This window comes from Centruroides vittatus, unplaced genomic scaffold, assembly GCF_030686945.1.
Source record: "Centruroides vittatus isolate TY-2023 unplaced genomic scaffold, ASM3068694v2 contig_1057, whole genome shotgun sequence".
In the NCBI taxonomy this organism is placed as follows: Eukaryota; Metazoa; Arthropoda; class Arachnida; order Scorpiones; family Buthidae; genus Centruroides; species Centruroides vittatus.
In genome coordinates this window covers 1,529,284-1,657,722 of record NW_027120684.1, presented here as the reverse complement: position 1 = coordinate 1,657,722, position 128,439 = coordinate 1,529,284, and the positions used below count along the sequence as shown (strand labels likewise).

The 128,439-nt window shown below is 29.6% G+C and overlaps 4 protein-coding genes across 6 annotated transcripts in view; 1 reads left to right on the top strand and 3 right to left on the bottom strand.

Moving 5' to 3' along the window:
• Positions 1-13,094: 13,094 nt before the first annotated feature.
• On the bottom strand, positions 13,095-47,536 carry LOC136972401 (phospholipase ABHD3-like). The gene is made up of 8 exons (XM_067266994.1): positions 47,259-47,536; positions 29,793-29,959; positions 29,015-29,191; positions 24,956-25,001; positions 21,316-21,602; positions 19,021-19,072; positions 14,535-14,700; positions 13,095-14,462 (listed from the first exon to the last, which is right to left on the bottom strand). Exons 1-8 carry the CDS (start codon positions 47,388-47,390, stop codon positions 14,272-14,274), a joined length of 1,218 nt encoding a protein of 405 aa, XP_067123095.1. The 5' UTR covers positions 47,391-47,536; the 3' UTR covers positions 13,095-14,271.
• A 109-nt stretch (positions 47,537-47,645) lies between these two features.
• On the top strand, positions 47,646-85,449 carry LOC136972168 (sorting nexin-19-like). 2 transcript variants are annotated; one of them, XM_067266730.1, is made up of 10 exons: positions 47,646-48,311; positions 52,894-53,937; positions 56,609-56,756; positions 58,435-58,661; positions 59,799-60,008; positions 62,212-62,431; positions 78,007-78,154; positions 80,414-80,595; positions 84,907-84,991; positions 85,063-85,449. In XM_067266730.1, exons 1-10 carry the CDS (start codon positions 47,688-47,690, stop codon positions 85,133-85,135), a joined length of 2,961 nt encoding a protein of 986 aa, XP_067122831.1. In that variant the 5' UTR covers positions 47,646-47,687; the 3' UTR covers positions 85,136-85,449. The 2 variants fall into 2 exon arrangements, with proteins under 2 accessions (XP_067122831.1, XP_067122837.1); XM_067266736.1 differs by having other exon boundaries at positions 47,651-47,746.
• Positions 85,450-88,487: 3,038 nt separating this feature from the next.
• Stt3A (catalytic subunit 3A of the oligosaccharyltransferase complex) lies at positions 88,488-122,507 on the bottom strand. Of its 2 annotated transcripts, none has more exons than XM_067266892.1 (15): positions 122,424-122,507; positions 120,285-120,407; positions 111,657-111,839; positions 109,971-110,116; positions 105,738-105,935; positions 103,020-103,130; positions 102,807-102,887; positions 101,374-101,530; positions 98,838-98,990; positions 97,264-97,346; positions 92,547-92,708; positions 91,380-91,568; positions 89,626-89,845; positions 88,826-89,014; positions 88,488-88,756 (listed from the first exon to the last, which is right to left on the bottom strand). In XM_067266892.1, the coding sequence occupies exons 2-15, from the start codon at positions 120,394-120,396 to the stop codon at positions 88,611-88,613; spliced, it is 2,130 nt and encodes a 709-aa protein (XP_067122993.1). In that variant the 5' UTR covers positions 120,397-120,407; positions 122,424-122,507; the 3' UTR covers positions 88,488-88,610. The 2 variants fall into 2 exon arrangements, with proteins under 2 accessions (XP_067122993.1, XP_067122985.1); XM_067266884.1 differs by having other exon boundaries at positions 122,379-122,499.
• A 4,403-nt stretch (positions 122,508-126,910) lies between these two features.
• The window catches only part of LOC136972538 (reactive oxygen species modulator 1), a 17,505-nt gene continuing 15,976 nt past the window's right edge, over positions 126,911-128,439 (bottom strand). The window contains exon 3 of the mRNA XM_067267127.1: positions 126,911-127,243. Within this exon, the coding sequence (XP_067123228.1) occupies positions 127,135-127,243 (109 nt within the window). The 3' untranslated portion in view covers positions 126,911-127,134. The remainder of the gene's footprint in view (positions 127,244-128,439) is intronic.

Genomic DNA, 128,439 nt, shown 5'->3' with positions numbered 1-128,439 from the left:
ATCATGCATCAGGCGCAACTCTCAGAAGGGCGCCCAAATAGTCTCCAAAAATAACTATATGTGTTTCTGGGTAAAGGAGAAGGGCGCCAATAAAGTGTCGGGCGTCAGTTATGTTCGCTACTCCACAAGACCAAATGATCAAAGAGAGGCCCGACATAACCAAATGCCTGACTACTACTAAAAAATTCCTAAGGTTATTTTTCGACCGTCCTAATATCCCAGAGCAGTAATCTAACATTTTTACGATTTCGGCAATTCGGCCCTCTTTATAAGTTATTTATACGACTGTAATGAATGTGAATATCTCGTTCGAAAGATACTTGTTTTCTTAGGTAGCGTGCAAAATTTCGGGTTTTTCTGTAAAGGGATTGCCGAAATATAACCAATTGAAAAGTGCAAAGATCTCCATAAAAGCTGTAACTTTTCTCTTTCTTATTCATTTGGCGGTGTAGATGCTCCTAGAGAAAGAACACCGCTGGCTCCACAGAGGTCATATTTTAAACTTAAGCCTTCCTCGTTATCAGTGAGGTGCTGGCGAAACTTGCGGGTGGATAAATCAAACTTGGCGGGGTCTTATCCCTTGCCCCTTATCCCCGCCTTCCAGCTGCTTAACTAAATTACAAAGGTAGACAAAATTGGGGTTTCTATGCTTGAAGTTTATTGTTTTTCCGGTTGTAAGGGACATGATAAGATCGAAATTTCCATTCATCTTTATACGAGAATATTAGGTTTTTGCGTACATATTGACGTTAACATCAATGTACGAGTATATGCAGGGAAAATCACGCAATTTGGCCAAACTCTTAATATTAACTTTCGTGGCAACGCAACAATAAAACTCTGTGTACTTACAAATTGTCAGAGTTTTATTGTTGCGAGCGGTCGTTGATTGTTAATGCGAACGGTTGGATTTTTAGTTCGTGCGGTCAAAATTTTCTCGTTTCGAGTGTTTTTCTCAGTTTTGTTTCGTTTGCGTCGATTTTATCGGTAAGTACAGACTACGATGTTTCTAATTTTACGTATTTTTGAACATTGTTAAGCCGAATATCACAATTAGTGCCAATGATTTTCCGACGAATCTCTATTTCCATAACAATTGATCGGTCTTGACAGAGACGACGGACGGGGTCTTTCCACTCATTTTCACTCTTCGTTAAGCCCAAATCCAATGGAATCTAAATTAATAAATACATTACATTGGTATTAGCGCGCTATAGTTTATATACGCATCATATCCCATATGATATTTGCACCGTTATAGTGTGAACTTTAATTAAACAGAATAATTCGAGATTATTCGTCTAAATTTTCACAAATGTTTTGTGTTAGGCAATAGACAGAACTGTACAATTTGTAGAAACTGATTTCTATAGCGAACATTAAAAATCGTTTGAAAGTTAAAATTACTATATTTAACAGAGATTTTATTATAATATTCATTTGTGACTTTTCGTTATAATTAAGACGATATTTTTAGAATTATTTTTTTTCATTAGAAATCTTACAATTTACATAAAATTAAATTTTCATAATAGTCGTTTCTTTCTTTTGCAGAATGGAAAATTTCAAGCAATTAAAGAAGTGGCGCACCTCGGCAGATGGTAAGGAGGAGGAGGAGGAAGGCTCTTGGTCGTCTTCCGTTCCGTTTCCGGTGATTCGGGTGCTCCCGAAAGATGTCGAGGAGAGCGGAGAGTGCGTCAAACGGGTGGTCGTCATTACTCCCGACGATAGCGCCTCGACTGTGGTCGACTACCTGGGACTGCGATACCCGGAAGTCGCAGAATGGACGGTGGAGTGTCGAGGGGAGTCCAAAGTGGCCGTGGAAACATCCGTCGAGCAGAAGAAACCTTGGTGGAAAAGGCTCTTCTTCTGCTGCATAAAGTGAATCTTCTCTCTTCCGAGATCACTTCCACCCACGTTCCACTTTTCACCGGATATGACTCTGCCACCCGAATACGACTTTGTCACCCGGAAATGACGTTTCACCCGACTACGACTTAATTTACTGGACTTGGCATTTCATCCCTGATTGGGTTTCTTCGTTTTCAATTGACGGACAGACATTTCTGCACTGGTTGTACAACTTACTTCGATTAGATTAAAGTCTGATGATCTGCAAAGTGACAACCAAAACGTAAAGCAATGTTTTTACCAGCTCAAAGACTCTGTTAATTGTCTATAAATGGACAAGGCAACTTATATTGTACGGACATTCACATTGTATTTAAACCGGTGTTCGACTGTCATTGTAGTCCGAACCAGAATTATAATTACTTCAACAATTCAATTTGTAAATCGAATTGTATATAAAGCTTTCATATTTAATAAATTTTAATATGAAATTTAATTTTAAAGATTGGCTATTTATCAAAATAAATATTAAAATTGCACACTTTTAGATTCATTAAAACGTTTCTACTTTTATCAATATTTATTTCCATCCCTGTCATCGTTCAATAACGTGACTATTTTTAATATAGAAACGGGCGATAAAGTAATTAAAACGAGTACCATAGTTTTGCGATGAATTGGAAAATATCGGGAATTCACCAACAAAACTGCGCTCCCGCTTTTACAACGCCGAATTAGTGAATTCCGAAGCAAAAAGGCCGTTCTGCAGTATCGCAGTCACACAGCGCCAAGTGGAAAAATTCACTGATACACGAATCAAAATTGCCGATCTCTCCCTCTATTAAACGTCTGTAGTAAATGTGAATATCTCGTTCGAAAGATACTTGTTTTCTTAGGTAGCGTGCAAAATTTCGGGTTTTTCTGTAAAGGGATTGCCGAAATATAACCAGTTGAAAAGTGCAAAGATCTCCATAAAAGCTGTAACTTTTCTCTTTCTTATTCATTTGGCGGTGTAGATGCTCCTAGAGAAAGAACACCGCTGGCTCCACAGAGGTCATATTTTAAACTTAAGCCTTCCTCGTTATCAGTGAGGTGCTGGCGAAACTTGCGGGTGGATAAATCAAACTTGGCGGGGTCTTATCCCTTGCCCCTTATCCCCGCCTTCCAGCTGCTTAACTAAATTACAAAGGTAGACAAAATTGGGGTTTCTATACTTGAAGTTTATTGTTTTTCCGGTTGTAAGGGACATGATAAGATCGAAATTTATATTCATCTTTATTCAGGGTTGTAGAGAGCTTGTATGAGCCCGAAAGTAGATCGGTGTGCTTTTTCTTTTCAGCGGGCTTCTTTTATTATATATTTTTGAACAAATGAAACACGTAGAATATTTCTTTATAAACATTTTCAATTTCTTTGATTTCAACTATTTGCTGTTAAGAATATTGGTCCAATAAAATCATTCAAACGATGCAATCGAGTTAGTGACAGTTAATAAGACTCGTGGCATTGAGTTCTAATTATGACGTAATAATTGGCAGGGTACTCGTTTTTCTTTAACACATGGCTTAACATCAGGGTTTTTCGTTTCCCTGTCTTTTCAAGCTATTTTTAAAATATACGAAATAGCTTGAAATTAAATGATATAATCATTTTTCATTTTTTAAAGTAATCTAATACGTTCTACAACCTCCAAAATCATATTAATAATGCTGTGTAAGATATATATTAATAATTATCTTTGAATTACATAGAAATGTTTACTGATAGAAAAAATGTATTAAAGTTTGCTGGAAACTGCATACAAAAAAAAAAAAAAAGACTTTGAATTGAGTTAAAAATTTAAAGAAAAATGAATTTAGATCAAACTTCTAACTTAGAAGGTAATTTTCGTTTTTTAAATAAAACATTATAAAAATTTACAATAATATTTTGTATTATAAGATTTTAAAAATCAAAGATGGTCAATACTCCGATCACTCAATCTAATTCTTATTTTAGTAATGAAAAGTCTTGCTACCGAGAATGCCCTTTCCGATTCAATTGATGTGATTGAAATCGTGTTTAATGCATTTAAGAAAAAATAGATGTTACGTGTTTTTTCACCTGTAGCCTGTAAGAGACGGCCGGATGGCCGAGCGGTAAAGGTGGCAGCCTACCGCTCTGGGGGGCCCGGGATCGAATCCGAACGGGTCGAATAATCCCCAGGAATTTTTCGGGGGGTGGTCCGTTCGGATATGTCGGGCCCCGTCCCTCACCACCCGGTCGCCCCATTGTGGGCCTGGCCGAACCCATAATGGGCCTACTAAAAGAGGCCCTCTTAGTGCCCACAGGGCGGAAAGAGTTAAAAAAAAAAAAAAGTAGCCTGTAAGATTTCTAGTTCGTTTTCGAGATCGTAGATCGTGTTCTTCTTTTGCTCTCTAGTATTCTTGATTTGTCTACCTTGGCTGCTTTAATAGCGGTATTAAGCTTGTAGCCCGATAATTCAACAGTTCGTTTGTCTTTAATAATCAGGTTCATGAAAAAAACTTCATACTCGTTTGCATCCTTGCCAATTTGCACAATCTCGCATGAGTTATTGAAGCTACTGGGCATGGTTAAAAATTAAGACAGCATAAGCACAATTATTCCAGATATTACAGGTTCTGACAAGTAAAGAATTTTCAGAGTCCTGCCACAAATAGGCTACGTATTGATTATTGACCATTTGTAACATGCCATAACGAGGAAAAATGTAAAAAACTAATAAGTAGGTTTAAAATTAATAAATACCAGTGGCGTGCCGTCATTGGAAGCGATGGAAGCGCTGCTTCCACCTTCCAATGACCTTCCCTTGTATTTTATAAAATATAAATTTTCACATTTTAACATACTTTGAATTAATTAAAATTAATATTTTATTATAACTGCATTATGTATCTTTTACAAATTTCTATACTACATGTGAAAAAAACGATAAGATTGCTATTGTGTATTCGAATAATTCGGTGGAGGAAGGAATGTCGAAACCGGGTCAGTTTCCAATCAGCCACATTATATAGGCATTGGCACATGCGGTTTACAGTGCACCAACCTCACCCGGTTTAGCTGGTAGAAGCGACACACGCGTAAAGCGTCCAATTTTATATCCCGGACCAGTTCTGAGCTGTTAGCCGCCTGCCTGTCAACTTCCAAGCAGCCAGATTATAGGCATTGGCGCATGCGCTTTACAGCGAGGTCTTCCCTCTCTGTGGGTGATAAGAGAACAAAAAAAAAGCCTGGAAAAAAAGGGTTAACTATTTCCGCCCTGTGGGCACTAAGAGGGCCTCTTTTTAGCAAGCTCATTATGGGTTCAGCCAGGCTCACAATGGGATGGCCGGATCAGTAGCGTAGCGAGAGGTTGCAAGTATCATGCACCGGGTGCCACTCTCAGAGGGGCGCCCAAATGGTCTCCAAGACAAACTGTGTGTGTTTCTGGAGGAAACACATAGTATAGAGCACCAACGTCACAGTTTAGCTGGTAGAAGCAACACACGCTTAAAGCGTCCAATTTTATATCCCGGAGCGGTTCTGGGCTGTTAGCCGCCTGCTAGATATTCGGCCACCCTCGCCCGATTATGTGAATCACGAGCAGACTAGATCAACGGCGGGCAACCCCCAGCCCGCGGGCCAGCTACGGCTCGAGAAAAGTTTCTATCCGGCCCGGAGATCTTTAATAGATTATTAAATTGGAAAAATAACTAATTAATAGTTATTATTCCAATTCTTTGTAATTTTCGAAAACGATAAGAGAAATAAATGTAGTAATTAACTTTTTATTTATTTATTTCATATTTGCAGACTAAAAAAATTACGAGTCACAAGAAGGTGTCAATTAACTACTACGGCCCGCGGAAAAAACGTAAAATTTATTCTGGCCCATGTTATAAAAACGGTTGCCCACCCTAGACTAGATTTATAACTTAACCCAACCGATAGGAGTTTACTGGCATGTTTTTATGATAATTCTATATAGTTGACAGGAATTAGAAAAAAACTCAGTTAAAATATTTGATATACAGTCAAACCTGTTTTTATGCAGGGGATAGGGACCGCATTAAAAAAAACGCATAAAAAAATATCTCACGAAACTTCACGAATGGCTGTAAATAATAGTTTTCGCAACACAATTAAAAAATACTTTTTTTATGCGGTCAACAGGGACCGCATAAAAAAAGTCTCACATAGAAAATAACTCAAAACCGTACAAAATAGAATTTATTGACAACAGATGTCAGCACTTGACTGCATCGTCTGGTCTATCGTCTGTTTTACATATTTTTGTCCAGGTGGTGTTTTGTTGACTTAAAAAGTAAATTATTTCATTTTTCGCATATTCATGCAATAATATTACTATAATAAGTGCATTTATGCTATAATAAGTTTATTTAGCTATAATAAGTCAACGTAAGACATGACGAATCGCACGAGACTAATCGCCAACTATACCGCACAAATTAAAAATTCGCATTAAAAAAATCGCACAAATAAAAATCGCAGCATAAAAAGAGTGCATAAAAACAGGTTTGACTGTATTTATTCTGCGTTTATTCTGCTCTCCCATCTTATATTACTTACGGATTTCAATGTTAAACCGGTGATATTACGATTTAGTATGTCCCATCTGTAAGGGGATGGAGAAAAAACGTGTACAATTCTAGTACAGTGTTAAAAAATTAACTGTTACTTTGGCAGTATCATTTACAACCAAATTTAATGAATGAGATACAATGGTACAAAAAAAGCTCTAGAATTTATTTTCCTTAAATTTACGATTTATATATCCGTTGTCATAAAAATTTGTCTTTCCAATGTTTTCCCAAGACTACAGATATTCAAGTACAAAGTAACTGGTTTCGACTTATTTCTACTAAGAAGTAGTTAAATAATTAAGAGATTAGGAAATGGGGACATAAATAAAACCCTGCTGAAAGAGCCAGAATTTTACTTAAACAAAAGCTTAACTGAACCAATTACTAGCTCAGTACAGTGGGGAACTGATTTCCGTGTACACCTGGTACTAAAACGAATTACAGTAGTTAGAAAACAAATGACTACTAAGTTTAATTAACAAATGTTGGTAGCAAGGGATAGCATTCAAAACGCCTCGTCTTGCTTTTGCACTCCTTTCAAAATCTGGATCATTCCCTACAATTTGATCAAAGATTTCGATTAGCATCATCAAATTTTTACTAAGGAAATCTGTAGAGAAATTCTTTGGGTTCTTCGTTTTCAGAATCACTGTTTTCCAGTTCTACACGAATTCCTTGTTCTGTCAGTTCTTGAAAGTCGTCGTTGGTAAAGCTCTCACCAGAAACCTGCAGTAACTCCCCAACATCCTGCTCGTCCACATCTCCTAGTCCTGCTGTGTCGATTATGTTGACTTTAGTCAACCTAACGATACAGCGATAGGCTCTTCTCGTTGAGAATTCTTGGATACCTCCAGCCGTAATTTCTTCCACACTCCGTTCGTGCATTTATCAGTTAATTCTTGCCAAGCGAAGCCGATATTACCTATGGCATCTGTAATGTTATATTCTTTCCAAAATTGCACCAAACAAACATGGTTTTAAGGAAATACAGCGCTACGACGAATTGCCACCTTTTGCCGATTGGTTCGTGTTTGGGAATGAATGTATTATATACGAATCAATGCTGCGATAATTTGAATCAGCATAAATTTTAAAGTTTTTTTTTTGTTATTTTAAAAGTTTAATGGTATTTTTTATTTCATTGAATATTTTAAAATTAAAATAAGAATAAATACGAATAAAGTAAAGAAAATAAAATTAGAAATGAATGAATAAATAATTTATTCGTATTTATTTAAATAAATACGAAATAACTATGTACAGAGATGGAAATCTCTGAAATTCTTCTGTAATCTCTAAAAATAAAATGAAAATAATTAAGATTTTCATCTAAAATATTTAATTATATAAAGTATATATTGAATCAATAACTATATTCTTCTAAAAAATAAATGTATATGATTGAAACAAGAATTATACTACTCTGGGTAGAGCGGTGGTGGATCTACTATGAAAGTAATAAAGCTTACGCTTCAAGCCCTCTAATAGCCGGATGGTCCCAAACAACTACATTTTCGGTATCCTGAAGCTTAAACTGTTATGGGGCCCCTTTGTTACTGGTTTTGGAGGCATAACAGTTTGAGTTGCAGAATATCAAAAATGTAGGGAGGAACTGATTGTAAGTAATTAAGTGATACTGCGAGGTGTGATTTATAATGTATCAATTATGTTATTGTCAATAATTCATATTTACATAAAGTTACTCAATTATCTTTCTCTTTCGCGAGACTACAACCCTACAGGATTTTGTCTTACAGGGGAACACATACATAATTTAGATCAGCTACCTAACTGATTCACTAAAATTGTGTTCCTTAAACACTGGTTTGGACGTATACTGTGTACATTTATCTTCGAAAGAGCGAGTCCACCGGTGGCTGAGTGGATTAAAACCACCAAACACTGGTACTGGTCGTGGGTTCAAATCGAACTTAAACAAAAATTAATTGATATATAAGAATTCAATCAATATTTTGGGATGGTATGCACTGTACTTTATCTACGTTAGAAGTGTGTTAACGTAACTGCCAAGTGTCAGGGTCAAACAGCATAGGAATGCATATCAAACAACATACTCATTTATATATACATATAAGTTAAAGATACATACCAATAGAAATTAGTTCTCTATTACTCCATGTCTTTTACAAAACTTTCTTATTTTAGCTGTCCATGGGATGTGCAGAATTTGGCTATATGTCCACATCTCTAATGCTTTGAGTTGTTTAATCATCATCTCTTTTAATATCCAAATTTCTACTCCATATAAAAGAGTAGACCATATGTAACATTTCATCATTCAGAACCTGATTTCAGAGTCCAATTGGCAATTGCAGAGGAAATGATGAACAATATGAACAATTGATGCATAATGCAGTACATAGGTCATTTTGGTGCCATATTTTGACCTCTACATTCTGCATTAGATAGAAATTTATAGTTGAATGTGGTTTACATCAGTATAACTTACTGTATTATTTATTCATTACTAACTCTCCTGTTACGATTAACAACTTAATTTGCATAAATTGCAACTTATCTGCAACATGACAAACTGAATGGAAATTATTTGTCAGACCATCATTATATTTCTTAGAAACATTTCTAGCTATAAATTTGTCTTAATCACAACAATACTGTATAATAGTTCTCTATATTATTTCTCTATGTACAGTACTTCCTCTTCCATACTTGAAGATTACAACATAGTGGAAGAGGTTCTTGATTAGCATATTAAAATGCAATGGAAAATTGTGAAAATCCTATTAAGAACATAATAAAAATCTTGAATACAGAAAATCTGGGTTTGTTTAACAAGCTAGAAAATAAATATATTTAAAAAAGAGAAATGTAAAGGGCTTGCCTAATGCAAGAGAATGTTTTTCAGAACTTCCTAATAAGAACTACCTCAAGTTTAAATGTATAACTTTAAAAGCTTTTAACCTCATGATTTATACACAATGTCCCAGAAAATTCCTTACTATATTTATTTATTTTTAATCTACTCAGAAAAAAAAATTGTATTTATGAAATTTCCTTATGAAAACACTGCATTTTTGAAATTGAGACTAAATTTTCTCATAATTATTAAGAACTAGCAGATAAGCCTGGTGTTGCTTGCGCAAAAAGTAACGATAGCGAAGATTAAATCTTGCATGTCGTTTTCTCTTAACAATTCCATTGTTAAGGAATACATTTCTTTCATTCTTTTTAAGCATAGCGGACGTAGACATGTCTGCTATGCTCGAAAACAGGCAGTTACCATCTCCTTGTGTAGGAGATATGGTACCCTACTAAACTGCAGTTAAAAATAAAAAATTGCATCTAAAATAGTACAGTAGAAGTTGAGTCCTTTAGGATAAGCCTTAAACCTTTCTCTCTCCTCCGCAGGGGGAAATTTCAAAAAATCTCTTCTTAGTGTACACTCTTGTGACGTACCCTAACTGTGTACCAAATTTCAACTTTCAACTCCTAACTGTTTGGGCTCTGCACTTATCATCATCATCAACCCATTTCGATTATATTATAAGATTAAAATATATACACTGGTGGACAAAACTTAAGGATGAAGAAGAAATTGGTATGTATATGAAAAACTACATGTAGTTGTAGACCAAGAAGAAAACAATAGTATTGACAACATGTTCAACATGATTTAATATAATAATTATGTTCAAAGGAAGTATACAGGATGTCAAAAGAGGGTGTTTTTGTAAAAGGTGCATATTGTCCAAAGAGATGGTTGTACAAAAAATGCACAATACTTACTACAAACAATCCTTAGCATCATGTCAGTAAGGGATATGGCCACTGTGAAGTGCGATGCTACTTTGTACACGACATGGTATACTCAGAACAACATGATCCAGGAGCTGTTGTGTCAAGTTGTTCCATTCCTCTTTCACTGCACGGATGAGGGTCTCTTTGTTTGTCAGTGGATATTGTCGTCCAGCAATATGTCTCTCCAAGACATACCATACATTTTCAATTGGTCAGGAATTGGTCTGGACAGCCCATTCAGGTCATGAGAATGGGCTGGCCAGACTATGTGACGAATATCCTCACTGTCAAGACACTCCTGTATAGCTTGTGTGTGATGACAAGGAGCATTCGCATCCATAAAACGAAACTTTTCACTGACAGCACCTCGGATAAATCAAACATGTGGGGAGAAGAACTTTGTCAATGTACCATTGGCCAATCATGGTCTCTTGGTCAACCAAATACAGGTCCGTATGGCCATTGACCATGTGCCTGCCCACACCATGATGCTGCGAGTTGGATATTGATCCCTTTTCTGACTGAATACTTTTGGGACAATAAGCACTGCTAACCTCGTGCCATATCAGTTGTTGTCTAGAATCAGACAATAGACTGAATCCACTCTCATCTGAAAAGAGCATGGTAGCCCAGTCATCATTAGTCCAATTGCGATGCAGATGGCATCATTGCAAACAGGCGCTTCGGTGAACTTTCAAGAGTGGGACATACACAACAGGTATTTGAGCGTAGTCTTTTCTTTTGCAAACGTCTTGCAAGTTTTGCAGGATATCTTAGTTCCTGTAGCTGCCTGTAAGGGTGCGACTATGCAGACGCAAGCGAGCAAATTTTCCAAGCAAGCAAGAATATGTGGCGAGAAGAGGCGAGATGCGATAAATATCAAAACTGGTCAGATATGTGCGAGAACCAGAAATTCAATCTCTTCAGTATTATTTTTTGCTTCTTGCTTGTGCATGGTTTTCTTTTGCGAAAACTAAATCTCTCGCAATCTCTCGCTCGCTCTAAATTCGCATCTGCATAGTCTCACCCTAAATGACTTGCCAGTTCACCAGCTGTGCTGTGTCAGTTCCGTTTTGCTGAAAGAACAATATACTGATCTTCTTGGCACATCATACTGCTAGGACATCCTCCTCCATTGCACCTACTACACATTCTGCTAGTTTGAAATAGTCTAGAAATGATACTGTGCACAATGTTAAATTCATGCACATCTGTTACATTCCACCCTTCTTCCATGAGTAAAATCATCTAAATGATGCATGGAAGAAATGTCTAGAATTTTCTTGTAATTTCACTCCTTCCTGTTCAAATTTCACATTCAATGAAAACTGAATGCACGTGCAGATTGCCTGAAATCTCTTATCTGTGCTGTCACATGTGGAACTCAAACATTTGCATAAGTTTTACATAACAGAGTACATCATGATTTCAAGCATACTACAACAGGCTTTTATCTCACTTGCAAGTGTGCAGATCTTTGCTCAGACAACTTGTTCATCTAGGTTCTACTTTTCTTGAGTCATGGTGACATGCCTCAACTTTTCTTCAGAGGTCTGCTGTCTTTTTTAAAGCAGTGGTTCTTAACCAGGAATCTGTAGAAAGTTCTCAGAAGTCCATGGATTGGAAGGGTAAAAATCAACTAATTATTTTAATTTTCATTATCCTCTTTCTAATCAAGCATCAGTTCACATACAAAATTATGCTAATATGCTATAAATTATAGTAGTATTAGCTAGAATTAGCTAGATCTGCTTCAACAATAGAAGCAGCAGATATTTTCATACCACATTACAGTTGTTGCACATCTTGAATACCGTATATTTCCGCAGATAAGACGATAGTTGAATCATAAAAAAAGGACCCTGGATTTTGGGATTAGATTGAAAAATTAGATTGAAATTTATATAAATTAAAACCATTATAGAAAACGGACAAACCATAATTATTTACTAGTAGAGAGTAGGGCATGTCCGCAAAATAGAATAACCCATACGACATGTTTGTGAATAGTCAAGGTCATTACCCAAATGCTCGAATCAGTGCAAATGTTTGCAACAATAGCAAAGCAGAAAATAAAATTTGTTCGTTCGAAAAATTACGAATAGGACATAATTCCATATACGCTACATAGTATTATTATCCAGATGATGATTGCCGATCTAAACTAAATTCATAGGCCATTGATAGTTTGGGGGTTGTCTTATAGGACAGATATATGCTAAAACTATAAAACTTTGACGAAAATTTATACCTTGTCTTATCTGCCAAAATATACAGTAATTATTTATGCTCATTAGTATTTTGAAATTTTGTGTTATTGTGTTAAGAAAGAAGGACATATATCATTTTTTTAAATTTTAATAAATGTATTTCTATATAACTGGTTCTTTTATAACTTTATGCATTTAAAACATTATTCCAAGAAGGGATCCATTACCTTCACATGACTGGAAAAGGTATCCATGGAACAAAAAAAGTTAAGAACTCCCTGCTTTAAAGAGATTAAACTTTTGAAGTAATTTCTCGTGGCTCATAGGGTGCGGTGTATTTAACCTGCAGGTCCTCACTTTCACTATAATAGCAGCAGCAACAACAATTCATTAGGACTAATAGGCATAGTATGTTAAAACTGTAAAGTTTTCTCCTTATAATATAATGTGATATGTTTTAAATAATTTTTCTAGTAAATTTGATGTTTTGAATAAATTGTAAAAATTGTAATTAAATATATGTATATAAGTTAGATTAAATTATGTTTCTAAGAATTTAATACAACATTGTTAAATGAATTTATTTTAGATTTTATCTAAAAATATATTCACAAACAAAATTAGAAAACAGATAAACTAACAAATATAATAAACAATTGCACAAATTATAATTTATTCATAAAAATAATTTCATAAATTTTTCAATATGTTCCCACATTAAATTGTTTGTAGCATTTAATCATCACAAAACATTTAAAATTGACATGATGATAAAATTATATTTATAATCATTAACAAATACTTTTTAAACAATAAAAATCAACAATTGTAACAATAATAATTTATAGGATTTTCTAGTTTACATTATTGTTTAATGTGTTGTTATTTAAAATTGTGAACAATTGATACTAATGTTTTTTTACTTATTTTTTTAAAATTAGGTTTGCTAAGATTTCAATCATCACTAAATACTAGTATCTGTGAATGAAGCATCACAATTTAATTTACAATAGCATTAATATTTTGATTTATCAATAATTCCTAACAGTATTCCTAACAAATATATGTATATATTTTTTATGAAGCTAAATATGATTAGAATTAACTTTTTTAAGTAAAATTCTAAATGTATATAAATCTTTTGTCCTGCTTGAAATATTTTTAACTAAATTTTTAGTTTACTATGTTTCTTATTTCATATTTCTATATAAAAGACAGAAATATGTTAAATTTATCATTTAAAAAGTACAGGAATGTAGGGAAGATTAATAGTTGAAATAATTATAACAATGTATTGTAAATAGCAGTTATATGACTACAAAATACCTAATACTACTGAATTTTTGTATATTCTATCAGAGATATAGGCTAAACTAACATTTTAAAAATTCTAGAATAAACAATATCTAACAATCTATATTCCTGGATAGCAATGGCTGTAAGAATATATTCGGTATCATATTCGTAATTATATACCACTCTTTCTGGAAGAAAGACACATTAATAATTTTTTTCTTTTTAATATAAAATTATTATATTTAGTAAATATTAAGCCATTTTTAAAAACAATACAGAGAAACAGTTTTATACAGACTAATAAACAAACACTGTATATTTTCTTGTAAATAAATCTCATTAGAAGAAAATAAATCACTAACATTTTTCTTGGTCGAAATTTGTCAATTATGCATTAACACGTAAAGTAAAAAGTAAATGTTAAAAATCATCCTTGAAATTGAGGCACTTGGGAAATTTTGGAAGTGATTAATCACTAAGTCTATATCATGTAGTTATATTTTGATATTTGTATTGTAAAATTAATTTTAGCATAACAAGTTTTTTATCTTTCCTTCCATATATAACTTAAGTAAGGATCTTAAATACTGTTCGTATAATCTTTCTGAAAAGAAAGGTGCGATTGGCAAAAATCCTTCCATGAATCCAATATGACCTCCTCTTGATGTAATAACCATAGCAACGTGACTACTCTGACTAGCTTCTTGTTGTGGTAATGCTAAAAAAATTATGTAACTGTTGGTTTAAATAAAGAGAAAATAAAATCATCATCAAATGAAACTACACTTACTATAAAAGGGAGCAAACATATCATCTGCTGCATTCACGCAGAGGACAGGTCTTTTGATACCATGAAGTTTACCTCGTAATGAGGAGAGCTGATAATATTCATCGACACTACTGAAGCCAAATATTTTAGTGGTAAAGCGGTCATCGAATTCTCGTATTGTACGACTCTGTAATAAATTGAATTGCAAATGTGTAACTCTACAATTATTCTTTCTATATTGTGATGATAAATAATCATGATGATAAAATATAAATTTGGAAACATCTCATCCAAATTTATATCCCATAAATATTTGTCTACAAATAATTTTAATATTTAATTAATGTTTAAAAATATGAAATTTGATTTCGTCTTAATAATCAATAAATAATTGAGAAAAGTAAAAATATAAAATATCATAAAAATATTTCCATACTTGTAATAATTTCAAAAGTTGAAGGCTGTTGTATTTTACATTCTATGAACTACACAGAGAAATCAAAATTAAAGAATAAGTGTTCAGAGCTCTCTGTGAAAAAACTATTAGGCAAATCATAACTAAATTTTGTATATATGTGGTACTGTACAAGCTGTGACAATTTAATTTATGGAATGCACCCTGTCACTCTCCTTGTGCATTTATACACAGACTTAAATGACATTCCCATTTCTGAAAGCAGGCCTGGAACTCATTTTCTGGAATACTGTTTAGCAGCTGTCTCACATTCTGTTAAATATCAGTTATATTAAAAAATTTTTGACTTTTCAGCACAACTTTTAATTTTGGAAATAGCCAGAAATCAGATGGAACTAAGTCAGGTGAAGAGGCATGATGATCTAATTGAGTAATTGCTTTTTTGGCCAAAAAGGTCTCATAGTGGGTGCGCTGACTTGTTGCATTGTTGTGATAAAATGGCACTTGTGAGCACAGTTAGGGTCTTTTTTTTCAAACAGAATCTTCTAATCTCTACAGTACTTCTAAATAGTGTTGTTGGTTGACTGTTTGTCCATGTTCAATAAATTCTTAGACTATTTCCTTGTGATTGAAGAAACACATCAGCATGGTCTTAAACTGTGAGCATGACATGTGTGCCTTTTTTTAGGGTGAGGTGAACTGGGGGATTTCCATTGCATGCTCTGATGTTTTGTTTCTGAATCATACTGTAAGGTTTCAGTAGTGCAGTTGCTAATTTTCACACAAAATTTAATATTAATACATTACTCTAAATTTCAATCACTCATTTTTATGCCAAAGAGTACACACAGATAACTATTATCTTTCCAATAGCTAATTAACAACAAGCTCTATCAGCTTGAAATTAATGTTTGAACATGAATGCAAATGTCATTTTGATATAATTATGCCATGAACCATCCAGGAATTAAATTGTCACATCTTGTATATATCCTAAGTGTACCATTTCAATTTTCAGGAAAAATTTCACTTCAAAATTAGCCACTAGGGCAAAAGATGTCATTTTATATACATTTTCTAACAAATTTCCAGAGTAAAAAACAAAGTACAATAATTTTATAAATTTCTTTTTGTATCCTTGTCTACTTGGACCTTGTTTATTAATTATAGACACACATAAATTAAATATTATAGTTATTTAATGGAAAATATAAACAGTTTGGTTTCTTTATTGCTATAACAATGGTTAAAAGTTCTGGCTATTAATTGTAAAATTAATAAAAATTTCTTCCTCCAAATTAGAAAATGTAATAAGAAAACAACAACAATAAAACAAATTTGGCTAAAAAAAAATAAAATAAAATAATAATAATACACAGTGGAAGACAACTAAAATATAACTTTTGTAAAATTTATATTTCAATTATCTTCATAACATCTATAAAATTCAAATGTTAAAAAAATATAATTTCGGTGACATTAAAGAAAAATTTGAAACAAGTTTTTCAAGCATTTTTGAAAAATTTAAAAAATAAAATTCCTATGTTTATAGATCCCTTTTATACACTGAAAGAGAGGCAAGGATAAAGAAGGCCTGCACCTGAAATGCATATGTTTATTGACTGAAGATTCCAATGAAAAACAGTGCCAATGTATAGTTGGTTACTTAAGTATATTAAAGCTAAACAATTGCCAGATTATATTGGGCTATATTACTACTGCTATTATTTATTTATTTATATCTACATTTGGAAACATCAAAGACAGTTGATTTCCATCTCCCCAAAAAACAAAGAAAGAATCCCAATAAAATCATAAACAAATGTAAATAACAAGGTAAGTATAATACAAAGAGGAATAAATAACAAATACATTATATGTTATAAAGAATAGATTTACATTTAGTTTTATAAAATTGAAAATTGTGATATATTGTTCTACTAGAGATATATGTGAAGCTTTACAATAAAAAAAAAAGATCTGTATGAGAGTGAAAGGCAATAAAAAGAAATGAAAAAACAAAACATATTACGAGTTCTTGCAGCAGGAATGCAAAAACCTAGCCATGAATTTGGAATTTGACCATTAAAATATTTGAAACAAAGTATGTGTTCAAAATATTTCAAATAATATGAGAGATTGGGTAGACCAAGGCAAACTCTGGCAACATCAGGATTCTTGGTATATGGGAGATTACAGAACTTATACATCAGAGTAAACCTTATTTAATTCAGACTGGACTTTATGAAATACATATGGATCAGTTGTCGTCCAGATGGGTAAGCAGTAATTCACAATTGACTGGAAATTTGTAAAAAAATAGTTCTTAAGACAGAATTTGAAGAGATATTTTTACAGAAATACCATGTCTTGCCTTGTCTAATAGCAAGAGATTTAATGATGTGAGAGATGTGGTCATGAAAAATTAATTTATCATCAAATATGATGCCGAGATCATGATGGGATTTTACATAATTTATTTTAATAGAGTCGATATATATTGAAGGACAATATGGATTGTGAATAAGAGAGAAATACGTCATAACAATTTTGTGGATATTAATTTTTAAATTATAACTGGCAAAAGTGGAACACATGGAAATAATATTCACTTATAGGAAGGTAGGATCATTAGAGAAAATTTTAATGTCATTTGCATAGGAAATTATTTTGGAAGACAGTTTAGTTAATAATTTATCTATGTATTCTGAGAAAAAGAGCATGCTTAGTATTGAGCCCTGCAATATGACACAAACAGGAGTAAAAGGTAGAAAATTGAAATCACTAATCTGGATCTTACATAATCTTGACAGGAAATAGTTATTCAGCCAGCAACAGAGATCTGGGTTTAGGTCGAAATAGTCACTAAGCATGGTAAGCAGTAGATTGGAGAGAACGGAGTCAAAAGCATGGGAAATGTCAAGATATACTATGTAGGTGGATTCTTTTTTCTCAAAATTTTGCAGGATTCTGTAAGTAGTTTCAAGAAGGTTGGTGATGGTGGAGAGGTTACAAATGCCACAGTGTTGTTGAGGGGAGATTCTGGATGTTAGTTATATGTAAATTTTATGGTATAAGCAGGTTTCAAATATTTTTAACATGGCTGGTAAGATAGAGATTGGTCTATAGGAAGGATTATCTTTTTGAGAAAGATATTTATTATAGAAATTAGCCATTGCTTTGGAACATGGCTTGAGTTTAGTAGCCTAGTGAACAATTATTATTAATAAAATGCTAAGTAATTTGGAAATATAGGTAAATGTCAGGCACCACCTTGTAAATTAATTATTAAAATATTAATTTAATTATAATTATTAAATTTAACAAGAGATGGCACCTAATGCCTACCTTTAGTGCTAAATTACATAGCATTTTATTAATGTAGTAGTATAGCCCAATATATTCTATATATAAGAACAATATATTTTTCAACAGAAACAAAAGTTTATTGTTAGCACTACCATGAACAAACTTCAGAGTAGAGGTGGCACTGACAATCAGACACTTCTATCCAGAATATATATGTTTTATTATATAAAGATGTCTATAATTTTCAATTGTACTGTACTGTACACATAATCAAAACCTCTATAAATTTCTAAATTGTCACAGTATTCCAACATGCTATCTTGACATATCTTTTTGTTTTATCAAAAAATGCATAAACTTTGTGGCATATTGACTGCACCTAATATAATAATTTTGACTTAGTATTAGATGAAGTCAAAATTACCTTTTTGGATAAGTGTCACTACAGCACAAAATAAAACAACAATTACTTAAATTTGTATTGCTAGATAAACATCAAAATTGTATCTATTGACAATGAAAAAACTTATTTGTACAGTACATATGCAGATTTCATAATCATCACTTACAGTGATATTCACTAAACTGAAATATTTTTAAGGTGCATAGTGAATTGGCAGGAATTAAAAATAAAAATTTGTTATATTGATAATTTCATTATACCTACATTCATTATAACAACATTTCAAAGTAATTATTAGTCTCAATAAATGAGATATGAAATCAGAAAGTTCAAATTAACAAATTTAAACTAAAATCTATTTTTAAAGAATCTGGTAATACCTGTAATACACTTTCCATGTTTACATCTGTTTTCTCAAATTTTTCTTTGTAACTGTAAAAAAAAAAGTTACTCTCAAAATATAAAAAAAATATTTAATACATACAAAATATAAATAAAACTAAAATTAAAATAGATTATTAAGAAAGAGTTTTAATGTTATACTGACAAGGGAAACTTGGAAGTTTGTTGTTATCAATTTCAATGAAATTCTGCAGACGTGTAGTATTTACTTGTGCTTAAACTCTATCAAAGACGCAGAACCCACTATTCAGGTCATCTTCAGAAAATCAGGATTAAAGTTTTCTTCAACCATTAAGGCGTAACATGTGGAATCTTTGCTTTTGGTTTCAATCCCTGTATGCAAAGTTTTTCTTTTCTTTTTCCACAATTTCAATTTTGCATTTAGATGAGATTCCATATATATCATTCCAGTTTGCTTGTGCTGTTGTGGTTTTTATACAATTTCAAGTTTTCATTTTCACAAAAAAACAAAAAAAAAAGAAAAAAGAAAAAGAAATTATATATGTAAATGCAATAAATATTATCATAAAAACAGTTAAAATGAAAATTGCTATTCATTTGCACAATCTTCATATATTGTTTTAACAATATAATGAAAAAATAAACTTCATTAATTTTTTTGAAAATATTTCTTTTGTGTGTTATTTGAGACTCAAACCATGCATATTTTAACATATCACAAAAAACTGATGCACCCAACTGATGAATCAGAAATTGTATTTTAACAGCATTTTTTCATAAAACATTTTAACCTGTCTGTTAAAATAAACATTGCAAGGCTGACAAAGTCAAGTATGTTTTGGTGGGATAATTTCTAATCGGCAATATGGAATATCTTTGTCATCTACAAAAATTTCATCATACATTTGAGAATCTGTTTGACCACCTTTTAAATCTATTATTGATATTAATAACAACTTTTCCTTTTTTTTACATATATGAAGCCAATAAAAACCTACATCACATTAAATAATATAAAGTGTGATTATAATGCTGTTATATGCACTTTCTAAAAATGGAGTGATCAAAGTAAAAACTATATTTTCAATAACCTTAAAAATCGTACATAAGAAATTTAAAAATGGTAAGATTAAATTATAAATGTATTAAAAAAATACTTTGCATATGGGAATTGAACCCAAAAGCAAAGATTCTGCCACATGTGCCACCTTAACTAATCATGCCACACTACTACTTCATAAACCAATCTGAATTGGTATTAATGGTTGTAGAAAACTTTAATTCTAATTTTCTTAAGAATGCCTGAATAGTGGGTCCTGTGACTTTGGTAAAGTTTAAGTACAAGTAAATACTACACTTCCACAAAATTTCATTGAATTTGATGACAAAAAGCTGCTGGGTTCCCCTTGTGAGTGTCCTTGACTTATATATTGGAGTTCTGTTCTCAGATTTCTGTTGCAAGTTGAATTGATTGTAATTCAAGTATAAAAAAATAATGATGATAATATGGTGCAATTCATAAGACTGCACATAAGCTTATTTACTATATACTGTCATCAGTAGATGATTCATTTTTACACTTACCAGCTATATTCATTAGTTTGTTTACACAAAGTTAGTATTTATTAACACAAAGTTCCATAGGAAGTTAACCATATTCAAAAATATTAAGAGTATGGAATTAATTTTATTTTCTTAATTTAATATTAATTCACTTTATTATAAAATTTTACTTTTATAATAATTAGAATGATAATTTTATTTAATTATTTTAATTAAAATTATGATTTTGAAATGAGTGGTCATATCATCATATTTTGAATTTATAAATTTCAAATGATCAATATTTTAAAACATTTACTTATTCCAAGAACTAAGAAAAAATATTTGAGAAAATTTCTTACATCCTGTGTATATATAAAATTGTGTGGGTATACAGGTGTGTAGGTGTTATTTGTATTACTTAAACTCACACTAATATACTGAGAAACTTTCCTGTAATTTTAATTTACTGTTTTCAAATCAATTAACCTTTTAGTGTAAATGTAAAATAAACAGTTTAATGTTCTAATTATAACAATTTTAAAATATAATATATTTTATATGTACTACAAGTAAAACAGCAAGGCCAATTTGATACAGTTTACAATTATTTATATTTAAATTAATTGTAAAATAAAAAATAATAAATTTGTGATAGTGTAAAATTTCAATTTAAATGTGAAAACTATTTTTGTACTTAAGATCAATGTTTTCAATTTAAAGTAACAGTATTTCATCAATAATAGTAATAAATACAATAGACGACTTACGGTCGCACCATATTACATAAACTGCGAGCGAGATGTTTATTCAACATGAGATTGAGGCCCGGAATTTCTATGCTTGCAGCACCAGCATGGACATCCCAGGGTACAGATATCAACATGGCAGCAGAGATAACAGCTTTATCACCTGACTCAACTAAATACTGACCAAGAATAATTCCACCTAAAGATATTCCAGTACCAAATATAGCACTGTTAGGATATTTCTTTTGTATATATTTAAGAACTTCTCGTAAATCTCCAGTATTGACAGCACAATAAGTTTTTGGTGTCTGAAAATATAATGATAAAATTAAATTATTATTCATTATTATAATAATTTTAACATTTAAACATCAGATATAAAATAATTTTTCTTTTTTACCAACTGCATTTTTCTTTTATTTTGCATAAAATGAAATATTGTTTTAATAATCTATAAATAAAAATTTGGTTTTAAAATTATTCAAGATATATTATACTTAAAAAAGATATTTATCTTGACTGTTTAGAATCTATTTTAAATTAGTTTGAATATTAAAATTAAATAGTTATTGTGTTCAATAACTTTATTAGATTTTCAGGGATTAACCCTTTTTTCTGAGGATACATAAGTTAGTTACAAAAGTATTTATATTAATAATACGTATAATAGAAACTCGAATATCCAAATTTGATGGAACCAGAAGTCTTTTGGAAAACAAAAATTTTGGATAATTCATAAACTTGTTTGCTTTTATGTTTTGGTTGCATTTAAAATTTCATGAAAATTATATATTTTAATGTACTTACTATATTTGAAAATAAATTAAGTTACTCAAAATCTAATGTAATGTTACATATATGACCTAGTTTTTCAGCACTTCAATCTCCAGATGATATAGTACTTTCCAATTATGTGGAAAGTGTGGTCTCTGTGTATTATACTCTGTGGTACATACAATGCTACATACTGTATTTTACGGACTATAAGATGCACTTTTTTCTTCGAAAAATTGCCTCCAAAATTCAGGTGCGTCTTATAGTCCGTAAAATACGGTTTTTTTTTTTTTTTTGAAATCAGTTTCAGATAATCCAGAGTTTTGTATAATCAAATTTTTAATGTAAAGATTATTGTAAGGTAAAACATTACATATTAATACAAAATCATCACTACAAAACTACAAAAGAACATTAACTAGGAGATAATTTAATATATAATCAAATTGTAAGTAATAAAAAAAAATAAATATAATTACAAAATTAACAGGGTCATTAACACTTGGACCAAACTGAATTAAATAGGGAAATTTTAACATTATCCATTCTTTTCAATATATTGTTTTTGCTCACATCAGAGGACTAGTTACTTATAATCAAAATAAAATTTGAATCAAGTTGTAATTCACAGTAATATTAGTTTATGTATGTACATTTAAAATTTATAAATTCAAAAATATTTAAGAAGAAAAACTATATTAGTCATCTATTTAACAAAATGATAGTTCTCTTTTTTTTGTGTGTTTTGTACAAAAGATAAAAGATTTAATTTTATTAATATCTAAAAAAAAAAAATAAATAAGCAATTAATAAAGTAACTGTAATTATGTATTCACAGTAATATTAGTTTATGTATATTATGTATATTGAGTAAACTTATCAAACCATATATAGACTTCCTCAACAATTCCTGATGATATATTTAATTTATTATTATTATTATTATGTTACAAAAAATTAAAAAGTTTATTGTACTAAAAAATATACATATTTAAATAAATATGCTTTATGAAATTAAATGACTATGATGATAAAAGTGACTGATTCAATTATAATTTCTCTGTATTTTCACTTAAATTTTTTTCATTGTTATTCTATGACTCTTATTATCATTTAATTATATGATAATTTCAATATATTGATCATTTTTATGCAAATTATAGTATTATTTGTTTAATTATAAAATAAAAGGAAAAACATACAGAGAGAAGATACAAGTTAGCTGAAGAGGGGCAAATGCCCAAAATGCAATTTGTACCTTTGCATTCTAACTGAATAAAAATGAATAATCTGCCAAGTGTTTGAAAGAGATCACTTCATCGTGTCAGCATAAAGCAAAATAAAATAAAAGGTCAATCATAGAAAAAGCAACTAAAATGCAAAAAATGTACAACTCACATGTTGGTTAACTATGTGGTCACTAGCTAGAACATGGTTAAATATTGCTATCCAGAAAATACAATATGGCTAATAATAAAGTCTCAGATTTTTCATATATCATACATATGTTTGCATAAAATATAAATATAAACATTTACCCAATTTGATTATGAAGGCCAAACAATCTGCCAAATTATACTGGAGTATAATATTGCTAAACCAAACAATCACTGTAATTAATCAAGCTATTTTTTATTATTATTAATAACTAGATAGTAAGTAATTTGATATTAGAGGTAGATGTTAGGCACTCTCTCTTATTTAAGTTAATAATTATAATAATAATTTATTAAACAATTTAGAACAGTCTAGAAGAAAAGAACTAGGCCGGAGCAAGATTTGAATCCGCAACCTCCACTTACCATGCAATGTATTGCCAGTTATGCCACCTGGACCTACGAGCAATTCTTTGCTTCCAGACATATTTAAACTTAAGATATAACCATTCATCATAAGTAACTGTGAATGGTTATATCTAGGTTTAAAGTGATAACTGGTTGATGTCTGCTTAATAGGCCCTCATGATGCCATGATGGCTTATTAAAGAAATTGAAAGAAAAGTTAAAATAATTTCTGTATTGTTATACAAGGTGTTACTCATTTCTCAATATACTAAAAAATTTAATTAAATTTAACCAAAAATGCATGTTTTACACATTTTCATATGATCACTGCAAAATATGTGCATAAAATTTGCAAAATTTTGGTTACCTTAATCATTGTTTATTGCAATAATTGGTAACTAAATTTGGAAAATATTTATGTATATTATTACTAAATATTAGATTTTTGCTATTTAATTTTACATTTGTAAAAACATGATTGTAATAAAAACATTACAATACAAAATTAATTTTTCAAAACATTTTCTTAATAAAAATATTTAAGAAGAAAAACTATATTAGTCATCTATTTAACAAAATGATAGTTCTCTTTTTTTTTGTGTGCTTTGTACAAAAGGCAAAAGATTTAACTTTATTAATATCTAAAAAAAATAATAAATAAGCAATTAATAAAGATAATTTGTTTTAGATTATAGCATTATTTGCTTATTTATTAAAAACCATATAAGAGATCAATCATAAATTATTAAAGTAATTAATCACTGTATTTCTAAAAAAATATTAAATATCTCAACAGTTAACATATATTCAACTTTTACATTTTATGACTAATAAAATCTAATAAAAAAAACATTGAATTTTTAAATAAAGTTCATTATAATTAAATTCTTACTTTATAATTCTGGTATATTTTTACATAAAAAAAATTAATTCACAAACTATGACAAAAAAAGCAAGTATTTTTAATAATGTATTCTTGAAAGGAAGATATAATTTCATGATCCAATAAAAAATTGAGATATAATTTGGAATAAAATCATTTAATATCGCATTAAAAAAGTGTTTCAAAAAAATCAATTTGATTTATTAAAATAACCACTCACCAATAAGGCAACTCCTCCTCTACCACGATTATTAAAAACAACACATCTAAAAAAATACAAAATATCAATAACTCACATTTTAAAAATATGTGTATAGAGAAAAAGTTAAAATAGATATCAAATTTATATCATCTGTTAAAACAGATGGTGTAAATTTAATATTATTAAATGTATTTATTCTTAAAAGTAATATAAATTCAAGAAATCAAATAAAACTTGAAAAAAATTATTTAAAAAAATGAGTCAGTAATGGTAAAAAAAAAAATGTTAGTGTCTTTTAAGGATTTACATAAAAATAAATAATCTCTCATATATTTTTATATTAGCAGAGAACACTAAAACCAGTGTTGTATAATAACAGCATTAAAATTTACCAAAAACTTAGTCATTTTTACTTTTTGTGAATCTATTTGGTCAAATTTTTTTTATTTTTCACAAACTATAACTTGCTAGATAATGAATAATAATAATAATCTACTACCAATGGTGATTAGTGTGTTAATGAACATATTCATTATGTTATCAGATTGGAAACAGAATGATAATATTTCTTATCTTGCTACCAAACTGCTGATGAAAAGTTAAAATTATTTCATTTTAAATAGGAAATAGCAACTCCATGTTTCAATTATAACAAGAAACAGACTAAGATATATAAAAAAAAATCTATAATTTTTTTATTTTTGAAAATGTTTTAATCTATCCCAATTTATTAGCTGGTATGAGAACAAAACAGAACAGCAATTTTCAATTCAAATAAATTAAATTTAAACACTGTATTTTAATGTATATTAATCCAAATCTAAATTATATAATATCAAAATTTAATAATTAACATTTTCATCTAATAGGCTTTTAGTAAACATCACATATAATTAACAATTAATAAATTACTTTTACTCATATCTCAAGAGTTTTTACAGATTATTATGAAACATTAATGTAAAAGATATAATTAATTACACTGTATAACTATTAGAATAATAATTAACTTTTACTCCAACTTTTATGCACCAATAGCATGTTTCATACATCAATAGCAAATCTTCTGCATCTTTTATATCACCACAATTTTTATAATTTTCATCATAAATACATAATTATTCTGTAAATCTTAGTGGATCAAAATCATAAACACATTCATAGGTTTTAACATCTCCACTCCCACTTCATTAGTAGAGTCATTATTAGAGTTCATTACTAGTGTAAGTTGTAAATATATGTAAGTAAATATGGTAAAATTAAACAGTCTTTTAACATTTTCTGACTCATTTTGGCAAATTTTTTAGTAGGTCTAATGCATAAATAGATGGGATAACAGAACACTAACTGATGTCTATTTTGTTATCCATATTGTTAATTTTCTCATAAGGTCAAGCATGTAAACAGATTACACGGTAAAAAAAAACCAGACAAATTAACTTCTGTTATCCATTTTGTTAATTTATCCCAAGTCTAATATGTGAATAAGTGGAATAACAAAACACAGACTTATTAAAGTTTGTTTTCTTATCAATTTTGGATAATTATTCTAAATTTTAATACCTCAAAATTAGATTTTTTTTCAAAATACATCCCTCCCAAAAAATCCAAATCTCTTTTTTTTTCATTAAATCTCCAAAAGGAAACTCATTTTCCCAAGAATCAAATATTGGAGCAAACAGTTTAAATTCCTTTGCTTTCATAATTACAGGTAATTAATAAAAATGACATTGTGCTTGTGCCATTTGTCCTCGCATCACATGCCATTACAAACAGTTGCAAGCAGTGTCACACCACACATGGATAACAAAACAGAAGAATGTCAGTTTTGTTACACTCGTTTATATTATTTATAATAACTAAATGATTTTTTTTACATTAAATATAAATTTTATTTTGAATTAACTGATTTAATGCTTAAATATTCCAAATAACACTTTTGAAAGATAAATACAGTCGATTCCACTTAATTGGAACATGTTGGGACTAATCCATTTTGGCCCAATTAAGCGAACTAATAATAAATTCTAAAATAAAATATGTAATACATAGGTAAATAAATAAGTAGGTAAAAAATAATAATTAGGTACCTATTTTAATGCTTTATTAAACCAAAATACATAAAATATTTGTACTATAAATTTGCCAGACTCACAATGATAAATAACTGATTTGCATTACACTAGTGCTACCAAATACAGTATTAGTAGTGATGTGCACAAGGGTTGACTGTTCAATTCATTCCTGATCAAACGATCTATCCTTTCTCCCTTTTTAGTTAGAACATGTTTAACTAAAAAGGAAGAAAGGAAAGGATTTGTCCAAAAGTCACCTTACAGTCTTCCTTTGAGCACACTTGGAGATGGGCCACTTCGGCAGGAGCATCCATCGAATCTGCCAGCTCCGGATGCTGGTCTCAACAATCAGATAGCTGCTGTTCAAATCTAGGCGTAATTATGGACACAATACCTTCCAAGAAAACTCTAGCCGTCTTCCAACTCAATCCAGAGACCTCGAAAAATTGTCTGGGGATCTTTGTCCCTTCGCTTTTAAGAGGATTGTCCAGTCTAATCCAGAGCAGGGTCAGTAGCTTGCATTCAGGTCTACCTCAGACAAGATCCCCGTGTGATACATCCCACCTAGCTGACCTCTCCAGAAAAACCAAACTGCCCAAGCGAAAGACAAAATCGCTTTGTCACTGCCAAGCGTTAGGCCTACACAACATTAGTGTACATAGTGTCTACATATTTTCAGAATATCCCTAAAATATATCAAAAATTGCTAAATTCCTTTTCTGCTACTGTCCCAATTAAGCAATTAAATTATGTATTAATTTATTAGTTTGGTTTCCATACTTTGAGATTTGGCCCAATAAAGGGACTGTCCCAATTAACTGGTGGCCCAATTAAATGGAATCGACTGTATATTCTTTCTTTGTATTTAAGTATTTTCTCATATCTCTTAGATTTTCCAACACAAGGAAAAACATTTCCTTTTATATATGTCTTATGAAGAATTTTATTACCAATAATAACTAAATTAATTAATAATTCAATCATATAAGTTTAATATTAAATTTAAAATATTAAGCAAGCAAATTGTTTCATCATTATTACAATATACCATATTTACTCGAATATAAGACGATCTCGATTATAGGATGAGGTGTGACTTAAAGATCAAAATAAAGAAAATTAGATTTATTAATACAATTCTAATTTTATTTCATTTAATAACAAATAAAATATCAAATGCACGTAAATGCACACATTGTCCCGCAAAAATCACTGACATTTTAAACTTCAAGGAAAAATCTTGTAAAATCGACAACATAATTTGTTCATGTAAAGGTGGACAATCTGAAACCTTTTTGCCAATTCTTCACAGTTGAATCCACTCTTCATTGATTACACTTATGAGTTTCTTCAAATTCTGATTTCCAAATAATCATCTGTTTTCACGTGAAAATGGATTAAAATTTATATCGGACTCTCATGTAATTTTGGAATTCAATTCAAAAGCTTTGTTTTTCTAATGCTATTCATCTTTACTCAGATAATACACAAGAACGATTCAAACAACCCAGATACATTACTTTTGTTTTCAAACACCAGAAGGTGCGAATCCAGTAAAAAATGCAAATATACAGTTTATAAAAATCATACAAAAGGAAAAGAATCCTTCACTTGTGCATATAAGATGACCTAGGTTTTTGAAGCAATGAAAAATAGATAAAAACCTCGTCTTATATGTGAGTGAATACAGTACATTTTTTCTTGTTAGTAGAATGAGCAGTTAATAAATATAAACAATCTGAAAGTTCCAATAATCAACTAAATTAATTATGGCTGATAATAGAGGATAATATTGCATTAAACTTAAATTATTATTATTATTATTATTATTATATACGAATATACTTAGTATCATTATTAAATATTTCTTTTTATTGAATTCATTTTAATTCTGAATTCAATTAAATTGAATTAATAATTATATAGAAAAAATAATAAAATATAATTTGCTTTTGAAAAACATAAAACTTTGGTTAAGCATAACTAAAATAAACAAACTTACTTGCAGCCCAGTTTTTGTGCAACAGGTACAAGACTTTTAACATATTCTGTTTGACTATGACCAGTTAATCCTGGTAGAAAAAGTGCAACAGGTTGATTTCCACTATTTCCATGATTCACATAACCTTCTAACCAATCAAGTGACACAATTCCCCCATCAGGTAATTTGATTAGTTCACTATATAATAAAATTAAGAAATCAGAACAATGTTAAACATTGCAGTAATTCAAAAAAAAAAATATATGCTGTATTTAACCAATTTACATATTTTAAAACTGTCATATTGACATCACATTTCAAATAGTAGTATTCAATTTTTCAGTCCTTTTATATTCATAATTACAAATGTATTATTTTATTCCATTTAAAAAAAACTTTCCTGCCTTTTCACAAATAATGTATTATTTGTAAGTGAATTACAAATAATACCAAAAAATATATGCTTTAAATATGTATTTTATATTTCAATATCTTTAAAAGACATAAAGGATGAATATTTCTAGATGGTTATGAAAGAAAATTAAGAGTATATTAAAAAATAACTCACATTTCTATGAAAAATAAACATACATTACATAATCATAACCTTTAGATAATGAATTTATGATTTGTTTTGCTGTAGAAATTCAATTTTAATATGTAGAAAATAGTTTAGATCAAATTTATTAATTAGATCATGCATGGTTACATATCCAAACATAAATCATTCTAATTTATATAATTTAAAAATTAACTATTGTATTTTAATACAATAGATAAAAATCATAATCTTTCTCACCGATGGTAAGGTAAGTCAGGAAGCCATCCACGTAAAAAATTGGCTAATGCTGTTTGAGCGTGTGTACCAAAGCACCAAAGAGTTGGCCAATATCTTTGTTGCAGTATAGGACAATTTTCTTGCAAAAATTTTTTAAATTTTCCTTCTTGACATGCAAGAATGGGTTGCTATAAATAAAAACAAAATGATTAAAAATTGATCTAACAATATATAACAGATTCTAAAAATTAAACAAATTTAAGAGAGACTTTATTTAAATCTTAATTGAAATGTCAAAGATGTGCTTTTGTTTTTTAAATAAAAACCAATTAATATTTTATCTTATCTTTTGATTTTTTTTATCATATATCTTAAAAATGGTTAGTATTTGAAATCAAACCAACAGCTTGTAAGAATTAACGATACACCAAATTATAATACATTTTTATACTTTGATAATTTCTCATAGCTTTGGTAAATAAAATTTAAAAGTTAAGAGAAGTTACAAGAAATATATATTTAATATAAAAATACCGTACAAATGTTACATGTTTACACACAATTAACATCTTGAAAGTATTTTTAGAATTTTTTTGTAGTTTATTTAGTTATGCTGAACAGTGGAATTTGTTCTGTTCTATAGAAAAAAGTTTAAATATACATAGGTGTTTTATTACCGAATTGTAACAGTGAGTAATATCGTTGTTAAAAATATTATTATTTACTACAAATAAAGAATATTTATTAAGAACTTTTGCCCTAGTTTAAGTTTGTTGAATTCTTGATAATGAATATTTATCCAAAAATATTTGATAAACAAATTTTTTTTATTATTATTTTAATAGTTTGATTGAAGCACGTTTTAGTTGATTTTTTATAAATATTAATTTTGTTGGATTTTAATCTATATTCTGTTGTGAATTTCGGGTTTTAGTAATAAAGATATTTAATAGAAACATAAATTTTATTCATAAAAAAAAAAAAATATGAGGTTTTAATATTTTTCATTTATAATCATAACCATTACAAAATATAGCCTAATTCATATATTTAAAAAAAATTTTATTTTCAATAATACCTCTAAAAATTTCAAAATTACTAACTTCTTTAAATGATCTTAACAAATAATTCACTATATAGTAGTCGCGATTACTATAGCGGTAATCATGACTGCTATACAGTGGACTATCGGAAGATTTTCTTTTTAGATATTGTAGACTGGTTTATAATGTAATCCACATAGTACTGTGCAGTGTGGGTGGAAATAAATCATAAACAAGTATGTTTTAAATTGTACATTGTAATTAATGTCAATTTCTCTGCAAATTTGTTCTACAACAGATATCTATATATTTTTATGAGGGTCTTGTGTACCAAAATGCATACGAGTAATAAAGCTGCATTCTGATAATAGAAGTGTCATTTTGATGTTACCAGTAACAAATTATAGAACAGTTACCATCCGGTTAGGATAGGTAATATTAGTACATGAGTACGAGTAATAAGTTCTTATTTTACACTTGTTGTTTCTTTTATAATGTATCAATTATTTTATTAATGTTATTGGTTATTAATTAATGTTTAGCCAATGTAGTATGTTATTTTATTTTTACACTTATGTACCATTTACGTTTTAATTTTTATTCTGATTGGTTCGGATGTTAACGGTTTTTTGGTATTTTTGAATTTTATGCGTGATGTTCCATTTATAATGTATTCCATTTTCGTATGTTCTACCTGATGATGGTCTATTGAATAGACCGAAAACGTTCGTTCGTTACATTAAAAATCTCTCAGCGAACATTAAGGTGTTTGATTAAGTTTTTTGTTACCAGTAACAGTGTGATAAGTCTCTGTTATCTCTACTATAGTATTTGAGACATTAGTTTCAACAATTTTCAAGACAAGAAGCTATTTTATAATATTTATTGTTGTTATTAGATTATTATTCTATGTATCATCAGTAATGCCTACATCTACTGTCATATTTTAATACAGTAATAATTAAATTTTAAAAAATTTGGCAATGTTTCACTTATGTTTATATTTATAAATAACCAATAGCCCAATATATATATATATATATATATATGTATGTATGTATGTATGTATTTCAAACTTTCAGAGGAGAACCAACAGAAGAAGGGGCGTATAGAGTCATTGAAGCCCCGATTATTTTTATAGTTAGCAAAAGATAAGGCCAGTTAACAACTTTTGACTTTTTAGAAAAAACCCTTCTCTGTAATTATAAATAAGGTGTAATTAAATCGTCATGAGATTATTGTAGAATACAATAAGCAGCAGGAATTAATAATAATTAGTAATTAACTCATTTAGGATCACACTGATTTACATACATAAATGTTTTACTTAATATCTAACTATTAAATTAGCCTTTTAATAGCCTGATAATTTGGCAAATCATGTGGTTGTAATTAATTAAAAAAAAGGGCTATAGTGTTGTTGTTTCTATATAAAAATTTTTATGCCGTTGAAATATTCAAATATCCAAGCAGAATATTTTTTTTATTTTGTAAAAAACATGTACTGTACATATTTGTAATTTAAATTTTTAAATAACATTTTTGGTATCCAAGATAGGCCACTCAAATATTTAAGTTTTTGACTTAGTTGCATACCAACGAACAAGATACCAATTTTGAAGTTTATCAATAACTAGGTGAGCAACACATTCAAATTTCATCACATCTATCAAAATGTCATATCATGTAGTTTATGTGCTCTTGAAGATTGTAGTTCAAGTTCCACATGGGATAAGAAAACCTGTACAAAAATATATGATCTAAAAACAATTTTACCTTTTAATTTTATTGTTTCTCTGAATGTCATGAAAATGATTCTATGCAAAGAATATGAATTCCAGAATCTCAGTGAAGAAAACTTCACTGAGATTCTGGAATCCAAAAAGCTAAATGTAGCAGATGCTGCTGATGGGTCTCAAAGTGTGCTAAAATCAATGAAAGATCTAAGTATCTAAGATCTAAGTTTCAAAAACTATTAAAAAGTTTGCTTTATGAAGCAGTTAGTATTGTTCTTCAATTGAATACTAATCCTAAATTTATTTTGAATATATTGTTGAATTTATCAGAAATTTATAACAATTCACTACTAACAAGTTTTGCCATGAAAATTGGATAAACAACCAAAAATTCAAACAGAACAGACTTCTGATTTTTTTTACAAGTTACAATTTCACCAAGTTCTAGACTATCTCATTATTCTAATGGGCTACTATATTGATGTTTTATCTAGCAAGATAAAGTCTATAAATACAGCATTTCACCATCTGTGGAATGCCAAAGAATGTCACTTGATCTTATGGAGGCATCAATGGAATTCTTTCTCAGATCAAACCTAAGTGTCAGCACTGAGTATTATGCAATACATACATTAGATGAAAATACTCTCCAATCAGTGGCGTGCCGTGACATTTGATGATAGGGAAGCTGTGTTTCTGTAAGAAGCCGACTTTCAGGGGCAATCAGTTAATTGCGCGTCAGTGATGGTCTAGGGTCCATTCGTACGTGCGAATGACAAAAATAAACAATTTATGTACTTTAATTCTAAAATACAAATAATACATACATAATACAATTATAGAAAAACTTGTTTCTTTTTTTATTTTCTATAAATTAACTCTATTCGGCGATGTTTTCCCGCAAAGTCGTTAATTACTTTATCATAAAAGTCACTCGTCGTTGATTCCATCAACGTATTTAAAAGTTCTTTTTCTATAGAAAGCAACGCTAGTGACGACAATCTTTCCTCCGACTGAGTGTTCCTGGCGAATGTATGAATTCGCTTCATTGTTGAAAAACTACGCTCAACAGACGCACTGGTAGATGGTATTGTAAAAATTAATGATATTAAACCATATAATTCTATTAGTACGTCTTTGTTTAGGTCATCATTAATTATAATATTTTTTATGTCTAAGAGTGACTTGCCAATATAGTCCGGACACGAATATAAATATTGCAATTCACTACGTAATTTACATAAATTAAAAAATTCTCCATAAAATTTACGTAAAGCATTAAAACTCTCTTCGGGAAATTGTTTTTCATAATATTTAAAATTATTAAAATCTAAAAGTGATAAAAATTCTAGAGATTTTATGTCGGCAAATCTGTCAATACAATTTTGTATCAATGTATCCATTATTTCATAAAACAGACGTCTATATAAATCCTTTTTAGACTCAATATCAGTATGTCTCATTCCTCTTTTTGGTTGAATTTCTAAAAAAGTTTCATCTTTTTTCAAAGCGTCCCAAATCAAATCAAAATCATTTCTTTTCTGTCGTAAAAAATCAATAAAGTGATTTATTCTAGTAATACAATATGCTATATTAAAATTTTTTTTTGTAATATATCAAAAAGGATATCTGAATGTGCAAATATTTGATGAAAAACTAGTAATAAAAAGTGAAAATCAAAATCTATTAAATAATGGTATAATCCTCTTGCGGCAATTGTAGTATCAGAATCCCATTGTTCTGGACTTTCAACCATATTCAACAACAAAAGTTTTAATTCTTCTTTATACTCCATAACGCAGTTTACAATCCTGCTATTGTAATTCCATCTAATAGGTGTGGCTGAAGGAAAACGCTTATTGACTTCTAGGTCTAAGGCGTGAGATCTTTTAGAAGATTTAGAAAAAAATGAAGAAAATCCTGTCATAGTTTGAAAAAATATTTTACATTCTTTTATATATCCAACAGATTGAGAGAAAACTAAGTTCAATCTGTGAGCATAACAGTGTACGAAAATAGCATGTTTGGATATTTCTTTAATTTTAGCTCGGACACCATTATGTTGTCCGGCCATTACGGCAGCACCGTCGTATGTTTGTGCCACTAATTTTTTAGTGCATTGAAATTTGTCTAAGTAACTCTTAATGTGAGTGAATAACGAATTTGCGTCTCTGTTCTCACTCACATCAGTAAAGCCCACAAATCTTTCTTCGACGTTACCGTTTTCTTTCACGTAACGAAATACAGTCGACATCTGGGCTCTGTGGCTAATGTCCGTTGTTTCATCTACAATTATAGCAACAAATTTTGCGTTTTCAATTTCTTTTTTAATTTCTTGCAATAAAACGTTTCCTAACGAATTAACGAGCTCATTTTGAATTTTGTTCGATAAGCCAGTAAAAACTGTAAACTTCTCTAAATGCATTTTTAATTAATTATCTGACGTACTTAATAAAGAAACGAGTTCAATATAATTACCTCTGTTATTAGATTCAATACATTCCCTATGCCCTCTAAATGCCAATTCTTGCTTTGCTAAAAAGCATGTAATATCTATTAATTTAGATACAATATATCTATTAGCCGTAACTATCTTGTTATAATTTTCAATATTAATTTTATATTGTTTACTAATGTTAAATTCTATTCTATTTTGATTTCCAAATTGCTTCAATTTTACGAAAGAATCGATGTGACATTTACGATTTTCGTGTCTTTTTCTAGCTTTACTCAAATTATTTAAATCGTCAAAGCCATTCTTATTCCACACACTAATTTCATTTGAAAATAATAGGCAAGGCCAACAAAACAATTTTTGCATTTTTATGCATCCACAAAGCCATTTTACGTCTTGATAAATTTTATCGTGAAAATGTCGAACAAATTTTTTTGTCGAAGTACTTATATTTAATTTAGGCATTGGTCTTTCTCTTTTAATAATGGCTTCTTTTTCATTATATTGTCTTGAGCCAAAACTTTTTTTAAGTAAATTTTCAATATCACAATTACAGTTTAAATCGCTAGCCATGATATAAGGGCTAAAATTAAAAATAAAATTATTAAAACTTACTTAGTAAAATAAAATTTGTGATGGATATACAATTATACATACCTGGTACAAAATATTCAATTGTATGAATATACTTTTGCGAAGAAACGTATATAAAAATAACACAAAATATTGTTTATTTTTAAATATTTAAACAATCCACTGAGTTAAAATTGCTCCCTGCGAGTGGCTCACGAATGGAAACAGAGACGATTTTGGTAGGTGTACAGTGAATGCATGCATGACAAATCCCGAGGGTGCCGATACCGGTCAATGTCAAATGCCTCTTTTGTCGCATCACTAGTATATCTCAAAGGACGCGACAGGGCCATTGTAAATTTTAAACGTTTCTCACCATAGATGTAAATATGTTAAACTTAATAGTCATTTGTTTTCTAACTACTGCAATTCGTTTTAGTACCAGGTGTACACGGAAATCAGTTCCCCACTGTACTGAGCTAGTAATTGCTTCGGTTAAGCTTTTGTTTAAGTCAGCAGGGTTTTACTTATGTCACCATTCCCTAATCTCTTAATTATTTAACTACTTCTTAGTAGAAATAACTCGAAACCAGTTACTTTGTACTCGAATATCTGTAGTCTTGGGAAAAAAGTGGAAAGAAATTTTTATGACAACCGATACTTAGATCGTACATTTAAGGAAAATAAATTCTAGAGCTTTTTTTGTACCATTGTACGTCTCATTCATTAAATTTGGTTGTAAATAATGATGCCAAAGTAACAGTTAATTTTTTAACATTATACAAGAACTGTACACATTTTTTCTGCATTCCCTTACAGATGGGACATACTATAATCGTAATATCACCGGTTTAACATTGAAACCAGTAAGTAATATAAGATGGGAGAGCGGAATAAATATATCAAATATTTTAATGGATTTTTTTAAACTCCCGTCAACTATACAGAACTATCATAAAAACATGCCAGTAAACTCCTATCGGTTGGGTTAAGTTATAAATCTAGTCTAGGGTGGGCAACCTTTTTTATAACACGGGCCAGAATAAATTTTACGTTTTTCCGCGGGCCGTAGTAGTTAATTGACGCCTTTTTGTGACTCGTAATTTTTTTAGTCTGCAAATATGAAATAAATAAATAAAAAGTTTATACTACATTTATTTCTCTTATCGTTTTCTAAAATTACAAAGAATTGGAAAATTAACTATTAATTAGTTATTTTTCCAATTTAATAATCTATTAAAGATCTCGCGGGCCGGATAGAAACTTTTCGCGAGCTGTAGCTGGCTCGCGGGCCGGGGTTGCCCGCCGTTGATCTAGTCTACTCGTGATTCACGTAATCGGGCGAGAGCGGCCGAATATCTAGCAGGCAGGCGGCTAAACAGCCCACAACCGGTCCAGGATATAAAGTTAGAAGCTTTATGTGTGAAGCATCCACCAGCTAAACCGGGTGACGTTGGTGCTCTGTAAAGCGCATGCGCCAATGCCTATAATCTGGCTGCTTGGAAGTTGACAGGCAGGTGGCTAACAGCCCACAACCGCTCCGGGATATAAAGCTGTACTCTTTACGAGTGTGTCGCTTACCCGGTTTAGCCGGGTGAGCTAAACCGGGTGAGGTTGGTGCACTGTAAACCGCATGTGCCAATGCCTATATAATGTGGCTGATTGGAGACTGACCCGGTTTCGACATTCCTTCCGCCACCGAATTATTCGAATATACAATAGCAATCTTATCATTTTTTTTCACATGTAGTATAGAAATTTGTAAAAGATACATAATGCAGTTATAATAAAATATTAATTTTAATTAATTCAAAGTACGTTAAAATATGAAAATTTATATTTTATAAAATTCAAGGGAAAGTCATTGGAAGGTGGAATCGGCGCTTCCATTGCTTCCAATGACGGCACGCCACTGTCTCCAATACATCCCTTTCCTTAGATAATAAAACTATGAGTTTCATTTTGAAAACATCAGAAATGAAAAAGTAAATATTGCCATTTGCAAACTGTGTGCAGGATAGTTGCACCATCTCCAGTAACTGCTGCAAGTAATAAGTGCGTAGTAAGCAACATGAAGAAGATTTAAAATTACTTAAGATGAACAATGACAGATTTAAGACTAAACACACTCATTTTACTAGCATGTTAAAAAAACTTAGTAGGCATTCTTGGTTTAAGAGAAATGGCTAAAAAGTGGAATAAAGTGAGATGTCAAAAAATATTTTTTTTATATAATTAATAATTTTTATTTTTTGACATTTATTCTATTTATTATTTGACATTTAATAATCTGAAGTTCTGGAATAATCTTTCAAATTATTAAATTAATAATTTGAAAGATCGATGCAGAACTTCAGATTGTTAATGTGTTACATGTATACATACTTGTATGTTCTTGGTTAGACTTACTATTACTGAACATTTGTCTTTGAAAAAATTAAGCTGGGCATAAAATCTGTTATTTTTGCCAAGTATCTTTATTAAAAAAGCTTCAATTATCTTAGAAACATTCTAACAATGAAAATTTGCTTAATAAAGGTTAATAAACAAATCATACGTGTAGCTTCGGCTTTATTTAAACAGGCAAATTTGATTAAACTGCAAATTTTTGGGACAGTTGGACATTGGAATAATTAGCAAAAAATGAGATCATGCACCTCCCAGTCCTAACCTCTTCAGAACAACTGTGCTAACTTGTATTTATAAAGAAAATATGAAGTGTAAGAAAAATGTTGCTGCAATTCAAGATTTATACCAAATGAAATGAAAAAATTATACATACCAACATACAATACAGTTACATGAATTCTGTTTTATGGGATTCTGGAGTACAATAGAACAAAAATAAACTTTTTTAAAATTAAGTATTATTTAGAGTATTATCACATAAATCATCAGACAAAAATTTCAAAGCAATTCAATTTTAATGTCATGAAAAAATTATAATTTAAAACGTTAATACAAATGAATAAAAAATTAGAATATAAAATTCAAAAAAAAGCAATGAAAATAATATATATTTAAAAAATGCAAGTGTTCACAACAAAGAGAAACTCCTATTTTTTTTTTTATAATTCTGTCCTGTGAGCATTAAGAGGGCTTTTTAATCACATCTAATATAATAATCACAACAATCTAATCTGATTCAATTACTATTGCCAAATAATCTGCCAGACTATTTATCAGGCTACATTATTTTATTAAACAATCCAGCAGATTGATGCAAGTTTTAATCACATCCATTGTGTGTTTAGTCAGGCCACAATGAGAGCAGGTGGTGAGGGATGGGAATTGACATATCCAAGACAGACCAGTAAATCCCCAGAAAAATCCCCAAAGTTGCTCATCCATATTTGATTCTGGTTTCCTAGAATTGTAGACTAATGCCTTATTTGTCTTGGCCAACCAGCTATCTATGGTATTCCTGATCAGTAGTGAATTAAAGTGCAATATATAATTGTTACTTTTTGTTATCAATAATCTTTAGTACTATCAATGGTAACTTTTAATAACAGTTCTAACTAAGCTATTATTGGTTTAGAATAATATAATAAATTACTTATAACTGTTTCAATCTAACAGTAAACATTACATTGAAAAAGTTTGTGCATTAGTAACTTACAAAAATAATTTGATATTATAGTTCTTATTAATAAAAAAAATAACGACATGATGTTTTATACAAATGATGAAATATGTAGCAAATATCTATTAGCAAGTTTAGAGATTGACAACGTTTTAATAGAGAAATATTTAGAATAACTTAATATTAATAAGAATCATTATTCCTATCAATATTGCTAATATCCTAATATCAAGTTTGATGCCTCTATCTAAACTTTAAAACTGACAGTAAATCTTAAATTAATAAAAGAATCAGGATGATAAAAAGATCTTTTCAAATGCATTCTGACCACTTCTTTTCAGTGATATTCAAAGAACCTAATTGTTTTCATCATTATATGTCATAAAATCAATTAATATGATTGTAATATTCAAACAAAAGCTAAACTTAACTAAGTTCAATAGTAATGGGAACATAAAATATAAAAAAGCCATATAAGTTATTTATATTCATTTTTATCATTGCATTATTTGGTGTAATAAATCAGTTAATGTTAGTCATGATAACTTTCACAAGTTAGTCATTTAAATCATTGATAATAAAAAAACTATTGCTTATCTTTATCCTTATCAGACAATGAATAATAGCATTTACAATATTTCTTTTCCTTTTGGTTTCTAAATTATGAAAAATTGTGAAATCTTTATAAACATATAATTGAATCCATTAATATTATTTTAAACTTATATTTTACAGTTTTTGAAATTATTAAATATTATTCAAATTAAATGTTTATATTGTCTAACTATTATTATTCAGTTGAGACTTTCTTCAATGTTTGATTAAATTTAAGTTTATCATTTCTCCAATGTGCAGTTTTTAAGTTTTCATAAAATCTAGAATTTTATTATTTACTTACAAAAAAAAAAAAAAAAATATGTTTTATATATGAAATCATATATAACAATAAACAAAGATTCATAACAGTTATGTAGTCATTATTTAATTAAAAGCAAACATTTTGTAATAATTATCTATAGATAGTTATTACAAAATACGTTCCACTTGATGCAATTTGTCAATTAATTGCTAAAAGTAAAATGTATAATAAATTCAACATGATTCAGACATATATTTGTGATAAGAAGTGGTCTAAAATTAATTTTAATTTAATACAATATTATTATTGTATTAAATTATAAAATAAGAATTGTTAAATTCTGTATTTTAAATTTGTTTAAATTATTAAATATAAAATTTGTAAATATTCATATATATCAATAACATATATTAATTTTGTTATTGTATTAAATTGTTAAATTTTTTATAACTTATATTGAATATTTTCTTATTAGGGAATAAACGCTTTTTCACACTTATATTCATAACCAAAGATCAAGAGTTAAAATAAGAAGTTAACCATTAACTCATTAGTGTTGATATAGTTCACATACTAAAAATAGAGTGAATGATAATTGGTTGATTCTAACTCTTGATCTTTCACTGTGAATATGGAGTTGTTAGCTGTCATCTCTCTATCTAACTATATTGTTTTTGTTAAACAGAACTAATATATTATTTTCCAGTATTAAAAGAAATGAAAATTATAATACAGAATTTTAAAAGTGTTGATAGAATCTATGATAAATAGCTTCTAGTGAAAAAAAAAATTAAATCTCAATGTTTAAATCTATGATTGTTCTAATCTATTCATGTTATTTTTATATACTTGATTTGATTAAATAATAATGAAAGAAGTCTGTATTGAAAAAAACTTTAATTTTTTAATCAATAACACCAGGAAGCAGAAATAATTTCATTCAGTTTTTTTTTAATCTATAAATAATGTAATAAAACTAGAATATTTATAATTAATAATATATTTTTAATTTTCTAATATTTGTTCTACATTTTAAACACAATATCAATAACATTTCATAAAAACTTAATTAAACATTAACGTATTTTATAAATAATGAAAAATATTTAAACAAGCATTATATCTATCTGCTCTCTAAGCTTATTAATTTTTTAGTGCATAACCTTTAAACTTTCAAAGTACATTAAACTCGTAAGATAATCGAGATGATTATTAAAACTGTTTCGAAAGAAAAAACAGCTTAAAATTAGTTAATAAAACTCAAAGGTCTAAGTCAACTTGAATAATGAACTTTGATTGAAGTTCTTAAGATATATTTACATAATATTCAGAAAAAAATCTGAGTAGATTAGGAATCTTAAAATGGAATGTTTGTAAACATCCCATTTTAGTAGATTACAGAAAATTATTTTTAATTAAAGACACACAAAAAGAATTACAAGTGAATAGTGATATTCCACAGTGTTTTATTATAAAAAAATAATTATTCATTTTTAATTTTTTAAGTATAAAAACACATTAGAATGTTAAACCTAAAACATAATTTTAGGTTAATGTTACCTATAGTAGTGAACATGGCAGCTCCTCTCTGAAACAGTGGGGATGCACATACTAACCTAACCTAACCTATTCTAATAAATTACCATAATTATTGCCAACCAAATTATTAGAATAGGTTAGGTTAGTACGTGCGTCCCCACTGTTTCAGAGAGGAGCTGCCATGTTCGCTACCATAGGTAACATTAACCTAATTTTAAATATTTGATATATCGATAGCAAATACTTTTATAATTGCTTCAAAATTACTGATTTTAATAATATAACTTTATTAACATTATTACAAAATATAAATTTGTTTATATAAAGACATTTAGATAAATTTATGTAAACAATTTATTTCAATTTTTGATCATTTACCAATCCTAAACTCAAAACTATTTATTAAAAACTGAATGCTAGCCAATTAATTTATATAATTATAAACATTCAACAGCTGATTAGATTTCAATTTTAGAAAAATATGAAATAACTTTTGTAAATGAGCACTCAGCAAAAAAAAAAAAAAAAACTATACTTAGCTTTTCTATATATACATATGCATTTTAAGTACACATAAAAAATTTTGCAGTCTTTCAGAAACTATATTATGCTGAATTTCACAAGTACTTTGCTTTGTTTTTTTTTTTTCTATTTTTTAGAAAATTACAAAGTGTGATGTCATTTCTTTTGCCTTCTCTAAGCATTTGTATATTAAGTTAGTTATATAAAAGATAATTTCTTTACTTTTACTTGAAAATAAAATCATATATTTTCAAAAACAAAATCTGAAAAAAAATAATAATTATTTAACATTTCATAAAAAGTGTCTAAAAATGACGACAAATAGAAATAATTACAAATTTGGTAGTTACATTGAGATTAACCTGTATGTAGATTATATAAATGTTAAAGTATTAATTAATGATAATGATTTATGTACGAGAAAGTCAGAGAAGTTTAAGTTGTAAAGTTCAGATCATTATACTCATGAAAACATTACGTTAAGGTGTTAATATATAACTTTAGAAATAGATATAACACTTAGTGGTGTGTAAATGTTTGACTAATAGCTAATATTTTCAACCTAGTAATAGGTCATCTTTAGGGTAGTGATCAACTGGGTCAAAAACATTAACAATTTTCAAACATTTATGCACTGCTAAAGATATTCTGTCTGTTTATCTTATATGTTGCAATAATTTGTTTACATCAGTATAAGTTATAAACTTCCTTTCTAAAGTAGAGTATTTCTGTTCTATTTTCTTATATCATTTTGATAATAGAGTGCAAAAATATTTTCAAAAATGAATTATTCTGTATTCATATTTATAGAATGTTATGCTCTTCAATCAACTTTTTCAAAAATGCTTCAGTTTAAACTCAGATCAACTACTTTCAACTTAAAAAAAAAAAAAAAAAAAAAAGGAAATAAACATTTATATTATTAATAATTTCTTAAGATGTAATTATAATTAAACACTGTTTACTCTGTATGATTTGTTTTTATTCTGAAAAATAAATTATTGATTATTACTGTCACAAGTATTAATGTATTTTATCAAAAGCTTGTAAGGGGCTTGAGGTAGAGCTGACCTCTTTTTATCTTTGCTTTTGGAACAATTGAAATACCTAACGTTTCCTCACTAATAAATAGCAGTCTTAATAATTTTATTTTTGTTAGTAAAAATAATAGAATTTAATTAATTTATAGGGATAAATTACTATGAGGTCCTTACGTTTGGGCTGAGAAAAATTCCCAGCTTCCCCTCTTTACAACCCTGACTATTTTATAGGATAAACATTATCCACAGTTCTTGTTTAATTACTATATGGTATTTATTTGCATATGGGTTACATAAATTACTTATAATATAAATTAATCATATTCAGACTTTCTTTGCTTTTTAATCTGTGAGATTCAAAAGCAAATTTTTTAGAATACTGTATATGGAAAACTAAAAATTATTCTTTTAGAAAACTATTACTAAAAGATTTGTTCGAAACTCTGAAAAAATTGATAAAAATAACAAAATCAAAGATAACTCATTTGACATGAATGGAGTTCCATATTTTACAGCATATAAGATAAAAAAAACTCTGCATCTGAGATGTAAAGTTCTCTTATAGACTAACAAATTCTCTAAACTATAGTGTAACCCAACCTAGCCCAACTCTTGAATAAAAATGTTATTGTTTATTTAATTAAACATATTCTTATTATTATTAATTTTCTTTATTTAAAAACAAAATTATTGTAAATATTAGTTAGATAATGTAAGATCAATTCTTCGTCATATGTATCCAACTCATCAAAGTTAAGCAGTAACTTTTTCTCAACACTTATATTACAGTAAGTAAGATAAGTGTTGAGAAAAGGTTATTGCTTAACTTTGAAGAGTTGGATGTATACACCTTGCTACAATAAAACCTTGTTAAAAGTCAAACTTCATTAACTTGAAGCTGTTTACAGGTCCTAAGCACAGTATATAATAAGATCTCATTAAGCCAAAATTGTTGATACTTTTAACTGTAATATATTTTCCTATATATCCATCATCCTTTGCTGGTCCATGATATTCATTTATATTCTGTGTGAATACAGACAATTAAGATAAACACCATGGCTCTATGCCAAAAACCAACACCATGTCATTACAAGTTCAACATCCTTTTACTGATACATTATTTTACTGATGCTTTGATCAGGACACAAGAGGTGCCTTGATAACACTTTCAAAACTATCATAAACTGTATACAATTTTGTAATCATGCTATGTATAGCATTCTTGAGAAACAACTTGATAATAGGAATTTAAGGCTACAGAAAAATTTGAGTAAATTACACATTAAACTTGTTAACTTGATGTCAGGGTTTTTCACAATTAAACTTCAACTTAATGAAGTTTTAATATATGTATTTACATCACATCTTACTACAGTTATTATAGTTATCTTATTATGTAGAATGGCTTAAATACATTAAATAATGTTTCTAAATATTTTGTGCTGAAATGGGGGTGCATCTTATGTCATAAAATACAGAATACAGTGTTAGTCATTGAATTTTTGGCAAAATTCAATGACTAGCACTGTATTGATATGACAAAAGAACAATTGTATCTATTTCATTATATAGTCAATTGACAATCACAAAAGAGGTGAAGAACATGTAAATTAGTTTGACTACATAAATGGTTAAGTAAAAGAAAATGCTAACAAATACTAGAATGACTGTTTTGGAGGTCATGACTGAGATGAGGTCAAATACTGTAAGAAAGTTAACAAAGAAAAGTAAAGAAACCATAACTGCAAAATAAGCTGCAGAAAAAGAAAGCAGGTGACAAATGATAAATGCAATAAAAATTTACTTTTACAAATTATATTTTTATTATTTACTTCTGAATATTCCTTCCATTACAGTTTTCATAAATATAATTAGTGTATATAACTTTTCTTTACATGAAATATTTATTTACTATGTACCTGTACATGAGTTCAAAAATCAAGCTCTATCAATCAGTTACTAATGTTTTTATCTCAAAAGATAAAAGTATTATCTTATAAGTACCTAACACTTTTGGGTGCACAAGACTGATATTCAGAAATTTCAGATAACAAGATTAGGAAAAACTTAAACTAATTCAAATTAATCACAAAACATTTTTTTTACAACAAATGCAATCTTCAAAATAAATGTAGTGTCCATAGCAACTATATCACAACAAAAAAACAAAGTTTATTATAATTTGTAAAGTTGATTTCTGTAGAAATTATTGATGCACAGTAAAAATATTGTACACCAATAAAAATCAATAAAATAGTTTTAATTTAAATAAATCTAAATTTCAAGATTTTTTGTTCTCCAAATACTGTAAAGTTTCACTTGAATCCTACGGGTCTTAACATTTTTTTAATTCACACTTATTCAGAAGTTTCTATTAAGTACTGTTTGAATAGAGAAATAAAACACTCTTCATGTTGAACAATTCACTTTACTTACTCTTTTTCCTGATTAATATTAAATTGATCTATAATTTTTGAGACACAATGAAGTGTTGTTACTAGACACTGGCAGTGGCAAATTTCTGCACAGGTGCGCCTGGGCCTTATAAATCAAGGGAACCTCAAAATTCAGCTCTCAAAATAAAAATCAGTAGTAAATTTAAAAGTAAATTATTTCTTACATCCATGGATTAGTAGATTTTTTTTTGTTTTTAACACTTACCTATTGAAACTTAATAATTCTTGTACCAATGTGTTTCAATTTTCATAATTAATACAATCTGAACATCAGTAAACTTTTAAATACAGCCAGGAAGTTGTAATTTTATATTAGTTCATTTTCAATGTTATTTCCCTACGTTTCACTTTTTTTGGACCACCAGTGTAGTTCCTACCAGAGTAAAAAACATGCACACAGAATACACACTGTAGGGTGTAAGGGTAGTGAAAATATTTAGAGGCGGCCTCAAAATTGAATTGTGCCTGGGGCCTCTCAAGTGCTAAATCTGCCACTGGATGCTGGACTTTTTCTGGATTTCAACACTGTTGATCTATGACAGTTGTTAAAAAACTCATATTTGACAATACAACTTTATATATTAAAAATAAAACTTTATAAAATAAATCACAGATAACAGTTTGTAACATATACAATTGTTTTTTTTTTACATTTAATTATGCAGATTTTTTAAAATAATTACTATTACAGACCTCTCTCTCCTCTTCTATATTATCAATTGAAAAAGACTTGTTAACAAAAAAACAATGAACTATCTTCTAATAAAATTTTTTAAACCAAGTACCTTACTACATCAATTTTTACTTATATAATTATTAATGTATTTTTAAACAAAAATATTTTTCAAATAAATTATTTTATGCCCCACGCACGTGACGTTTGCATCCGTAAAATGTCATTAGTTTCCTTTTTATAAAGAAAAAAACAAAACGGCAGTTTTTAAAACACAGCCTAAACTATTTGAAATTTTGATACGTATATATTTTCACCCACATTATATAACTTTTTCTCTTTATTTAAGAAAACACTACTACTTAATAATAATAAAAAATATGCAATATTTAACTCTTAAAAACAGATTTAATCGCCATCAAATTTTATAACCGACATAATAATTTATAACACATTAAAACGAATATTAAGTGAATAGATACGCATAAATTACTAAATCTGATCACCCGTAATTAAATACAGCAAATGACATCACGAATACCAAGATACAAAATCCAAATTAACATCTGTAAAATAAAAAAAAATTTAAAAAAAGTCATAAATGTGTAATTATGCAATAAGAAAACAATCCTGGATAATAACTTTCCAGTGAATTCATTCAAGGACAACAGGTATATTAGTATTTTGTAATAACACAATACGGATCACACAAGGGTATTGTTTAGAATTACGTCACAAATGAAATACACACAAAAGATTGTTTGAGAGAGAAATAAGTTTTATAGAAATCGGTAAACGGCAAATGTCAGATGTGCGGTTTAAATGACATAACGGTAAGCGACGAAAGGGAATTTAAATGTGGTGATTGATGAGTCCGTTTCCTAGCAATTTTATTTCACGCGAAGGAAGTCGGTTTAAGCCAGCGGACATATTATTCGTGAAAAATGATAGGAGGTTTAATTATAAATTAAAATTGAAAAAGAAAAAAAAAAGATACATTACCTTGGCTACATCGGCTAAATAATATAAAATGAAGACGATGCCAAAACTCAATATCAAAATAAGCCGAGGATTTGAATAATATAAAATGAGAGCGTAGTCGATGGTGGAATTGGTAACACTTAGCGTAGTCATCTGTTGGCGGAAAAACTCAAAAATTTAAGGATAATTTAAAAAAAGGGTAATAATCGCTCTTTTTCTCTACTTTCTGCGGAATGAAATTTACCGCAATCGCCGGTTGCATTTCGCCCGCAACGACCGAAAGAGGGCCCGTAGCGCACGTGCTGTTGATTATTTAGCGCGTAATTACTACTACTGCCACCTGCTGGAAGACAATCGAATCACACACACACACATACACGCGCACGCCAGAACGAAAGATACTTTTAATTGCAAATATTCGGTCGATTATGATTTTGTGGATTAACTGCGATGATCCGTCAAGTAATAAGTGTCTGCTTAATTATTGCGGCACTAATGCTTGCCGATAGGTATTTCGTTTTTATTGTAGTATCGACCATATGTGGTTTATTCTCTTATGAATTTACTTACCGTTTTATTAAGTTTTGGTTAAGAAATTACAGTATTAAATGCCGTAGAAAGCGTGAGAACGGTCTTAAAAGTCGTGTAAACGAAATACAAAGTAATGCTTCGACCTCGTTACAAACGCCCATTATCACGGTGGAAAACGTGAATTCGCACGAAAGGACGTTGAATTGTAATAAATTCTGCGGCCTGAACTTCTCGGTGAAAGAAGAATTAAAAACTTTCGTACGTCATATATCACGTCATTACATTCAGTGTTGGTACCATAAAACTTGTCAGAATGAAGACGTTCTTCAAGAATTTAATGACGTATTGGAAGATATCTTGGACACCGCCAACAATAATGTTATTAGAATGAATATAATTGATCTGTCCGAAAAAGTTATTTGTTTGTACGGTCGGCATTTCGATAATTATCTACGAGCTCTCGAAACGGTAAAGTCTGATTTGGGATGCGAATCTCCCGTCGATTGCGTCGGAATGGAGAACGAAATCAAGAATGCTTACAAGGTAAATTAAAGGAAATGGAAGATATTTAATTCTCTTTATTGTTTGATTATGAGTAATGTATTTGCATAGCCGATAACTTTTGAAATTAAGTTATTCAAACGACAAAATGATAAATGTATTTGTATAAAGAACTAATAAGTACGTACTACTGTAAGTATACCGATACTTATAGTCATATATTGTGTTACGAGAGTAGTCGGTGTATGGATTACCAAAATATATAATATAATTTGCACGGACTCTGAACTAATTTGGTTATTTCCTACGTTAAATCGTTAGCAATTTATGTAAAAAAGAAGTAGGTTACCCATAATAGGTAAAGAGAATTGTATGATTCCTTATAGATATTGAATTACATGATTAAGAATACAATTAGTATCTTTTTATGTACATAATATTTAATAGCTTGACTTCTTTTAATTATCTTAATAAATTGGTATATTTTACCAGTTTATTAAAGTCTGTTTCAATTGTAATAGTAAAATAGTGTGGCAATCATTTAGCATAATATATTATAGATATTGTGATAAATGGTTATAGCAATATTTACCATATTTTAAGGCCTTTAAGATGCAACTTTTGTTTAAAATATTACCCTGCATCTTATATGTGAAGTTGCCATTGCCTGTAGGCTAATGAATATTCCAAACAGCCTTTATTAGGCTACTGATAACCACCTAGCCCAACTCTTGAATAAAAATGTTATTGTTTAATTAAACATATTACTGATCTTGTTGGTATACATGCAGCTTTTGCATATGTATTCATGTAGAATATTTTAATTATAAATGATTACTTTTAAACAACATTTTCCCCCCTGAAAAATAAAAGTGTATGTTCTAGTTTTACTTTTCTTTTAAAATTAGAATACAGTAAAAAATTTGAGAGGTGAGTGCCAGAGTTGTGGGATGACTTTTAAACACACTAAATACTTTTTCCTAAACATTCTGCACTGAAATGGGGTGTGTCTTATATGCTGTGAAATACAATAATTATTTTTTGTAAGTAATTATCAAAAATAATTAAATATTTAACATAATAATAATAATACATATTAGTCTTAATACAATTAAAAATTACTTATATATTTTTAATTGTATATTTATTTATTTTAACTAATAATAAAGATGAGAGATGAGTGTTCTACTAAACTATATACAATCAAATAATAGTCAGTTAGGCTTAATTATTATATATTTGGAAATAAGCTTATGCTTAATTATGAAAATTAGATGATTTTAGTATAAAATATTAATAAAAATAAGTTCAGGCTTGTTTTTGGAAATTTATTTATTAAAAATTGTCATTCGTCTTCAAAACAAAGAAATCTTATTTCAATGATTACAAAAATAATTGTCACATTTTCTTTATTTGTACTCCAATACTTCAAATTATTCTCATTCTTGTTGATTTCATCATCATTGTTATTTTCTGATTTTTCACACAAACTCTTAAGTTGAAAGTGTAATGTTAAGTTTTTCTTATGGCACTTGTAACCATTTTGTCTATTTTTGACTTCAAAACAATTTTCCCATTTGATTTTCTTCTGAATTCCTTAACCTTTTGATGAGTTCTCCCATAAATATACATATACATGTGGTGGGATCTTTACAGTAAGTGTGTGTTTGTGTGTGTATATATATATATATATATATATACATACACATACACAAAGACTACATGGAAAATTTTTTCCATATAGTTTTTGTAAGTTTTGCAAGGCTTTCATAAAATTTTCTAGCATAAAGACTGGTTTACAGGTGGCTCTCTCTCCTCCCAGAGCCATCTGTAAACCAGTCTTTATGCTAGAAAATTTTATGAAAACATCTGCAGCACTGAACATCCGACATCCGACATACACGTTTTTGTGTTTAAAACTTTGGCCTCAACCTCGCTATTATTTTCAAATGGAGTTTTTAACACATTTTATTAATCTGTGATATAAAAGTATAATAATCATTATGATATTCTTTTAAAAAATAATTCTATTGGAATGGTGTAGTTAAGATTTCTTCCCAATTTGCACATAACTTAATCTGCTTTTTGCTTCTAGTTTTATAAAAGCTGGATAAATCTTATTCTTCTAAAAGAAACTTTTGTAAGATGTGAAATGCGATAAGAATACACAAACACGTGAATTTGATTAAAACAATTTAATCATGATAAACAATTATATACAGAAAGTTTTTTAGATTCCCTTGGTCTCTCACAGTGCCAAGTTCTCTCACTGCCTGATGGCAACAATAACCCAGTAGCTTGCTTCTGTAGTAACTACTTGCCCGACAATAATAATCAAAATATGCGCAATCCTTAACTAAATTAATCCTAAAGATAGAAAATATAGAGATAGGGAAATGAGAAGAATGAATAGGATAGTGGGTTTCCAATTTCTCGATGAAACTCCAATGCCGGCTTGTACCTTTTTTCTCAGTAGCTCTGGGTTCTTTCATGTGCTGAATATCTTCTACAATAGCTTTATCGGTCTCTCTGATTCTATCGTCCGGATCTTCACTTCATGGCTCCCTATTCAGCTCTCGTCGAATTCTGTCTCATGAACTTACTGCCTACATCCGTGCCTCTTTGTGTCCGGCAAAAGAATAATCGTTTAAGACTCCCTTTTCTACTCGTTATGTTCCTCGGAGTGCATTGTCCCACCCAACCCTCTAGTGGGTGGAAAGGGAAGAGCCCCTGTTCCCAGAAGTCAGAACAATAAACAAAGGAAGTTAGAAGGAAGGATTAAGAAGGAGAGAGAATTATTAAAACTATTAAATCTAGAATACATATATACAAAATTATATGGCATATAGCCACACTTTAAAGGTTTATATTTAGTATAGTTTTCTAACTCCAGTACAATTAATTTTTTACTTATAAACCATATTGCATCACTTTTTGATGAATGATATTAATTTTTTTACCATCACAAACCAAAAATGGTCCATTAAAACTAATTGGGCTGCAATTTGAAAAAATTGTAACCTATAAATTCCCACTGTTATCCATTTGTCGGTCTCTCCTTAATCTCAAGAATGGAGTTAGTTAGATGAAAAGTGAGACAAGATATGGAAATTTGTTTTGCTACCTTTTTTGTATTAACATGGTTGGTTCTGATTTGGCTGTTGTGTAGTTCAGACACTAATAATTCATTGGGAATACTCAAAGAAAAATTCATGATTTTTTTGGTGTGTGTAAATGGTATGCCTTTAAAGTTCACAATATAGCATGTAATCAAAAATTTTTAAACTCCGTATATACTGGAAGATTTACCAAAAACTGGGAGACCTCATATGACATGTATGCCAGAAAACATTGATGCTGTAAGACAGTGTTGGCAATACTCCAAGAATCTCAATTTGTTGTTAGGTACAAGAATCATGTAATAAATCAACAAGCAATAGTGTTCCTTTTCCCAAAGGTGGGTCAAAAGTGAGTCCAAAATTTAGTGACTCTAAATTGTTGGTCAATTTCAATTTGGGCAATTAAAGAAAGTTCAAGAAAAATTTGTAAGTCCTTTTCATTAACTTTTTAATTTACATCAGAAAAAGAACAATAAATGTGAAAAGAAAAGAAGAATAATGTGATTATAATGGAAACAAATATTTTGTTTAATGAGAAATCTGCCGATGTTTAATTGTCTATAATTTTTTTAATCTGAGGTTTATAAATAGGGCTTTTATGACTTTTAATAACAACTTTAGGACCCTGCTTTTACACTACATATGCGAAGTTTTGAAATCTATTAAATATTCTTTTATATTTTATTAAAATTGTATCTGCATTGAATATTTAGAAATCCTTTTTATACATACAGTAGGCACAATAAATGATTTTAAATAATAATTATGAAATTTCATATAGTTGACAATATAGTAAATCTTATACAGATTTTAATAATGTATATGTAATTTATATGTCAAAATTTTGAAAGTTAATTTGTAATCTTTATAATTTCTATATTCTTCTAAAATAATCTTTATTATAAAGTAACTCCATCTTAAAAGTGTGTGTACTCTACAGTGTACATTTAAATTTGTAAAAATAGTTTGAGCTTTATAGTTTATCTTACGCTAATATTTTTTATGATTTTGAAACGTTACATTTGTGTTCTGTAGAGCAAGGGTGGGCAACCTTTTTTATAACATGGGCCAGAATAAATTTTGTGTTTCTTCCGCGGGCCGTAGTAGTTAATTGACGCCTTCTTGTGACCTGTAATTTTTTAGTCTGCAAATATGAAATAAATAAAAAAAGAAGTTAATTACTACATTTATTTCTCTTATTGTTTTCGAAAAATTACAAAGAATTGGAAAAATAATTATTAATTAGTTATTTTTCCAATTTAATAATCTATTAAAGTTCTCGCGGGCCAGATAGAAACTTTTCACGAGCCGTAGCTGGCCCGTGGGCCGGGGGTTGCCCACTGTTGCTGTAGAGCTGCTTAATTTTTTCCAAAAAGTATATATCATACATCATCCTATTTTATAATTTTGTTAATTATATAACAATTTTTGAATTCAATAAAATAATGATTATAAATTTTTAATACAAAAAAAGAGAAAATTTATTTAATGAATAATTTTTTTAGATGACTCATCCAGCATTGACAGATCAAGTGACAGAATGGTGCTATTTGAAAAGTATTGTGGCAAGTATAATTGATTTGCTTTGGCCTCAAGAATTTCTTGGTTGTCAAGTTGCTTATAATATGCTAGAAGAAATATTAACTAAAAATGTTCTTTATCCATTAGTTGACATGTTTTCCAATCCTGAATGGTTAAATGAAATGATAATATTACTTTTATCTGATGATGATTTTGTTAAAAGGAAACATTTTAGTAATCGAAAAACACACAAGACTGATGATGCTGAAATATCAGAAACTGCACCATCAGAAACACGACAATTTCATAGAAAGTGTAGTGAAATTCCAAAAGGAATTTCTCATGTTTCATTTGATAATGCAATACGCTCTTTAAGTGTGCGCAGACATTCTGATAGTAATATTGGGCATCTTGAAATTTGCCAAAATACATTTAATTTCCCATTATCAGATAATTATCTTACTGTTTCTACTGATCCATATGCTTCTCATGAATCATCAAATTACTCTCAAGGAAACAAAAATTTAACAATTAACATTAATTCTCATAATAAATCCATGCAAGAATCTGACTGGGAAGTATGGAGTGGTGAATTTAATGAATATGGAGATGTAGTTAAAATTTATCCTCATGATCTTTTTAGAATAAAATCACAATCAAGCCAAAATATAGAAAATTTCCATTTTACAGAAAGTTCAAGAAAAAATAAGGATTTAGAATCTCCAGATATCAGTTTGAAAAGATCAAAAAGTGTTGATTGTCTCTCTCATTTAACCCCTCCATTATCACATGTAGTTTCGTTAAGTGGTTCTAGTTCTAATTTAGATGCAGTCAGGACAAATTTATCAAAACTAGTGTTAATGAATATGCCAGATTTGCATAGAAAAGAAAGTAATAGTACTGATGTTGAAGAAGCAGAAGAAGCAACTGAAACTGCATGGTCTGATTTATTTAGTGATATACAAATCTTACAAACAGAAAAACAGGAAGAACCTGGAAGAGGTCCATATATTTTATATTGTATTCAGGTAAATAGTATATTCAATAAATGTAATAGTATTAATGTAATGTAAATAGTGTATTAAGTAAATGTAGTAATAACTATTTTTTTTTAAAAAAACCAGAATTATTCTTTATACAAATTAAAGTGATATTTTGAAAATAATTTTAATATATACTTCAAACACAATTATAGTTTTAAAATATGAAAAGTGCAAATTATTCATGACATCTGACAAGCTAGAGATTGGAAACACAAAATAGAAAAATAATTTTGTTGCATAGCTGAGAATTTATTTTGCCATCCAATGAATAATAAGTTAAATAACATAAATTATTTTATAAATATAATATAAATGCTAAGAGCTAAGAAAAAGAAATAAAATTTTGGCATTAATACTAACAATATAAAAAAGTTTTCTTTATGATAAAAGTACCTGAAAATTAGTGTAATTATTTTATATAAAAAATGCTAGTAATAGATTAGAAGATTTTTTAAAACTGGAGAAATAGTCTCTTTTTGCACAGTAGATATGTTCTAAAGAATGCTGCATTAAAAAAATCATGTAAAAAAAGTATAGTACATACATCCTGTAAAAATGCTTGATAAGATCCACAAGCTCACTTTATTATAATGTCATTTATCATTAACAATATTTGTACATAAATATAGTAAACGTAAAATCAACATAAGTATTCTCTGATGTACGGTACATACTATACTGTACTATGTTTAAAAGATATAAATAAACTGAGTAATTTATTTTCATAATTGAAAATTAAGGCAATACAAAGTTTGAGACAATGTTCGAGTCCTTTTTCCTCTTTAAATCCTTTTCATTCCATCCAGGAACCACAGACAGCAGGCGACTTGAAGTAGAACTTCTAAAAATAACAGACAAACACTATCACTATCATTTTTAATGTATGGAAGTTTTTTGATAGTGTTTGTTATTTTTAGAAGTTTTACTTCAAGTCGCCTGCTGTTTGTGGTTCCTGGATGGAATGAAAAGGATTTAAAGAGGAAAAAGGACTCTAACATTGTTTGTATTGCCTTAATTTTCAATTATGAAATAAATTACCCAGTTAAAATAATCCTGGGCTTATGTATAATTATGTAAATAAACTCTTGATTTAGAAAGTTGTAGTTTTAAAACCACTGTTTCAATAAAAAGAGTAACTTTTTAACAATAACACAATTTTTCAAAAAAGTTCAGTTTATTTGAAAATTTTTAAATTTGTGTTTTTTTCTGTCTAAAAAAATCAATCATGTGAAAAGAGGGTTAGTTTTCCTTTGTCAACTGTGTTATTTCAGAATCACATAAAAATAAACCATGTAAAAAGAAGAATAGATGTAAAAATACTGTTATAAAGAATGATTTTTTTTATTCAAAATGAATGAAAATGAAAATAAATACTGATATAAATACTAACAAAGCATTTAATTAATTTACAAAATTAATAATTTGTTAATGGTTTTTTTTTCTTCTTTTTTTTGAAATAGACTGCTATATTACAATAAACAAACGTCTGTGAAAAATTTGTTAGCTAATTAACAGCATTTAATGTAATTCATTCAAGTAAATGAATGTGCATTCGAATGGAATAATTTATAGCTTTAAAGCAATGTTGATATTATTTTAAGTCAGGTATATGCAAATTTATAAAATTGTTTCTGAAAAATGCTAATTTTTTTCCCTCTATCAGCCATATTCATTTAGAATAAACTACTTAAAATATTTTAAAATTTAAATGAATGGAATTAGCATTATGAATATGAATTAAGTATTCGGGGAATATTGACCAGAAAAGGAAATATTCTTATATAAATATGAATACAGTCCACTTATCTTAAAAGGAATACCAATAAAGCAAATTCTCACATGAAAGTGAATTTTGCTGTTGGCCTGTCAAAATGTTATTGTCACAGTGTTAATTTGCAAATGATAAAGTGATATTTTATCAGATTTTGTAAACCAAACTGTAAATTATCTTCACAACTCCCAAGAAATAAATAACCCTACCTCCAATAATGGTTGCTTTTTATACTTCTCCAGGGTGAATAATAAAAAGTGGTATGTATTAAATGCTCCATTTTGAATAGAATATATTTTATTCTTCCAGTAAGCAAAGATTGATTTAATCTCTGATTGTAGAGCAACTCAAACATTTGGTTTTAGCAGACCATTCTTCTATAGGCTACTCAGAATATTTGAGTTAAAGTTTAAGGATGCCCATCCCTTTAAATGGATGCAGTCCCATGCAAACATGTTCTAGTTTGCATGCAACAATGTTATAATCCATATGTTACTTACTGCCTTTAAACGATTTTATACAAAAAATTATTTTCTTATGTTTTTTATTTTTTTATTTATTCCTAATTTAATTTCTTAACAGCAAACTTTATGCTGTATACAACCAGTAAACACATATTGATTATGACAGATGTCTTGATCACTGTACAGTAATTTATATTTTTAAATTTTCAGATTTTTATCTTTAAAAAAATAATGAAAAAATATTATAATACGATTGTGTTAAGATGTTTTATTTATTGTTTTAAATAATTGAAAAATTACATATATATTAGTGTTATTGTTATGAAATTATTGACTAGTTATTTATTATAAAAATAATTTTTACTTTTAATAATGAAACATTACAATACATTAATCATCAAATTTAATATTTTACTTTTAGTATAATGCTTTATTTGTTCATAATAATGAAGAAAACAATAAATCTCAGTTTATGAAGCATAAAATGACTGTTAAAAGAAGATTTCGAGAATTTTTGGCTTTACAAGGGAGATTGGAAGAAAACTCAAAATTGAAGAAATATATGAAAAGTATGTCTAAAAACAAACTTTAATTAAATAAAAATGAAAGTTTTTTTTTTATGTTATTTAATTATTTAGGAAAACTTTTGAGTAACTTTCAATAAACTTGCATATGAATTAATTTTTTACATCTTGTTTAAATTATAAATCATTGATATACAGTCTCTCCTTGACTTGCAGTGGGGGTTACATACTGAAAAACACATTGTAAGTCGAAAAGAAATAAATAAAAAATAGGCTATATGCAAGGTTATACAGTATGTAATGTTGCATATTGTACAGCATGAAATGTGAATTTGGACTATTATTGATTGTGATAGCCCAAACTCATGGGCAATTGCCATAACTGACATGCTTAGATATTATCTTAAGTTTCTCATTGACACAGCGGGATATTTTACAGTCATACTGGGCATACTGTATAACACAAGGAGATATAAGATGTAAAAAAAAGTCTCAAGAAAGATCATTAACACATCAGTAGAGCAGCTCGAATTCAAATTCTAACTGTTTTCTCGTGCTTCCACTTCACTTGCATTGGCCATTGTATGTGCAAAATATCATATATCAAAACATCATAAGTCAAAGAGCATCTGTGTAATGTGTGTGTTTCTATATAATCATGACAGTTGTAAATAAATCCTATATATTAGTTTATAAAGTAAAATACTGCAAAATTAATTTTAAAAATCAGTGAAAGGAAAAAAGGAATATAACAGTAATAAAATTTTTAGCTGTTGACCTAGCAAAGAATGTGCTATTATGGGAAAAAAATCTTTTGCGTTTAATCCAAAACTCTTCTCTAACCTTTGTATCCGGTACTTCCTTTACTGTCTGTTGCGTTTAACTTCCAAAAAAAATTGGCTATCTTTTTAAGTATAATTTTGGAAATGAATGCTTTAGATTTAGAAATTTTTTTATTTTCTTATTAAATACTAACATATTTAATACTCTTCTGCACTCAAAGCTAGAACTATTTAAAATAAGTCCTAGAAAACTGCTAGAAACAAAGTGTGAACGGTTACTTAATATATTTAATATTTGGTATTAAAATGAAAATAAATAAGTATATTTTTAAGCATTAATAGTAATATACATAAACAAGAACTCAACAAACTCAATTTTTGTTGTTCTTGTTTATTAACTGTACATACACAAAAAGATTCATTGCACAGATAGCAGAAATTGAGTAATAGATCATTTGAAAAAATACTTGCAATTACTCAAATGAGCTATAAAGTTTATAAAGCAGTTATTTAGTCCTGAAAATGGTCAAATGTGAAAAATATGCAGTAAAAATTACAAACACATAAAATATGCATTATCAGACAACATTAATTTGATCCACTTGGTTCAAATTGTGTTTATATCAAGGTTTCAACAATAGTATTTAAGGAAAAACATGCATGTGCATACATGCCTGGCTATTAGACATGTATATAACACAAAAATTATAAAAAAATAATAGACTAATTCAAATATTTTGTGTGTTTATGTGTGCACGTGCAATTTACAGAAAGACATAAAAAATGTCATCTTTTTTCCTCCTTTTTTATTTTTATCATTTCCTTATTATTAAAGGTTTAACAATTCATTGTCATGTTTTAAGGAAAATAACAGATACCTGTTTATTTTAATGAGTCCAATTTTATAAATAATAATTTATACAACTGACTTTCTAATTTAGAAATTAAAGGTCCCAATAAGTGGCTAGGGTCTTTGCTCTTTCCAATGGATAAGAAAACTGTTGAAGAACGACGACAATTTTTAGAGAAATATTTACAAGAGCTTTGTTCGTGTAAAGCCATAGCTGCATCTTCTGAGTTGCAAGAATTTTTAGCTTATGGAGGAGATGCTAGTATTGCTTATGTTAGAAGAATAGCTGAAAATATTGGTGTTCCAAGAATTGATAAAGTAAGTATTTTTTTAATATATATAATAATTTATTTATTTTATATAAAAATTGCATTTTTAATTTAAGTATTTGATATTACTTTTATATTACATAACTATTTACTACATTATAATTTACTATTGTCCTATTTATTATGAAAAACAATGAAAGAATTTAAGAGCATTAAAATAGCATTTGCATATAAATGCTATTTATTTTTATACTTTTCTTTTCTACATAACCAAAAATAAAAGTATTTATGAAAAATGTTTCTACATCATATTTTAAATGTAAAAAAAAAACTATTTTACATAAATTAATTGTAACAAATTTTAATTTAATTGTTGATAATTATTTTAATATAAGTAATTATAAATATAAAAAATTTCAATTACAATTAATATTATATATTGAGAATAGATTTACTTTCCTTCCCACAAGTTATCTGTGTTTAAAAGGCAATTTGAAAGGAGGTGCAGATTACATGCCAATTTTAAATTACAATTACAAACTAATCAAACAGCCTTTCTTTTGCCTGAAATCATTAAGACTGTCTTTAAAAATCATGAAAAATTATTTGTGCGCCACAAGCACATGCTTCTGCCATCATAATTTTTTCTGAAACCATTAAAGGTTTGTCCATGTTTTAATTGATGTTAAACATTTCTATTTGAATCTTGAAAGCTAATAAATTTTTACTAATTATTGCTTATCTCCATAATAGTGTCATTTCAAAAGAAAGAACTTTGATAGTTAAGACAATGCAATAATTAACATTCTAATAGGCCTATAAACTTGCTTTTTTTCATTACTATAGAATGAATTTTGATGACTAAAAATGATTAAATACATTTAAAACAATAGTTTTAGCAACATTTTAATGTTTGAAGTGGTCTCTTCTAAACTGTATGTCAGTAAGGTCAAAATTTCAATGGTTGCTGCAGAGGCACAGGGTATATTGTGGGCAGGTTATGTAAAGATTAATATTGCTGTCGCAGCAAGTTTTTGCGGATTATATATTATGCTGTTGTCTGCACAAAATTATGGTAATTGAAATTTTTTATCGGTTATGAGATGCTTTTAAACAGAATAACAACTTTTAATAAAATTGGTTAAAATCCTTTATTTTCTAAAAATAATTTAAATCAATTTTGTAGATGCTATATAAAGGAGTAATGGGAGCAATTGATCTGATTAAAACTGCCCTTCCTGCAACAGGACCACAAGATGAGATAAATGAGAAGCCTTTTTCAATACAGAATTTAAAAAGTGTTCCACATAAACCCTCTCTTTTTTTACCTGTTTTTGGCAAATCAAAAGCTGACAGTTCACAGCAACACATGGAAGTAAAATATGTTGATAATCAAGTAAGTAATTTTTACAAATATATATTATTAAAACATATTTTAAAAATTTATTTCTACTTTCCTGAACAGTTTATTAAAAAGCAAGATATTAAATAAGGATGATGTCTTCTCATTAAAAGAAACATATTAGTTTTAATTTATTGATACTAAATATTGTTTAGTGAAATATTTAAATTGAAGTTCCTTGATATCAAATTAATTTTTTTTTTATTAATATCAGTCTGTTGTGACTAAAACCAATTAATGGAACTTATTATACTGATTTAATTTGTGGATGAAATTAGAGAGTTTGAATCAGTCTCTTGGTTCAAATGAATAAACTTTTATTTATTGATACACTTGTATACAAATTTTTTTGTATTTTGAACCTTTTCATCTCTTTCCAGAAGATATTTTATTAGTTACATTTTTGATATACTTTAGATGGCTTATACCAGACTTGTGCATGATTCTTCTAAGTTTTTTCCCTTCTCTGAAGGAAAAAACTCCAAATATACATTGCTTGTCTCTTAATTTTTTTACTTTTCAGCTTTTTATTTCCTTTTCTCTTTTCTATTTTCTGTATTTTTCTTACTTCTGTGACTTTGGCTGTACTTTTTGCCTTAAGGAAGAACTAATGGACCATATCTTTGTCCTGTTGTATATACCAGCCAACTCCAACAATCTTTAAGGCTATAAAATAGCATTCTTTAGAGCCTTTACAAAAAGAGCCTACACCCATTGCACTAAAGCAGAACTGAATTACATTGCAGATATAGCTACAGCACATCACTACCCCAGAGACTTGATTTATAAGTTAGCCCTCAGGCATTAGACAAGGGGATCATGACCTGACTATGCCCAGAGTGGTGCTTCTGCAAATAATGCATCACTACTAGAACCTGTTTGAGATTAACTTAGACATAACTGTCATATGTTTAAGTCAATCAGATCTTTTTGTTTCTAATAGACTCCATCAGAGCACCTGGGTATATCCTATTGGATAATCTTTGGTTTTAAATTTGAATTTCTGTAGAGTTCTTCTGCACATTATATTTTTGAACATTTGAAGGCTGTGGCATTCCATTTCTCGAAAATTGCACCATATTTTTGCAATTGACCAGTGTGTTGCATGTAACCAGGGGAGAACAGAATGCCGGAAACCCTGGATTACTGGAATGCTGATTAAACTGTGATTAAAAAATAAAATTAATCAGATCTAACAAAACTAATTGTTAAAGAAAACATTCTTTGGAATACAACAAAATAATAACTTTGTAATTTGACTGACTTACAACCAGAAAGAGAGTTTTGGTTTACAAGGCAATAAAACGATTAGCAGCTTTTTGACATTAGTAGTAGTAGTTAGTGTGGGCTGCACTGACAACCTATTCTGACATTAAAAAATAACACCTTCCTTTCAAAATTTTACACAAAGTAGATCTAATCTTAATTTTTGATGTAATGCTGAGTTTCCCAATTTTAAAATAAAAACTGACATCTATGAATTTCATGTGCCTTTAGAAAGAGATATAAAACCTCACTTAAACTGGCATGCCAGCATTCCCCAGGATAAATTGACTTGTCAATTTCTACCATAAGGAAATACCTGATTTCATGGTATCCCACAGATAGACCAATATGCTGGACAATCTGCAAAAATACAGTAATCTGAAGCATGTCTTAGAAATAGATCCAAAACCATTTGGTTTTCTGGACTTTCATCAGTCTGCTGGAAAAATTTCAAGATTAGAGTGTTTTTATTTCTATATTATTGACCAGTTTTGTTGGATCCTCAACAAAACTGGGCAATAATATTTTCTAATATCTAATATTTTTTTATCTTCTATTGCATATATCCACGTTGTCTTCATCATTGATAGGAACAATAGAAAAGAACTATGGTATACTGAAATTATAAAAAGAAAATTAAATAAAAGAATTCTGGAATACTAGTTGAATATTAGAAAACAGATGTGCTCAAATACTACACTTGAGAAAAAGTTTTCAGCTAAGAAAATTTCAATCCCTAGAACAATGAATAAGAAATAAAATTGTAAACCTTCATCTTGCATTGTTTACTGAATCCTTAGAAATGGCTTTCTTCACACAAAAAGATATTTTATATTAAATTCTTTATATCAGTTATATCTTTAATATTGATATTTACTTTTTTGTATGTATGTATATATATATAACTTATGAAAAATGTAATTCTTTACAGGAACACAATCTAATACAAGAAATTGCTCAATACATAGAAAAATTTGATATAAATTCATCTGAAGGAAGTCTTGATAATGAAAGTATAATTTCAGATAGAAATCTAAATGATTTGGAAAGGAGTGAAAGTATTAATTCAATGGATATCCCTAATTTTGCTCAGATGGGAAAAGCATGTACAAAATTAAAGATCTCAGAATTTCATAATTATAATGAAGAATGTAAGTAGGGATTATAGTCGATTCCGCTTAATTGGGACATGTTGGGACTAATTCTTTTTGGCCCAATTAAATGAACTAATAATAAATTATAAAATAAATTGTAACACATAGGTAGATAAATAAGTAGGTAAGAAATGATACTAAGGTACGTACCTATTTATATAAAATACAGAAAATATTTGTACTATAATTTTGTCAGACTCACGATGATAGATAACTGATTTGCCTAATGTTGCCAAATACAGTATTAATAGTGACTTACACTAGGGTTGACTGTTTGATTCATTCCTGATTGAATGGATTTTCCTTTAGTTTAGAACATGTTCTAACTAAAGAAAGGAAAAGGTTCATCCAAAAGTCACCTTACAGTCTTCCTTTGAACACAGTTTCCTCCTTTACTTGGAGATGGGCCACTTCGGCAGGAGCATCCATCAAATCTTTTAGTTCTGGATGCTTGTCTCAATGATCAGATGGCTGCAGTCTGAATCCAGACATAATCATGCACACAATACCTTCCAAGGAAACTCTGGCTGTCTTCCAACTCAGTCCAGAGACCTTGAAAAATTGTCCGGGGATCTTTGTCCCTTCGCTTTTAATGGGATCATCTGGTCTAATCCAGAGCAGGGTCAGTAGCTCGCATTCAGGTCTGCCTCAGATGAGATCCCTATGTGATATGTCCCACTATGCTGAGGCCACCATTAGGCCTACACAATGTATTCAGTACATATTCTACATATCTTCTGAAGATCCTTAAAATATATCAAAAATTGTTAAATTCTTTTTCTGCTACTGTCCCAATTAAGCAATTAAATTATGTATTGATTTATTAGTTTGGTTTCCGTTTTTTGAGATTTGGTTCAATAAAGTGGCTGCCCCAATTAACCAGTGGCCCAATTAAACGGAATCGACTGTATGTACTTTATGATGTTTTTTATTATTGTTGTATGTTACTCTGCTATTACAGGCAAAAATATTGGATTTATTTTATTTATAATAGTGTATAAAATTTTAATATATATTCATATATACATTTTTATATATGCATTCATATCCTAACAGTGATTTGGATATATTTGTTTAACTTGTGTCTTTTTTTATATTTTGTTAATTAATATAATCTAAAAATTCTGATTATGAAAAATTATAAAGCTCTTAATGTACTTAATTTACTTATGATTATTGGAATAATATAGATAAAAAGTTATAGTTATTTCCTTAACTATTTAAAAAAAAGTCAAACTTTCTTATTAAATGTAAAGAAATTAATATTTTAGAATGATTAAATACCAGCTTTTTAGTTTTTTGAGAAATTTTGTTTTTCATCTTCCTTATTGAAGTTATTTTTAATCTTTATTAATTCTTAAAATTTAATATCATTATCAATTGTATTCAGTAAACTTTTGGTACAGTAGAACTTGGTTAAGTTCTTCAAGAAATCAATTTAAACAACTTAAATGAGAAAGTTTTCTTTCAATAATCTATATTTTAATTAACAATGATAGATTCATTATATTTCAGTGAATTAGGCTTATACAGTATCTGTTTATTTAGATATTTGTCTAATGTAGTTTGTTGATTATTTGCTGACAATATGTTTGACTAAGTGTACCCATCTGCAGGCAGCAAGAAGTAATGTGATGCAATACAACTTATGAAAATGGGTGTGGAATATTTTCAGGATCCAAAATTTCTCTCAAGCTTACAAAAAAATTTTTAGAAAATTGTTTTGTAAGCTTGAGAGAATAAAGTACACAAAATGATAAATAATTTAAATGGTATTATTTATAATTTTTCATTTTAATAATTTTGATTTTGTAACAAAACAATTTCTGATTTTTTTCCAGTTTATTAATAGCAAGGTTGAGGCTGAAGTTTTAAACACAAAAATGTGTACATTGGACATTTGGCGCTGCTTTCCTGTAAGCTAGAAGTTTGACAATGGCATTTGGAATACTGAGTATGATTCCACTGACTTTCCAAACACCATTTTCAAATTTCTAGGCTTACAGGAAAGTGGCACTGAACGTTCGATGTACACGTTTTCACATTTAAAACTTTGGCCTCAACCTCGCTAATATTTTATAAAGTTCAGGAAATTTATTAAGAGAGAAATTTAATACAGTCGAGTCCGCATAAGTTGACACCCCAAGGAGAAGTGGAAATGTGTTGAGTTATCCAATGTAACAACTAAAGCGAAGTTGGAAAAAAAAAACCACAAAACTACAATTAGGAAAATACAGTAGTGCGTTATACAGTAGTATAGACTTACAATACAATGTGTTCTCCATTTACAATTACTCTGTAGATGAAAAACTGAAAAATTTGTTTTGTGTTGTTTGTTTTGACCACTTAACTGTCTCGACTTTCTTTTTCAACGATCACAAACGCCTTGAAAACGTCATCTTCGCAATTGTCAATCGTTGGCAAGTAACGTCTAAGGATTCTTAATGCCTCTAGCGTGAGAAAATGCAAAATTGGATTCTGGTGTGACGTTGATGTAGATTGTATATTTTCTTTTTGTTTATCTGTTATTATTTTATATATAAAAATATATAAAATGTTAAGGCATTTTTATTAATATATATATATATTAATTATATATTAATAAATAAATCGACTCCCCCTCCTGAAAAAAATGAGTTTTCACCACACGTGCGGAGTGAATTCATTTTTTCAGGAGGGAGTGACAACTTATTGTAGTGTGGGACAGCAAAAGTATGTCGACTTATCCAGTGGTGACGAGTTAAATCAGTGTTTCCCAACCTTTTTTGTGCTATGCCCCACCTAAGCCTTTCAAAAATTCTTATGCCCCCTAACATATACACAATTTTTAATATTCGAAAATTGAAACGTTCACTAAAGAAACTTGAATGATTGGTTTTAGGAAGAAATCACTAGGAAATTATTGAGAAAACACAGTAAGTAAATTTTCAAAACATATAATGGAGAACTGAAATTCAAGTACAGTGTACAAAATAATTTTACTATAATATTTTAATTATTAGTAATTATTTATTATTTAAATTCAGTGAGACACTTGCTCTCGATGCTTGCTGCAGAGAGATTTTATGTCAGGTTCCAATTTAGTTAACTTTAGTCTCGAGTCTTCCCGTTTAGTTATATCCAGCTGATTTCTTTTTTTTTTTTTCTAGCAGCAAATCATTTATGGCACTAAATCCGCATTCGGATAAATATGAAGATGGAAAAGGTAACAATAGTTCTTTTGCACAATTGGTTGCATTTGGATATTTGTTTTCGGTTTCCTCACAAAGCCATGCCATTGCACCTTTTATATTAAATAATGTTTTAATTGACTCATTATTTTGCATTTCTGCGAGATCTTCTTGGTACTGCAAATTTGAAATATCAGACAAATCCACTAACATTGGCTGCATCATCCAAGTTGGGAAATCAATTTTTTTCAAATCGGAAAATCTTTCTTTTAAATCAGCCAATAAAATTTTCAGATGATCGACAATAACAAGTATAGCGGTATCAGTAACTTCACACTTTTGGAGCCAATGAAACTTATCAAAATTTTTGTTGTAAATATTTGTGACATAATTCAATAAAGGTAATGAAACCAAATATCTTCACTTTTGCATCGACAAGAATTTTGGTAAGTTATAAGTATGGCCTCACTGTCTCTCAAAGTTGATTCATCCATTTGCGCCAAGAATTGTCTTGATTTCAGCTTTTCGACAAGTTGTTTTTCAATATCCTCACTCATTTTGTCTATTCTTCTGCTAACAGTATTGTTACTTAGTGGCATAGCTTTAACATCTTTGTCATCTTTGTCCAGAACCGTTTTAAGAAATGCTGATATTGATGGTTTGATTAAATTCTTCCCTATAGTATGACTTTTCCCAGATTTAGTGATGAGTAATGAAATTTGATAACTAGCCTCCAGAGTAGATTGATAGTTTCTTTATGAGCAGCAAATAGGCATAGAGGCTTTAATGTTACTCTTTTTTCAAAATCTTTCTTCAAAATTTTAAAGTAATTTAAATCTGAATTAATATGAGCATTGTGTTTTGCCTTCAAATGTGCCTCGAGACGACCTCGTTTCATTGATTCGTTGGTCAAGCATCGTTGGCATAAAAGACAAAAAGGTGACCGTTCATCGTGGACAGCGGGTCATAAAACCAAATTTTAAATATTTCTCCGAATACTGATGAACTTTTTTTCTCGCTTGCACCACTTATTTCCTTATGGGCTAGAAAAATGTATATAAAATCAATTAGAAACTAAAAAAAGATAATATGATGTTGGATTCATGTGAAATGGTGTAGAGCTGTAGACCGACAAAAGAAACACGTTTCAAAGACTATGTGACAGTATGGTCAACAAAGTAATTTATTTTGCATAAATGTACAGGTTTTATTTTATATTCCAACTCCACTATATTATAAAATAAGTAACAATAGTACAGTGCAAACAACATATACCGTTTGCAACAATATAAAAACTATAACTAAAACTTATGTACTAACTTAAAACTAGCGATAGAAAAATTAGTAGGAAAAAGATAAGATAGGAAATAGAACATAGAAAAGATTGGAATACATGGGTTTTTTCTTGCTGAACTCTACAATCTCTGGGTAGGATACCACGTTGAACATTTTTGGAAGGTCTCTCGTTGTCGTGTTCATTGAAGTTTCTCTTGCACTTTCCTGTCATTGCCAAATGTGACCCGGAACAACACAACTCGTGTCTGTCCACCTCGACGTCTGGCAAAGAATGTCCTTTCTCCTCTTTCACCGGCCTCGGGGCCTTGTTTATCTCTTTGTTCTCAGTGGTTCCCAGAATTGTTAATCCCACCCCAAGGGAAAAGGGTTATAAACGAAAGTTCTAGAAGGAAAGGGAAACAAAGAAGAAAGAAAACTAAAACTAACTTAAATCAATATTTACAATAAATATGGCGTACAGCAGCTATACGGTTAACTTAAACTCTAAACAAGTCCATTTTGAATTGCCCCCCTTAAAGATCAAATTGCCCCCTTGTGGGGCGAGGGCCCCACGTTGGGAAACACTGAGTTAAATGGTGTCAAGTAAACCGGAGTTTTTTAACATTAATGTCTATAAGTCGGCCGGGACTACAGAAACTGACTACTTAACCGATGGTGTTGAGTTATCCGGGTATCGACTTATGCAGACTCGACTGTAAATACAGTAAAACTTGTCAATAGGTGACCACACATGGTTTTACTGTATTTATTAAAGGTTTTGACACACACTTTTTGAAAGGAACCGTGTGTGGTCATAGGTGACCACACACGGTTCCTTTCAAAAACAGGAGTCATCATAATTTTATAAGACAGATTTAATACCAATATTTTAAAGATTAATATAGTATTTGCATTTTCTCGATTATAATGCACACTTTCTTTTTTCTGGCTTAATTAATTCAACTTCATTTGCTCGTCGGTTACATGTATTATGTCATTGATATAGAAGTGCATCATATCTCTCTATCACTTCAGTTTTGGTTTTCATTAGTTTAATCTTATTTTAACTTTAAAAATACTGTATTTTTTAAATATTTAATATTTTCTTAAGTACAATAAAAAAAATTATTAATAATGAAACAATTTTATTATTTTTTTTATAATACGGGTTTCATTATATCAATTACAATCGTGGAATCAAAAAAGGAAGGTTGCCTGTAAAACTGATTTTTGCATTAATGCATTTATTGTTTTTTGAATATTTTGCGTGCGAAAATTACTTGGATATTATTTTTCTAAAAATATTGTGGAAATAGGTTGATACAGAAACTATTTATTGCACATATACTGTATATGAGCTGAAAAATAAATAAATAAAATAAATTTTATCAAATGATGAGATCAGCTGATTAATTGTATTGTGTACAATATCTTATACTCCTAAGGAAAATACTGTAGGTCTACAATACAATAAATTTTATCTACCCACAGTTAAACTTTACTGCTAATTGCTTTTGTGATAAATCATTTTCCCTTTCTCTGATAACTTTAAAATCATCTTCTAATGACAGCACTTTGCATTTCTTTTGTTTTTCAGACATTTTGGAACAAACTGAAATGAATTTCCTTTGTAGCTAGACTAATTCATTAACACCTGCACCTAATTTCAAGGGTGGGGGAAGTGCCCGAGGTGGGTTCAAACAAGAGTTTAGACTAATCTATATATATACCGTATATCTTGGTGGATAAGACGATAGTTGAACCATTAAAAATGGCCCTGAAAATTCGGGATCGTCTTACAGGACAGATACAAAAAAATTAGATTGAAATTTATATAAATTAAAACCATTATAAAAAGACAGACAAACCGTAATTATTTACTAGAAGAGAGTAGAGTATGTGCACAAAATAGAATAGACCATACAATGTTTTTGTGAATAGTCATGGTCATTACCCAAATGCCTGAATTAGTGCGAATGTTTGCAAAAATTGCCAGATGCAAGAAAATAAAATTTGTTCATTCGAAAAATTACGAATAGGACATAATTCCATATACGGTATACAGTATTATTATTCAGATAATGGTTGCTGATCTAAACTAAATTCATAGGCCGTTGATAGTTTGGGGGCCGTCTTATAGGACAGATATATGCTAAAACTATAAAACTTTGACGAAAATTTATACATTGTTTTATCTGAAGGTAGTCTTATCCGCCGAGATATACAGTATATAATCAAGATGGGTTGATGATGATAATAATAATAGGGGGGGCGCTATAGTTGCTGAGGCTGTTAGCGTGTTTTGAAGTGAAGTTGTACCTGTTGCGGCTAAGTTTGCGTAATTGCTTTTTATTATGGATAAATTTGTTAAATCTAAAGAGTGTGTGGATTGGGATAGTGCCAAAGGAAAGGAAGCAGCTTTTGAGAAGAGCGCAAGGATATTAAGAACACCACCAGGTAAACGTTTGCGGTCCTGTTCCACTGGAAGTGCTGTTAAAGCGAAAGACACTAGAAAGAATTTGGATCAAGAATTATTCTTAGAAGAGATAAGAGGTATGTTGAGTGAAATGAAGGATGCTATAGAATTAAAAATAGAGACGGAATTACATTTAGTAAAAGACAATTTTGTGGAAATGAACAATAAGATTAATATACTGACAGAGAGAATCAATAAATTAGAATCCGTGCACGACTGCGGAAACGACCGTAACAATATGCAAATTATCACTACACTAACCAAAAGAGTTAACACACTTGACAGCAATCTAAGGAAAAGAAATTTGGTATTGTTTAATGTGGAGATGAATGATAGGGAAAATCTTTTTGATACAGTATCAAAGTTAATTTGAGATGTTGTTGGTTTATCGAATGTCCTTTTTGACTGTGTCAGACTTACAAAAAATACCAGAAATAATACGATGGTTTTGGTTACCTGCATTTCCATGCAAGCAAAAAGAGATATATTGAGCAGCTGGAAGCGTAATTCTACTAAATTGGATGTTTCTGACTGGAGGAAGGCAGTGCGCATAAGGGAGGACCTTTCCATTGAATGTAGAGAGAAGAGAAAACAACAGATGGATAATTTAAGACAGGCCAGAAAGGAGGGGAAAATTGCATATTTCAAAGGTGATAAATTGATGATAGGTGGAAACATTTGCAGGGTTGACAGGGATAAAGAAGAGGATAGTTGCGTCAGTGATTCTTTTTTAGGAGTAAGCATGATTCATTAAAAGTTCTCAGTTGGAACATGAATGGATGGAAGAAGAAATATGAAATGGAGTATTAAAGCATTGTGAGAAAGTTTCATATCACTTGTTGGATGGAAACCTGGTTGGGTGAATTAGATTCAAGAAAGCCACCGACAGATGTAAGTAATGCTTATGAATTTTATAAGATTAACGCTACTAGTATATTCAATAAAGGGTGAAAAAGAGGTGGGATGGTACTGATGATTGATAAAGAATTGAAAGAGGTGATGGTTCGTCCTGTTGAAGATTGGTTGTTTGAAGTACACTGGAAAAATATTAAGTTAATTTTTGTTTATATTAGAGTAGAAGTTTATGTTAAATGTTATAAGTTACTTGAGTTATTGTTTGATTCTTTTCAAAATGAAGAAATATATTTATTGGGCAATTTTAATGGCAGAATTGGAACTTTGAATGAAATGAAGTGGGGAGGTAGTGTTTTTCCCTTGTTGGATTATAGTGTTTATCGGAACTCGCAAGGTAAATGCATCAATAAGATAGGTTTGAAGTTAGTGGAATTATGTCAAGCAAAAGGGTTGATGATTGTGAATGGTTGAGTTAAAGAGGATGTACAGGGAAAATATACTTTTTTCTCACACTTGGGTAAAAGTGTAATTGACTATCTGTGTATAAACGGTCTGGCAGCTGAGAAATTACTGTACTTTAGTATAGATGACTGTATTGAGTCTGATCATATGATGCTGCATCTTGAAGTTTCTGCCAAAGGGTTGGTAAAAAAGGGCTACTTTAGACAATTGGTCCAGTTTAATAGACGATGGAAGAAAGAATGGCAGGAGGCGTTTGTAAGTGAAATTCAAGGTATCTGTTGGGACAGGCAATTTGATGATAGCATGAGCAAATTAAATAATCTTACTGTTATGGTGTCTGGTGTAATGGATAAATTTAGATATAGAGAAAAAGGAGTTAAACACTTCTCTAGGAATAATTCAGAGTGGTTTGATGATGAGTGCTTAGAACAAAAGGCTGATGTGAAAAATAAGCTCAGGAGATGGAGGAGACTTGGAGAGGATTGGAGATTGGAAGAATATTTATTATCGAAACAAAATTTCAGAGTGCTATGTAAAAGTAAGAAACAGGAATATTTGATCAGTTTTAATCAACTGCTTTCAAAGTGTAAGTCAAGTCAAATGTTTTGGGAATGCATTCGTAAATTACAAGGTAGAAGTAAATTCTATATACTGGAGGAGATTAAAACTGAATTGCTTGTGACTTTAAAAGTTTACTGTTTAGTGATAACCTAGATAAGGAAATTGTTTGTTCGGAGATGATAACTGTAGGTCATATTTCTCTCAAAGAATTAGATATTGCTTTGAGTGAGGCAAGGTCAGGTAAAGCAGCTGGCCTGGATGGTATTCTGATGGAATGTTGGAAACTGGTAGATGAACAATTGCAACAGAAGCTGTTGGATATTTTTAATGAAGTCCTGATAACCAGAATTTACCCTGACGGTTGGAAAATGGCGAGAATATTTTCCATTTTTAAATCAGGAGATATAAACAATACAAGCAACTACAGAGGAATCGCATTGTTAAATACTGTTAGCAAAATTTTTTCAACGATCCTATGTAAAAAATTGATATTTTGGGTAGAGAGTGAGCATATTATATCAGAGATGCAAGCGGGTTTTCGTCAAGGGTATTCCACAGTGGACCATATTTTTGTTTTGTGGAACTTATTAAAAGAAAGGCTAGTCAAAAAATGCCAAAAAGTATATACTTGTTTTGTGGATTTCTGGGCTGCATTCGACTCAGTGAATCATTTGAAATTATGGAGGAGGCTTGCTGATTTGAGGTTAAGTTATAAAATATTGAATTTATTGCGATCGATGTACATGAATACGTTAGCATTTTTGATGGTTAATGGTACTACTACTGAATCCTTCCACTGTAACAAAGGAGTTCGGCAGGGATGTCCGTTAAGTCCATTACTGCTTTTTTTTTATATATCGATGGTTTGGTAAATAGATTGAATGAAATAACAAGATTTAATGGCTTATGGTTAGGCAATAATACTTATATCAAGGTTCTGTTGTATGCAGATGATGTGGTGATTATGGCTGACAGCCCATTTGAATTACAGCTGGCAATCGATGGTCTTATGAGTTTCTCAACTGAGATGGACTTACAGATTAATAATAAAAAAACTAAGATAATGGTTTTCCAAAATGGCAGTAAAAGATCAAATAAGCTTAAATGGTTTTTGGATAAACAAGAGATTGAAATAGTGGAAAAATATAAATACCTGGGCCTTTGGTTCAAATATAATCTTAATATGAAAGACCACTTTGAGATTACTGCGAGAAAAGCAAAGGGTGCTTTGGTGAAATTATCTAAAATCGTTAATATCCCAGGGTTAGCTTCATATGCTCCACATATCAGGTTGTTTGATTCAACAGTTAAATCCGTTATGTCGTATGGTGCTCAGGTCTGGGGTTTGGCTAATGTCAATAATTTTGAGTTAATTCATAGAGAATTTTTGAAGAAAATGTTGGGTCTCAGATTTCATGCATCGAATGTGGCTGTTTTGCGGGAAATTGGACGGGTACCACTGAAAATCTTTTTTTATAAAAGCAGTTCTAAAATATTATGTAAGAATATTGGAATTACCTAGGGATAGGCTACCTAGAATCAGTATCGAAAGAATGTGGATGAAAGAGGAGAGTAATTCATGGTGGCTGGATTTTAAAAATTGGCTGGAACGGCTGGGATTCGGTGATATGGTTATTGAGAAACAAAGTGATAGATGGAAAGAATGAATACCATCCATAGTATTGAGATGTATAGAACTGGAACTACAGGAAATGAAGAATGTGCTGAATAGTTCTGGGTTGCTACGATATTATCGTCTGGTTAAACCTGATTTTGGCATGGCAGGATATTAAGGGATGTTGGAATCTCTATTGCGATGAAAAAACAGATTGTGAAACTGTGGTTAAACTGTTTTATGTCAAGAAGTGCCTCTTTGATGTGTATAATTTGCAACCAGATCTGTAGTTATAGTGAATGGTGCTTCCATATGTTTAGTAATTGTGGAAATGATATGTACAGGGAATACTTAAGAATGTTGCATGGTGGTTCTAACTCCAATTTTGTGGATTTGTTAAAATTTAACAAGATGTTAAAGAAATTAGATGGTTTGAGTTAAGAGAATTTATTGTTTTATTCTTCCCCTTTTGATATTGTATTCAATTATAAGTTAAATAAATTATTATTATTATTATTAAATAATAATAATAATAATAATCACAGAGCCCAAATGGTTAGGAGTTGAAAGTTGAAATTTGGTACACAGTAGGGTATGTCACAAGAACGTACACTAAGAAGGGATTTTTGGAAATTCCCCCCTGCGAGGAGAGGGAAAGAATTATCCTAAAGAACTCAGCTTCTACTGTACTATTTTAGATTTAATTTTTTGGGATGAAAGAAGTATATTCCTTAACAATAGAAGTGTTAACAATGGTAGTGGTAAGAGAAAGGGGTGTGCAAGATTTACAGGCACAGATATGACTTTTTGCATTTTTGTGGAAAATCGATCATATTTTTAGACCAATCTAAAAATTCTCTAGTTAGTCTGGAAACAGGGGGACCTGATTCTTGCATTCTGTGAAAAAGGGTAAGATTGGCTATAATGTAATAATCTTAATCTTCGCTATCATTACTTTTTGAGCAATGCCAGGCTTATCTGCTAGTTCATTATATTAGGAGGGGGAAATGTTGAGAAGGGTTTGAATAATAGTTTAGACTAGATATATTAGCAGAAGTGGTTGCTTATTACAATTGTTGTATGTTGTTTCTGACCAAAAATTGATGTCCACAGTCACATTACACAGGTGGTCGTTTAATACAAGTAACTTACACAAAGTCTCTATGTATAAACTATTCTGTGCCAGAAATTTTTACCTGTTTTGACAGGTGCCCATCGAATGCAGATGGTCGCCTAAGCAGTTTTTACTGTATATACTTTTGTACATGGATTATACAGGATTTGTTAATGAATAATAAAAAATAATTGATTTTTTTTCCCTAGCCATGTAGATTTATGGTTGAGGATTAATAACAGAATTTTAATAATTCTGCAATTATAAAAAATATATAACTGTTAATTAGAAAAAGTAACTAATTAAAATGGTGAAGTAAAACATGTGCATAGTAAGTCAAATGTTTTATTTTTTTGTAAAATAGGGCTGGTGGAAATACAGTATTAACAATGTAAAAAACACATAGTAGATATTTTTAGTATCTGTTTGTGTGTTTTTACATTGTTAATACTGTATTTCTGCCAGCCCTATTTTACAAAGAAACATATTTTTAATTGTGAAGGGATTGTCACCTGTGGACATTTTAGACTGTTTTATATAATTTGGCAGAGGCATAGCCTCTAAAGAAATGTTGTCTCTGCTGTGGAGAATAGTTTGCTCCTGGTTTGGGATGGAGAGTAAAGAAGATATTTTTAGTATCTGTTTATGCTGTTTTATTTTGTCAATGTGCCATATGTAAGGGACACGAGGGTCAGGGAATTCATACAAAGTTATTTAGGGGAAGTCATGAGAACTAAAACAAAAATTTGAGTAGGAATTCTATATGTAGGATTTTTCACATAATCTATTCAATCTCAAAATTGTCAATACTTACTCAAACCTATTTTTCTAAGCACCTTATGGCCTTTGATAGGTCCGTTCTCTTACATTCCACATGAATGTAGACACTACACTACAATTTCACACTGAATATAACACATGCCATTACAACTTTGCATCTGCATCGTTTTACTGATACAGTATGCTACCAGCATTCTGGTTGGGACACAAGGGGGTGCATTGATAATATCCTTGATAGTACCATAAACTTTATACAGCTTTTTAATCATCCTATAAACAGTTTCTTGAGAAATGGCTTGAAAGCATGAAATTTATGACCATAAGAAAATCTGAGAGAATTAGGTATTAAACTTGCTAACTTAAAACTCTAACTGGGGATTTCTCTTACTCTTCAAACATTGAATTAACAAGGCTTTACTGTGTGTTTTATGATTTCCATGAACAAAACATAGATCTACAAATACCATACAAAATTCATTGAAGATTTACAGTATCACCCATGTAGAAATATAAAAGTATTCTATTGCATATCTAGTGGAAATGCCCAATTATTTTGATGTCACACTTGGAGTATTGCATTATTTGCTTCATTATATTTGCAACTCCTCACTTAATATCATTGAGGAAAGTACAAGAACATTTATAATCGTTTTAATTATTGCTGTTTATAAACAGTAAAATTGATTCTTTGAAGTGGAAAATAAATGCTGGAGATTGCAAACATGATTCAATAAGAATAACAATAATAACTAACTTTTTTATATCTTGTTTATATCAATTAGCCTATGGTAAAGTTGCTTTTGTTATACATCATTTTGCTTAACATTGCTGTTTCCAATGTATCAATGTCATTATGTGAGGACTGTATATTGAATTCTTACATGACAAAAGTTCCTGGAATAACCAACCCTCCTTGTTTTTTTTATGAATTGCAGTGAACATGCTAATTTTATGTTTTGTTATAATAGGTGTGTTTAGTTTTTGGGTTTTCCTAGCAATTATATTTTGTGATAAATTCATGTAACTTAACTGACAGAATACTCATTCTGACTAGAATTTTCGATCAAGATAAAATTACATTTTGTTGGATTTAGGAGTTTAAAAGTAATTTTATATTGCAAAAAACTAAACTATACATCTTTCTATTGGCATTATGGAAAAAGATTTATTTCACAAGTATTGTCAACAGTATATAACTGTCCTCTTCAGGCAATGTTCTGTTGCCTGAAGAGAACATTGCCTGAAGAACATTTGAATTCAAGAATTTGAATCATACAGAACATACATTTGAATTCAAGAAATAGCACAATAGTTGCTGTTTGTGTTCTATTTCTTGATTTTACATATAACAGTTTATTGTATACAACAGTTTAATTTTAATAATTGTTAATTTCAAAACTATCAGGTCAGTCCATAAGTTCATGCGTATTTTTATCTACAAAAAAAGCAGCAAAAAATTTTAAGTAAATTTTATTTCAATCTATAATGTATTCACCATTGTTTTGTACAATTTTTTGCCATCTGGATGGTAGCTTTTTAATCCTGTCTTCGTAAAATGATTTCGGTTTTGAATCAAAATATTCAGAAATAGCCTTTTTTACATTGTTCTCGTCCTCAAAAGTTTTCCCTTTTAAAAAATTCTGCAAACTGCAAAAAAGATGATAATCACTAGGAGCAATATCTGGCGAATATGGTGGATGAGGTAAAATTTCCTTTGGTAAGGTGGAAAGGTTGTAGCTTTCAAGTTTCTGTACAGTTATTTTTGCAGCGTGTGGTCTGGCATTGTTATGCTGCAAGAGAACCTGCTTTCTGTTCACTAACAACGGTCGATTTTTTTTCAATTTTTCACTTAAACATTCTAATTGCTCACAATACATTTGAGCTGTAATTGTTTGATTAGGTTCTAACAGCTCAAAGTGAATTACACCTGACATATCCCACCAAACAGACAAAAGAATTTTTTTTGGATGCAACCTACCTTTTACAGTCGGTTTTGGCTGCTTGTTGCGATCCATCCATTGTCTTTTTCTCATCACATTATTATGGAAGATCCATTTTTTGTCTCCAGTTACCAGACTACCAAGAAAAGGTTCTAAAGCAATGCGGGATAAAAGAGACGTGCAAATGTTTACACGTTGTTGTCGGTTAGCTATTGACAGTTCATGTGGTATCCATTTTCCTAGCTTTGAAACTTTTCCGATTTGTTGTAGGTGTCTACGAACAGTTCCGTGGGATGAATTTAAACGTTCACAATTTCATCAACTGTTAAAGATGGTTCTGCTTCAACTAGTGCAGAGAGAGCATCATCATCAAAGTCAACGGGTCTTCCAGTACGAGCCTTATCCTCTACACTAAAATCATTGTTTCTAAATCTTTCAAACCACTTCTGCGCAGTCCTTGCACTAATTACAATTTGATTATGTACAGTATTTATTTTTTTTGGCTGCATTTGTAGCATTCTCACCACTTGAAAATAGAAAGTATAAAACATGTCTTTTATATTTGTGGTTACTTCCATTTTAACGAAAATAAACAACTGAAATGTTCACAATTCTGAACAGTATTATATGAATGAGATCCAATTTAACACTTCAGTGTAAAGATTATCACATTAGACTGACATTTTTAACAGCAAAACAAGATTTTTCTCAAGGTCATAAAAATGGGCATGGACTTATGGACTGACCTGATAATACTAGCTATTATTATTATTATTATTTTAATTTTTTTTTTATATCAATGAATAGATCATTTTTATTATTAGTTCCAAAATATCAAATGAAAGAGATTCTAAAGATTCTTTCATGAAGAGTTTTTGTTATTTATTTACATATTCAGCTTTTCTTCAAAATTTCTAATTATATTAATTATTAATAAAAATATATAATGTACTAATTTGTTTACTTTTATCATAAGTTAAAGAATTATTAAGATATTTATTAATACTTTTATAGAAGGAGCATCAGTAACACACACTAACTGGTTAAAAGTAATAAAGACACTCACAAACAAGACCATTTCTGAACAGATGAAAATGTTTATATGAGTAAAGTCTGTTGGGATTTTAACAGTCCTTGATGTTTATAATTGTTTTCATTTTATAGAAAGATATTGTCATATATTTGATATAATTAAAAATTGTAACAAAAACTGCTTTACTATAGTCAGTGTTCATTGTAATTTTTATTATAGTGTTTTTTGTTATATAAACAGGTTTTAATAATTTCAAATGATATATTTAATATTTCTATTTTATGATTTCAGGTGCGCAACAAAAGTTAAAATCTGAAATTCCATTAGCTAATGCTGTGATTGATTTATATATAAATTCTCTTAAGTCATTCTTTCCTTTGTTTGGGAATCCATTAATCATTGTAGGATTAAAAATTGCAATAGGAAATTTTTTAGATAAGTATGTTTACTTTAATTATTATTATAAATAATAAATATCTTTTAAAATGGAATTATTTTTTATATTTTTAAATAGCACAATCTATAAAGCACAACTAACTAATAAAGTTGTTGTTATTGTATTAAATTGTAAAATTTAGTTAAATGCCTAGTTTCATTAAATTTTCAAGAAAATTAATACATTGTTTAAAAAAGGTAAGTTCTGAAACTAAAATTTTTAAGAGGCTCTCCATAATTTTGAAAATGGAAAGCCTCTTAAAAGATCAGAATATAAACATTTTGACATAATTAAAATTTTATTTTCAATTTTTACTTGAGGATAGATAGAGCTTAAGATAACTTTTAAGTAATTTGTCAGAATCGTATGACACTCAAAAGATGATTTTTGAAATCTTAACACATGAAAAATTTAAAAAAAATGAATATGTTAATACGCTGCTTTTTTTTAAACACACTTTATTTTTATAATTGAAATGCTATGTTAAAATAAAATAAATTTGTACATTGTGTAATTTTGGCAGAATCATTTCAAAAGTGATTTTTCTCCTTTCTTTTTCTTTAATGCCAAAATTTAAAAAGAAAATATTAATGTAAAATACATTGCAAACTCATTGAGCAAATTTTATTTAAAAAAAAAATCTAGCTGATGAATTTTGCAATGATTCATCTCAGTTTCTTTAATATTTATTTTTCTGTTTAAATTATATTAACTACTCAGCAGTGAGCGATGAATATATTCATCAAGGGCGATTGTGTGGCAGTGGTGAGGGATGCATATATTCGCTAAATTCTTCTGGGGTATTGCCAAAAACTACCGCAAAAAAAAATTCACATAAAAAATGAATTATGTAACAATAAAAAAAGACTTTTCTTTACTAGACATAACTGTTTACAAAATCTTTTTCCAAAACGGTAATGAAAAACACGCGTGAAAAAATACTTTAAAAATTTCCCACATTTCTTCTCCACAACTAAGTGGTAGTGGCTGTTCCACTGTTGAAAGGTTAAACACAAACTTTGTAAATAGAAAGAACAATAATATGAAGAAGTTAAGATGCTAGAAAAGATTAAGAAGTCCACTTTTTTTATTGTAATTTAAGTGTTTTTTGGGATTACACATGCCATCATCAGAATCCAAACCCAAAATGGAACCCTAATATCAGCGACACATCCTAACGGCAACACTATTAGAATGCATTGTCAATATTACATATTGTCATTAACTATGCTATTTATCCAATAAGATATTCAGTTTATATATGTAAAGTAGTGTGATAATACAGTACATCATAAAAGAAAAAATTTCTAATGTCTTGTTTTCATACAAAAACTTTGAAATACAGTTATCCCTTATATAATACTGTAGTAAGGTTCCAAAAACAGTCCCATGTTATGCAAATCTGTGCTATATGAAACAAAGGACTAATGCTAAACATAGGGTTAGGTTCCAAAAGTTAGCAAAGGTAAACTATTCTTTTTTGCTTAATTGCAAAAAATATATTTACTCTTAATTGAGTATATTATATATTTATTTAATAAATATATAATATACTCAATATATATTTATTAAAGTACTCAATATATATTTATTAAAGCAATCAATAATTAACTAACAATCACGTATTACACGTTAATGTTAATTTTTTCTTTACTGCTAAACATCATTAAACACCAAGGAATATCATCGTCATTTGAGCTTTAATCTTAAAAACTTTTATTTCCATAATTTTGCTTAAGTACAAAAGTAAAGTTTTTTTTTTTGTTGTTGTTTCTACATAATATGAAATTATAAAATATCAAAAATCTTATATTTGTGTTTGTTTCTTCTCTATTCTCCTTATATTACAACAGATTTTCTCTTTAATACAACAAAGTTTGATTTGATTTAATAAATACTTTTTACTAAATAAGTAACCCATGATATTCTAAATATAAGCAATTTAATAGAAATAATATAAATTAAACTTCTTAATTTGTTTACATTTATTACTTAATATTTTATTTTTAATGTAATTAATGTAGTAATTTAGTAATTAGTACATGTAATTAATTAATGTAAACATTATATATTATAATATAACTCTCTATAAAAAAATACACCAAGATACATTATTTTTAGAAATTAATTTATTATATACTACTATATAATTTTTAATACTCAATATTTTATATTAATATACAGTAGTTGGAAAGAAACTTAAAAGTATATTGAAGTAAATGAAACTGATTTCAGAATAAGCAATTAACTTTTTGATTGCAGGTATTTGGAAGAGAATATTTATAGTTTGTTCAGTTTTGAAAATTGTATTAACTACTTACATCTGCTTCATTTGGTGCTATGGCCTGAAGAAGAAAGTTTACATCCAGATGAACAATCACAACAATCAGATGACAGAAGTTGTAAGACAGATGCTTTGAATGCATTAAGGTCATTTTTACCAGGTGAATAAATATTTATCTTACAAATAAAGTAAAAATAAATTCATAATACAAATTGGCATACATTTAATATAAAATTAAGTGGAGATGTATTAGTCTATTCATTATTTATTTAGGTATTAAAATATATATTGTGATGATCATTTATGATTACTTTCATTTAATATTTTGTGAGGTAAAATGAATTTAAAGATACTTTATATTAGTTTATATAAATATATTTAAGGTTAAACAATAAAACTGAATGAACAATCTATAGTAAAATGTTCATATCTTTGCTGTAACTTGGTCATCACATTTTTCATCAAAAAACATTTTATGATACTAAATAATTAATAAATAAATAAATAGTAAGTGACTAAGATAATTTTAAAAAGTTTCTGTATTTAAATAATTTTAAATAACTATTACACAATATGATCACTTTATTAGAACATGTATTCATAGAAAAACTTTAAAGTTTACATTATACTACTGTGATCAAATGTATGAGCAATGATTCATTTAAAATATGCACATGCAAGGAGAGTGCTGTCATCATTTGGTATGATTTCCATTGACATCTAACAGCAATTCATATGTCGTCATTTGTTTTTGTTTGCAAACAAATGCTTGTTTTGTGTGTAAAGAATTTTTGCACTAGCAATTTTCAAAAAGTTGAGTACAATTGAGCAAAGAATGTGCATTAAAATTTGTTTTTGCAACAGAATTACTGCTACAAAAACATTGGAAACGTTGCAAAAAGCCATTGGTGACAATAGTCTATCAAAAACAAGAATTTGAGTAGTGCAAGATGTTCAAGGAAGGCAGAGAACATGTTGAAGATAAACCATGCTCTGGTAGCCCATCCATTTCAACTGATGAACAACATTTCACTTGAGTCAGTGATCATTGTTTAACAACAATTAGGGACATTATTGAACACGTTCCAGTACCATTTGGATCTTGTCAAGCCATTTTAAAATATCGTTTGGGCTTGTGGTGTGTCATTTCTCTAGTCGTCCCAAAAATATTGAATTTTCTCCAAAAACATGTTTGAGTGGCTGAGGAAATGCTTTCTTCAGGTAAATCATTCTTAAAATGTATCATTATGGGTGATGAAACATGGATCTATGTTTTTGATACTGATCAAAAATCAAAGTTGTGTTGACTGTTTTCTTCAATTGTCATGGTGTGCATCACAAATTCCTTCCAACCTGTCAAACTGTGAACAAAGAATATTATTTGAGCATTTTCCATTATTTGCACAAAGCAATTAGTAGAAAATGATCTGGTTTTGGTGAGAAAACTCATGGATTTTGCACCATAATATTGCACTTGTTCACAATGCTCTTGTTGTTCATGAATTTTTGACCAAAAATTCATGAACAACAAGAGCATTGTGGTAATGTGGTTCTGCAAGCTCCATATTCACCTGATGTGACATCATATGACTTTTTACTGTTTCCTCAAAATTTCCACTTTTTGGTCACCATTTTGAATTGATTGATGCCTTAAAACAATATTCGTTGAGTCCCAAAGAGGTTTCATGAAAATAACTTTAAAACACATTTGAGGACTGGAAAAAATGTCTGTGTAAGTGCATTGCTGTGGGAGGGGATTACTTTGAATGAATAAATTCAAATCTTGCCTTCTGTTGAACCATTCCCAATACTTTTTGATCACAGGGATATAATTTACATCAGATAAGGTCTAGAATTAATTATGAAAGGATCAGAGCTAATGCTATTCTTGTAATTATCTAGCATGATTATTGACAAGACTATGTCTTGTTTGTAAAATCATACTGCCTGCTGTGTTACCAGCTTAAGGTATGAAGGAGAGTACAGTACATGTCAAGAGTTGCAATTTGGCACAGAGTATTAGGTACCCAAATCATGCGCGCATAAAAAAAACCAGACTTGTAGGTACTCAGGAGACCGAGAACTGAATCAAAATAAAATAAAAAATGGCAACATACTCTACAAACAGGCAGTAGTGCAAGATTTGCACATGCATTGCTCATTTAGAAGTTGGAAATACAAATATTGTGAAATCGAATTTTGACAAACGTATCTTTGCAAAAACCCATTTACCTGTCCCGTGTTATTCCCCACATATTTCTGGTCGCCACATGCTAACCTCCACCAATTGACTGGAGTTATCTCGTTTCATCATCGGAACATTTTTGAAACTAGATGGCACGTCATTATAATTTTATATTAAAACTAACTTCCAAAATATAATTATTTTTTCTTTTTGCATTTATATATATATATATATATATACAGGGTGGGCCAGCGAAAACGAAACGGCAGAGTGTTCGTGTTCGTCGAAGCAAAGCGCTCGGACAGGTCGATTTTACTCTCGAGGGGACATCTTTTGCAATAAAGTTTTTGCGATTCTGAATACAACAAACAACAATAAATTTTAAAAACTCATTTATTTTGTATTAACTAAACAAGCATTTATTTCGAAAAAAATGTTTGTTTAGTTAATATTCAGAATCGCAAAAACTTTATTGCAAAAGATGTCCCCTCGAGAGTAAAATCGACCTGTCCGAGCACTTTGCTTGGACGAACACGAACACTCTGCCGTTTCGTTTTCGCTGGCCCACCCTGTATATATATTTTGTTTGTGCAAAGTAAAAAAAATAATTTTGGACAATACAATAGCCATCATTATTTTTTCAAAAATGGGAAATTTTTACATTGACAAAAATTCAACCTGGGGCGTCATGCAACAGAGAGAAATTTCAACATTGGATAGGTTAGTTTCACTGAAAATGCATCGTGGATGACCTTGTGGTGGTGACTATGGCCGGCGAAGTTTGAATGATACCAAAGATGATACCAAACCAACGACACCAAAGATGATTGGAGAATTGAGAACGAGACCTGCATTAGCGTCAAAGTGATCCCACTTAGTCATGAGTCTCTGAGACATAGTCTTGTCCCAAATACGGCCTTGCCATTTTACTTGTTTAATATTATAATTAATTATTGCATTTATCAAAAGTACATTTGCTTTTTTAAGACAAAAATAATACTCAAAATTAAAAAAATAATTTTATTAGTTAAATTATAAATGTAGATGTTGAAAAAGGACACAATATGAGACATTTATTGTTTCTTCTAATTTGTGAATATTTTCTTATATAAGTGTACTTTTGTTTTCTATTACTTTAGTTCATTTATTGGATAGATCCATTATTGTCTGTGTAAAGGATTCTGGAGACTTCAAAAAATTTCTCTAAATAGATGATGATCAATTAAATTTAGTTTCTGACATCTTCCCCTGCAAACTATTCTGGAGAGATCAAAATAAGTGGTAATCTGAAGGCACAGTTCAGGAGAATATGGGATGGCACAAAACATCCCATCCAAATTCCAGTAATTTTTTCCGAGCAATCAAAGATGTGTGCAAGTCCACCATTGTCATGCTGGAAAGCCACACTTCTTGCTAATGTTGGCTATTTTTTTTTATGGTTGCTTTCAGATTATCAAGTTGGAGAACAGTACTTTTATGTATTAATGGTCTGGTTTTGAGATAAAGAGTTCAGAGTAGATAGTCCCCGTCGAACCCACCAAATGCACAGCATAATCATTTTTGGATGTAAACTGTCTTTTGATTGCATCATAGGGGGATTAGTTGATTTTCTCTGCACATTGTCATAAATAATCCATTTTCTGTAACTTCAAAAAGGAATCAAGATGGTTAGTTTCAGCAGAAAATCATACGGGACATTCAAATTTTCTACGCAAGTGTTGAAGTCAACAATTTGACGTCGTCAACAATGTTCCAACTCGAGTACGAAGTGCTTAGTTCCCATAGTTCCATTCTCAGCAAGATGGATTTCATTCAGATGTCTCACCAATTACCCACAATTCATTGGAAAGTAGCAGTCAACATATCTGTTGAATGCTGAGTGTGTTGAGTCAGCGTTGACAACAGTGCCACTTCAATGTTGAAAAAAGGAACGACTTTTAATGAACGTTAAAATCAGCACTGAGTCAGCATTTAAAATTGGAATGTCCCAATAGGCATATATTATGTCTATCCAATTTCTCTCACTCAGTTGACCCAAATATCATATCATATGTGTATCCCAAGTTAAGTAAATGTTCAATAACTGATACCCGAGCAATAGACACTTCTGCGATTTCCCTGGTGGTGTAATGCAATCACTGAATTAATTCACTGCATCGTCACGAACAGTCGAACCCAATATTTTGTTATGCTGTATTAAATTTATATTTTTAAATTTATTCAATCTTTTTTTTAAAAAAATCTTATTTTCATACTTAAAATTTGGAATAAAAATTTATTTTACAGATATATTGAAAATCTTCAATAATAAACTGTTTGAAAAAAGCTCATTGTTGTTGCACGACTCTCTCCAATATTCTCAGTTAAATAGGTAAATATATAAATTGTCATTATCCTCTATCGATAATTAAAAATACAACTGAATTCTCATATGTTTTTCAGGTGTCTTATTTATCATATTTTAGATCATTTAATGGATCATTTTTGTGCCAGAGATGACATTCATCTTCAATAATATGTGTATTAATGTTGTAATTGAAACTGGTCAACAACATGCACATCATATTCTGTGATAAACGTAAAGGTTTTATAAAGTATCAAGAATGCACGTTTAGAAATTTGTTTAAGAAACTGTTGTGTTTGTATATATATGTTTGATGCCAAAAATTATGATCACAAAAAAAAATAATAAAGAATTTGTTGTAATAAGTGCAATTTATTTTTTTAGTAATTTTATGTAAGACTGTAGATGTATCATAATAGTTTTCAAGTATATCTAGTAAATTGATAAGTAATGCAATAAAGTTTTAAATTTCAAATGAAGTATAATTCTGTAGTTTTAACAAATTTTATAAGTATTATTTAAAATTAACAACATTATTTTGCAATATTAAAAGTCAAATAACATTACCAAGAATCTCTAGATAAATAGTGGACCGATTGTTCTAATAACATGAAAATTTGAATTATTATTTGATAAAATAATGTAACCGGAAATTTAAACAAGTCAAAAACAAAAAGCATTCTGCCGATCATAACTCTATAAATTAGCATCAAATTTAAATGAAAAATAATGTTTTTTTTTTTTTAAATCTTTCTGAAAAGTAATAGAATTTAATAAAGCCATTTAACATTATATAAATAAATAAAATACTATTCACAGAATAACTATCATGATTAATGGATTGTTTTTATATTGGAATTTGGGAATATTCTTTTCCTAAAAAGATGCACATTACTACGCACGGTACGACATATTCCAATATTAAACATTGGTATTGAAAGAAATATTTTATCATGTAGTGTACAAGAAACGTTCATTTACACATGTAAATTTTTTCTAAAAGTATTTCCCTAAATTCATTTTACATATATGAACAAATTTTTTTCCATACAAACCCATATATATTCTAATTGAGGTTAATGTTACCCTAGGTATCGAAGATGGCGGTGCTTCCGGTAATCTCGATGGCAAGTGTGTTTAGAAATGAAATGTAGATGGCGCTGTTTGTTCTGATGGTTTTTTATGCAGATTTTTATCAAAATTCTCTGTTCTGGAAACATGAGGAATAATGTGAATTTTGATTTCAGTTATTGGTTAGACGGATGGTGCATGTTGTCAAGTGTTATATAGGTGTATGTGTTTTTTTAAAGTTTGTACAATTTTCTCTAATTTTTTAAAGTTAACGAATAGGAAAATATGGCCAATGGTAATTTCAATGTTAAATGTGTCATAACCAAGGATATGTAATCGTGAATTACGATGCCTTGAGACAATGTGACCAACACATGGAAGGCAAGGTGGACGTGAATCGCATGTTCCACCCTCTATGGAGAAGCTGCCGAAAAGGCGAGAGATGTGAATCGTAGGCTAAGTTCCTTAGAGGCTTAAACTTTTACATACATTCCAGGCAAATTCTGTTCAAATCACTGATGTATCCAATCTTGTAATTCACTATGACTAGTTATTGATGGATTTGAGGTAGAATGATGAAATTTTTATTTTTTGTTTTCGATCAAAAGTAAGGAAATGAAACCAAAGTCTCAGGAAAAAGTAAGTAGCAAATTTACGTTTTAAAAATGTTTTAGTTTAAAAAAAAGCTTAAATCTAGGTGCGTATTGGTTAATCTCGATGGTCGCCATCTTCGATACCTAGGGTAACATTTACCCTAATTGAAAATAAATTTTTGTAACAATTCAATTCAAATGATCTTCAATGACAAAACTTCAGGCTATTTCCAGTTTTTACAATGAATTAGAATTATAATATATCTATCTGTGCAATTGGATAATAATATTTTGATCTGATTGATTAAATGTAGAACTGATGCAATATCTAAATTCATGTATTCATAGGCAAATTATAGTTTTCCTACTGTTTAATTTATAGACAATTCTAATACAGTGAAAATGGTATTTTTAAATCTTTATAAAAAAAAAATATTGGTTCTTTGGATAATTTATCTATTACAAATTATTTAAGATATATAATTTTCAATTACATGTTTCAATGAGACTTTTCCTCTTCTTCTAGATAAGGTACCTTTTAAGATAGTTATATTACGGCTGATTTATACTTCATTAGAATGGAAAGCGAGGAGAAAATGATGGTAAGTAGGTTTAGCATATAACACTTCATACATTATGTGACCTGTCAACCTTTCTCATTTACCAAAAGAAAACAGAAGTAAAAGTTCTACTTTTCTCTGTTGGTAGCCTAAAATTATTTGAATCCATCAACATGGACACCGATAAATTATAATTTAATTCTAATCATTTAAATTTTAATTGAAGATATATAAATGATATAGTAGTATTTAAGTTAATCAAATCCAACAGAGGTACAGATACCTTATGCTTTGAACACTTCACATTCAAACTCCAAATTAAACGAAAATTCACTTGGGAATTCAAACATGCTTCAAAGTTCAGACAGTGCACAATGAAAAATTTGCACTCAAAGCATAAAATAAACTTCTGAAGAAAGAATACAATCTCAAATTAGCAATAATGTGTTAAATTTCACAACTTATAATTAAATCACACATCTATATTAAGTAATGACAGCTGTTAAAAATACATGAAAACTTTGTTCAACCCAAAATCATTTTTACTTATTAATTGTGGAAACAACAAGTCTATCAAGAAGGATGTAATTTCGACAATTTAGATGGAAAAGGAACTTATTGCAAAGAATGAAAGCAGTACGTGTGTGGCATCTTAAATACTGCCACCAGATCTACCAAAGTTGACAATGTGAGACCAGTAAATGCAATTTTCATTTTATTACACAGTATTTATGCATTCTATTTATTGTTAGGGCATTTATAATTATGTATATCTGCAGTGGAAAAAAATTGCTTTGGACTTCAAATGATTCAGAGTTCAAACAGCCTCCTGAAATGGATTAAATTCAAAGTACAAGGAGGCACAGCTGTGCGTATATTCACATATACACTGTATTTAAAACTTACATAAACTATTAATAATGTATTTCAACATGATCATAATCTAATTTATGAGGTTATATTCTGCACTCTCTCTTCTCAAATTAACCATCCACATACACACTTGTTTAAGACTTTTACAATTTGAGTATACTGTCAAGGCATGCTTTTGGTTATAGCTGAGGTGTCATATTATAAAGTGCAGTTACATGTATAGTTCTGAAGTTTGGATGTGGTTTTTCTTTTTTTCTCATAAGCATTTCCTTTTCTTTTCCATTCTCACAAAGTATTCTCCTAACCTTTAAACTTTGTTTTTATGAGACAAGAGGCATAAGATAACTATTAATCATTTCATGATGTTCTTTATAATATTAAACCATTAAAAGATGAACATTTTTATATACAACTAGTAACAAAGAGTCAACATAAAAATGGGAACTTTATTTTAAATCCCAACAATACTGTCACTTCCTTGAAGATTATACAGTAAAAGTTACTCTGCAAGAGCAAAATATTGGGATGTATAATACCTAATGTATAAAATCAGACTCCTCTGTTTGGAAGATTCTTCACTTTATAAATTCGTACCAGCCAGTGTTCACTTGTGTATGCTTCTTCAAGCACGTCCAATTCAAAATCTTTATTTCCAATTTCTGCATTTCTTACCCTGTCATAACCGGGTGGTTTGCCTACGGAATCAGATAATGTATGTAAGTGTTAAAAGTCATTGAAAAAGTTATGCTTCGAGCCAAACTCACCAGCTTCTGTGTAGACAGAACCAAATCTGTAATAACACATCTTGTACATCAGGCAGTTGAGCAATACGGGCGAACCGTCTCTATCGATTCGAAATTCGCCAGATGGAGTATAGTAATCTTGTTCTTTGATGTGTTTTCCTCTTTCGGTACTTCCTCCGATTCTCACCATCCATAGAAATTTATTTATATCTATAAATATTATTAGTCAATTTAAAAATACATATTAAATAAAATATATTTTTTTTTTATATATTACAACTGTAGAACTTTACAATAAAATCTCAATTATTAATTTTTGTATATTTGCATTGTTTACTAGAAAATAACTTTCTCAGAAAAATAGTAGTAATATTTTTATTCAGTTTATCTTATTTGTTAAAAGTATTATAATAATAATCTGTTAAGAAAAGTGCAGATTTTAACTTGTTTACAAAGATGGAAATCTAATAAATCCAATCATCATCAAATAACATGCAGTTTAATATAAATAATACTAATACTTATGTCGTTAACACACATACAGTTTCTTTTTTAGTGAAGTAGGTTATAATTCTACATACACGAAAAGTAAAAGGTAATTTTATGTTTTTGAATAAAAAATATTTGGGCTTGTCTATTCATTAGAAAAGTTTTGGCCTGAACAATTTACTAAATTCTATAAAATGAAAATATATTAAAAAATTAATGAATAATAATAATTTCTTCTTAGTTGTAATCTTGTTTGAATATTTTATGACTTTAAACAAGCAGTATATATCTTGTAATATTGTATGAGAAATTTCATCTGTACAGATACATACCATCTGAAGAATAACCAGTCAATCCACCAAATATAACAAGTACATAATTAACATCTAGTTCTTGCATAATTTCATAAGCCTTTTCTTCTGTAGACGCCATTGCTTGTCCTACACGGGAAATGTGGGTATTGTTCCAAGTATTATTGTCCACTAAAATTGTCCTATTGGCCATTGCTGTTATCTGATATCCATAATCCCACCAAGACATAACTTTAGCATCCTGAAATTGGATTAGCATTATAAATTTAATGTAAATTTTTATTTATGAAATATTATACTAATTAAAGTAACATTATAACATCCAATAGTTATCCTAAAAATCAAATTAATTTCAAAGCTGAGAATAGGACTAAAAACAAAGAATATCTGATAATTTTGATAACTTCTTATATAAGTTAATATAGTTTACTGTTATTAAACATAATTCAAGCATAACTGAAATGAAAATATGCAGTATTATGAATTCTGACATCAAATGAAAGAAATTCTAATTAAATCAGTCTCCAACAGATCAACTATTATTTTTCATTGTCATACATCAACTTTATTTAGTTTTTAAACTGTATTCTGAAGAAACAGAGAATATAATAAATTTATGCTAATTATGGAAATATGTAGGCTTTATAATATATAATTACTGTCAGTTGTTCCCAAAGTGGGCACTACCGTCCCTGTGGGTGGTGAACAAATCTAGGTGCTGGAGGCAGGGTACTGAACAATAACCGTAGGAGAGGATAGGGACATTCACGACCTTTCCCTTTCCTCTGTTAAAATGGGTAAGAAACATTTCATTTAGTGGTTTCCGGATATGGAGAGCAATGTATGGTAAAGACACAAATTGTGAGGTTCATAGAAAAGTTTTTATAAGAATATTTTCAAGTCTTTCTCACACAAGAGAGAAATGGGTTAGGGGCATTGGGTATAAGTTTACAGAACCGAGAAGGCAGTAGCTCAAAAATATTTTGGAATCACTGGCCTACATGATATATTATATAGACTTAGGGTGGTCCAACTTTTTAGTTTATTTTTCTGGCCCAAGATATTTGGAGCCAGATAAGTACAATTTTTTTACGAGTATCTAGAAAATAAGATATTCTCTTTGTTATTAATTAAGAATTCAAAGTAACTAGACATGAGAGTGCTGAGCAGCATTTCTAAACACTAGAAATTTTCATACTGGAGTACCTAGATAATTCAAATAATATATGCCTTTCAGCATTTTGTATCCAAAGGCAGGCAGTATTTCCAACTTTTCAAAAATTTGTATTAATTTATGTTTTTTTCTCTTACAATATAATATCCTAAGCAGATAAATATTACTACTGAATATTTAACTAATACTTTGAACTACTTTCAAGTAATTATTTTAGATTTTTAAACTGACATTAACTTACTTATTAACTTATATATATAACTTATAGCAACTTATAATATTAAAAAAACTTATAGCAAAATAAACAACAAGGCTGAAACTTCAATTAAAATTGATAAATATGCCCAACTAATATTTAACATTTATCAATTTTAACAATAACGAGGATTCATCTGATAAGCCTGTTTATCATTTTAAACGTCAAGAAGAATTTAGTTTTATAATTAGTTCCATGAAAAACTAGAATACAATATAATAATATTTACATACAACATACTAAACAATTCATACTATGAAAATGTATAAACTTTTGATTTATAATTAAAATATCATTTCTAAATGCTTTAATGAACATTTTATCTATGAAAAATGTTTGCATTACCTCGGGAGTATTATGTCTAAGCCAATAATACGCTTCTCGAAAATCGTCAAATATTATGCGAGAACCATCGTGACTACGTGCCGATAAAACAATCGACGGCGAAGAATACGCTTCCGACGTAACCCAAGTGCAATGAAAAGTATAAGTGATGAGGTAAACGGTCATAATTGTGATAAATGTCCAAGCAACCTGAAGAAAACAACTTTTAAATTAGACAGATTTATTTTATCAATATATTCTTTCTATGTAAACAATAATATGTTAATTAAATATAATAATCTAGTAATTATATTATAGTAGTTATAATATATACACTTAACTCTCATGTAAAATCAAAATCATATAAATTGAGACTAATTCATTTTCTACCAGTTAATAAAAAATGAAACTTTAGAACCTATCCTTTGTTTCTTAAACAAATGTTAAACTCAAATTTCTTTCTGTGTCATCTCTATTTGTTAATAAAGAAACAATTTTCCTTCTCTTTTTTAGCTGAAAATCTTACATCACTTTTTTACCAATTAGAAAACAAAACTAGGTTTGAATGAATAAGTTTACTGACAATGTGATACGGTCTTGTCTCGATAAAATCTGTCATCAAAGTTTAAGAAGTGTATATACTTATCTTTTACATAATGATATTTTCAGTGTTTAATGGCAAATGGAAAACTGTATCAACTAAATTAATATAGAATTTGCAAACACAATTTACAGACTTAGTATATTCAGTAATAATGTACAGTGACTCAGAATAATTTGATAAGCTTAATTTATTTAAAATTTATAATTTTAACTTAAAATTAGACATTATTTTTTAGGTTATAGATGAAAAGTAAGAATTTAAAAATCTATTGGTAAAATTCTATAATTATTAATCACTAGTTAGTTTTTGTTTTTATAAATTTAAATCATCTTTTAACCATGAATAAACATATCATTTAACACTTAAAAAAAAAATAATGTATCTTCATTACTGATAAATCATTTTTACATACAAAGTTCTTAGAACAAATTGTTAATTTTAAGTTTTTTGCTTAAAAAGTTCAAATATTATAAAAATAATAAAATTAAGATAATAAATAATGAGTTTTGTGTTATAATTATAATTACTTTTGTTAATTGACATCATTGAATTAAAATATTAAAAACTTTTCATTAAAATTTTACCTCATTTCTCATAAAATAGTTGCTTTCAAATCGCTTTGATTTTTTATCTTGCTGTGAAGAATCTAATTGTTTAGCATAGGTAGTTAACATTGACGAGACTCCAATACCAGATAATATACACATTACTGGTGCTAGTACCAACATTAATCGTACCATTACTCCCTATAAACAGAAAAATATATATATATTTAAAAAGTAATCGGAAACTATTCTTATGAAATATTTTTATCCTCCTTTGTATTAATAGCTTTTGTATAGAGTTTAAAAAATTAACAGATTTAAAAGTTATTTAAAATCCAAAATCATCACACACACTTTTTAATCATTTGAAATAGTAAAGAATACTGAATCAGTAAATAAATTCTGGAAAAAATTTAAAAAGTATAAACTACAAACATTTCATTTGCTAAAGCTGCAATGATTTATTTGCTTCTAACACAAGAATCAAGCAATACTAATCTTATTATATAATCATGATGGGTTGATAATGATAATAATAATAATAAGTGCAGAGTCCAAACGGTTAGAAGTTGAAAGTTGAAATTTGGTACACAGTTAGGGTATGTCACGAGAACGTACACTAAGAAGAGATTTTTTGAAATTCCCCCTGCAGGGGAAGGGACAGGATTAAGGCTTACCGTGAAGAACTCGGCTTCTATTATACTATTTTAGATGTGGTTTTTTGCATTTTTGATTGTGTTTTAATAGGGTATGCCTTGGGAATGCACATTAAGAAGAGATTTTTTGAAATTCCCACTGCGGGGGGAGAGAGGGAGTTAAGGATTACCCCAAAGAACTCAGTTTCTACTGTACTACTTTAGATGGCTTTTTTGCATTTATGCAGGAAATCAAACATATTTTTACACCCTTCCAAAAATTCTCAACGATATTTAGTGTTCCATCGTATATAAAATTGACATGGAGAGCACATGCACATAAGTTTGCTCTATTTGAACTCATTGTCTTAATGTTCAAATTTATATTTATGAATGATTTGGAAGAGCCAGCTTATTTTTCAAATTTAGTAAACCTGAAGAAGAACCCAGAAAGAGTTACAAAAACATTTATTATTCATCACTTAGTGGTTGCAGTGAGTCTTAATTATTGTTGTTCCAGTAGGGTAAGCAGATATCTAAAATTTTCTAATTAGTCTCGGAACAGGGGGGACCTAATTCTTGCACTGGGTGAAAACGGATAAGATCAGCTATAATCTAACAATCTTAATCTTCGCTATTGTTACTTTTTGTCTGAGCAACGCCAGATTCATCTGCTAGTAATAATATAAAACTGGCTTTAAATATAAAAACATTTATTTAAGAAATTAATGGGATCAGTAATTTCAATGATAATTATTCTGAAGATATACCAAGTGAATGAGATTAACAGAAAATAATATCAATAACGCATGAAGAATAATGTCATTTTTTAGTATAAAATAATTTAAATACAAGAACAAACAGTTTTAATTAATGCATTAACATTAGAAAATATGCATCCAATATGTAAAATTAAATATTGAATGCAATTTTTCAGTTTAACTGCAAACCAGAAAGTTCATAAATGCATTTATAAATGACAACTTTGTTTCTATATTTAAGTTTTCTTATTGTTAATTTATAATGTTAATGATTGAGAGAAAAATTTCATTTAGTATTAATTTAAATTTTTTAAACACCCATCTTAATAAAAATAAACTCAGAGAAAATTATTTATTAAAATCTCTTTGAACTTAGCAATTTGTATTTCCATAAATTAGCATTAAAACAACATTTTAAATAGTTTTAATTGTACAATTTTCTTTACCAAAAAAAAACCAGTTTATTATTTACGACATTTTATTGGCTTGAAATTGTAAAATTTACAACTCATTTTCAAAGTATAGAATTTTAAAAAATTACCGTATATTTCCGCAGATAAGACGAGGTATAAATTTTCGTCAAAGTTTTATAGTTTTAGCATATATCTGTCCTATAAGACGACCCCCAAACTATCAACAGCCTGTGAATTTAGTTTAGATCGGAGATCATCATCTGGATAATAATACTGTATAGCGTATATGGAATTATGTCCTATTAATAATTTTTCGAACAAACAAATTTTATTTTCTGCCTTGCTATTGTTGCAAATGTTTGTACTGATTCGAGCATTCGGGTAATGACCTCGACTATTCACAAAAACGTCGTATGGGTTATTCTATTTTGAGGACATGCCCTACTCTCTACTAGTAAATAATTACAGTTTGAAATTTATATAAATTAAAACCATTATAAAAAACGGACAATCTAATTTTTTTGTATCTGTCCTACACGACAACCCTGGATTTTGGGGGCCTTTTTTTATGATTCGACTATCGTCTTATCTGCAGAAATATACGGTAAATATCAATTTACATATCCTTCAATCCTAAAATTAAGGTAAAAATATTTTCCTGAACTTTTCCTTCTCTATTCTCAGTTTGATCACAATAATAAAAATCTAACAGCCTGTTTCTGAATTATTATGTCTTAAGCCAAAACTAATCATCTTATTTTGGAAACTAATTCTGGTTAAGACATACAATAACTAAAAATCTGTTCATATAGATTCAAATAATTCTTTATAATCTAGATTTAATTTTATGAAAACAATAAATTTTAGTAATGAATTTATTGATATACTATATAGTTTAAATTTTGATTATATTTAAAAATATGTCATCAGTAATGCATAAACTAAAATTTAATATGGAAAATGAAACTGTTGAGGTATATAAAATAGTGAATGAAGTCAATATAATAATTTGAAAATAACTTGAAATGTTTTTAAAAAAAAAAAACAGTGATATTTGTAAATAAAAGCACTGTAAAAGTCAATGAAATTTTTTTAGATTATTATTTCTCTTATACTGAATAACTCACAATGTAGAGTTTGGCATTAACATCCAGTGCCGTCTTTAGAACGTAAGGGCCCCGGGCCAGGATCAAGATGGGGCCCTTTTAAGGAAACAGAAACAGTAGTATATTACAGTATATTATTCCGCAGGAAGAAAGTACTGTATTCGGCCGAGGTGTGGTGAATAAGAAGTATCAAAAATTTTTTAAATTTTGTTACTCTAAGAATAACGAAAATTATTATTTTAAAAATTAAGTTAATCATTGAGTTTTTAATTTTAATCAAACTTCAGTTAACCTATTTTTTATTTGTAACTTTATTACTTTCGGACTAGGTAGTCCCCTATGGCCTGGGGGCCCTGCCCTAAACATGGCACTGTTAACATCTTGTTTCAGAAATTACAAAGTCAAGAGGTATCTAAGAGATCCATTTTCTAACTACATAACATTGATAGCACAAATAATTTCTACATTATTTTAAGTATTACATACATATACAGTAGAATCTGTTTATTTTGTAATCACAGACATTTGTGAAATCTGGAAGTTAAAAACCTAGAAATTTCTGAATTTGTTCACTCCAGTTATAAACAACTTAATCAACAACATTCCAAACCCGGGAAATTATTGACCCTCGAATGGCAACGATTGTCCCCTAACTATCAACAAACCGTTATTCCTTCGGAGCAGGTAGATCATCTTGCACGATGGTTTATAGTTAGCGTCCGAACTAGTCGTTTATTTAATATCCCGGGAACACCTATGGCCCTAATAGTGATTCGTTTTCGATCACGTGACAAGTTTTCCCATCCAAAACTTATAAAAGACGCTTCCTTCCCCCCTAAGGGGCTCCTTCGTCGCGCTTTTACGACGTGCACTACGCCATCCGCCGGACTCTCAAAAGTTTCTAAGTTCTTTAAGTGCCATTGCCCTGTCTACGAATTCAAAAGCTCTACGTGCCATCGGCCCATTAACTGACTCTCCATCAGCCAACTTTATCGTCCCTTCTGAGTGAATATCAACCTACCGGGACTTTCACCGGACTCTGTCTATTACGGACTCGTTAAGAGGTATGAGCATATATTTGTAAACTCTCTCTCTCCGGACCCCCTTTTGTTTATGAGGGTAGACGTGTAGACGTGTAGTTTTGTTCGTTTCGAGTTTAATAAATCTTGTTTTGTTATAAAATGGTGTCTTTCTTGACTGTCGGCTTCGCCTTATCGTCGGCCCCAATCCTCCTCCTCCTCCACTCGCGTAACGCGTAACGCGCCGTCTACGTAACAGCCATCCTAGACCCGAGAGTCGCCGGAAAACGAGGTACGACAAACTCTTACCTCCCCGGGATCTCACACATTGGTGACAATCGAGTGGGTTTCCGACTTATTCGGCACCCCCCCCCGATTTCACACATTGTTATCAATGTTTTAATGTTAACATCTGATATTTATGTTGTTATCACTAATTGTAGTCTTATTTGCTTACTCTCATTTAATGTTATCAGCCAATTACTGTTATCAATACAAATCTCAAAGTGATTACAATAAGTATATTCTACTGTATATGTTTTCTGTAAAGTTTTATTTCTACGTCAACAAAAAAATATTTTAAAAAATTTATCGCCGAGCTTTCCAAAAATGTATTGCATACGAAGACATAATATTTATATAAATGTAGCACAATTAATGTTACCAATTTGCTAATTTGTTAAAATATGTAATAGGTTTTATATAAATCAATTTCATGATTATAGCATGTTTATTGAATTGTAAATGTTCAATTAAACAAAAAATGATGTTTAATATAAATTATGATAATTTTATAATAAAAGATTTGAGATAAATACTTACAGCAAAATAAATGCTTGTGACTCCATACAAAATGATAAAAATATTGGCATCAGTTAATTTTGCAAAGCAAAAGTAGAGACCAACTGCAATGATAAATTTTCTTTTAAAATTACATTTATACTAAATATTTAAGTTCAAAATTGTGAATTGTCAGATATAAAAAAAAAGTGATTTTTTTTGTTACATATTTAATAATAAAAAAGCATATGAAATGCCAAAATGCATTTTCTTTGATAAAAAAAATTGTATAATAATTAACTAAAATAATATTCTTAAAAAACAGCCCATGAATAACATGGAAATTTGGTACGATTTGACAATCAGATGCAATTAACATTTGAAAAGTTTATTTAATTTCTAAAATTTCAAACTGTTTATAGTGTTTATTATTATTGTAAGGAGTCAAAATTTGCAATTAAAAAGGATGCAATTTGAAAAATTTATAGACGTATAAATTCCGACTGTCATCCCCTGCTTTGCTGTCTGTCCTTCCTTAATCTTGAGAAAGGAATCAGACCAGATGTGGAAAGCTTAGGGCAAGAAATGCAGATTAACTATATATGGCCTTCCAATTTGTACTGCAAGTCACATTATTTCAATTCAAAACTTTTCCCATAAACAGAGTTAGATACATACATAGCCAGCATGACGTATGATGTTCAGAAGCAAAACACTACTAAACTTCAAGCAGACAAATTCTATGTGCTACCCATTGCAGTAAAGACATAATGGTACATCTATTTCATGCTTTAACCCCAAATAAAAAATAGATTTTCATCAAATTAACAAAAAAATTTATCTTGAATTTTGCCAATTATGAAATTTAGAACAAAAGTTAAATTTTTAGGGTAATTTGCCTAATATCTGTTTTTATTTTAAAAGTGATATCAATTATCCCTACACAAAATATATTTGAATTATTTATAAAATGAAGCACTCAAAGAACAAAACATTTATACATTGTAAATAACAATTGATCTCATTCTCAACTGTTTGATCAGAATCAAAAATTATTATTTAATTTCCAGAAAATTATAATAATAGATTAAAACAGTTTTGAACATCATTCAAAATTATATCCTCAATACAATAATGGTTTAAAGTTTATAAAATAATTATTAGAAATAAATGAAATCAAATTACATTTTAACATATTAAAAATAAAAATTAAAAACCACTACTTATTATAAATATCATCTGCATAATACATATGAACAGTATATTAGTTATTCAAATGAATTCAAATAAAATCTATGAAGACAGCAGATGAAGGAATGAAAGATATAATACAATTGAAAATTAATACTTTTAGCAAACAAATCAAAAATTACGTAAGTCTGAACAACTCCAATATATAGGAAAAACCAATACCCAATCAGTAATTGAATAATTTATTTTTAATATAGAAAGAGTTAAAATAAAATAAAGCTTGAAAAATTACATGACAATAATCAAATCCATTAAAATAAGTTCTAAAATAATTAGAATGTAAACACATGTATCTTAATATATACAAGTTAAATTCTCGCATTAGCATAATACATAATAGGTTAAAAGACAACTTTTTAACTCACCTGGAAACATAAAGACCAAAAGCTGCAAATCAAAATAAAATGAAGACCATGAAGTTGGTTGATGTTCTGATACAGAAGCAATGATTGGAATGTTATTTTTTGCATAAGATGGATCCAGAAGAGAATAAAAACGGCCAGTCCACGGTGAGATTTCTCAATCATTAAAGATAACAATTAGATGATACAAATTTATTTGTTTTATACAAATCATTTATCAAAAAATTGATACAAAAGAAGTATATCTGAATAAACAAACTGTTCCAAAACATTCTTAATTTCTGAAAACAACTTTCTCTTAAGAGATTAAATTAATCTTTAATCTATATATATAATTGAGATGGGGTGATGATGATAAGTGCAGAGCCCAAACAGTTAGGAGTTGAAATTTGGTATACAGTTAGGGTGCGCCACAAGATTACACACTAAGAAGGGATTTTTGGTAATTCCCTCCTCGCAGGGGGAGGGAAAGAATGAAGGCTTATCCCAAAGAAATCAACTTCTACTGTACTATTTTAGATGCAATTTTTTGTTTTTAACTGTGTTTTAGTAGGGCACCACATTGTAAGCTCACCAACTTTTAGGGGCAATAAGTTAATTGTGCGTCAGGAAAACCTAGGGGCAAATTGTATGTGGTGGAGGTGGCAGGAGACAAAGATGACAAGTGTCTTACACAAAAATTTTGTCATAAAGTTAACTTACACTAGGAACAAAACAGTCTGCTTTCGAGCCGGCGTTGATTTTGACGATCGTCATCTTGTGGCAGGTCGTCCTTCAGTCAAGGTTGGTGCTGCAGCCCCAGGGCAGGCATAGATGGTGGGATGATCTTCTGGGTCACAAGATCTCAAGTCCAGAGGGGTCAGCACTTTGGAACAGTTCAGAGGGGATGCACTAAAATCTTGAGGAGAACCGATGCTTGACCTTGAGACTTGGGGGTTTTATAGAATTTTCCCCCCACATATTATCCTTTTTATTGGTCCTGTTCGCACTCTCCCTTACCCCGATTGGTCATTCTTTTGTCTCTAGGTGAAACCCGAGACCAATCTGGGTCGAGAGCTTTTGAAGTCCATTCTCATATTTTACTCCGTTATGACCCATTTCTCTGACGTCTTTGAACCTAAATGGTCTACCAGATGTTCTTGTGGCCATTTACCCCCTAACGGGTTCAGGCTTACATAACTTAACAGATGTCCCTTTTCTTGATTGTTTAGACCCAACACTTGTTTGTGAGCACCTTGACAAAGCTCCCTCTATGTCAGTTGACATTCCCCTCTGTCGTTTATCATTGTGTCACGTTTGTTTTAAAATAAGTAAGAAAGTTTCCTTCCTGTCTGGTCTACATCACCAACATGTGTTCCTGACCCGATTTGACCTCCAAAACTTCCCAACTTAGGAACTTTATAGTTATTTGTAATTTTGACTCGATTTTAGGGATTTCACAACATTTAGTAGTGTACCACGTGGGGATGAAAAAAGTGTATTCCTTAATAATGGAAGTGTTAACAATGAAAGTGTTAAAAGAAAGCGGCATGCAAGATTTAAAGGCACAGATACGGTTTTTTGCAGAAAATCGAACATATTTTTAGACCCATCTAAAAATTCTCTAATTAGTCTGGAAACAGGTGGACCTAATTCTTGCATTATGTGAAAATGGGTAAGATTGGCTATAATGTAAATAATATTAATCTTTGCTATCATTACTTTTTGCCCGAGCAACGCCAGGCTTATCTGCTAGTTAGTTAATATTTTCTATCTGCTGCTATTGAAAATAATGTATTATTTTCTTTTGTCTGGTTCTGTAAGGTACAATAATTTTATTTTCATATAAAAATTCTTTTAGAAGAAACTGAGATACAATGTAAAATTCACTCATGAATAGGATAAAAATTTTATTTATAATACTTATATTTCTAACTAATTTAAAATAGAATTATTATAAAAAGAAGTATGAGTATTATGAAATACAAAATAAATTGTTTTGTGTATTGAAATAGTTATATAAATGAATTTAAGAGTAAAATATTTTCTTCTAAACTATGTTTTTTAAATAATTACATAATGTAATAATAAATAAATCTGAATTTATATTTGCATGTATAACATTTTTTTCTTTTTAAGCAATATTTAGCAGAAATCAAGCAGAAATCCTTAATTCAGCCATTCCCAATCTTTTTCAATCCACATACTCCTTTCATAAAAATGGAAATTTCATTTTCCTTAAACATCCATTAATTGAAAAATCAAAGAATGATGTCCAATGTTTTCAATGGTTGCTTTATAAACATTGTTTTAATTATTAATTTGCAATTTAAAATACTATGGAAGTTAATTTAGTAATACAGACTTGAAGTTAGTTGATTAAATTGAAAATATTAAGGATTCAAAATTACAATTGGCAATAATAACAGATTTTTTTCGCATCTCTCTGAAAATGTTTTGTGTATCCCAGAAATAGGTTGGGAAATTGCTATCAGATTAGAGCCAAGAAAAATTAATAATTTAAAAATAACAAATAAATAAAATATAAATTTAAGGATACTTCCTGTGATTGTTAAAACAGCACCAACAACACAAGATAATCCACCAATTAATATAACAACAGTCTTGAAGAGTACTTCAAAATGTTCTTTTGGCAAACGTGCTCGAACATAATCAACAAAAGCATGTAATTGACATAAGCCGAAAACACCTAAAGCCTGTAAAAGTTTAAGTAATAAATATTACATATTCATAATATATTCTATATATTTCTATATTTGGACTTTTTAATCAAAGTGTTTTTTCTTTCTATCAATTCACAAAATGTAATCAAATCTAATTAACAATTTCAATATGATTTGGTTCAGATTAATTCTTAGATTTTTCTAAACAAATTGCATATGCAATGATCTATTCCTAGAAACGTATCGGTTAATTAATCTAAAGATAATGAATTAAAATTATACATAACCAAGCCCAAATTATTCTAAGGATGAAATGATAAGGTCAAACTATCAGGCTAAAACATGGCTAGTTAATGTTATTATTCAAATAAACAATACCGTTACACAGCGAAAAAAATATTTGCATCTGTGTATTGCAATGTTTTCAGTGTGATAGTTCTTGCAGTTATAAATCATATTATAATTTATATTATCTTCTTATTTCTAGGCTAAAATATTAATAAAGTCTATATCTCTATTTAACATAATTAATAAGCAAAGAATAAAATATTTTTCAAATATGAAAGTTCTTATTGAAAAAATGATTGGTCAATTTTTAAAAGAATCTTATTGAATAAAGAAAATTTTCCAATTGACAAGGTATAAACGACACTAACAGATTTTCATTAAATATTTTCAGTTAAAGATTATCTACAGTTTTTTTTTGGTCAATTAAATATATGTATCATATTACAGTAAAACAAAAAATGAAACTTTAAATAGAAGGAATCAAAACTGAAAAATATTAAGTTATATCTATTGACATCAAAAAATGTAATTATTTTAAATAAGTTAAAAAGTTTTTAAACTGTTTAAAACCTGAAGTTTTATATGTTAAAATCCTACAGAATTTGGTAGTAATTATGCACTCATTTCAAATTTTTGTCTGAATAGATTCAAATATAATTTTAGATTGATCACATGTTGATTAATAATTAATACTTATTGGTAAGATTGCTCAAATTTAAGAACTGGATAATTTTACACTTTGTGGCAGCTGTAATTCAAATTCGAATTTAAACACAGCATATATGAAATATCTACACTTATTATTAATCCAAAAGCATTAAAATATATTTAACACTTAAAGGTAACGAAATTTTCCTTATTAAATTATATGTAAAATTAATAGTCATTAGAAGTAATTTTTGTATAATGTATTCAATAGCATAATTTTTTATATGAAAACAATATTTAATTTAAAAAACAGAGTATAAACCTTTTAAAAATATATTATGCGAATTAAAAATCAGTTTAGCCATATACTTACAGCCATATGCTCACTTGATTGAACAGGTTGAAAACCAACAAATGATATTTGCATTGAAAGTAAAGTTCCCAAACAATAAACCTGAAAATTATAATAATTTTAGTTATAATAAATTTTAACAAAATTACTGGATATTTTAAATAAATAAAATCTAATAAAATTAATAACTAATTAATTATATCTTAGATACAAAAACATTTAAGATTTACTCACAGTACTGTATGCAACATAAATGCGATGGGAAAAACGTCCAGTTACCATTAAAGCTAACACGTGAAGAGGAATTAAGTTTATCAAAAATACATAGCCTCCCCATGAAGAAACCTAGAAATAAAATAAAAAATAAAATAAATAAAAATTAATACATAGGCCTAATCAAAGAATTCTATTCTAAAATTGTTACTTAGTATTGAAAATTTTTTAAATACATTTGATGTATCAAAAATTTGCATTTCATATATGATTCTAATTAATAAACATGTTAAGATTATTTCATTTCCTTGATATTTCTTTCTCTCTGTCTGTAAATATATTACAGAATGGGGTGCTTATGTCCATGTTCAAGTATGGATGAAAGGTTAACTTTTATAGCATAAGAGCTATTTGGCCAGCTACACCGTAATGTTCAAATATTATTAAATACTACATGTATAAATGTAGTATTTAATAAAACAAATATGATTTTATGTTAATAAATCAATAAATATATAAATAATTCTTTAAAAAATGTATTCTTTACATATTAACAATATTCTAAATTATTAGTTGAGTACAAGCCAAATTCAAATTAACAAACACTAAAATTATCGTATTCTAATTAAATTTGATTAATAATTAGACAATTTTGGTAACAGATCACTATGTTATTCACTATTATTTATTTTAATTAACTCATAAATAATTGAAAAAAAGCATAAATCTAAGCTGGCTTCAAACCTGTAACTTTTGCAACTAGGATATGTTAAGAGTTGTTTTCCAAACTATATTAAGTTCAACAGCAGCACCTGCAGACTATAAAAAAGTGGGCAGAAGCTATATAAATGAGCATCGTACATTATGCAAGAAGCTTCAAACTCTATGATTCAAGGTTCAGATCAGCACTCCCACAAGATGGTGCTAGTTGCATTGAGGACTAACTTGGCCTTGAAAACAAGGAATGTTGTGTTTGTCAACATATGATGAACAAATAACTACATAAAAATAGTTGCATGGAACAATGAACATATATCATTTATTATTTTCTTTTATATTTGCAGAATAGGCTAGAAGTCATGAATTTTCTGTTGTTTGTTGATAATGAAATAAAATTTTACTTATTTATATAAATTTCTCTTGCTTTATTACTTTAAAAGTTAAGTTAAGATTATTATAAAATTATTAAATATAATTTCTATATTATCAAAATAAAAATGTTTTTGTGGCCGTCGGCCATATTGTTATATGTATTTTAGTTATATTTTTTTATTTATCTTTATATTTGATTCTTCCGTTTTGTCATAACGTCTTTCTAGGAGCTTCTGTCTTAAATCTCATTGCCTTAAGGAGGGATTACCCCTTCTCAGAACTCTTGGTAGAACAAAGGGTAGGGGAATTATCGTTTCTCTGAATTTTTGGGGGAAACAAAAAAAAAGCAAGGACCGGAGGCAAAACTGCCAATGGAAGAATCATTCTTGGTCAAGATCTCAGAGTGGATGACAGGAAGGCATGTGGAAGGCAGTGCTCTGAACCAGAAAAAGGGACAAAGGGGACTGCAAAGCCAAGGAAAACCATAGAGGTTGAAAAGAATAGAAAGAGACAGGTCGTAAAGACAATGAGTACGAGTGGTGATCTACGAGGCACCATTTTTTTTGTTTCAAAGGAGGGAGGCATCCAAAAGCATGATATTGAAGAGACACTTTCCACATCGGTACCTACCACTTAAGAAGACCCGGGTATTTTCTATCTTCCTCTGTCTATCTGACACATTTTCCTAAGTCTCTGTTTCTTCCTTTTCTTTTTTCTTAGGTTTAAGATAGGTATAAGCTTAGTTGTAAGTCGGTTTGGTTAATACTGTATGTATACGCGCGTGTTATCTATATGCTTATGAGAGGACCATACCGTTTTGTTAATTAGTAATATTAATATCTGTACTAAAAGAACCGGTTCAAAGAGAAATAAAGGATATTTTATTTGTACATTTGTTTTATGTATTCCTCTTAATAACGTTTGTTCACAGGCATTACTATCTCTCAGTACAAACAACCACAACTTTATTATAAATGTTTTTAAAACTTTTAAAAAGATTTTAAACACTTTTTCATTTTTATATTTCTTCTTTTATAAAAACAATTATTCATTGCAAAATATTTTTCTCTTGTATCAGAAAACAACAAAACATTTAATTGATAAATAAGTTAAATTTTAAAGCAAGTTAATATTGAATTATCACCAATGAATCATTGATTAAAAAAAATATAATTTAGTAGCATGTTAAAAGTATTATGTTTAACTTTTCCATTTTGTTCACCTTTAACAGTAGCCATTTCAATGAAATTTTTACATTGAAACTAGAGTAACTGGGAAGAATTTTTTAATGCTAAAACTAAAGCTATCTACATTACAAAATACTATTAGTTGAGCTTCAGCTTTGTTTGCTCATTCATTTTTCTCATAAAAATGTTTTAATAACAAAATATAACTATCTGATTTCAAATGAAGATAAACATTTCACTTAATCCATCTTGCTTTTAAAATCTACATTTATATTTTCAAATATAATAATAAAGATTAATTTTCTTCACATTAAAAGTAATAAGTATTTCAAATAAAATTTTTGTAATTTATAAACAGTAGGTTTCTACCTGAATATTACATAAAAATAAATTTTTCTATTTGCTAATTAGATTAGAATAAAATAATTTTTAAACAATTTAATAATGCATGTATACTTACCATATAGAAATATGCTAAAGCACACATTGTGGCCCAATACATGGCACCAGTTTTAACTGCTTTAATCCACATGTAGTATGTTAGCAGCATACAAAATATAGCAATACCTTCATTATCATAAGATCCAGCTACAGATCTTGAAATGTAGCCTGGTACAATTGATATCATTGCACCTGCAACTAATCCTGATCCAGCATCCTTTAAAAATTAAAAATAAATATTATCAATTATGATAACTGATACCAATAATATAAATTCAATTATTAATTACATATATTTTACATTCATTAAATTTGTATAAAAAATAATATCACATTTTGATTTATGTTATGATAAATTTTCAGTTTAAAAATTTAGAAAGCCTGAAAATTTACTACATATAAAATTTTAACTCAGCACCCCAAGGCTCTTTTTATATGAATGAGTGGCAACTGTTTTCTGTAACGTATCTTCATTTTCTGTAGCAGAGTACCATTCATCTTCTACAGAAGTAGAATACTTCCATTATCATAAGTGTCTCACTCAATGACTGGTATTTTCCATTTTTTTTTTTTTTTGCACTGTCATGTCATCAACATTATGACTGCCCTCAGTTCAGGTTGTACCAAATAGTTTTAATGTCTGAGGCAATACCTGTGCCTAATACCTGGCACCTGATTCAATGCTAATTACAAAAAAATTCTATGGGTTTTTAAATTTACAGGCTCATTTTGACACCCCATAAACATGTCCCCACTTTGTCTCCCTTAGTATGCCCTCAATATGATAGTTACTTTCTGTCCCTCTACTACAGTATCACTTAAATTATATCTATATATACACAGTATAGCATCAATTATCCAAAACAATTTGGGACTGGAGTTGTTCAGATAATCGATTTTTCAGATAACCAATTATGTACAAAAAAAATATATTAACCTATCCAGTGTTGAAATTCATTCAAATCCTGGCATGTCCTTAAGTACCCTCTCATGGTTGTGCCAGTGCTGCCAGCTAAAACACGCACACCAACAAAAATAATATTGGAGTAGTCCACGACATGGCCAAATATTGCAGCACCACAGCACTAGCAGAAATTTAAATTTGCTGACTGGAATGATTTTGATTAACCAATGTTTCAGTTGATCGATATTTGGATAATCGATGCTCTACTGTATTTGCATAGAATCAAACATTATTTGCATAATGATCATGTAACCCAGGAGCCTCTTCATTTGAAGTTTAAAACTATTTACAAAATTATATCTATATAATTTAAAATTAAACTCATCTTTACCATCTTTACTTTCAGTATTTTTAAAATCTTCATAAGTTTCACTTTTTTTCCCATTCTTTTGGATTAAAAAACTATGACTTTCATTCAAAGTGATTCACAATTTGACTTTCATTCACAATTTTATACACAATATCATCATAATAATGCATATGTAGTTGTGATGTAGATACACGCTGCCATGTGGACTTATGAATGCACCCTGTAGAAATGCTAGACTGCACTTAAAATTACAAATGATGTAGACATAGTGATATCTGTGGAATTGTGATATACTGTACATCATTCATGTCTCTTTAGCAAGACATGTCATTGATACAGGGACATGCACAAATGACATGTATCACAATTATCACAACCACAGGTCCTGCTTTGATAGAAATATCAACTATTGATATTGCCATAGTAAACTCATGGTCATGATACTTGAGGAATGAAAAGAATTAAAACAATAAATAGAAATGAATTTGGTATAGAGGTAGGCGTTAGGCGCCATCTCTTAACTAAAGGATTGTTCGAATTATAGCCATATATTAGCCCAATTATTTAGGCATTTGTTGGTTTATTAATATATCTTCGAGCTTTGAGATGTATTATATTTATAGAATTAAAATGCTGCTAATTAACTAAACACTCAGAGAAAGAGACTAAAGAAAAAAATTAATTATAGCTGTAATAATTTGATAAAATTCAGTCTTTGTTTTTTAGGAATTATAGTTACTGTGAAAAGAATATTTTCACTCATAAAACCTTGTAGTCAAAAGAGAAGTCAAAATCAAATACAGTAATACTTCAATTTTCGTTGACTTCGGTTTTTGTCAATTTTTTTCACGAAAAATTTGTCTGTTTTCATCGATTGCCTCAAATTTTGTCAGAGTGCCCAAATAACTTCGTTGCTAATTTTGCGAAAACAAAGGGCAACCCATACGTTTTCCGGCGTTATTTCACGTTGTCTGAGCATTACCCAACAGCCCACCTGCAACAGCCCACCATTGGCCAACGGTTCCATTCCTTGAACACTGGAAGGTCGGTTGAGGGTTTGCACTTTGCCAGGATGGCAAAGCGCAAATCAGGTTTTCTCCATGTCTGTAATGACACCTGAATAGGGACCAGTTCCCTTAAACGGACCTCCCGGAAGGCATTATTCCCCGTGATACGACCATCATAAATGCATACTACTACTATTACATGACAATTACATCACACTTTACCATGGGGCAATATAGGCTAGAAGCTCGTGTCCAACTAGCTTCTACAAGACAAGACATTACCCTGTGTGTCTAGCCAAACAATTCCATTGCTTTCCTTTGGATTAGTCTTTTATATTAATTTCTTATTGCTTTTAGTATTTAACACTATACTAATTATCTATAAAATGTGTTTTTGGTATGTATTTTAGAGTGTCTAGAACGAATTAATTGAATTTACATTGATTCATATGGAAATAATTGCCTCTGTTTTCGTCAGTTTTGAATTTCGCTGATTGTTTTCAGACGGATTATCAACAGACATTTTCATGGCTGTACAGTGATACCTCGGTTTTTCCGAGGTATCACTGTACAGCCATGAAAGCAATGCTAACTAAAAGGCAAAATTGGACTTATGATGTAAGAATAAAAAGTTTATAATAAAATTTCTATTTGATAAAATTAGTTCTGTTCTTGTTCTTTATAACCTTGTCTATTTTAAATAATACTACAATTTCTATATATACATTTTATATACTGTATTTACTTGTGTATAGGATGATGTTTTCATTCATTTTTCACTGCTTCAAGGCCTAGGTCATCCTATACGTGCAAACAAAGGATTCTTTGCGTTGTGGCCAACCTGGCAACACTTCGACACGTCCCCCACATAGTCTTTGTCTCCCTCTCAAGTTCATTCTTACCACAAGCATTGTACTGTTGCTAATCCTTATACCCCAGTTCCAAATAAAATTATTTTACTTTTTTAAGATTTGTGATTATTTGGTCTAAAACCCAAAGTGTTTTTGCAACAATTTCTGTGAACCAGGTAGAGTTCATGCTGTCATTATAGGTCTATTTATCATTAGTTGGCACCTACTGTAAACAAATTAAGACACACCCCTCTTTGTTTATTGGGTTAATCCTCTTATATGTCCATCAATTAAAATTGCATTGCATCTCATTCGTCCGCAGAAAACAGTTCCTTGTTATTTATAAAATCATTAATGAAATACAGGTCACTTAGTGATGATTATAAATGTAATTATTTTGTATCAGTTAAATTGTTATTTTTAATAAATATTAGCACATTCTGAATCATTAAAAATAAACTTCTTCCAGTCATGTGCATTATAATGTTTTGATTTTGTTTTCCATATTAACATAATAATTACATTAATAATTCCATATAAACAAAATATTACAAAATGCACATATTGTTTGCCTTAATATGTGCATTTTGTAATATTTTATTTGTGATTAATAAATTAAGTGTAAATAAAATTAAAATTGTATTAATAAATTTAATTTTCTTTATTTTGATCTCTAAAGTCACACCTTGTCCTATATGCGAGTAAATGTGGTATTTATATTTATGAAAAATATATTTAATAAAAATATTATACTATACTATACTATTTAATATTATACTATACTATTTAATATTTAAATGAAAAAATATTATCTTGTGGAATTTCAATACAAACAAATATTAAAAAACTTTTTTCTCTCTTCATTAATTCAATTATAAAAAATTATAAATTACTGGTTTTATTCAAATAGTGACCACTTGTCTTTAAATTAAACCGTGAAATAATTTTAAACTATTTTTAAACTGTGACCACTATTTTAAACTGTTTATTTTCTTGACAAAAAAATAAACAGTTTAAAATAGTGGCTATAGCTATTACATAAATAAAAATCAATATTGACTGATTGAATATGATTGAAATCAATATTGAAATTTTTACAAAATCTCTAAATATTACTTACTCTGAGTTCCTTTGTAAGCAGATAAGTAATAATTGTTGTAAGACTTGAAAATAATGGTGCCAAAAATACACACACATTTCTTATGTCAATAGTGAGATTGATAAATTGTAAGACATGGTAAATAGTAGCAGATGTAATCATTAAACCTATAATTAAAAATTTTTTAGTCTCATAAAATATTATACAAATTTTAATAATTTCTTAAATAACACATTGTAATTAGTAATATTTTTATTTAAACAACAAATTTGGTATTTTATTATTCAAAGCAGAAATTTAAAGTATATCATTAAAACTATAGAAATATCCCAATATGAGAGGTTACATTCTATTTGATTGAAAAATAATAATAGAATATGACAGAGTCTTTGAATTCTTGAACAATCAATCTATTATACTTTCATAGTTTAATTATAGAATAAATTAGCACAATACAGCTTGAACCTCATGCCAAATATCACATAAAAAGAAAGTAAAAACACACTGAATGCATCATTAACAGTATTTTATTTTCACTAGCACTTTCAATAAATTTTTGTTCATCATCTTCAGACAAATGAAATTTAAAAATAGAACACAATGTTCTAATGCAAATGAAACATATATTATTTAAATACAGTTTGGCAGTCTGCACAGCTAGTTTTTCAAATGCTAAGTTCATGCATGTGCATAATATGGTCAGGGGATCTCTATTTCCAAGCCCAACACTGTGTAACAAGAGGGAAATGTCAGAGTTCTACCACCATTAACATACCTCAGACCCTTTCCATATGCATTTGCCATATATTCAGGCAACATAACTTTCTCCTGCCCCTATCTCCACTACTGAATTTGCACAGACTCATCTGCAATGATCGGGATAAATTCTCCACCTTTGAAAAATCAGGAATCTATGCTGTACTGTTGGAGAATCCTGTAATGGGGTAAACACAAGGCACACTCGGGCCACAACACGATGCTTGCTAGCTGCCTAGCTGAGCACAAGATGACATGGTGAAAGGAAAGCATATCACAGAGCTCATAAAAAAAAAAATACTCAAACAGAACTACAATCTGTTATGGATTGAAATAATGCTACTCAGACACTGAGTGACCAGAAACTATTTTTTTATATGGGAATCTCTCCTTACAACAACCTTGGAGCCATGCAACACTCCCATGCTTGACCTGCCCAACATGTGGGTTGCCCTATATAAACAGTTAAACAGTCATATACATCTGCCATCACACCTTTAACTTGGGTGTATATCCACACATGCGCTACATGACATTACAACATCTATCATAATCGAATTTTGAGCATGCTCACAATGATTTTTATTTAAATAATGTGTGTTCCATTTGCATTAGAACATTGTGTTCTATTTCTAAATTTCATTTGCCTAAAGATAATGAACATAAGTTCATTGAAAGCACTAGCAAAAATAAAAAACTGTTTAATTCCACACTCAGTGTGTTTTTACTTTCTTTTTACAATAAAAATTAGACAATTTAATCTCAAATGAATATAATCAATAATTTTTCACATAAAACAATTTTCAGTAATCTTTTAAATTTTGTTCAGATGAAAAAACAAAAATATAAATTAATAATTTCAATAATATTTTTGTACAGTACTGAAAATGTAAAATTATTAGATGTTAAATATTCAAAATTTTAAATTAAGAAATAATAATGTTATCTCACCAGGATATATAGTGCCTCCAATAATTCTTCCTAATGGATACCATGCTCTATCATCAAACCAATTGTGGAAATGATAGAAACCTTGTTCAGCCAAATAGCGAGTTGTACGATAATTAAAGTAAGGATCAAATTCGTGGATAACACTTTCAAATCTCAAAACAGAAAATAATCTGCAAGAAAATGCTAAAAAAAATAATAATAAAAACTGCATTATATATTAGATTAAAAATTATATAATTAAAATATTTCTTTCATTTTTAAGATTGTAAATGCAAATACAATGTTTATATAAACATGACTACATTATTATTGAAGTCATATTTTAGGAAGACAAGGTTGCTTTTTTTTTGGTCTCTTATACAGGTTGTTTCAAAGTAATTTAAATGATAACAATACATTCCATCAGGAATATAACATTATCAGTGATTAAATATCCAGTGAAATACATTAGAACTCAAGTTTATTTCCGAAGCGCCAAATAGTTCATAATTCTACCACAAGGTAGCAGGCACAATTTTGCATCTTACAATTTCCTGTGAGTAGGTCAATGTTGAGTATGCAATGTCAATTTCATACATGATTTCATAAAGAACCACCAGCAAAGAACTGTTTGAAGATAGTATGATCAAATCCAATGAACAGGCTGTCTTTCTAAGAATAAATGGTCTGGCAGATTTTCAACTGCTGAGGCTAAGAGTAAGAGAATTGGAGAATGTTTTCAGCTTAACCCTCAAAAATCTACAGTGAGAGTAAGCCAGAAACTTGCAATTTCCTAAACAACTGTGTGGTACATATGAATAAGTGTCTAAACATGCTGCAGCCTTATTGAGCACTGTTGCTGCAGCACCTAACACCAGCAGACCACACAATTCGCTTCCAGTTTTACAAGTTATTTCAAGAATTGAGCAACAATTAAGTGATGATGGTTTTTTGAGAAACTTAGTTCAGACTGCAGTTTTTGTTAGTGGGAGGGAGAATAAGCATAATGCTCACACTGGAGGAACTGAAAATCCTTACAAAGTTGTTGAGCATATACATGATTTGCTAAAGATAAATGCTCATTGTGTCATCTCCACATCAAAAGTGGCCCATACTTCTTTCCTGATGATACAATAACTTGTGCATCATTCTTAAACATGCTGAATACATGGCTTATGCCATAACTTGAACATGACAGTGCTGATTTTATCTACCAGCTTGATGTAGCTCCTTGCCACTACAACAATGATGTAAGAAACTCCCTTAACAGGCAGTTGCCACAATTTGGATAGGACATGCAACTAACAATGATCATCATCATCTACAGTGGCCTCCAAGGTCATCATGACCTGTGATTTTTTCTTATGGGGATGGGTATGTGAAGAACATTATATACTATCTACAAAGCACCATATCCTCAAGGTGTACATGAGTTGAAGGATCACATTTGCACTGTTGTGCAAACTGTTGATGAGAATATGTTGCAATGTGCCTGGATAGAATTAGATTACCACATTGACATTTCAGAACAAGAGAGCACATATTGAGCATCTATGACAGCTCGCTCCCATTCCCACTAACGGTTAAACTTGGGCAATTCCATTGCATATATATGAAATTACATCTTGTTCTGATAATTTCTGAAATATATATAATAATGATAAATATATATAATAATGTGAAATAATTCTAATCATTTTGAAACATCTTGTATTTATATATGAGACAAAAATTTATATGATTTATATATGCATGTCATTATGATTTAGCAAAAAACATCACAGCACAATTTTTAATGTTAGTTTTAATAGATAATTTTAATATCAACTTGTATCCTGTAATATCACAAGAAGTAAGATGTTATATAACCTATTAATACTTTCTGGTATGTAGAAAAGTCTCACTCATTAAGAAGCCATTTTTAAAGGACGAATCAGTCATTCACAGGTTTACATGTTATTCTATGGAGCTGGACAGCTTAGAGCCTTAGACAGATCTATAGTTGATGTAGGAAGTACATTTAATAAAAAAATTAACATTCTACCACTAAATAGTGCACATTTTTGTTTACTACATTGATGTTTAAATATTAATTTTTTATTACTTTTTGAAGGTAAAAAAATCCAGTCTGCACAGACAAGCACAAGTGTTAATTATATTATGACTGCATTAAACTAATTATACATGTATCAATTCAATATACACTAGCCTCCCAATCATCTAACTTAGCACATATGCTATTTATAGTGTTGTAGCATGTGTACATACTGCAATGACTAACTTTGTTTTTCTGCATTAGTATTTATCTGCAAAACTTTATTTGTTTGCAGAAAAAAGCAATGTACTTCATTGCTTTTTAATTTTTCCAATTGCATTTTCTTTTTAATATTATTTTATTGTTTGAGAAATATGGCAAGTGAAAAAAAGAAAGTGATTGTCTCAATTGAATTATTATTAATAAACATAATTTTATATTTATCCTGGTCTTCTATTAAGTTTTCACTTTAATTCACTCTCCCTAATCATTCAACATTTTTGTTAATCTGACTTTCTAATGACCTCTCTTAGATCAGATAATATATGTATACTATATTCAAATAATATAAATATGTAATAAAAAGTTTGATATTATCTTTAAATACAACTAAACATGAATTATAAGCTCTCTGTAAGCTGTTAGGAATATATCTGTTTATTAAATGAGATTACAACTATCTTACACACACATGTGAAAGAAGAAAGGCTGTACTCAAAGGTGTAGCCTTAAAGGATAAGAAAGATGGGTGAGGGAAGGAGGTTTGAAAGTGGAAGGGGAAGGACATGAGCCGCAAGAGAGACTGTTGAATAAGACAAGGTTATACAATTGTTTACGTGTGCAGAACAATTTGTATTTACAGGGAAGAAGTAGGCCCATAGAGTAATACTTTGAGGAGTAAGACAGATGAGACCACCTTGATAAAAGTTAGAAAAAGAAGGGGTGGCACTGAGAAGAAGCAATAAGGAGTTCCCTTTTGGGGGGTTCCTATTGACCCAGGAGACAAGCTGTCCGTTAGGTGCCACTTGGGCTGGTAGTAGTATAGTCCGTTATTTTCAGGTGTCCCATGAAGGTCTTGAATTCTTGATAGATGATCTGGTCCTCTATAAAGGTGTATAGTTCACAGGGCCAAAGATACCCTCGTTCCACAATAGCCTTACAAAGGTTTGCACGGTGTGTGAATGAACCGAGCAGATGAAGATTAGATGCATTGGATCTTCATTCTCATTAGTATCACAGTGGCACAAACCATTCCCCTTCCTCAAGAATCTAACGAGGTAGGCTCTGAAGTTGTCGTATACTGTTAGTATTTAGGTCATGATGTGATTGGTGATAAAATGACAGTCACTGATCCTACGAGAGATGCTGGGGATAAAGTTGTGAGTGAGATATCCTGTCAGGCTCCTATCCCACTCCTTCTGCCAACAAGACATTAGAATTGAGTACAGCTTACCTTGAACCCAAGACTGGGGGATTGAGGAGTAGCAACACACAGTGGGATAAAGAGGAGGCCTTTTTGGCCAGATTGTCTGCCTTGTCATTGCCACTGCTTCCTGAGTGACCTTTGATCCAGTAAAATTTGATATTGACAGTATTCGAGATTTTGTATAGGACCTTTAAGCTATTGTTGATTTTGGGGAGGTGGCAGTTATGCTTACGAATCTGGTAAAGGGCGATAACTATCTTACATCCAGATGATACATGGAGATTATGATAAAATGAAATGATTAAAGTTAACAATCAAAATATGAGAATATCTATCTCTAAGCCTCGATGAACATCTACGCCAACAAGAGGAAAAGTTTACATAAAATGATAAACTCGTATTACCCAACTTTCACATGTGTCCGAGGTGAGAGTTGAGAATTCTTGGAAACACATATTTGGAGCACTGGGAAAATGATGGCTAACATCTCGGATACTTGGCAAGAGTGCCAAAACGAGGCTAAAGCCTTGATGTACTTAAGAGTATCAAACTAGAGCAAGACCAAGAAAGGCTAAAAGCAAGTAAAAAGGTGACCTTTTATCTTTTATACTATATTGATATCCAATAGGATTACCGGAATATCACGCTACACATCCATCATGAGGAGGAAGTCAGGCAGTTTTTTGCAGATAGTTGAGGGAGTTACCATACTTAAACTATCGTTTTACAAGGAATTGGGTGTCCTCATTCAGCAAACAAAAAGAAGTTTCCTTGTACTTAATTTGTAGATAAAATCTCTATCAAAATTGTAACATTTTTAAACTAAATTTGTTAAATAAAATAATCTCCCAAATTCTCACAATATTAAATATTATTTACATGTAAATAAATTTAATATTTTAAGTTTAATTTACATATTTTCAGAAGTATTAGCATGGCAAATTCCAGAAAATACTTCTCCATACATATGCAAAAATAATTTAGAAAATAGTGTTCTAAATGTGCTTATTACTAAAATGTTTACAACACTGCCAGTATCTGTAGCAAGTTCAAAAAAGGGGTTTCAAAATTAAAACTTTATAGAAACATACACTTACTGTATGATGGCTCAAGAATGACTCACTGGTTTAGCAATATCTATAGGTCATGAAATTGTATCTACACTTAATTAGTAATAAATAACTATGAGTCCTCTGGCCTTATTGTTATGATTACAGATTCATCACACACCTTTCCAATTTTTATTCATTAACAGATGATATCCAAGAATGAGATTCAGCTTATTCAACAGCCCTCTTCTACATCTGGGTGCATCTACAATATAGATGAGTTATTTTCTAGGAAAACAAAATGGAGTTCCACAGTGTAAGTTTTTCTGTTTTAGCTTCACATAACACAAATGCAGTGATACACTTCTAACATTCTGTCTAAAGCAGTTTGAAACGTGCAGTTTTTGAGGAAGGATGTGCATGTCCAATGTCATAATCGACATTGGACATGCACATCCTATTAAATCTATTATTATTGGACATTCTATTAAATCTATTAAATCTATTATTATTGGACATTCTATTAAATCTGTCATCCCTGTGGGATGACAGATTTAATAGAAGTCTGGTCTACGTGGGTTCGACCAAACGCTCCCTCCATCAGCGACTCCGAGAGCACAGGTACGACATTGCCAATAATAAACTATCTTCCACACTGGCAACGTATGCCACACAGCAGGGAATCACTGCCGACCTCAAAAACGCCCGTATAATCAGAATGTCACAACACACAGACCAACTCAGAACGCTGGAGACCCTAGAGATATATAAAGCGGGTTTGCACAACACGTGCATCAACTACAAGGATGCAATCAACATCTCGCAAGCATGGAAATTTTGCTATGAGGGAATCCCACACCCACAAATAACTTAATATTGCATTAATTGTTTTAAATTTAAAGAGCGGTGAACGTAAATAGTACGCAGGCGTAGATAATAGATAATAGCTCGTGCATAATGTTCCATTTTTATCTTCCAATTTCTTTGATTTCAAAAATTGGAATAGAACTCGCTTTGGTTTCTTGGTTCCATTCACGGGCATTTGAAACTACCTTTGTGCTGTGCCTGATGAAGACCCCGAAGGGGTTGAAAACGTTAGCAGTTGTATATAAAAACACTGGATCGTCAAGGTTTTTCGTGTAAGAAAGAATTAAGTTTCATCCAGTCTACAGGAAGAAGTATAGTTGTCATAATCGACAAAAACACCACATGTACAACCATGGCCTACCAACTCCAGCAACTGATTACAACATACATATGTGCAGCAGGCCATACATGTCATAACATAAAAATAAAAAATTGTCTTAGAGATCAATTTAAATTGACAGCAATAAAAAATCTTGATTGACATGTAGCATGTAACCAGCTTATAACCAGAAATCGGCCCATAGATTTTTACATGGGAAACTTTGACCTAAATATCTTTGCCCATGAATTGAATTTCAAAATTTAGGCTTCATTGCAGCATTGGCCTTGCCTAGTTGTACATATTTGCAAAAAAAAAATCACATTTAGTGGTTGTGTAGTTGCTTTAAAATTCAATCACAGACAAAACACTTTCTGATTTGACAGCTCTGATCAATTATGTCATAGATGAATTAATTCAAAACTTCATCAAAGCAAACTTCAAAAGCAAATCAAAGTTCATTAAAATTTAAATGTATTAGTGTTAATTGCATAAAAAATTTTTAAAATGTACATAATGAGATTATTCTTTATAAATATCCACATGTTAAGGGTGTATGCATGTGCTTGTGTAGGATAATATATACAGTCAAACCTGTTTTTATGCGGGGGATAGGGACCGCATTAAAAAAAACGCATTAAAAAAAATCTCACAAAACTTCACGAATGGCTGTAAATAATAGTTTTCGCAACACAATTAAAAAAATAATTTTTTTTATGCGGTCAACAGGGACCGCATAAAAAAAGTCTCACATAGAAAATAACTCAAAACCGTACGAAATAAAATTTATTGACAACAGATGTCAGCACTTGACTGCATCGTCTGGTCTATCGTCTGTTTTACATATTTTTGTCCAGGTGGTGTTTTGTTGACTTAAAAAGTAAATAATTTCATTTTTCGCATATTCATGCAATAATATTACTATAATAAGTGCATTTATGCTATAATAAGTTTATTTAGCTATAATAAGTCAACGTGAGACATGACAAATCGCACGAGACTAGTCGCCAACTATACCGCACAAATTAAAAATTCGCATAAAAAAAATCGCACAAATAAAAATCGCACATAAAAAGAGCGCATAAAAACAGGTTTGACTGTATATATATACACAATATACAGAATGCCTAAATTTTCTTGGCCTAGGTGTCAGATATTCTTGCACCAGCCCTGATAAAATTCATTTAATGTGATAAAAGTGTACAGAAATTATTGCCATTCATAGCTGCTCCATTGTCAGGTGTTTATTGTAGATGAATAATTAACATAACAATAGTTGGCTTTTAAATAGTTCTTTGAAAATCATTATATACAAAGGAGATTTATTATTAATTCACTTTCTGATTATAAAATTAAAAATATATTAATAATCCCAGAATGAGCAGTGACTTCACAGAAAGTTTACTTCATCTCATTTTCAGAAGGAAAAAAATTAACTTACCAATTATTATTATATAGAACTTGTTTATTGCTTATTACAGTATCATATTTATTATTTTGAATTAAATTTAATAATTTTTAAGGTTATATTTGTTAACTTTATCAGCTTTTATAATAATAAATAAAAATAAAACAGTTAAAATGAATCTTATATTCTAAGTAATATATATATAAATATTGTTATAGTTTTTAACAATTTTTTAAATGTAGAGATTTAAAGTTATAATCAATAGTTTTAGTAATATGAAGAAGAAGAAAATAGAAAGAAAAATTAAATATTTTAAACAAAGATTATACTGAAGTAATACAAAAAATGACAACTGACAAAAATTAATTGTAAGTAGAAATAATTATTTACAGTTTGTGTAAAGAAATTATATTTATAATTATTGTAAATTAATTTTACTTTAGAGGGACTGAAGAAAGGCAAATGATGCAAACATTTGAAAATTAGAAAAAATTTTTAATGTGTTTATCCTGACAATGGCCTATAAATAGCCAAAAATGTTATATTTCCAATTGTTCTGATATTGAACCCTTAAGTTTAAGTGAATAAAGCAATCATTTAAATATAATTGTTTGAGATATACCAATTCAAATAATATTGAATTAGTAGAACCTTGTCAGAAATAGAAAACAGTCATTACTTCCTTATTTTTTTCAAACATATTGTTTACAAATATTAATTATTTCTATTTAAATTTGATTCTATTCAGTTAAACCATAAAAAGTCAAAGTTTATTAAAATTTTTCATACTCTTCCATTTACTAATATTTCTTATCAAAATATCAATAAATTGTCTGGAAACTCTAATCTTTTCTATACATTACATAAAAATGTTAAAAACACTTCAGACAGTATTTCCATTTGTTTGGAAGAAAGAAAATGTAGATTTATTAATTTAAATTTAATAAAAAAACTAAATATAAATTTCAGTCTGCATTTAATTTCTTTTGGGTGATATTTAAATGAGATTTAACTAGTTATATTTTACAAGGTATGTATTAATTATAAAAATATAAAATATATAACATATCATATTGCTAGTAACATTTTTGTCTTATAAATAAACGGTTAATGTTACCCTAGGTATACAAAATGGTGGCTCATCTCTGACTCCAGCATACTGAAGCGAGGAAACAGTGGGGTCGCACATTTTCTAAACCAAACCTATTCTAATAATTTAGTTGCTAATAATTATGGTAATTTATTAGAATAGGTTAGGTTTAGAAAAACTTGCGTCCCCACTGTTTGCTCGCTTCTGTATGCTGGAGTTAGAGATGAGCCGCCATTTTGTATACCTAAGGTAATATTAACCAAATAAACATTAAGTTATCACTAATATATAAAATTTATCGTAATTATAAAATTCACTATAAAACAAAAACTATTACGGGATATAAAAACAAATGTTTTTGTTACAAAATTTCTATAATTTTCAAAAAAGACTTGTTAATTATTCTTCATTCATAATTTAAAATTACATATAAATGTTTATAAATATTAACTTACATAAGATTGCAGCCATAGAAAGTATTAACATTTTTAAAAGAGTATCTTGTTTTTCTGGAGACATCCGAACCCACCATCCCGATCGTTTATATAATATTCCAGTAGTTGACATGTTGTACAATTCTATATAAATAATATATAACTTTTTAAATTATACTTTTTTGTTTAAATCAAAATTAAAAAATTCACATATATAAATTTCATTATTTTAAATTTCTAATACATAGCATAAATAGTGAAACTTATACTTTTATTTCTCATACAATTATTATTCAAGAATGAAACATCAAATGCAAAAAAGATATAATTTGATTTTATATATTTTCATAATCTGTAAACTTACGCAATAATCCTGCAACAACTTAGGAGTAAAATTTCAATCAATGTACTGTTCTAAAGCTTATTTTCATTATAAATGCAAAATGCAATTATATTTTGAATAAGCATATTTTACAATGATAATTTGTAATAACAATTATTACAAAATATCAATTTATGAAAATATTTTATTAATGAGATGATTAACACTTTTTCCATAAGACTTATGGGTTAATGTTACCTTAGGTGCCAAGATAGCAGCTCGTCTCTGATTCCAGCAAGGAAACAGTGGGACGAACGTTCTAACCTAACCTAACCTATTCTAATAATTTGTTTACTAATAATTATGGTAATTTATTAGAATAGGTTAGGTTAGATTAGAACGTGCGTCCCACTGTTTCCTTGCTGGAATCAGAGACAAGCCGCCATCTTGGCACCTAAGGTAACATTAACCGACTTGGGATTACATTTTTAAACTCAACAAAAATTATTATTTTAGATAGTCTAATAGCATAATTGAGAATTTTCAAGTTACTATTTCTTCTCTGAAATTAAAGTTTCAATAAGATTACTTTCATTAGATTTAATTTCAAAGCAGAAAAATATTTCACAAGCAAAAATTTCTAAAGTTTTAAGAATCGTTTCCTCATTACTTTCTATATCATTTATTAAGTAGAATTTTTGACTTAGAAAAAGAGATCTGTTAAGATAACAAATCTTTAATAAAGTGAATCAACAATCTATATATTAATTAAGAGAATTTCAGTTTGCCCAACTTAGTTAGAGTGAACAGTTGGGGCTAAAAAATACAGTTTGGGCATCAAATTAAAGCTCTTATCCTGTAGAGTCTACAGTGTAGACGATACCACTGAGGAGAGATTTGAGAAAAGTGCAATGATTCAGGCATGGCAAAGTGGCAAATGTACAATGTTAAGTCTATGGGACAAACATGTCAGAGTCCCACCCTGTTAACTTTATCCCAAACAATTTTTTGTGTTTTGCAGTTTCATTATTGTAAATGCTGATGTCAATAAATGTTCTAACATCATTGTTTTTATCACCCTCTCCCAACTCAACCTCAATCTCCACCCCGCCAAAAGCCCGAGCAACGTCAGCTAGTTCTTAAGAATTGAGAGTTGTTGATTCACTTTAGCATTATTTTAGATTTTGTTTAAACAGGATTTAGTCTTTAATAATACAAAATCATTATTCTTCAGAAATTTAACATATTTAAATAAAATTTAGCATAAAATTGAATTTTAAAAAATTTTTAAAGCATTAATCTTAAAATGAACAATACTGATTTGTTGTTGTTTACTATGCTATTTTGTAAATGAAATTAGAACAAAATTAACTTTTTTCAGTTTATTTCCCTAATTTCATTCAGGAAACAAGTAATTTAAAATTGTCATAACTGCACAAAAATAATAATAAATTTAAGTGAGCAAGATTGTATTCATTTTTAATATGTTGATGGAAATTAAAAGGCTAAATGTGAATAATAAATGATTATAACAAAAAGATTTTTAATCTGACACTTATTACATAAGTAATTTCTTAGGGAAAATGTTAAAAAGTAAATTATGTAGATCAGAATTGAAAATCTGCTGAATTCAATGTAGTAATCTATCTAATCTAAGCTGGAATTTATTTACCAATGCGGTTTATAACTTTCTCACATGCATCTAAGTATATACTGTATTTTGTATCTCAACACACGAAATAAAAAGAACAGATCTAATTCAATGCAAACAAAAATATTTAAATTATATAAACCTCTCAGAGCTAAAACGTTTCCGTCTTTCAAATCATATATCCTACCACCCAATCAAGAAGTCGATCACTTGGACAGTGGCACTTCAATACAACACGTGGCACATATCCAAGCCGTCCTCAGACTCCCGCAGAATAAAAACGATTTGTTATTTCATTGGCTAATTGTCAGGATATCGATATTACGTCATATTTTTAATTTTAATACGTATTAATTAAAAAATTTCAATATAATTTATTTTTATTATGATTATCATTCTTAAATCCCAATTTTATAAATAAACTGTTTTTTTTTTTTTTTTTAATTCTTTCCGCCCTGTGGGCACTAAGAGGGCCTCTTTTAGTAGGCCCATTATGGGTTCGGCCAGGCCCACAATGGGGCGACCGGGTGATGAGGGACGGGGCCCGACATATCCGAACGGACCACCCACCGAAAAATTCCTAGGGATTATTCGACCCGTTCGGATTCGATCCCGGGTCCCCCAGAGCGGTAAGCTGCCACCTTGACCGCTCGGCCATCCGGCCGCTAACTGTTTATGTTTATGGATATCTGTTACAATGGGTAGGATCAAGGGCAGTCGAGGTGGTTTGGGTGATCCGGGATCGAATCCGAACGGATCGATAAATCCCCAGGGATTTTTCGGGGGTGGTCCGACCGGATTCATTCCTCACCATCCTGCAGTTGTGGGTCTGGCTGAACCCATAATGGGTTTGCTAAATGCAGGCCCTCTTAGTGCCCACAGGGCGGAAAGTGTAAAAAATATACTGTATATAGGTCTATATAGATTATATCATTTTAATGGGTTTGAGATAGGATTTAAATTATGTTTATATCGTGGGAAATGGCCGGATGATGAGATGGGGAAGATGTATACGAGACAAAGCCATCAGTGAAAAATTCTTAGGGGTCATAGCCCAGATTCGATACCGGGTCCCTCCGAGAGATGGGCTGGCGCCTTAACCGCCTCGGCCATTCAACCGTCGCACATTACTCTGTTTAGGATAAATAAAAATTTCTATTAAAAACTGATAAACCGTGTACTCGAAACTATGATCTGGCGAACAACAAATAACGCCAAAGTCGGCTTGCCAGATTTTTACAATGCCAAACTGGGGCAAGCGATGGAGGCACCTCTAATCTCTCCTCATTACAATTCGACGTACCGGTACTAAAATCACGCAACACAAGGTTCAGTAATTACGATAAGAAAATAATACGCTATAGTTAGTCACTAACTGACTCGACACATGGTATCGGTACATTTATTTCGGTAAAAAAAAAAAATCACATTTATGTAAGTAATTGTATGTAGTACTCATCTAGTATACTGACTTGTATTCATAACAGTACTTTCGGCAATAATCATTATAAATTTAAATTAAAAAAAAAAAAAAACAATTGATCAAACTTTTAAAATTACAATAGTACACAATATTATTCGATTTTTGTACACTGCTGAAATTTGACGCAATGAAGATGGATAATAAGAAATTTTGGAAACAAAACGTTCATTTTAGACGACAAGTATTTTTCTCTCTCCGGCATGGAAATACTAGAAAATGAAATTTAATATGTAAGCAATGAAAATGAAGTGCTTTCCGAAGTGAAGTACAAATTTTAAAAAGGAATTTCAAGCAAAAGTCTTGTCCTCATTTCACCAACGGGTGGTTCGAAGCCATCTTTTAAGAACAGATCCCCTGCAATTGATGCCGACACGTACGAAAACAAATGTTTAAAGAAAATTATAATCTCTTTTCTAAAGCATCATTAAAATGTCGAATTCATCTTTTGGCCTGACAAAGCTTCGTCTCACTACGCAAATTCAATTGTGGAGTTTCTGAACGCCAAAAAAATTCTTTTGTGTCCAAAGAATTTAATCTTTCAAATCTGTCACAATGCCGGCCAATTGAGGATTTCTTTGGATATTTGACATTATTGTAAATAAAATTTATTTTAAAATAATAAAATATTAAATATTTACTCAATTTTTTGATGGAATATTTTGCTTTAAACACAGTTCATATTTTTTGTTTTATCCCGTAAGGGCCAACAAAAAAAAACAAAGATTGTGTCTTTTTGCTGTTTTTAAATTAAAATTACCATTAAATTACAATTAAAATCGATATATTACATTTATTTTCTCGAATAATTCGCGCAGTGGATGTTTTAGATCGTGTGCGAGGGCCTAGACGAGCGTAAATTGCGGGGGCCTTTTTACATACCTATATACAACGCGCAGGACCTATAGTATGGTATTTCATATTATTAGTGTTACTATCCGTCCGGTTTTCACCCTGACAGTCCGGGAATTGACTCACTGTCCGGGGGAACTATTAATTTTGTCCGGGAATTTCGTAGAAATTGTGAAATTACGATGAAACAAAGTTCTTACAAATATTTTTATAAATTTATACCATTTAAACAACGAAAGACCTCACACTCACTTTAACTCATCTGCCATTCCGCCATGTTACTCTGTTTATGCTGACGTGTGACGCGCAACCTGCCTCTCGACTTTTTTTTTGCCTGTGTTACTCCTACGCAAGTCCTAGTCCCTAGTTGTAATTAATTTAGAACCAGCATGCACGTTATTCTTCGCATTGTAAAATGACATTGAGCATGCGTCAGGAACTTCTGTTCGAACAAACCTGACTTGCCGTCCGGGTCAGCGATTTTGTAAAGGTGGCAACCAGTGGCGTAGCGTAGTGGGGGCGGCAGGGGCGGCCCGCCCCGGGTGGCACTTTTAGGGGGCAGCAAAATTTCACAATAAATACACAATACACATTACACCTGTACAATACACAATAAGGTTGATTGTTCTTTGCCGAAAAGTTCTTTAGAATTACTGTATATTTTAGTCTTTTGAATTGAGATACCTAAATAAGGGGGCGGCGAAATTTCCCTCCGCCCCGGGCGGCTGACACCCACGCTACGCCACTGGTGGCAACACTACATATTATAAAAGGTTTTTAATTTTAACAAATTCTAGATTTCTTGTGTACTAGCCACGTCATTTGTGCGTGCCCGAGTCCGTTACTTTTCGGTATTCTTTTTTGTATTTAGTATTGATCATGAAATGTGCAAAATTATCGCATATAAAAATATTTCCTGTTTATCTCACAATGGTTATGCTCAAATAATGCTTAATTAATGTAGTATTTTTATTTTTCTCATTTCTCTTTATTAGAGTTAGGGTGATGTATAAAATGACCAAGAAATTGGATGGCCTTCGGGTCGACTTTTATTGTGAAAGTCTGATCTTTTGGATCGTTGTTGGTATTTTTGCTGGCCGATCTTTCTTGTATACTATTTGTGCCAAATGTCCAAAGAAATCCTCGATTGGCCGGCATCGTCACAGATTTGAAGGACTTGTCTCAAGCTCCCTTCACTTACGTTGCTCAAAGATGTTCTAACGTTCAGCCAAATTAATGTAGGTGTAACAACTTAGTCTGTAAAGCTAGAAGCCTTTTTCTGTGACAATGCTTATTCTGATTTATCATGGTGACATTGCTTCATCCAAAACTCCTATAGTTATAGTCTTTATTACATGTTGAGTGTTATTGCCAAGTTTGCTTCTAGTATTCTTATGCCACAACTTTCAATAGTTTCCTTTATGTTTTTGCTGAGTTTTACTTTTCAACCCGGTTCCACTGGTTTATGGGATTTCAAGTATTTTTCAATCATCAATAACTTCATAATAGAATAGTTTGCATGATAATTTTATATTCATCTGAATCGCATGGTAGCCTGCAGATTTTCCTGTGTCCCAGAGAATAAACATGAAAAATTTGGTGTAGATTGGGCAAAAAGACAGAGAGAAACATTCTATCCTCTATGTAGACAATCTATATCTATATATACAGTGATAGACAAAATGTCTCAAAACATGGAAGGTCAAATTTAACACAATTCCAATACTTTCCATTGTTGTGTACACAACAGATGGGAAGGTAAAATGGGACACTTTTTCTAATATTCTATTTTTAAATAATTAGGCTTATATTTAATTAAGAGATTAAAATTGCGAAATGTCGTGTCACGTGATAATCAATTGACCAACAGTGTTAAAATGTAAAAAATGGGCTATTATTTTATAAATACTCAATATTTTTAGATAAAACCTTCAGAAGGTCCACAAGAGAGGTGGTTAACTCTTTTGTGGACCTTCTGAGAAGCTGAGCCATTAAGCATATAGATTCTTTGGAAGCGTGGTGTCATAAATCTAGGCGAAAAAAGGAAATATACCTGTTGCATAAGACCAAAATGATCAAGAAATTTATTCAAAATTTAAGATGTTTGTAGTAGTCATTGTGGACAGTAAATATTTTAAGTTTCATCCAAATTGGTTCATTAGTCTTGGATTAGGTATTAACGGTCAAAGTTGGCACTTTAACATTAGACATGTGACTGAGCTCTATAATGCTACCACACTCGGTAGCATTATAGAGCTCACACATGGTAAATGTATAATTTTCAAACATTAAGAGAATAAATACATTAGCTTATTATAAACAAAAATAATTAACAGAAATAATTTAATTAGTTGTAAAAACATTTTATTTATACATGAATTTGAATAAAAATTTTACAAAATAGGCCTACTACTTGAGAAATTATTCCATGCACTAATTTTATAATGGTAAGTTATTTTTACAAACTTTTTCTTCCTTTACTCTAAACACAATAAATGAGTACAACTTTGTTTATGATCTCACAATAGTTACGGCAGGAATAACTTTTATTTGCACTAGTAACTAATTAACATCGTATGGCTGTTCCAATAGCCATAAAACTACCAAAGGTTCCTCCACCCTGAAGCATTACTTTTCCCATATTTTGGATCAGTTCTCTTCCTCGAAGTCCGTACCTAAAAATTTGCAAAAAATATTCAATATTTTGAAAATATATTCTTAATAACTTAAATTCTATAGTTAAAGTATTAGTAGTAATTAAAAATTAACAACAATTAGCTAATAATTCTTTTGCTACAATAAATGACATTCAGAGTTTTTGTGCATATAATCTGTAGGTTATTTATGCTTAAAAGACAATTTAAAAGGCGGATGTAGGTTATGTGATATATGAGTTATATGCCAATTTTTAATTGCAATTACAAACTTGTACATATTCAGTAACAGCTGCTCCCATAGATATGAGGTAAATGATAGAATGGGTTATGCAGGAATTTTATTTCATTCTAGCAAAATTTTCTTCAGAGTGTATGCCATTTCAGGTTATACACACAAAATACAGTATATACAGAGGTATAACTACAGAGGAGGCACTTGCCTTTGGACCCATTCATGAGAATTTTATTTTCAATTAACATGGAAAATTTCATGAAAAATTTTCAATATCTATAGTATTATAGTATAGGCTCCTGTCTAAGCCAAATTTGGGGTCTCTTGGAAGTGTTTTATATTGAATATAAGGAAGGACAAAACTGGTCAAAACACTAAAACACATGCTATTCACATTAGTATGGGGCCCTTATCAAATGTAAATTCAAAAATATATTTGCCTTTTACTATTATTATTTAAAATACATTTAAAATTTTTGGTTGATTACAGCTATATAAGTTTTAGAATTCAGTTAATGTAGTACTTGGCAAATTATTGACTGCAGAGTAGCCAAATACTTACATAAAATAACTTGCATAGGAGTTGATTACATAAATACATGGTAACATACATCAGGTATTATTAATAAATTAACATAGGATGATATAATACAAAATATTATATCAATGATAAACACAAATGAACATTTTATAGATAATAAGATAATACAAATATAAAGGAATGAACACTTATGAATTAATGTAATATAAGAACATAATAATAGCAAATAACAACAATGTTATAAATACATAAACAAATACATAGATGAGATTCTTGTACCGAGTCTCTAATACATATGCGAATACATGATTACCAAGCATTGTATTATCTCTCTTATATCAGTTTTTGTAATATCCCAGTCTATCGCATTACATAGCTTTTAACAAGAAAACAGTTAACAGTAGTACAGTAAGTTAGATAGAGTTAGATAACCCTAATAAA

What these genes read in the sequence shown, in the direction of transcription:
- LOC136972401 (XM_067266994.1), bottom strand. Translation starts at nt 47,390, where the DNA reads ATGACTACGCTAAGTGTTACCAATTCCACCATCGACTACGCTCTCATT. An exon ending in ATTTAGCCGATGTAGCCAAG is followed by an intron (nt 29,960 to 47,258) that starts GTAATGTATCTT and finishes TTTTATTTATAG; the next exon opens with CAACCCATTCTTGCATGTCA. An exon ending in GAGGAGGAGTTGCCTTATTG is followed by an intron (nt 21,603 to 24,955) that starts GTGAGTGGTTAT and finishes TTATATTTTCAG; the next exon opens with ACACCAAAAACTTATTGTGC.
- LOC136972168 (XM_067266730.1), top strand. Translation starts at nt 47,688, where the DNA reads ATGATCCGTCAAGTAATAAGTGTCTGCTTAATTATTGCGGCACTAATG. An exon ending in AAATCAAGAATGCTTACAAG is followed by an intron (nt 48,312 to 52,893) that starts GTAAATTAAAGG and finishes TAATTTTTTTAG; the next exon opens with ATGACTCATCCAGCATTGAC. An exon ending in GTGTTCCAAGAATTGATAAA is followed by an intron (nt 58,662 to 59,798) that starts GTAAGTATTTTT and finishes TCAATTTTGTAG; the next exon opens with ATGCTATATAAAGGAGTAAT.
- Stt3A (XM_067266892.1), bottom strand. Translation starts at nt 120,396, where the DNA reads ATGTCAACTACTGGAATATTATATAAACGATCGGGATGGTGGGTTCGG. An exon ending in TTCTATGGCTGCAATCTTAT is followed by an intron (nt 111,840 to 120,284) that starts GTAAGTTAATAT and finishes TATTTTTTTTAG; the next exon opens with CATTTTCTTGCAGATTATTT. An exon ending in TTTGGTCTTTATGTTTCCAG is followed by an intron (nt 97,347 to 98,837) that starts GTGAGTTAAAAA and finishes TTATCATTGCAG; the next exon opens with TTGGTCTCTACTTTTGCTTT.